Source organism: Chroicocephalus ridibundus, unplaced genomic scaffold (assembly GCF_963924245.1).
Source record: "Chroicocephalus ridibundus unplaced genomic scaffold, bChrRid1.1 SCAFFOLD_40, whole genome shotgun sequence".
NCBI lineage: Eukaryota > Metazoa > Chordata > Aves > Charadriiformes > Laridae > Chroicocephalus > Chroicocephalus ridibundus.
In genome coordinates this window covers 453,414-597,592 of record NW_026961238.1, presented here as the reverse complement: position 1 = coordinate 597,592, position 144,179 = coordinate 453,414, and positions in this window count along the sequence as shown.

The window sequence follows — 144,179 nt, the reverse complement described above, 5'->3', positions numbered from 1 at the left end:
TCCCACATCCAAAGTGCCAAGAGAGAGCTTGCTCTCCCTGTCTTTGAGTACTGTTTGCACTGTCCCGATTACCTCTTTGCTAACATTCTCTTCAGAGCTGCAGTGAAACCAGGAACCACGTGGAGAAGGCACCCACACTGAAAGTGCCTGGAGGGAACATTGGGGCTTCTTCTCAGTGTCTCTGACATAGGGTTTCACTGTCCCGGGAAACTCTCTGCTAACACCCTGCAGAGCGCTGTGCCCAATATACAGAAACGTCTTGCGGTATCTCCTACAGGGAAAGTGCCAGGAGGGAAAAGTGAGGATTATGCTTAGACTTTCCCGGAACTGCTTCAAATCAACTAGATATCTTTGTGCTGTAAATCTCCCAACAGCCAAATGTAAAAGCAGCAAACATCTCGCTGTATGTCCCACATCCAAAGTGCCAAGAGAGAGCTTGCTCTCCCTGTCTTTGAGTACTGTTTACACTGTCCCGATTACCTCTTTGCTAACATTCTCTTCAGAGCTGCAGTGAAACCAGGAACCACGTGGAGAAGGCACCCACACTGAAAGTGCCTGGAGGGAACATTGGGGCTTCTTCTCAGTGTCTCTGACATAGGGTTTCACTGTCCCGGGAAACTCTCTGCTAACACCCTGCAGAGCGCTGTGCCCAATATACAGAAACGTCTTGCGGTATCCCCTACAGTGAAAGTGCCAGGAGGGAAAAGTGAGGATTATGCTTAGACTTTCTCGGAACTGCTTCAAATCAACTAGATATCTTTGTGCTGTAAATCTCCCAACAGCCAAATGTAAAAGCAGCAAACATCTCGCTGTATGTCCCACATCCAAAGTGCCAAGAGAGAGCTTGCTCTCCCTGTCTTTGAGTACTGTTTGCACTGTCCCGATTACCTCTTTGCTAACATTCTCTTCAGAGCTGCAGTGAAACCAGGAACCACGTGGAGAAGGCACCCACACTGAAAGTGCCTGGAAGGAACGTTGGGGCTTCTTCTCAGTGTCTCTGATATAGGGTTTCACTGTCCCGGGAAACTCTCTGCTAACACCCTGCAGAGCGCTGTGCCCAATATACAGAAACGTCTTGCGGTATCCCCTACAGTGAAAGTGCCAGGAGGGAAAAGTGAGGATTATGCTTAGACTTTCTCGGAACTGCTTCAAATCAACTAGATATCTTTGTGCTGTAAATCTCCCAACAGCCAAATGTAAAAGCAGCAAACATCTCGCTGTATGTCCCACATCCAAAGTGCCGAGAGAGTAATGTAGAGCTTGCTCTCCCTGTCTTTGAGTACTGTTTGCACTGTCCCGATTACCTCTTTGCTAACATTCTCTTCAGAGCTGCAGTGAAACCAGGAACCACGTGGAGAAGGCACCCACACTGAAAGTGCCTGGAGGGAACATTGGGGCTTCTTCCCAGTGTCTCTGACATAGGGTTTCACTGTCCCGGGAAACTCTCTGCTAACACCCTGCAGAGCGCTGTGCCCAATATACAGAAACGTCTTGCGGTATCTCCTACAGGGAAAGTGCCAGGAGGGAAAAGTGAGGATTATGTTTAGACTTTCTCGGAACTGCTTCAAATCAACTAGATATCTTTGTGCTGTAAATCTCCCAACAGCCAAATGTAAAAGCAGCAAACATCTCGCTGTATGTCCCACATCCAAAGTGCCAAGAGAGAGCTTGCTCTCCCTGTCTTTGAGTACTGTTTGCACTGTCCCGATTACCTCTTTGCTAACATTCTCTTCAGAGCTGCAGTGAAACCAGGAACCACGTGGAGAAGGCACCCACACTGAAAGTGCCTGGAGGGAACATTGGGGCTTCTTCTCAGTGTCTCTGACATAGGGTTTCACTGTCCCGGGAAACTCTCTGCTAACACCCTGCAGAGCGCTGTGCCCAATATACAGAAACGTCTTGCGGTATCCCCTACAGTGAAAGTGCCAGGAGGGAAAAGTGAGGATTATGCTTAGACTTTCTCGGAACTGCTTCAAATCAACTAGATATCTTTGTGCTGTAAATCTCCCAACAGCCAAATGTGAAAGCAGCAAACATCTCGCTGTATGTCCCACATCCAAAGTGCCAAGAGAGTAATGTAGAGCTTGCTCTCCCTGTCTTTGAGTACTGTTTGCACTGTCCCGATTACCTCTTTGCTAACATTCTCTTCAGAGCTGCAGTGAAACCAGGAACCACGTGGAGAAGGCACCCACACTGAAAGTGCCTGGAGGGAACATTGGGGCTTCTTCTCAGTGTCTCTGACATAGGGTTTCACTGTCCCGGGAAACTCTCTGCTAACACCCTGCAGAGCGCTGTGCCCAATATACAGAAACGTCTTGCGGTATCTCCTACAGGGAAAGTGCCAGGAGGGAAAAGTGAGGATTATGCTTAGACTTTCCCGGAACTGCTTCAAATCAACTAGATATCTTTGTGCTGTAAATCTCCCAACAGCCAAATGTAAAAGCAGCAAACATCTCGCTGTATGTCCCACATCCAAAGTGCCAAGAGAGAGCTTGCTCTCCCTGTCTTTGAGTACTGTTTACACTGTCCCGATTACCTCTTTGCTAACATTCTCTTCAGAGCTGCAGTGAAACCAGGAACCACGTGGAGAAGGCACCCACACTGAAAGTGCCTGGAGGGAACATTGGGGCTTCTTCCCAGTGTCTCTGACATAGGGTTTCACTGTCCCGGGAAACTCTCTGCTAACACCCTGCAGAGCGCTGTGCCCAATATACAGAAACGTCTTGCGGTATCTCCTACAGGGAAAGTGCCAGGAGGGAAAAGTGAGGATTATGTTTAGACTTTCTCGGAACTGCTTCAAATCAACTAGATATCTTTGTGCTGTAAATCTCCCAACAGCCAAATGTAAAAGCAGCAAACATCTCGCTGTATGTCCCACATCCAAAGTGCCAAGAGAGAGCTTGCTCTCCCTGTCTTTGAGTACTGTTTGCACTGTCCCGATTACCTCTTTGCTAACATTCTCTTCAGAGCTGCAGTGAAACCAGGAACCACGTGGAGAAGGCACCCACACTGAAAGTGCCTGGAGGGAACATTGGGGCTTCTTCTCAGTGTCTCTGACATAGGGTTTCACTGTCCCGGGAAACTCTCTGCTAACACCCTGCAGAGCGCTGTGCCCAATATACAGAAACGTCTTGCGGTATCCCCTACAGTGAAAGTGCCAGGAGGGAAAAGTGAGGATTATGCTTAGACTTTCTCGGAACTGCTTCAAATCAACTAGATATCTTTGTGCTGTAAATCTCCCAACAGCCAAATGTAAAAGCAGCAAACATCTCGCTGTATGTCCCACATCCAAAGTGCCAAGAGAGAGCTTGCTCTCCCTGTCTTTGAGTACTGTTTGCACTGTCCCGATTACCTCTTTGCTAACATTCTCTTCAGAGCTGCAGTGAAACCAGGAACCACGTGGAGAAGGCACCCACACTGAAAGTGCCTGGAGGGAACATTGGGGCTTCTTCTCAGTGTCTCCGATATAGGGTTTCACTGTCCCGGGAAACTCTCTGCTAACACCCTGCAGAGCGCTGTGCCCAATGTACAGAAACGTCTTGCGGTATCCCCTACAGGGAAAGTGCCAGGAGGGAAAAGTGAGGATTATGCTTAGACTTTCTCGGAACTGCTTCAAATCAACTAGATATCTTTGTGCTGTAAATCTCCCAACAGCCAAATGTAAAAGCAGCAAACATCTCGCTGTATGTCCCACATCCAAAGTGCCAAGAGAGTAATGTAGAGCTTGCTCTCCCTGTCTTTGAGTACTGTTTGCACTGTCCCGATTACCTCTTTGCTAACATTCTCTTCAGAGCTGCAGTGAAACCAGGAACCACGTGGAGAAGGCACCCACACTGAAAGTGCCTGGAGGGAACATTGGGGCTTCTTCTCAGTGTCTCTGACATAGGGTTTCACTGTCCCGGGAAACTCTCTGCTAACACCCTGCAGAGCGCTGTGCCCAATATACAGAAACGTCTTGCGGTATCTCCTACAGGGAAAGTGCCAGGAGGGAAAAGTGAGGATTATGCTTAGACTTTCTCGGAACTGCTTCAAATCAACTAGATATCTTTGTGCTGTAAATCTCCCAACAGCCAAATGTAAAAGCAGCAAACATCTCGCTGTATGTCCCACATCCAAAGTGCCAAGAGAGAGCTTGCTCTCCCTGTCTTTGAGTACTGTTTACACTGTCCCGATTACCTCTTTGCTAACATTCTCTTCAGAGCTGCAGTGAAACCAGGAACCACGTGGAGAAGGCACCCACACTGAAAGTGCCTGGAGGGAACATTGGGGCTTCTTCTCAGTGTCTCTGACATAGGGTTTCACTGTCCCGGGAAACTCTCTGCTAACACCCTGCAGAGCGCTGTGCCCAATATACAGAAACGTCTTGCGGTATCCCCTACAGTGAAAGTGCCAGGAGGGAAAAGTGAGGATTATGCTTAGACTTTCTCGGAACTGCTTCAAATCAACTAGATATCTTTGTGCTGTAAATCTCCCAACAGCCAAATGTAAAAGCAGCAAACATCTCGCTGTATGTCCCACATCCAAAGTGCCAAGAGAGAGCTTGCTCTCCCTGTCTTTGAGTACTGTTTGCACTGTCCCGATTACCTCTTTGCTAACATTCTCTTCAGAGCTGCAGTGAAACCAGGAACCACGTGGAGAAGGCACCCACACTGAAAGTGCCTGGAAGGAACGTTGGGGCTTCTTCTCAGTGTCTCTGATATAGGGTTTCACTGTCCCGGGAAACTCTCTGCTAACACCCTGCAGAGCGCTGTGCCCAATATACAGAAACGTCTTGCGGTATCCCCTACAGTGAAAGTGCCAGGAGGGAAAAGTGAGGATTATGCTTAGACTTTCTCGGAACTGCTTCAAATCAACTAGATATCTTTGTGCTGTAAATCTCCCAACAGCCAAATGTAAAAGCAGCAAACATCTCGCTGTATGTCCCACATCCAAAGTGCCGAGAGAGTAATGTAGAGCTTGCTCTCCCTGTCTTTGAGTACTGTTTGCACTGTCCCGATTACCTCTTTGCTAACATTCTCTTCAGAGCTGCAGTGAAACCAGGAACCACGTGGAGAAGGCACCCACACTGAAAGTGCCTGGAGGGAACATTGGGGCTTCTTCTCAGTGTCTCTGACATAGGGTTTCACTGTCCCGGGAAACTCTCTGCTAACACCCTGCAGAGCGCTGTGCCCAATATACAGAAACGTCTTGCGGTATCTCCTACAGGGAAAGTGCCAGGAGGGAAAAGTGAGGATTATGCTTAGACTTTCTCGGAACTGCTTCAAATCAACTAGATATCTTTGTGCTGTAAATCTCCCAACAGCCAAATGTAAAAGCAGCAAACATCTCGCTGTATGTCCCACATCCAAAGTGCCAAGAGAGAGCTTGCTCTCCCTGTCTTTGAGTACTGTTTGCACTGTCCCGATTACCTCTTTGCTAACATTCTCTTCAGAGCTGCAGTGAAACCAGGAACCACGTGGAGAAGGCACCCACACTGAAAGTGCCTGGAGGGAACATTGGGGCTTCTTCTCAGTGTCTCTGACATAGGGTTTCACTGTCCCGGGAAACTCTCTGCTAACACCCTGCAGAGCGCTGTGCCCAATATACAGAAACGTCTTGCGGTATCCCCTACAGTGAAAGTGCCAGGAGGGAAAAGTGAGGATTATGCTTAGACTTTCTCGGAACTGCTTCAAATCAACTAGATATCTTTGTGCTGTAAATCTCCCAACAGCCAAATGTAAAAGCAGCAAACATCTCGCTGTATGTCCCACATCCAAAGTGCCGAGAGAGTAATGTAGAGCTTGCTCTCCCTGTCTTTGAGTACTGTTTGCACTGTCCCGATTACCTCTTTGCTAACATTCTCTTCAGAGCTGCAGTGAAACCAGGAACCACGTGGAGAAGGCACCCACACTGAAAGTGCCTGGAGGGAACATTGGGGCTTCTTCTCAGTGTCTCTGATATAGGGTTTCACTGTCCCGGGAAACTCTCTGCTAACACCCTGCAGAGCGCTGTGCCCAATATACAGAAACGTCTTGCGATATCTCCTACAGGGAAAGTGCCAGGAGGGAAAAGTGAGGATTATGCTTAGACTTTCTCGGAACTGCTTCAAATCAACTAGATATCTTTGTGCTGTAAATCTCCCAACAGCCAAATGTAAAAGCAGCAAACATCTCGCTGTATGTCCCACATCCAAAGTGCCAAGAGAGAGCTTGCTCTCCCTGTCTTTGAGTACTGTTTGCACTGTCCCGATTACCTCTTTGCTAACATTCTCTTCAGAGCTGCAGTGAAACCAGGAACCACGTGGAGAAGGCACCCACACTGAAAGTGCCTGGAGGGAACATTGGGGCTTCTTCTCAGTGTCTCTGACATAGGGTTTCACTGTCCCGGGAAACTCTCTGCTAACACCCTGCAGAGCGCTGTGCCCAATATACAGAAACGTCTTGCGGTATCTCCTACAGGGAAAGTGCCAGGAGGGAAAAGTGAGGATTATGTTTAGACTTTCTCGGAACTGCTTCAAATCAACTAGATATCTTTGTGCTGTAAATCTCCCAACAGCCAAATGTAAAAGCAGCAAACATCTCGCTGTATGTCCCACATCCAAAGTGCCAAGAGAGAGCTTGCTCTCCCTGTCTTTGAGTACTGTTTGCACTGTCCCGATTACCTCTTTGCTAACATTCTCTTCAGAGCTGCAGTGAAACCAGGAACCACGTGGAGAAGGCACCCACACTGAAAGTGCCTGGAGGGAACATTGGGGCTTCTTCTCAGTGTCTCTGACATAGGGTTTCACTGTCCCGGGAAACTCTCTGCTAACACCCTGCAGAGCGCTGTGCCCAATATACAGAAACGTCTTGCGGTATCCCCTACAGTGAAAGTGCCAGGAGGGAAAAGTGAGGATTATGCTTAGACTTTCTCGGAACTGCTTCAAATCAACTAGATATCTTTGTGCTGTAAATCTCCCAACAGCCAAATGTAAAAGCAGCAAACATCTCGCTGTATGTCCCACATCCAAAGTGCCGAGAGAGTAATGTAGAGCTTGCTCTCCCTGTCTTTGAGTACTGTTTGCACTGTCCCGATTACCTCTTTGCTAACATTCTCTTCAGAGCTGCAGTGAAACCAGGAACCACGTGGAGAAGGCACCCACACTGAAAGTGCCTGGAGGGAACATTGGGGCTTCTTCTCAGTGTCTCTGACATAGGGTTTCACTGTCCCGGGAAACTCTCTGCTAACACCCTGCAGAGCGCTGTGCCCAATATACAGAAACGTCTTGCGGTATCTCCTACAGGGAAAGTGCCAGGAGGGAAAAGTGAGGATTATGCTTAGACTTTCTCGGAACTGCTTCAAATCAACTAGATATCTTTGTGCTGTAAATCTCCCAACAGCCAAATGTAAAAGCAGCAAACATCTCGCTGTATGTCCCACATCCAAAGTGCCAAGAGAGAGCTTGCTCTCCCTGTCTTTGAGTACTGTTTGCACTGTCCCGATTACCTCTTTGCTAACATTCTCTTCAGAGCTGCAGTGAAACCAGGAACCACGTGGAGAAGGCACCCACACTGAAAGTGCCTGGATGGAACATTGGGGCTTCTTCTCAGTGTCTCTGACATAGGGTTTCACTGTCCCGGGAAACTCTCTGCTAACACCCTGCAGAGCGCTGTGCCCAATATACAGAAACGTCTTGCGGTATCTCCTACAGGGAAAGTGCCAGGAGGGAAAAGTGAGGATTATGCTTAGACTTTCTCGGAACTGCTTCAAATCAACTAGATATCTTTGTGCTGTAAATCTCCCAACAGCCAAATGTAAAAGCAGCAAACATCTCGCTGTATGTCCCACATCCAAAGTGCCAAGAGAGAGCTTGCTCTCCCTGTCTTTGAGTACTGTTTGCACTGTCCCGATTACCTCTTTGCTAACATTCTCTTCAGAGCTGCAGTGAAACCAGGAACCACGTGGAGAAGGCACCCACACTGAAAGTGCCTGGAGGGAACATTGGGGCTTCTTCTCAGTGTCTCTGACATAGGGTTTCACTGTCCCGGGAAACTCTCTGCTAACACCCTGCAGAGCGCTGTGCCCAATATACAGAAACGTCTTGCGGTATCCCCTACAGGGAAAGTGCCAGGAGGGAAAAGTGAGGATTATGCTTAGACTTTCTCGGAACTGCTTCAAATCAACTAGATATCTTTGTGCTGTAAATCTCCCAACAGCCAAATGTAAAAGCAGCAAACATCTCGCTGTATGTCCCACATCCAAAGTGCCAAGAGAGAGCTTGCTCTCCCTGTCTTTGAGTACTGTTTGCACTGTCCCGATTACCTCTTTGCTAACATTCTCTTCAGAGCTGCAGTGAAACCAGGAACCACGTGGAGAAGGCACCCACACTGAAAGTGCCTGGAAGGAACGTTGGGGCTTCTTCTCAGTGTCTCTGATATAGGGTTTCACTGTCCCGGGAAACTCTCTGCTAACACCCTGCAGAGCGCTGTGCCCAATATACAGAAACGTCTTGCGGTATCCCCTACAGTGAAAGTGCCAGGAGGGAAAAGTGAGGATTATGCTTAGACTTTCTCGGAACTGCTTCAAATCAACTAGATATCTTTGTGCTGTAAATCTCCCAACAGCCAAATGTAAAAGCAGCAAACATCTCGCTGTATGTCCCACATCCAAAGTGCCGAGAGAGTAATGTAGAGCTTGCTCTCCCTGTCTTTGAGTACTGTTTGCACTGTCCCGATTACCTCTTTGCTAACATTCTCTTCAGAGCTGCAGTGAAACCAGGAACCACGTGGAGAAGGCACCCACACTGAAAGTGCCTGGAGGGAACATTGGGGCTTCTTCTCAGTGTCTCTGATATAGGGTTTCACTGTCCCGGGAAACTCTCTGCTAACACCCTGCAGAGCGCTGTGCCCAATATACAGAAACGTCTTGCGATATCTCCTACAGGGAAAGTGCCAGGAGGGAAAAGTGAGGATTATGCTTAGACTTTCTCGGAACTGCTTCAAATCAACTAGATATCTTTGTGCTGTAAATCTCCCAACAGCCAAATGTAAAAGCAGCAAACATCTCGCTGTATGTCCCACATCCAAAGTGCCAAGAGAGAGCTTGCTCTCCCTGTCTTTGAGTACTGTTTGCACTGTCCCGATTACCTCTTTGCTAACATTCTCTTCAGAGCTGCAGTGAAACCAGGAACCACGTGGAGAAGGCACCCACACTGAAAGTGCCTGGAGGGAACATTGGGGCTTCTTCTCAGTGTCTCTGACATAGGGTTTCACTGTCCCGGGAAACTCTCTGCTAACACCCTGCAGAGCGCTGTGCCCAATATACAGAAACGTCTTGCGGTATCTCCTACAGGGAAAGTGCCAGGAGGGAAAAGTGAGGATTATGTTTAGACTTTCTCGGAACTGCTTCAAATCAACTAGATATCTTTGTGCTGTAAATCTCCCAACAGCCAAATGTAAAAGCAGCAAACATCTCGCTGTATGTCCCACATCCAAAGTGCCAAGAGAGTAATGTAGAGCTTGCTCTCCCTGTCTTTGAGTACTGTTTGCACTGTCCCGATTACCTCTTTGCTAACATTCTCTTCAGAGCTGCAGTGAAACCAGGAACCACGTGGAGAAGGCACCCACACTGAAAGTGCCTGGAGGGAACATTGGGGCTTCTTCTCAGTGTCTCTGACATAGGGTTTCACTGTCCCGGGAAACTCTCTGCTAACACCCTGCAGAGCGCTGTGCCCAATGTACAGAAACGTCTTGCGGTATCCCCTACAGTGAAAGTGCCAGGAGGGAAAAGTGAGGATTATGCTTAGACTTTCTCGGAACTGCTTCAAATCAACTAGATATCTTTGTGCTGTAAATCTCCCAACAGCCAAATGTAAAAGCAGCAAACATCTCGCTGTATGTCCCACATCCAAAGTGCCAAGAGAGAGCTTGCTCTCCCTGTCTTTGAGTACTGTTTGCACTGTCCCGATTACCTCTTTGCTAACATTCTCTTCAGAGCTGCAGTGAAACCAGGAACCACGTGGAGAAGGCACCCACACTGAAAGTGCCTGGAGGGAACATTGGGGCTTCTTCCCAGTGTCTCTGACATAGGGTTTCACTGTCCCGGGAAACTCTCTGCTAACACCCTGCAGAGCGCTGTGCCCAATATACAGAAACGTCTTGCGGTATCTCCTACAGGGAAAGTGCCAGGAGGGAAAAGTGAGGATTATGTTTAGACTTTCTCGGAACTGCTTCAAATCAACTAGATATCTTTGTGCTGTAAATCTCCCAACAGCCAAATGTAAAAGCAGCAAACATCTCGCTGTATGTCCCACATCCAAAGTGCCAAGAGAGAGCTTGCTCTCCCTGTCTTTGAGTACTGTTTGCACTGTCCCGATTACCTCTTTGCTAACATTCTCTTCAGAGCTGCAGTGAAACCAGGAACCACGTGGAGAAGGCACCCACACTGAAAGTGCCTGGAGGGAACATTGGGGCTTCTTCTCAGTGTCTTTGACATAGGGTTTCACTGTCCCGGGAAACTCTCTGCTAACACCCTGCAGAGCGCTGTGCCCAATATACAGAAACGTCTTGCGGTATCCCCTACAGTGAAAGTGCCAGGAGGGAAAAGTGAGGATTATGTTTAGACTTTCTCGGAACTGCTTCAAATCAACTAGATATCTTTGTGCTGTAAATCTCCCAACAGCCAAATGTAAAAGCAGCAAACATCTCGCTGTATGTCCCACATCCAAAGTGCCAAGAGAGAGCTTGCTCTCCCTGTCTTTGAGTACTGTTTGCACTGTCCCGATTACCTCTTTGCTAACATTCTCTTCAGAGCTGCAGTGAAACCAGGAACCACGTGGAGAAGGCACCCACACTGAAAGTGCCTGGAGGGAACATTGGGGCTTCTTCTCAGTGTCTCCGATATAGGGTTTCACTGTCCCGGGAAACTCTCTGCTAACACCCTGCAGAGCGCTGTGCCCAATGTACAGAAACGTCTTGCGGTATCCCCTACAGGGAAAGTGCCAGGAGGGAAAAGTGAGGATTATGCTTAGACTTTCTCGGAACTGCTTCAAATCAACTAGATATCTTTGTGCTGTAAATCTCCCAACAGCCAAATGTAAAAGCAGCAAACATCTCGCTGTATTTCCCACATCCAAAGTGCCAAGAGAGTAATGTAGAGCTTGCTCTCCCTGTCTTTGAGTACTGTTTGCACTGTCCCGATTACCTCTTTGCTAACATTCTCTTCAGAGCTGCAGTGAAACCAGGAACCACGTGGAGAAGGCACCCACACTGAAAGTGCCTGGAGGGAACATTGGGGCTTCTTCTCAGTGTCTCTGACATAGGGTTTCACTGTCCCGGGAAACTCTCTGCTAACACCCTGCAGAGCGCTGTGCCCAATATACAGAAACGTCTTGCGGTATCTCCTACAGGGAAAGTGCCAGGAGGGAAAAGTGAGGATTATGCTTAGACTTTCTCGGAACTGCTTCAAATCAACTAGATATCTTTGTGCTGTAAATCTCCCAACAGCCAAATGTAAAAGCAGCAAACATCTCGCTGTATGTCCCACATCCAAAGTGCCAAGAGAGAGCTTGCTCTCCCTGTCTTTGAGTACTGTTTGCACTGTCCCGATTACCTCTTTGCTAACATTCTCTTCAGAGCTGCAGTGAAACCAGGAACCACGTGGAGAAGGCACCCACACTGAAAGTGCCTGGAGGGAACATTGGGGCTTCTTCTCAGTGTCTCTGACATAGGGTTTCACTGTCCCGGGAAACTCTCTGCTAACACCCTGCAGAGCGCTGTGCCCAATATACAGAAACGTCTTGCGGTATCCCCTACAGTGAAAGTGCCAGGAGGGAAAAGTGAGGATTATGCTTAGACTTTCTCGGAACTGCTTCAAATCAACTAGATATCTTTGTGCTGTAAATCTCCCAACAGCCAAATGTAAAAGCAGCAAACATCTCGCTGTATGTCCCACATCCAAAGTGCCAAGAGAGAGCTTGCTCTCCCTGTCTTTGAGTACTGTTTGCACTGTCCCGATTACCTCTTTGCTAACATTCTCTTCAGAGCTGCAGTGAAACCAGGAACCACGTGGAGAAGGCACCCACACTGAAAGTGCCTGGAAGGAACGTTGGGGCTTCTTCTCAGTGTCTCTGATATAGGGTTTCACTGTCCTGGGAAACTCTCTGCTAACACCCTGCAGAGCGCTGTGCCCAATATACAGAAACGTCTTGCGGTATCCCCTACAGTGAAAGTGCCAGGAGGGAAAAGTGAGGATTATGCTTAGACTTTCTCGGAACTGCTTCAAATCAACTAGATATCTTTGTGCTGTAAATCTCCCAACAGCCAAATGTAAAAGCAGCAAACATCTCGCTGTATGTCCCACATCCAAAGTGCCAAGAGAGAGCTTGCTCTCCCTGTCTTTGAGTACTGTTTGCACTGTCCCGATTACCTCTTTGCTAACATTCTCTTCAGAGCTGCAGTGAAACCAGGAACCACGTGGAGAAGGCACCCACACTGAAAGTGCCTGGAGTGAACATTGGGGCTTCTTCTCAGTGTCTCCGATATAGGGTTTCACTGTCCCGGGAAACTCTCTGCTAACACCCTGCAGAGCGCTGTGCCCAATGTACAGAAACGTCTTGCGGTATCCCCTACAGGGAAAGTGCCAGGAGGGAAAAGTGAGGATTATGCTTAGACTTTCTCGGAACTGCTTCAAATCAACTAGATATCTTTGTGCTGTAAATCTCCCAACAGCCAAATGTAAGAGCAGCAAACATCTCGCTGTATGTCCCACATCCAAAGTGCCAAGAGAGTAATGTAGAGCTTGCTCTCCCTGTCTTTGAGTACTGTTTGCACTGTCCCGATTACCTCTTTGCTAACATTCTCTTCAGAGCTGCAGTGAAACCAGGAACCACGTGGAGAAGGCACCCACACTGAAAGTGCCTGGAGGGAACATTGGGGCTTCTTCTCAGTGTCTCTGACATAGGGTTTCACTGTCCCGGGAAACTCTCTGCTAACACCCTGCAGAGCGCTGTGCCCAATATACAGAAACGTCTTGCGGTATCTCCTACAGGGAAAGTGCCAGGAGGGAAAAGTGAGGATTATGCTTAGACTTTCTCGGAACTGCTTCAAATCAACTAGATATCTTTGTGCTGTAAATCTCCCAACAGCCAAATGTAAAAGCAGCAAACATCTCGCTGTATGTCCCACATCCAAAGTGCCAAGAGAGAGCTTGCTCTCCCTGTCTTTGAGTACTGTTTGCACTGTCCCGATTACCTCTTTGCTAACATTCTCTTCAGAGCTGCAGTGAAACCAGGAACCACGTGGAGAAGGCACCCACACTGAAAGTGCCTGGAGGGAACATTGGGGCTTCTTCTCAGTGTCTCTGACATAGGGTTTCACTGTCCCGGGAAACTCTCTGCTAACACCCTGCAGAGCGCTGTGCCCAATATACAGAAACGTCTTGCGGTATCCCCTACAGTGAAAGTGCCAGGAGGGAAAAGTGAGGATTATGCTTAGACTTTCTCGGAACTGCTACAAATCAACTACATATCTTTGTGCTGTAAATCTCCCAACAGCCAAATGTAAAAGCAGCAAACATCTCGCTGTATGTCCCACATCCAAAGTGCCAAGAGAGAGCTTGCTCTCCCTGTCTTTGAGTACTGTTTGCACTGTCCCGATTACCTCTTTGCTAACATTCTCTTCAGAGCTGCAGTGAAACCAGGAACCACGTGGAGAAGGCACCCACACTGAAAGTGCCTGGAGGGAACATTGGGGCTTCTTCTCAGTGTCTCTGATATAGGGTTTACTGTCCCGGGAAACTCTCTGCTAACACCCTGCAGAGCGCTGTGCCCAATATACAGAAACGTCTTGCGATATCTCCTACAGGGAAAGTGCCAGGAGGGAAAAGTGAGGATTATGCTTAGACTTTCTCGGAACTGCTTCAAATCAACTAGATATCTTTGTGCTGTAAATCTCCCAACAGCCAAATGTAAAAGCAGCAAACATCTCGCTGTATGTCCCACATCCAAAGTGCCAAGAGAGAGCTTGCTCTCCCTGTCTTTGAGTACTGTTTGCACTGTCCCGATTACCTCTTTGCTAACATTCTCTTCAGAGCTGCAGTGAAACCAGGAACCACGTGGAGAAGGCACCCACACTGAAAGTGCCTGGAGGGAACATTGGGGCTTCTTCTCAGTGTCTCCGATATAGGGTTTCACTGTCCCGGGAAACTCTCTGCTAACACCCTGCAGAGCGCTGTGCCCAATGTACAGAAACGTCTTGCGGTATCCCCTACAGGGAAAGTGCCAGGAGGGAAAAGTGAGGATTATGCTTAGACTTTCTCGGAACTGCTTCAAATCAACTAGATATCTTTGTGCTGTAAATCTCCCAACAGCCAAATGTAAGAGCAGCAAACATCTCGCTGTATGTCCCACATCCAAAGTGCCAAGAGAGTAATGTAGAGCTTGCTCTCCCTGTCTTTGAGTACTGTTTGCACTGTCCCGATTACCTCTTTGCTAACATTCTCTTCAGAGCTGCAGTGAAACCAGGAACCACGTGGAGAAGGCACCCACACTGAAAGTGCCTGGAGGGAACATTGGGGCTTCTTCTCAGTGTCTCTGACATAGGGTTTCACTGTCCCGGGAAACTCTCTGCTAACACCCTGCAGAGCGCTGTGCCCAATATACAGAAACGTCTTGCGGTATCTCCTACAGGGAAAGTGCCAGGAGGGAAAAGTGAGGATTATGTTTAGACTTTCTCGGAACTGCTTCAAATCAACTAGATATCTTTGTGCTGTAAATCTCCCAACAGCCAAATGTAAAAGCAGCAAACATCTCGCTGTATGTCCCACATCCAAAGTGCCAAGAGAGTAATGTAGAGCTTGCTCTCCCTGTCTTTGAGTACTGTTTGCACTGTCCCGATTACCTCTTTGCTAACATTCTCTTCAGAGCTGCAGTGAAACCAGGAACCACGTGGAGAAGGCACCCACACTGAAAGTGCCTGGAGGGAACATTGGGGCTTCTTCTCAGTGTCTCTGACATAGGGTTTCACTGTCCCGGGAAACTCTCTGCTAACACCCTGCAGAGCGCTGTGCCCAATGTACAGAAACGTCTTGCGGTATCCCCTACAGTGAAAGTGCCAGGAGGGAAAAGTGAGGATTATGCTTAGACTTTCTCGGAACTGCTTCAAATCAACTAGATATCTTTGTGCTGTAAATCTCCCAACAGCCAAATGTAAAAGCAGCAAACATCTCGCTGTATGTCCCACATCCAAAGTGCCAAGAGAGAGCTTGCTCTCCCTGTCTTTGAGTACTGTTTGCACTGTCCCGATTACCTCTTTGCTAACATTCTCTTCAGAGCTGCAGTGAAACCAGGAACCACGTGGAGAAGGCACCCACACTGAAAGTGCCTGGAGGGAACATTGGGGCTTCTTCTCAGTGTCTCTGACATAGGGTTTCACTGTCCCGGGAAACTCTCTGCTAACACCCTGCAGAGCGCTGTGCCCAATATACAGAAACGTCTTGCGGTATCCCCTACAGGGAAAGTGCCAGGAGGGAAAAGTGAGGATTATGTTTAGACTTTCTCGGAACTGCTTCAAATCAACTAGATATCTTTGTGCTGTAAATCTCCCAACAGCCAAATGTAAAAGCAGCAAACATCTCGCTGTATGTCCCACATCCAAAGTGCCAAGAGAGAGCTTGCTCTCCCTGTCTTTGTGTACTGTTTGCACTGTCCCGATTACCTCTTTGCTAACATTCTCTTCAGAGCTGCAGTGAAACCAGGAACCACGTGGAGAAGGCACCCACACTGAAAGTGCCTGGAGGGAACATTGGGGCTTCTTCTCAGTGTCTCTGACATAGGGTTTCACTGTCCCGGGAAACTCTCTGCTAACACCCTGCAGAGCGCTGTGCCCAATATACAGAAACGTCTTGCGGTATCTCCTACAGGGAAAGTGCCAGGAGGGAAAAGTGAGGATTATGTTTAGACTTTCTCGGAACTGCTTCAAATCAACTAGATATCTTTGTGCTGTAAATCTCCCAACAGCCAAATGTAAAAGCAGCAAACATCTCGCTGTATGTCCCACATCCAAAGTGCCAAGAGAGAGCTTGCTCTCCCTGTCTTTGAGTACTGTTTGCACTGTCCCGATTACCTCTTTGCTAACATTCTCTTCAGAGCTGCAGTGAAACCAGGAACCACGTGGAGAAGGCACCCACACTGAAAGTGCCTGGAGGAAACATTGGGGCTTCTTCTCAGTGTCTCTGACATAGGGTTTCACTGTCCCGGGAAACTCTCTGCTAACACCCTGCAGAGCGCTGTGCCCAATGTACAGAAACGTCTTGCGGTATCCCCTACAGGGAAAGTGCCAGGAGGGAAAAGTGAGGATTATGTTTAGACTTTCTCGGAACTGCTTCAAATCAACTAGATATCTTTGTGCTGTAAATCTCCCAACAGCCAAATGTAAAAGCAGCAAACATCTCGCTGTATGTCCCACATCCAAAGTGCCAAGAGAGTAATGTAGAGCTTGCTCTCCCTGTCTTTGAGTACTGTTTGCACTGTCCCGATTACCTCTTTGCTAACATTCTCTTCAGAGCTGCAGTGAAACCAGGAACCACGTGGAGAAGGCACCCACACTGAAAGTGCCTGGAGGGAACATTGGGGCTTCTTCCCAGTGTCTCTGACATAGGGTTTCACTGTCCCGGGAAACTCTCTGCTAACACCCTGCAGAGCGCTGTGCCCAATATACAGAAACTTCTTGCGGTATCTCCTACAGGGAAAGTGCCAGGAGGGAATAGTGAGGATTATGTTTAGACTTTCTCGGAACTGCTTCAAATCAACTAGATATCTTTGTGCTGTAAATCTCCCAACAGCCAAATGTAAAAGCAGCAAACATCTCGCTGTATGTCCCACATCCAAAGTGCCAAGAGAGTAATGTAGAGCTTGCTCTCCCTGTCTTTGAGTACTGTTTGCACTGTCCCGATTACCTCTTTGCTAACATTCTCTTCAGAGCTGCAGTGAAACCAGGAACCACGTGGAGAAGGCACCCACACTGAAAGTGCCTGGAGGGAACATTGGGGCTTCTTCTCAGTGTCTCTGACATAGGGTTTCACTGTCCCGGGAAACTCTCTGCTAACACCCTGCAGAGCGCTGTGCCCAATATACAGAAACGTCTTGCGGTATCCCCTACAGTGAAAGTGCCAGGAGGGAAAAGTGAGGATTATGCTTAGACTTTCTCGGAACTGCTTCAAATCAACTAGATATCTTTGTGCTGTAAATCTCCCAACAGCCAAATGTAAAAGCAGCAAACATCTCGCTGTATGTCCCACATCCAAAGTGCCAAGAGAGAGCTTGCTCTCCCTGTCTTTGAGTACTGTTTGCACTGTCCCGATTACCTCTTTGCTAACATTCTCTTCAGAGCTGCAGTGAAACCAGGAACCACGTGGAGAAGGCACCCACACTGAAAGTGCCTGGAGGGAACATTGGGGCTTCTTCTCAGTGTCTCTGACATAGGGTTTCACTGTCCCGGGAAACTCTCTGCTAACACCCTGCAGAGCGCTGTGCCCAATATACAGAAACGTCTTGCGGTATCCCCTACAGTGAAAGTGCCAGGAGGGAAAAGTGAGGATTATGCTTAGACTTTCTCGGAACTGCTTCAAATCAACTAGATATCTTTGTGCTGTAAATCTCCCAACAGCCAAATGTAAAAGCAGCAAACATCTCGCTGTATGTCCCACATCCAAAGTGCCAAGAGAGAGCTTGCTCTCCCTGTCTTTGAGTACTGTTTGCACTGTCCCGATTACCTCTTTGCTAACATTCTCTTCAGAGCTGCAGTGAAACCAGGAACCACGTGGAGAAGGCACCCACACTGAAAGTGCCTGGAGGGAACATTGGGGCTTCTTCTCAGTGTCTCTGACATAGGGTTTCACTGTCCCGGGAAACTCTCTGCTAACACCCTGCAGAGCGCTGTGCCCAATATACAGAAACGTCTTGCGGTATCCCCTACAGGGAAAGTGCCAGGAGGGAAAAGTGAGGATTATGTTTAGACTTTCTCGGAACTGCTTCAAATCAACTAGATATCTTTGTGCTGTAAATCTCCCAACAGCCAAATGTAAAAGCAGCAAACATCTCGCTGTATGTCCCACATCCAAAGTGCCAAGAGAGAGCTTGCTCTCCCTGTCTTTGAGTACTGTTTGCACTGTCCCGATTACCTCTTTGCTAACATTCTCTTCAGAGCTGCAGTGAAACCAGGAACCACGTGGAGAAGGCACCCACACTGAAAGTGCCTGGAGGGAACATTGGGGCTTCTTCTCAGTGTCTCTGACATAGGGTTTCACTGTCCCGGGAAACTCTCTGCTAACACCCTGCAGAGCGCTGTGCCCAATATACAGAAACGTCTTGCGGTATCCCCTACAGGGAAAGTGCCAGGAGGGAAAAGTGAGGATTATGTTTAGACTTTCTCGGAACTGCTTCAAATCAACTAGATATCTTTGTGCTGTAAATCTCCCAACAGCCAAATGTAAAAGCAGCAAACATCTCGCTGTATGTCCCACATCCAAAGTGCCAAGAGAGTAATGTAGAGCTTGCTCTCCCTGTCTTTGAGTACTGTTTGCACTGTCCCGATTACCTCTTTGCTAACATTCTCTTCAGAGCTGCAGTGAAACCAGGAACCACGTGGAGAAGGCACCCACACTGAAAGTGCCTGGAGGGAACATTGGGGCTTCTTCCCAGTGTCTCTGACATAGGGTTTCACTGTCCCAGGAAACTCTCTGCTAACACCCTGCAGAGCGCTGTGCCCAATATACAGAAACTTCTTGCGGTATCTCCTACAGGGAAAGTGCCAGGAGGGAATAGTGAGGATTATGTTTAGACTTTCTCGGAACTGCTTCAAATCAACTAGATATCTTTGTGCTGTAAATCTCCCAACAGCCAAATGTAAAAGCAGCAAACATCTCGCTGTATGTCCCACATCCAAAGTGCCAAGAGAGTAATGTAGAGCTTGCTCTCCCTGTCTTTGAGTACTGTTTGCACTGTCCCGATTACCTCTTTGCTAACATTCTCTTCAGAGCTGCAGTGAAACCAGGAACCACGTGGAGAAGGCACCCACACTGAAAGTGCCTGGAGGGAACATTGGGGCTTCTTCTCAGTGTCTCTGACATAGGGTTTCACTGTCCCGGGAAACTCTCTGCTAACACCCTGCAGAGCGCTGTGCCCAATATACAGAAACGTCTTGCGGTGTCCCCTACAGTGAAAGTGCCAGGAGGGAAAAGTGAGGATTATGCTTAGACTTTCTCGGAACTGCTTCAAATCAACTAGATATCTTTGTGCTGTAAATCTCCCAACAGCCAAATGTAAAAGCAGCAAACATCTCGCTGTATGTCCCACATCCAAAGTGCCAAGAGAGAGCTTGCTCTCCCTGTCTTTGAGTACTGTTTGCACTGTCCCGATTACCTCTTTGCTAACATTCTCTTCAGAGCTGCAGTGAAACCAGGAACCACGTGGAGAAGGCACCCACACTGAAAGTGCCTGGAAGGAACATTGGGGCTTCTTCTCAGTGTCTCCGATATAGGGTTTCCTGTCCCGGGAAACTCTCTGCTAACACCCTGCAGAGCGCTGTGCCCAATATACAGAAACGTCTTGCGGTATCCCCTACAGGGAAAGTGCCAGGAGGGAAAAGTGAGGATTATGCTTAGACTTTCTCGGAACTGCTTCAAATCAACTAGATATCTTTGTGCTGTAAATCTCCCAACAGCCAAATGTAAAAGCAGCAAACATCTCGCTGTATGTCCCACATCCAAAGTGCCAAGAGAGAGCTTGCTCTCCCTGTCTTTGAGTACTGTTTGCACTGTCCCGATTACCTCTTTGCTAACATTCTCTTCAGAGCTGCAGTGAAACCAGGAACCACGTGGAGAAGGCACCCACACTGAAAGTGCCTGGAGGGAACATTGGGGCTTCTTCTCAGTGTCTCTGACATAGGGTTTCACTGTCCCGGGAAACTCTCTGCTAACACCCTGCAGAGCGCTGTGCCCAATATACAGAAACGTCTTGCGGTATCTCCTACAGGGAAAGTGCCAGGAGGGAAAAGTGAGGATTATGTTTAGACTTTCTCGGAACTGCTTCAAATCAACTAGATATCTTTGTGCTGTAAATCTCCCAACAGCCAAATGTAAAAGCAGCAAACATCTCGCTGTATGTCCCACATCCAAAGTGCCAAGAGAGAGCTTGCTCTCCCTGTCTTTGAGTACTGTTTGCACTGTCCCGATTACCTCTTTGCTAACATTCTCTTCAGAGCTGCAGTGAAACCAGGAACCACGTGGAGAAGGCACCCACACTGAAAGTGCCTGGAGGGAACATTGGGGCTTCTTCTCAGTGTCTCTGACATAGGGTTTCACTGTCCCGGGAAACTCTCTGCTAACACCCTGCAGAGCGCTGTGCCCAATATACAGAAACGTCTTGCGGTATCTCCTACAGGGAAAGTGCCAGGAGGGAATAGTGAGGATTATGTTTAGACTTTCTCGGAACTGCTTCAAATCAACTAGATATCTTTGTGCTGTAAATCTCCCAACAGCCAAATGTAAAAGCAGCAAACATCTCGCTGTATGTCCCACATCCAAAGTGCCAAGAGAGTAATGTAGAGCTTGCTCTCCCTGTCTTTGAGTACTGTTTGCACTGTCCCGATTACCTCTTTGCTAACATTCTCTTCAGAGCTGCAGTGAAACCAGGAACCACGTGGAGAAGGCACCCACACTGAAAGTGCCTGGAGGGAACATTGGGGCTTCTTCCCAGTGTCTCTGACATAGGGTTTCACTGTCCCAGGAAACTCTCTGCTAACACCCTGCAGAGCGCTGTGCCCAATATACAGAAACGTCTTGCGGTATCTCCTACAGGGAAAGTGCCAGGAGGGAAAAGTGAGGATTATGCTTAGACTTTCTCGGAACTGCTTCAAATCAACTAGATATCTTTGTGCTGTAAATCTCCCAACAGCCAAATGTAAAAGCAGCAAACATCTCGCTGTATGTCCCACATCCAAAGTGCCGAGAGAGTAATGTAGAGCTTGCTCTCCCTGTCTTTGAGTACTGTTTGCACTGTCCCGATTACCTCTTTGCTAACATTCTCTTCAGAGCTGCAGTGAAACCAGGAACCACGTGGAGAAGGCACCCACACTGAAAGTGCCTGGAGGGAACATTGGGGCTTCTTCTCAGTGTCTCTGATATAGGGTTTCACTGTCCCGGGAAACTCTCTGCTAACACCCTGCAGAGCGCTGTGCCCAATATACAGAAACGTCTTGCGGTATCTCCTACAGGGAAAGTGCCAGGAGGGAAAAGTGAGGATTATGTTTAGACTTTCTCGGAACTGCTTCAAATCAACTAGATATCTTTGTGCTGTAAATCTCCCAACAGCCAAATGTAAAAGCAGCAAACATCTCGCTTTATGTCCCACATCCAAAGTGCCAAGAGAGAGCTTGCTCTCCCTGTCTTTGAGTACTGTTTGCACTGTCCCGATTACCTCTTTGCTAACATTCTCTTCAGAGCTGCAGTGAAACCAGGAACCACGTGGAGAAGGCACCCACACTGAAAGTGCCTGGAAGGAACATTGGGGCTTCTTCTCAGTGTCTCCGATATAGGGTTTCACTGTCCCGGGAAACTCTCTGCTAACACCCTGCAGAGCGCTGTGCCCAATATACAGAAACGTCTTGCGGTATCCCCTACAGGGAAAGTGCCAGGAGGGAAAAGTGAGGATTATGCTTAGACTTTCTCGGAACTGCTTCAAATCAACTAGATATCTTTGTGCTGTAAATCTCCCAACAGCCAAATGTAAAAGCAGCAAACATCTCGCTGTATGTCCCACATCCAAAGTGCCAAGAGAGAGCTTGCTCTCCCTGTCTTTGAGTACTGTTTGCACTGTCCCGATTACCTCTTTGCTAACATTCTCTTCAGAGCTGCAGTGAAACCAGGAACCACGTGGAGAAGGCACCCACACTGAAAGTGCCTGGAAGGAACATTGGGGCTTCTTCTCAGTGTCTCCGATATAGGGTTTCACTGTCCCGGGAAACTCTCTGCTAACACCCTGCAGAGCGCTGTGCCCAATGTACAGAAACGTCTTGCGGTATCCCCTACAGGGAAAGTGCCAGGAGGGAAAAGTGAGGATTATGTTTAGACTTTCTCGGAACTGCTTCAAATCAACTAGATATCTTTGTGCTGTAAATCTCCCAACAGCCAAATGTAAAAGCAGCAAACATCTCGCTGTATGTCCCACATCCAAAGTGCCAAGAGAGTAATGTAGAGCTTGCTCTCCCTGTCTTTGAGTACTGTTTGCACTGTCCCGATTACCTCTTTGCTAACATTCTCTTCAGAGCTGCAGTGAAACCAGGAACCACGTGGAGAAGGCACCCACACTGAAAGTGCCTGGAGGGAACATTGGGGCTTCTTCCCAGTGTCTCTGACATAGGGTTTCACTGTCCCAGGAAACTCTCTGCTAACACCCTGCAGAGCGCTGTGCCCAATATACAGAAACGTCTTGCGGTATCTCCTACAGGGAAAGTGCCAGGAGGGAATAGTGAGGATTATGTTTAGACTTTCTCGGAACTGCTTCAAATCAACTAGATATCTTTGTGCTGTAAATCTCCCAACAGCCAAATGTAAAAGCAGCAAACATCTCGCTGTATGTCCCACATCCAAAGTGCCAAGAGAGTAATGTAGAGCTTGCTCTCCCTGTCTTTGAGTACTGTTTGCACTGTCCCGATTACCTCTTTGCTAACATTCTCTTCAGAGCTGCAGTGAAACCAGGAACCACGTGGAGAAGGCACCCACACTGAAAGTGCCTGGAGGGAACATTGGGGCTTCTTCTCAGTGTCTCTGACATAGGGTTTCACTGTCCTGGGAAACTCTCTGCTAACACCCTGCAGAGCGCTGTGCCCAATATACAGAAACGTCTTGCGGTATCCCCTACAGGGAAAGTGCCAGGAGGGAAAAGTGAGGATTATGCTTAGACTTTCTCGGAACTGCTTCAAATCAACTAGATATCTTTGTGCTGTAAATCTCCCAACAGCCAAATGTAAAAGCAGCAAACATCTCGCTGTATGTCCCACATCCAAAGTGCCAAGAGAGAGCTTGCTCTCCCTGTCTTTGAGTACTGTTTGCACTGTCCCGATTACCTCTTTGCTAACATTCTCTTCAGAGCTGCAGTGAAACCAGGAACCACGTGGAGAAGGCACCCACACTGAAAGTGCCTGGAAGGAACATTGGGGCTTCTTCTCAGTGTCTCTGATATAGGGTTTCAGTGTCCCGGGAAACTCTCTGCTAACACCCTGCAGAGCGCTGTGCCCAATATACAGAAACGTCTTGCGGTATCCCCTACAGTGAAAGTGCCAGGAGGGAAAAGTGAGGATTATGCTTAGACTTTCTCGGAACTGCTTCAAATCAACTAGATATCTTTGTGCTGTAAATCTCCCAACAGCCAAATGTAAAAGCAGCAAACATCTCGCTGTATGTCCCACATCCAAAGTGCCGAGAGAGTAATGTAGAGCTTGCTCTCCCTGTCTTTGAGTACTGTTTGCACTGTCCCGATTACCTCTTTGCTAACATTCTCTTCAGAGCTGCAGTGAAACCAGGAACCACGTGGAGAAGGCACCCACACTGAAAGTGCCTGGAAGGAACGTTGGGGCTTCTTCTCAGTGTCTCCGATATAGGGTTTCACTGTCCCGGGAAACTCTCTGCTAACACCCTGCAGAGCGCTGTGCCCAATGTACAGAAACGTCTTGCGGTATCCCCTACAGGGAAAGTGCCAGGAGGGAAAAGTGAGGATTATGTTTAGACTTTCTCGGAACTGCTTCAAATCAACTAGATATCTTTGTGCTGTAAATCTCCCAACAGCCAAATGTAAAAGCAGCAAACATCTCGCTGTATGTCCCACATCCAAAGTGCCAAGAGAGAGCTTGCTCTCCCTGTCTTTGAGTACTGTTTGCACTGTCCCGATTACCTCTTTGCTAACATTCTCTTCAGAGCTGCAGTGAAACCAGGAACCACGTGGAGAAGGCACCCACACTGAAAGTGCCTGGAGGAAACATTGGGGCTTCTTCTCAGTGTCTCTGACATAGGGTTTCACTGTCCCGGGAAACTCTCTGCTAACACCCTGCAGAGCGCTGTGCCCAATGTACAGAAACGTCTTGCGGTATCCCCTACAGGGAAAGTGCCAGGAGGGAAAAGTGAGGATTATGTTTAGACTTTCTCGGAACTGCTTCAAATCAACTAGATATCTTTGTGCTGTAAATCTCCCAACAGCCAAATGTAAAAGCAGCAAACATCTCGCTGTATGTCCCACATCCAAAGTGCCAAGAGAGTAATGTAGAGCTTGCTCTCCCTGTCTTTGAGTACTGTTTGCACTGTCCCGATTACCTCTTTGCTAACATTCTCTTCAGAGCTGCAGTGAAACCAGGAACCACGTGGAGAAGGCACCCACACTGAAAGTGCCTGGAGGGAACATTGGGGCTTCTTCTCAGTGTCTCTGACATAGGGTTTCACTGTCCCGGGAAACTCTCTGCTAACACCCTGCAGAGCGCTGTGCCCAATATACAGAAACGTCTTGCGGTATCTCCTACAGGGAAAGTGCCAGGAGGGAATAGTGAGGATTATGTTTAGACTTTCTCGGAACTGCTTCAAATCAACTAGATATCTTTGTGCTGTAAATCTCCCAACAGCCAAATGTAAAAGCAGCAAACATCTCGCTGTATGTCCCACATCCAAAGTGCCAAGAGAGTAATGTAGAGCTTGCTCTCCCTGTCTTTGAGTACTGTTTGCACTGTCCCGATTACCTCTTTGCTAACATTCTCTTCAGAGCTGCAGTGAAACCAGGAACCACGTGGAGAAGGCACCCACACTGAAAGTGCCTGGAGGGAACATTGGGGCTTCTTCCCAGTGTCTCTGACATAGGGTTTCACTGTCCCAGGAAACTCTCTGCTAACACCCTGCAGAGCGCTGTGCCCAATATACAGAAACGTCTTGCGGTATCTCCTACAGGGAAAGTGCCAGGAGGGAATAGTGAGGATTATGTTTAGACTTTCTCGGAACTGCTTCAAATCAACTAGATATCTTTGTGCTGTAAATCTCCCAACAGCCAAATGTAAAAGCAGCAAACATCTCGCTGTATGTCCCACATCCAAAGTGCCGAGAGAGTAATGTAGAGCTTGCTCTCCCTGTCTTTGAGTACTGTTTGCACTGTCCCGATTACCTCTTTGCTAACATTCTCTTCAGAGCTGCAGTGAAACCAGGAACCACGTGGAGAAGGCACCCACACTGAAAGTGCCTGGAGGGAACATTGGGGCTTCTTCTCAGTGTCTCTGATATAGGGTTTCACTGTCCCGGGAAACTCTCTGCTAACACCCTGCAGAGCGCTGTGCCCAATATACAGAAACGTCTTGCGGTATCTCCTACAGGGAAAGTGCCAGGAGGGAAAAGTGAGGATTATGTTTAGACTTTCTCGGAACTGCTTCAAATCAACTAGATATCTTTGTGCTGTAAATCTCCCAACAGCCAAATGTAAAAGCAGCAAACATCTCGCTGTATGTCCCACATCCAAAGTGCCAAGAGAGAGCTTGCTCTCCCTGTCTTTGAGTACTGTTTGCACTGTCCCGATTACCTCTTTGCTAACATTCTCTTCAGAGCTGCAGTGAAACCAGGAACCACGTGGAGAAGGCACCCACACTGAAAGTGCCTGGAAGGAACATTGGGGCTTCTTCTCAGTGTCTCCGATATAGGGTTTCACTGTCCCGGGAAACTCTCTGCTAACACCCTGCAGAGCGCTGTGCCCAATATACAGAAACGTCTTGCGGTATCCCCTACAGGGAAAGTGCCAGGAGGGAAAAGTGAGGATTATGCTTAGACTTTCTCGGAACTGCTTCAAATCAACTAGATATCTTTGTGCTGTAAATCTCCCAACAGCCAAATGTAAAAGCAGCAAACATCTCGCTGTATGTCCCACATCCAAAGTGCCAAGAGAGAGCTTGCTCTCCCTGTCTTTGAGTACTGTTTGCACTGTCCCGATTACCTCTTTGCTAACATTCTCTTCAGAGCTGCAGTGAAACCAGGAACCACGTGGAGAAGGCACCCACACTGAAAGTGCCTGGAAGGAACATTGGGGCTTCTTCTCAGTGTCTCCGATATAGGGTTTCACTGTCCCGGGAAACTCTCTGCTAACACCCTGCAGAGCGCTGTGCCCAATGTACAGAAACGTCTTGCGGTATCCCCTACAGGGAAAGTGCCAGGAGGGAAAAGTGAGGATTATGCTTAGACTTTCTCGGAACTGCTTCAAATCAACTAGATATCTTTGTGCTGTAAATCTCCCAACAGCCAAATGTAAAAGCAGCAAACATCTCGCTGTATGTCCCACATCCAAAGTGCCAAGAGAGTAATGTAGAGCTTGCTCTCCCTGTCTTTGAGTACTGTTTGCACTGTCCCGATTACCTCTTTGCTAACATTCTCTTCAGAGCTGCAGTGAAACCAGGAACCACGTGGAGAAGGCACCCACACTGAAAGTGCCTGGAGGGAACATTGGGGCTTCTTCCCAGTGTCTCTGACATAGGGTTTCACTGTCCCAGGAAACTCTCTGCTAACACCCTGCAGAGCGCTGTGCCCAATATACAGAAACGTCTTGCGGTATCTCCTACAGGGAAAGTGCCAGGAGGGAATAGTGAGGATTATGTTTAGACTTTCTCGGAACTGCTTCAAATCAACTAGATATCTTTGTGCTGTAAATCTCCCAACAGCCAAATGTAAAAGCAGCAAACATCTCGCTGTATGTCCCACATCCAAAGTGCCAAGAGAGTAATGTAGAGCTTGCTCTCCCTGTCTTTGAGTACTGTTTGCACTGTCCCGATTACCTCTTTGCTAACATTCTCTTCAGAGCTGCAGTGAAACCAGGAACCACGTGGAGAAGGCACCCACACTGAAAGTGCCTGGAGGGAACATTGGGGCTTCTTCTCAGTGTCTCTGACATAGGGTTTCACTGTCCTGGGAAACTCTCTGCTAACACCCTGCAGAGCGCTGTGCCCAATATACAGAAACGTCTTGCGGTATCCCCTACAGGGAAAGTGCCAGGAGGGAAAAGTGAGGATTATGCTTAGACTTTCTCGGAACTGCTTCAAATCAACTAGATATCTTTGTGCTGTAAATCTCCCAACAGCCAAATGTAAAAGCAGCAAACATCTCGCTGTATGTCCCACATCCAAAGTGCCAAGAGAGAGCTTGCTCTCCCTGTCTTTGAGTACTGTTTGCACTGTCCCGATTACCTCTTTGCTAACATTCTCTTCAGAGCTGCAGTGAAACCAGGAACCACGTGGAGAAGGCACCCACACTGAAAGTGCCTGGAAGGAACATTGGGGCTTCTTCTCAGTGTCTCTGATATAGGGTTTCAGTGTCCCGGGAAACTCTCTGCTAACACCCTGCAGAGCGCTGTGCCCAATATACAGAAACGTCTTGCGGTATCCCCTACAGTGAAAGTGCCAGGAGGGAAAAGTGAGGATTATGCTTAGACTTTCTCGGAACTGCTTCAAATCAACTAGATATCTTTGTGCTGTAAATCTCCCAACAGCCAAATGTAAAAGCAGCAAACATCTCGCTGTATGTCCCACATCCAAAGTGCCGAGAGAGTAATGTAGAGCTTGCTCTCCCTGTCTTTGAGTACTGTTTGCACTGTCCCGATTACCTCTTTGCTAACATTCTCTTCAGAGCTGCAGTGAAACCAGGAACCACGTGGAGAAGGCACCCACACTGAAAGTGCCTGGAAGGAACGTTGGGGCTTCTTCTCAGTGTCTCCGATATAGGGTTTCACTGTCCCGGGAAACTCTCTGCTAACACCCTGCAGAGCGCTGTGCCCAATGTACAGAAACGTCTTGCGGTATCCCCTACAGGGAAAGTGCCAGGAGGGAAAAGTGAGGATTATGTTTAGACTTTCTCGGAACTGCTTCAAATCAACTAGATATCTTTGTGCTGTAAATCTCCCAACAGCCAAATGTAAAAGCAGCAAACATCTCGCTGTATGTCCCACATCCAAAGTGCCAAGAGAGAGCTTGCTCTCCCTGTCTTTGAGTACTGTTTGCACTGTCCCGATTACCTCTTTGCTAACATTCTCTTCAGAGCTGCAGTGAAACCAGGAACCACGTGGAGAAGGCACCCACACTGAAAGTGCCTGGAGGAAACATTGGGGCTTCTTCTCAGTGTCTCTGACATAGGGTTTCACTGTCCCGGGAAACTCTCTGCTAACACCCTGCAGAGCGCTGTGCCCAATGTACAGAAACGTCTTGCGGTATCCCCTACAGGGAAAGTGCCAGGAGGGAAAAGTGAGGATTATGTTTAGACTTTCTCGGAACTGCTTCAAATCAACTAGATATCTTTGTGCTGTAAATCTCCCAACAGCCAAATGTAAAAGCAGCAAACATCTCGCTGTATGTCCCACATCCAAAGTGCCAAGAGAGTAATGTAGAGCTTGCTCTCCCTGTCTTTGAGTACTGTTTGCACTGTCCCGATTACCTCTTTGCTAACATTCTCTTCAGAGCTGCAGTGAAACCAGGAACCACGTGGAGAAGGCACCCACACTGAAAGTGCCTGGAGGGAACATTGGGGCTTCTTCTCAGTGTCTCTGACATAGGGTTTCACTGTCCCGGGAAACTCTCTGCTAACACCCTGCAGAGCGCTGTGCCCAATATACAGAAACGTCTTGCGGTATCCCCTACAGTGAAAGTGCCAGGAGGGAAAAGTGAGGATTATGCTTAGACTTTCTCGGAACTGCTTCAAATCAACTAGATATCTTTGTGCTGTAAATCTCCCAACAGCCAAATGTAAAAGCAGCAAACATCTCGCTGTATGTCCCACATCCAAAGTGCCAAGAGAGAGCTTGCTCTCCCTGTCTTTGAGTACTGTTTGCACTGTCCCGATTACCTCTTTGCTAACATTCTCTTCAGAGCTGCAGTGAAACCAGGAACCACGTGGAGAAGGCACCCACACTGAAAGTGCCTGGAAGGAACATTGGGGCTTCTTCTCAGTGTCTCTGATATAGGGTTTCACTGTCCCGGGAAACTCTCTGCTAACACCCTGCAGAGCGCTGTGCCCAATATACAGAAACGTCTTGCGGTATCCCCTACAGTGAAAGTGCCAGGAGGGAAAAGTGAGGATTATGCTTAGACTTTCTCGGAACTGCTTCAAATCAACTAGATATCTTTGTGCTGTAAATCTCCCAACAGCCAAATGTAAAAGCAGCAAACATCTCGCTGTATGTCCCACATCCAAAGTGCCAAGAGAGAGCTTGCTCTCCCTGTCTTTGAGTACTGTTTGCACTGTCCCGATTACCTCTTTGCTAACATTCTCTTCAGAGCTGCAGTGAAACCAGGAACCACGTGGAGAAGGCACCCACACTGAAAGTGCCTGGAAGGAACATTGGGGCTTCTTCTCAGTGTCTCTGATATAGGGTTTCACTGTCCCGGGAAACTCTCTGCTAACACCCTGCAGAGCGCTGTGCCCAATATACAGAAACGTCTTGCGGTATCCCCTACAGTGAAAGTGCCAGGAGGGAAAAGTGAGGATTATGCTTAGACTTTCTCGGAACTGCTTCAAATCAACTAGATATCTTTGTGCTGTAAATCTCCCAACAGCCAAATGTAAAAGCAGCAAACATCTCGCTGTATGTCCCACATCCAAAGTGCCGAGAGAGTAATGTAGAGCTTGCTCTCCCTGTCTTTGAGTACTGTTTGCACTGTCCCGATTACCTCTTTGCTAACATTCTCTTCAGAGCTGCAGTGAAACCAGGAACCACGTGGAGAAGGCACCCACACTGAAAGTGCCTGGAAGGAACATTGGGGCTTCTTCTCAGTGTCTCCGATATAGGGTTTCACTGTCCCGGGAAACTCTCTGCTAACACCCTGCAGAGCGCTGTGCCCAATATACAGAAACGTCTTGCGGTATCCCCTACAGGGAAAGTGCCAGGAGGGAAAAGTGAGGATTATGCTTAGACTTTCTCGGAACTGCTTCAAATCAACTAGATATCTTTGTGCTGTAAATCTCCCAACAGCCAAATGTAAAAGCAGCAAACATCTCGCTGTATGTCCCACATCCAAAGTGCCAAGAGAGAGCTTGCTCTCCCTGTCTTTGAGTACTGTTTGCACTGTCCCGATTACCTCTTTGCTAACATTCTCTTCAGAGCTGCAGTGAAACCAGGAACCACGTGGAGAAGGCACCCACACTGAAAGTGCCTGGAGGGAACATTGGGGCTTCTTCTCAGTGTCTCTGACATAGGGTTTCACTGTCCCGGGAAACTCTCTGCTAACACCCTGCAGAGCGCTGTGCCCAATATACAGAAACGTCTTGCGGTATCTCCTACAGGGAAAGTGCCAGGAGGGAATAGTGAGGATTATGTTTAGACTTTCTCGGAACTGCTTCAAATCAACTAGATATCTTTGTGCTGTAAATCTCCCAACAGCCAAATGTAAAAGCAGCAAACATCTCGCTGTATGTCCCACATCCAAAGTGCCAAGAGAGTAATGTAGAGCTTGCTCTCCCTGTCTTTGAGTACTGTTTGCACTGTCCCGATTACCTCTTTGCTAACATTCTCTTCAGAGCTGCAGTGAAACCAGGAACCACGTGGAGAAGGCACCCACACTGAAAGTGCCTGGAGGGAACATTGGGGCTTCTTCCCAGTGTCTCTGACATAGGGTTTCACTGTCCCAGGAAACTCTCTGCTAACACCCTGCAGAGCGCTGTGCCCAATATACAGAAACGTCTTGCGGTATCTCCTACAGGGAAAGTGCCAGGAGGGAATAGTGAGGATTATGTTTAGACTTTCTCGGAACTGCTTCAAATCAACTAGATATCTTTGTGCTGTAAATCTCCCAACAGCCAAATGTAAAAGCAGCAAACATCTCGCTGTATGTCCCACATCCAAAGTGCCAAGAGAGTAATGTAGAGCTTGCTCTCCCTGTCTTTGAGTACTGTTTGCACTGTCCCGATTACCTCTTTGCTAACATTCTCTTCAGAGCTGCAGTGAAACCAGGAACCACGTGGAGAAGGCACCCACACTGAAAGTGCCTGGAGGGAACATTGGGGCTTCTTCTCAGTGTCTCTGATATAGGGTTTCACTGTCCCGGGAAACTCTCTGCTAACACCCTGCAGAGCGCTGTGCCCAATATACAGAAACGTCTTGCGGTATCTCCTACAGGGAAAGTGCCAGGAGGGAAAAGTGAGGATTATGTTTAGACTTTCTCGGAACTGCTTCAAATCAACTAGATATCTTTGTGCTGTAAATCTCCCAACAGCCAAATGTAAAAGCAGCAAACATCTCGCTGTATGTCCCACATCCAAAGTGCCAAGAGAGAGCTTGCTCTCCCTGTCTTTGAGTACTGTTTGCACTGTCCCGATTACCTCTTTGCTAACATTCTCTTCAGAGCTGCAGTGAAACCAGGAACCACGTGGAGAAGGCACCCACACTGAAAGTGCCTGGAAGGAACATTGGGGCTTCTTCTCAGTGTCTCCGATATAGGGTTTCACTGTCCCGGGAAACTCTCTGCTAACACCCTGCAGAGCGCTGTGCCCAATATACAGAAACGTCTTGCGGTATCCCCTACAGTGAAAGTGCCAGGAGGGAAAAGTGAGGATTATGCTTAGACTTTCTCGGAACTGCTTCAAATCAACTAGATATCTTTGTGCTGTAAATCTCCCAACAGCCAAATGTAAAAGCAGCAAACATCTCGCTGTATGTCCCACATCCAAAGTGCCAAGAGAGTAATGTAGAGCTTGCTCTCCCTGTCTTTGAGTACTGTTTGCACTGTCCCGATTACCTCTTTGCTAACATTCTCTTCAGAGCTGCAGTGAAACCAGGAACCACGTGGAGAAGGCACCCACACTGAAAGTGCCTGGAGGGAACATTGGGGCTTCTTCTCAGTGTCTCTGACATAGGGTTTCACTGTCCCGGGAAACTCTCTGCTAACACCCTGCAGAGCGCTGTGCCCAATATACAGAAACGTCTTGCGGTATCCCCTACAGGGAAAGTGCCAGGAGGGAAAAGTGAGGATTATGCTTAGACTTTCTCGGAACTGCTTCAAATCAACTAGATATCTTTGTGCTGTAAATCTCCCAACAGCCAAATGTAAAAGCAGCAAACATCTCGCTGTATGTCCCACATCCAAAGTGCCAAGAGAGAGCTTGCTCTCCCTGTCTTTGAGTACTGTTTGCACTGTCCCGATTACCTCTTTGCTAACATTCTCTTCAGAGCTGCAGTGAAACCAGGAACCACGTGGAGAAGGCACCCACACTGAAAGTGCCTGGAAGGAACATTGGGGCTTCTTCTCAGTGTCTCTGATATAGGGTTTCACTGTCCCGGGAAACTCTCTGCTAACACCCTGCAGAGCGCTGTGCCCAATATACAGAAACGTCTTGCGGTATCCCCTACAGTGAAAGTGCCAGGAGGGAAAAGTGAGGATTATGCTTAGACTTTCTCGGAACTGCTTCAAATCAACTAGATATCTTTGTGCTGTAAATCTCCCAACAGCCAAATGTAAAAGCAGCAAACATCTCGCTGTATGTCCCACATCCAAAGTGCCGAGAGAGTAATGTAGAGCTTGCTCTCCCTGTCTTTGAGTACTGTTTGCACTGTCCCGATTACCTCTTTGCTAACATTCTCTTCAGAGCTGCAGTGAAACCAGGAACCACGTGGAGAAGGCACCCACACTGAAAGTGCCTGGAAGGAACGTTGGGGCTTCTTCTCAGTGTCTCCGATATAGGGTTTCACTGTCCCGGGAAACTCTCTGCTAACACCCTGCAGAGCGCTGTGCCCAATATACAGAAACGTCTTGCGGTATCCCCTACAGTGAAAGTGCCAGGAGGGAATAGTGAGGATTATGCTTAGACTTTCTCGGAACTGCTTCAAATCAACTAGATATCTTTGTGCTGTAAATCTCCCAACAGCCAAATGTAAAAGCAGCAAACATCTCGCTGTATGTCCCACATCCAAAGTGCCAAGAGAGAGCTTGCTCTCCCTGTCTTTGAGTACTGTTTGCACTGTCCCGATTACCTCTTTGCTAACATTCTCTTCAGAGCTGCAGTGAAACCAGGAACCACGTGGAGAAGGCACCCACACTGAAAGTGCCTGGAGGGAACATTGGGGCTTCTTCTCAGTGTCTCTGACATAGGGTTTCACTGTCCCGGGAAACTCTCTGCTAACACCCTGCAGAGCGCTGTGCCCAATGTACAGAAACGTCTTGCGGTATCCCCTACAGGGAAAGTGCCAGGAGGGAAAAGTGAGGATTATGTTTAGACTTTCTCGGAACTGCTTCAAATCAACTAGATATCTTTGTGCTGTAAATCTCCCAACAGCCAAATGTAAAAGCAGCAAACATCTCGCTGTATGTCCCACATCCAAAGTGCCAAGAGAGTAATGTAGAGCTTGCTCTCCCTGTCTTTGAGTACTGTTTGCACTGTCCCGATTACCTCTTTGCTAACATTCTCTTCAGAGCTGCAGTGAAACCAGGAACCACGTGGAGAAGGCACCCACACTGAAAGTGCCTGGAGGGAACATTGGGGCTTCTTCCCAGTGTCTCTGACATAGGGTTTCACTGTCCCAGGAAACTCTCTGCTAACACCCTGCAGAGCGCTGTGCCCAATATACAGAAACGTCTTGCGGTATCTCCTACAGGGAAAGTGCCAGGAGGGAATAGTGAGGATTATGTTTAGACTTTCTCGGAACTGCTTCAAATCAACTAGATATCTTTGTGCTGTAAATCTCCCAACAGCCAAATGTAAAAGCAGCAAACATCTCGCTGTATGTCCCACATCCAAAGTGCCAAGAGAGTAATGTAGAGCTTGCTCTCCCTGTCTTTGAGTACTGTTTGCACTGTCCCGATTACCTCTTTGCTAACATTCTCTTCAGAGCTGCAGTGAAACCAGGAACCACGTGGAGAAGGCACCCACACTGAAAGTGCCTGGAGGGAACATTGGGGCTTCTTCTCAGTGTCTCTGACATAGGGTTTCACTGTCCCGGGAAACTCTCTGCTAACACCCTGCAGAGCGCTGTGCCCAATATACAGAAACGTCTTGCGGTATCCCCTACAGTGAAAGTGCCAGGAGGGAAAAGTGAGGATTATGCTTAGACTTTCTCGGAACTGCTTCAAATCAACTAGATATCTTTGTGCTGTAAATCTCCCAACAGCCAAATGTAAAAGCAGCAAACATCTCGCTGTATGTCCCACATCCAAAGTGCCAAGAGAGAGCTTGCTCTCCCTGTCTTTGAGTACTGTTTGCACTGTCCCGATTACCTCTTTGCTAACATTCTCTTCAGAGCTGCAGTGAAACCAGGAACCACGTGGAGAAGGCACCCACACTGAAAGTGCCTGGAAGGAACATTGGGGCTTCTTCTCAGTGTCTCCGATATAGGGTTTCACTGTCCCGGGAAACTCTCTGCTAACACCCTGCAGAGCGCTGTGCCCAATATACAGAAACGTCTTGCGGTATCCCCTACAGTGAAAGTGCCAGGAGGGAAAAGTGAGGATTATGCTTAGACTTTCTCGGAACTGCTTCAAATCAACTAGATATCTTTGTGCTGTAAATCTCCCAACAGCCAAATGTAAAAGCAGCAAACATCTCGCTGTATGTCCCACATCCAAAGTGCCGAGAGAGTAATGTAGAGCTTGCTCTCCCTGTCTTTGAGTACTGTTTGCACTGTCCCGATTACCTCTTTGCTAACATTCTCTTCAGAGCTGCAGTGAAACCAGGAACCACGTGGAGAAGGCACCCACACTGAAAGTGCCTGGAGGGAACATTGGGGCTTCTTCTCAGTGTCTCTGATATAGGGTTTCACTGTCCCGGGAAACTCTCTGCTAACACCCTGCAGAGCGCTGTACCCAATATACAGAAACGTCTTGCGGTATCTCCTACAGGGAAAGTGCCAGGAGGGAAAAGTGAGGATTATGTTTAGACTTTCTCGGAACTGCTTCAAATCAACTAGATATCTTTGTGCTGTAAATCTCCCAACAGCCAAATGTAAAAGCAGCAAACATCTCGCTGTATGTCCCACATCCAAAGTGCCAAGGGAGAGCTTGCTCTCCCTGTCTTTGAGTACTGTTTGCACTGTCCCGATTACCTCTTTGCTAACATTCTCTTCAGAGCTGCAGTGAAACCAGGAACCACGTGGAGAAGGCACCCACACTGAAAGTGCCTGGAAGGAACATTGGGGCTTCTTCTCAGTGTCTCTGACATAGGGTTTCACTGTCCCGGGAAACTCTCTGCTAACACCCTGCAGAGCGCTGTGCCCAATATACAGAAACGTCTTGCGGTATCTCCTACAGGGAAAGTGCCAGGAGGGAAAAGTGAGGATTATGCTTAGACTTTCTCGGAACTGCTTCAAATCAACTAGATATCTTTGTGCTGTAAATCTCCCAACAGCCAAATGTAAAAGCAGCAAACATCTCGCTGTATGTCCCACATCCAAAGTGCCGAGAGAGTAATGTAGAGCTTGCTCTCCCTGTCTTTGAGTACTGTTTGCACTGTCCCGATTACCTCTTTGCTAACATTCTCTTCAGAGCTGCAGTGAAACCAGGAACCACGTGGAGAAGGCACCCACACTGAAAGTGCCTGGAGGGAACATTGGGGCTTCTTCTCAGTGTCTTTGACATAGGGTTTCACTGTCCCGGGAAACTCTCTGCTAACACCCTGCAGAGCGCTGTGCCCAATATACAGAAACGTCTTGCGATATCTCCTACAGGGAAAGTGCCAGGAGGGAAAAGTGAGGATTATGCTTAGACTTTCTCGGAACTGCTTCAAATCAACTAGATATCTTTGTGCTGTAAATCTCCCAACAGCCAAATGTAAAAGCAGCAAACATCTCGCTGTATGTCCCACATCCAAAGTGCCAAGAGAGAGCTTGCTCTCCCTGTCTTTGAGTACTGTTTGCACTGTCCCGATTACCTCTTTGCTAACATTCTCTTCAGAGCTGCAGTGAAACCAGGAACCACGTGGAGAAGGCACCCACACTGAAAGTGCCTGGAGGGAACATTGGGGCTTCTTCTCAGTGTCTCTGACATAGGGTTTCACTGTCCCGGGAAACTCTCTGCTAACACCCTGCAGAGCGCTGTGCCCAATATACAGAAACGTCTTGCGGTATCCCCTACAGGGAAAGTGCCAGGAGGGAAAAGTGAGGATTATGTTTAGACTTTCTCGGAACTGCTTCAAATCAACTAGATATCTTTGTGCTGTAAATCTCCCAACAGCCAAATGTAAAAGCAGCAAACATCTCGCTGTATGTCCCACATCCAAAGTGCCGAGAGAGTAATGTAGAGCTTGCTCTCCCTGTCTTTGAGTACTGTTTGCACTGTCCCGATTACCTCTTTGCTAACATTCTCTTCAGAGCTGCAGTGAAACCAGGAACCACGTGGAGAAGGCACCCACACTGAAAGTGCCTGGAGGGAACATTGGGGCTTCTTCTCAGTGTCTCTGACATAGGGTTTCACTGTCCCGGGAAACTCTCTGCTAACACCCTGCAGAGCGCTGTGCCCAATATACAGAAACGTCTTGCGGTATCTCCTACAGGGAAAGTGCCAGGAGGGAAAAGTGAGGATTATGTTTAGACTTTCTCGGAACTGCTTCAAATCAACTAGATATCTTTGTGCTGTAAATCTCCCAACAGCCAAATGTAAAAGCAGCAAACATCTCGCTGTATGTCCCACATCCAAAGTGCCAAGAGAGAGCTTGCTCTCCCTGTCTTTGAGTACTGTTTGCACTGTCCCGATTACCTCTTTGCTAACATTCTCTTCAGAGCTGCAGTGAAACCAGGAACCACGTGGAGAAGGCACCCACACTGAAAGTGCCTGGAGGGAACATTGGGGCTTCTTCTCAGTGTCTCTGACATAGGGTTTCACTGTCCCGGGAAACTCTCTGCTAACACCCTGCAGAGCGCTGTGCCCAATATACAGAAACGTCTTGCGGTATCCCCTACAGTGAAAGTGCCAGGAGGGAAAAGTGAGGATTATGCTTAGACTTTCTCGGAACTGCTTCAAATCAACTAGATATCTTTGTGCTGTAAATCTCCCAACAGCCAAATGTAAAAGCAGCAAACATCTCGCTGTATGTCCCACATCCAAAGTGCCAAGAGAGAGCTTGCTCTCCCTGTCTTTGAGTACTGTTTGCACTGTCCCGATTACCTCTTTGCTAACATTCTCTTCAGAGCTGCAGTGAAACCAGGAACCACGTGGAGAAGGCACCCACACTGAAAGTGCCTGGAGGGAACATTGGGGCTTCTTCTCAGTGTCTCTGACATAGGGTTTCACTGTCCCGGGAAACTCTCTGCTAACACCCTGCAGAGCGCTGTGCCCAATATACAGAAACGTCTTGCGGTATCTCCTACAGGGAAAGTGCCAGGAGGGAAAAGTGAGGATTATGTTTAGACTTTCTCGGAACTGCTTCAAATCAACTAGATATCTTTGTGCTGTAAATCTCCCAACAGCCAAATGTAAAAGCAGCAAACATCTCGCTGTATGTCCCACATCCAAAGTGCCAAGAGAGAGCTTGCTCTCCCTGTCTTTGAGTACTGTTTGCACTGTCCCGATTACCTCTTTGCTAACATTCTCTTCAGAGCTGCAGTGAAACCAGGAACCACGTGGAGAAGGCACCCACACTGAAAGTGCCTGGAAGGAACGTTGGGGCTTCTTCTCAGTGTCTCCGATATAGGGTTTCACTGTCCCGGGAAACTCTCTGCTAACACCCTGCAGAGCGCTGTGCCCAATATACAGAAACGTGTTGCGGTATCCCCTACAGGGAAAGTGCCAGGAGGAATTGTGGAGCTTGGTCTCAGTGTCTCTGAGAATTGCTCTGATTATCCGTGTGACCTCTTTGCTAAGACACTCCAGAAAGCTGTCCTCAAAACCAACACACATCTTGACATATCTCCCACATTGATCGCAGTGTCTCCAGAAACGGCATTCAAGGAGCCAGGAACGTTTCTCCCTACAATGTCCATTGAGTTGTCCTCAAAACCAATATACATCCTGCTATATCTCCCACATGGAAAGTGCCAGGAGGGAAAAGTGAGGATTATGCTTAGACTTTCTCGGAACTGCTTCAAATCAACTAGATATCTTTGTGCTGTAAATCTCCCAACAGCCAAACGCAAAAGCAGCAAACATCTCGCTTTATGTCCCACATCCAAAGTGCCAAGAGAGAGCTTGCTCTCCCTGTCTTTGAGTACTGTTTGCACTGTCCCGATTACCTCTTTGCTAACATTCTCTTCAGAGCTGCAGTGAAACCAGGAACCACGTGGAGAAGGCACCCACACTGAAAGTGCCTGGAGGAAACATTGGGGCTTCTTCTCAGTGTCTCTGACATAGGGTTTCACTGTCCCGGGAAACTCTCTGCTAACACCCTGCAGAGCGCTGTGCCCAATGTACAGAAACGTCTTGTGGTATCTCCTACAGGGAAAGTGCCAGGAGGGAAAAGTGAGGATTATGTTTAGACTTTCTCGGAACTGCTTCAAATCAACTAGATATCTTTGTGCTGTAAATCTCCCAACAGCCAAATGTAAAAGCAGCAAACATCTCGCTGTATGTCCCACATCCAAAGTGCCAAGAAAGTAATGTAGAGCTTGCTCTCGCTGTCTTTGAGTACTGTTTGCACTGTCCCGATTACCTCTTTGCTAACATTCTCTTCAGAGCTGCAGTGAAACCAGGAACCACGTGGAGAAGGCACCCACACTGAAAGTGCCTGGAGGGAACATTGGGGCTTCTTCTCAGTGTCTCTGACATAGGGTTTCACTGTCCCGGGAAACTCTCTGCTAACACCCTGCAGAGCGCTGTGCCCAATATACAGAAACGTCTTGCGGTATCTCCTACAGGGAAAGTGCCAGGAGGGAAAAGTGAGGATTATGTTTAGACTTTCTCGGAACTGCTTCAAATCAACTAGATATCTTTGTGCTGTAAATCTCCCAACAGCCAAATGTAAAAGCAGCAAACATCTCGCTGTATGTCCCACATCCAAAGTGCCAAGAGAGTAATGTAGAGCTTGCTCTCCCTGTCTTTGAGTACTGTTTGCACTGTCCCGATTACCTCTTTGCTAACATTCCCTTCAGAGCTGCAGTGAAACCAGGAACCACGTGGAGAAGGCACCCACACTGAAAGTGCCTGGAGGGAACATTGGGGCTTCTTCCCAGTGTCTCTGACATAGGGTTTCACTGTCCCAGGAAACTCTCTGCTAACACCCTGCAGAGCGCTGTGCCCAATATACAGAAACGTCTTGCGGTATCCCCTACAGGGAAAGTGCCAGGAGGGAAAAGTGAGGATTATGCTTAGACTTTCTCGGAACTGCTTCAAATCAACTAGATATCTTTGTGCTGTAAATCTCCCAACAGCCAAATGTAAAAGCAGCAAACATCTCGCTGTATGTCCCACATCCAAAGTGCCAAGAGAGTAATGTAGAGCTTGCTCTCCCTGTCTTTGAGTACTGTTTGCACTGTCCCGATTACCTCTTTGCTAACATTCTCTTCAGAGCTGCAGTGAAACCAGGAACCACGTGGAGAAGGCACCCACACTGAAAGTGCCTGGAGGGAACATTGGGGCTTCTTCTCAGTGTCTCTGACATAGGGTTTCACTGTCCCGGGAAACTCTCTGCTAACACCCTGCAGAGCGCTGTGCCCAATATACAGAAACGTCTTGCGGTATCTCCTACAGGGAAAGTGCCAGGAGGGAAAAGTGAGGATTATGTTTAGACTTTCTCGGAACTGCTTCAAATCAACTAGATATCTTTGTGCTGTAAATCTCCCAACAGCCAAATGTAAAAGCAGCAAACATCTCGCTGTATGTCCCACATCCAAAGTGCCAAGAGAGAGCTTGCTCTCCCTGTCTTTGAGTACTGTTTGCACTGTCCCGATTACCTCTTTGCTAACATTCTCTTCAGAGCTGCAGTGAAACCAGGAACCACGTGGAGAAGGCACCCACACTGAAAGTGCCTGGAAGGAACGTTGGGGCTTCTTCTCAGTGTCTCCGATATAGGGTTTCACTGTCCCGGGAAACTCTCTGCTAACACCCTGCAGAGCGCTGTGCCCAATATACAGAAACGTGTTGCGGTATCCCCTACAGGGAAAGTGCCAGGAGGAATTGTGGAGCTTGGTCTCAGTGTCTCTGAGAATTGCTCTGATTATCCGTGTGACCTCTTTGCTAAGACACTCCAGAAAGCTGTCCTCAAAACCAACACACATCTTGACATATCTCCCACATTGATCGCAGTGTCTCCAGAAACGGCATTCAAGGAGCCAGGAACGTTTCTCCCTACAATGTCCATTGAGTTGTCCTCAAAACCAATATACATCCTGCTATATCTCCCACATGGAAAGTGCCAGGAGGGAAAAGTGAGGATTATGCTTAGACTTTCTCGGAACTGCTTCAAATCAACTAGATATCTTTGTGCTGTAAATCTCCCAACAGCCAAACGCAAAAGCAGCAAACATCTCGCTTTATGTCCCACATCCAAAGTGCCAAGAGAGAGCTTGCTCTCCCTGTCTTTGAGTACTGTTTGCACTGTCCCGATTACCTCTTTGCTAACATTCTCTTCAGAGCTGCAGTGAAACCAGGAACCACGTGGAGAAGGCACCCACACTGAAAGTGCCTGGAGGAAACATTGGGGCTTCTTCTCAGTGTCTCTGACATAGGGTTTCACTGTCCCGGGAAACTCTCTGCTAACACCCTGCAGAGCGCTGTGCCCAATGTACAGAAACGTCTTGTGGTATCTCCTACAGGGAAAGTGCCAGGAGGGAAAAGTGAGGATTATGTTTAGACTTTCTCGGAACTGCTTCAAATCAACTAGATATCTTTGTGCTGTAAATCTCCCAACAGCCAAATGTAAAAGCAGCAAACATCTCGCTGTATGTCCCACATCCAAAGTGCCAAGAAAGTAATGTAGAGCTTGCTCTCGCTGTCTTTGAGTACTGTTTGCACTGTCCCGATTACCTCTTTGCTAACATTCTCTTCAGAGCTGCAGTGAAACCAGGAACCACGTGGAGAAGGCACCCACACTGAAAGTGCCTGGAGGGAACATTGGGGCTTCTTCTCAGTGTCTCTGACATAGGGTTTCACTGTCCCGGGAAACTCTCTGCTAACACCCTGCAGAGCGCTGTGCCCAATATACAGAAACGTCTTGCGGTATCTCCTACAGGGAAAGTGCCAGGAGGGAAAAGTGAGGATTATGTTTAGACTTTCTCGGAACTGCTTCAAATCAACTAGATATCTTTGTGCTGTAAATCTCCCAACAGCCAAATGTAAAAGCAGCAAACATCTCGCTGTATGTCCCACATCCAAAGTGCCAAGAGAGTAATGTAGAGCTTGCTCTCCCTGTCTTTGAGTACTGTTTGCACTGTCCCGATTACCTCTTTGCTAACATTCCCTTCAGAGCTGCAGTGAAACCAGGAACCACGTGGAGAAGGCACCCACACTGAAAGTGCCTGGAGGGAACATTGGGGCTTCTTCCCAGTGTCTCTGACATAGGGTTTCACTGTCCCAGGAAACTCTCTGCTAACACCCTGCAGAGCGCTGTGCCCAATATACAGAAACGTCTTGCGGTATCCCCTACAGGGAAAGTGCCAGGAGGGAAAAGTGAGGATTATGCTTAGACTTTCTCGGAACTGCTTCAAATCAACTAGATATCTTTGTGCTGTAAATCTCCCAACAGCCAAATGTAAAAGCAGCAAACATCTCGCTGTATGTCCCACATCCAAAGTGCCAAGAGAGTAATGTAGAGCTTGCTCTCCCTGTCTTTGAGTACTGTTTGCACTGTCCCGATTACCTCTTTGCTAACATTCTCTTCAGAGCTGCAGTGAAACCAGGAACCACGTGGAGAAGGCACCCACACTGAAAGTGCCTGGAGGGAACATTGGGGCTTCTTCTCAGTGTCTCTGACATAGGGTTTCACTGTCCCGGGAAACTCTCTGCTAACACCCTGCAGAGCGCTGTGCCCAATATACAGAAACGTCTTGCGGTATCTCCTACAGGGAAAGTGCCAGGAGGGAAAAGTGAGGATTATGTTTAGACTTTCTCGGAACTGCTTCAAATCAACTAGATATCTTTGTGCTGTAAATCTCCCAACAGCCAAATGTAAAAGCAGCAAACATCTCGCTGTATGTCCCACATCCAAAGTGCCAAGATAGAGCTTGCTCTCCCTGTCTTTGAGTACTGTTTGCACTGTCCCGATTACCTCTTTGCTAACATTCTCTTCAGAGCTGCAGTGAAACCAGGAACCACGTGGAGAAGGCACCCACACTGAAAGTGCCTGGAGGGAACATTGGGGCTTCTTCTCAGTGTCTCTGACATAGGGTTTCACTGTCCCGGGAAACTCTCTGCTAACACCCTGCAGAGCGCTGTGCCCAATATACAGAAACGTCTTGCGGTATCCCCTACAGGGAAAGTGCCAGGAGGGAAAAGTGAGGATTATGCTTAGACTTTCTCGGAACTGCTTCAAATCAACTAGATATCTTTGTGCTGTAAATCTCCCAACAGCCAAATGTAAAAGCAGCAAACATCTCGCTGTATGTCCCACATCCAAAGTGCCAAGAGAGAGCTTGCTCTCCCTGTCTTTGAGTACTGTTTGCACTGTCCCGATTACCTCTTTGCTAACATTCTCTTCAGAGCTGCAGTGAAACCAGGAACCACGTGGAGAAGGCACCCACACTGAAAGTGCCTGGAAGGAACATTGGGGCTTCTTCTCAGTGTCTCCGATATAGGGTTTCACTGTCCCGGGAAACTCTCTGCTAACACCCTGCAGAGCGCTGTGCCCAATATACAGAAATGTCTTGCGGTATCCCCTACAGGGAAAGTGCCAGGAGGGAAAAGTGAGGATTATGCTTAGACTTTCTCGGAACTGCTTCAAATCAACTAGATATCTTTGTGCTGTAAATCTCCCAACAGCCAAATGTAAAAGCAGCAAACATCTCGCTGTATGTCCCACATCCAAAGTGCCAAGAGAGTAATGTAGAGCTTGCTCTCCCTGTCTTTGAGTACTGTTTGCACTGTCCCGATTACCTCTTTGCTAACATTCTCTTCAGAGCTGCAGTGAAACCAGGAACCACGTGGAGAAGGCACCCACACTGAAAGTGCCTGGAAGGAACGTTGGGGCTTCTTCTCAGTGTCTCTGATATAGGGTTTCACTGTCCCGGGAAACTCTCTGCTAACACCCTGCAGAGCGCTGTGCCCAATATACAGAAACGTCTTGCGGTATCTCCTACAGGGAAAGTGCCAGGAGGAATTGTGGAGCTTGGTCTCAGTGTCTCTGAGAATTGCTCTGATTATCCGTGTGACCTCTTTGCTAAGACACTCCAGAAAGCTGTCCTCAAAACCAACACACATCTTGACATATCTCCCACATTGATCGCAGTGTCTCCAGAAACGGCATTCAAGGAGCCAGGAACTTTTCTCCCTACAATGTCCATTGAGTTGTCCTCAAAACCAATATACATCCTGCTATATCTCCCACATGGAAAGTGCCAGGAGGGAAAAGTGAGGATTATGCTTAGACTTTCTCGGAACTGCTTCAAATCAACTAGATATCTTTGTGCTGTAAATCTCCCAACAGCCAAACGCAAAAGCAGCAAACATCTCGCTTTATGTCCCACATCCAAAGTGCCAAGAGAGAGCTTGCTCTCCCTGTCTTTGAGTACTGTTTGCACTGTCCCGATTACCTCTTTGCTAACATTCTCTTCAGAGCTGCAGTGAAACCAGGAACCACGTGGAGAAGGCACCCACACTGAAAGTGCCTGGAGGAAACATTGGGGCTTCTTCTCAGTGTCTCTGACATAGGGTTTCACTGTCCCGGGAAACTCTCTGCTAACACCCTGCAGAGCGCTGTGCCCAATGTACAGAAACGTCTTGTGGTATCTCCTACAGGGAAAGTGCCAGGAGGGAAAAGTGAGGATTATGTTTAGACTTTCTCGGAACTGCTTCAAATCAACTAGATATCTTTGTGCTGTAAATCTCCCAACAGCCAAATGTAAAAGCAGCAAACATCTCGCTGTATGTCCCACATCCAAAGTGCCAAGAAAGTAATGTAGAGCTTGCTCTCCCTGTCTTTGAGTACTGTTTGCACTGTCCCGATTACCTCTTTGCTAACATTCTCTTCAGAGCTGCAGTGAAACCAGGAACCACGTGGAGAAGGCACCCACACTGAAAGTGCCTGGAGGGAACATTGGGGCTTCTTCTCAGTGTCTCTGACATAGGGTTTCACTGTCCCGGGAAACTCTCTGCTAACACCCTGCAGAGCGCTGTGCCCAATATACAGAAACGTCTTGCGGTATCTCCTACAGGGAAAGTGCCAGGAGGGAAAAGTGAGGATTATGTTTAGACTTTCTCGGAACTGCTTCAAATCAACTAGATATCTTTGTGCTGTAAATCTCCCAACAGCCAAATGTAAAAGCAGCAAACATCTCGCTGTATGTCCCACATCCAAAGTGCCAAGAGAGTAATGTAGAGCTTGCTCTCCCTGTCTTTGAGTACTGTTTGCACTGTCCCGATTACCTCTTTGCTAACATTCCCTTCAGAGCTGCAGTGAAACCAGGAACCACGTGGAGAAGGCACCCACACTGAAAGTGCCTGGAGGGAACATTGGGGCTTCTTCCCAGTGTCTCTGACATAGGGTTTCACTGTCCCAGGAAACTCTCTGCTAACACCCTGCAGAGCGCTGTGCCCAATATACAGAAACGTCTTGCGGTATCCCCTACAGGGAAAGTGCCAGGAGGGAAAAGTGAGGATTATGCTTAGACTTTCTCGGAACTGCTTCAAATCAACTAGATATCTTTGTGCTGTAAATCTCCCAACAGCCAAATGTAAAAGCAGCAAACATCTCGCTGTATGTCCCACATCCAAAGTGCCAAGAGAGTAATGTAGAGCTTGCTCTCCCTGTCTTTGAGTACTGTTTGCACTGTCCCGATTACCTCTTTGCTAACATTCTCTTCAGAGCTGCAGTGAAACCAGGAACCACGTGGAGAAGGCACCCACACTGAAAGTGCCTGGAGGGAACATTGGGGCTTCTTCTCAGTGTCTCTGACATAGGGTTTCACTGTCCCGGGAAACTCTCTGCTAACACCCTGCAGAGCGCTGTGCCCAATATACAGAAACGTCTTGCGGTATCTCCTACAGGGAAAGTGCCAGGAGGGAAAAGTGAGGATTATGTTTAGACTTTCTCGGAACTGCTTCAAATCAACTAGATATCTTTGTGCTGTAAATCTCCCAACAGCCAAATGTAAAAGCAGCAAACATCTCGCTGTATGTCCCACATCCAAAGTGCCAAGAGAGAGCTTGCTCTCCCTGTCTTTGAGTACTGTTTGCACTGTCCCGATTACCTCTTTGCTAACATTCTCTTCAGAGCTGCAGTGAAACCAGGAACCACGTGGAGAAGGCACCCACACTGAAAGTGCCTGGAGGGAACATTGGGGCTTCTTCTCAGTGTCTCTGACATAGGGTTTCACTGTCCCGGGAAACTCTCTGCTAACACCCTGCAGAGCGCTGTGCCCAATATACAGAAACGTCTTGCGGTATCCCCTACAGGGAAAGTGCCAGGAGGGAAAAGTGAGGATTATGCTTAGACTTTCTCGGAACTGCTTCAAATCAACTAGATATCTTTGTGCTGTAAATCTCCCAACAGCCAAACGCAAAAGCAGCAAACATCTCGCTTTATGTCCCACATCCAAAGTGCCAAGAGAGAGCTTGCTCTCCCTGTCTTTGAGTACTGTTTGCACTGTCCCGATTACCTCTTTGCTAACATTCTCTTCAGAGCTGCAGTGAAACCAGGAACCACGTGGAGAAGGCACCCACACTGAAAGTGCCTGGAGGAAACATTGGGGCTTCTTCTCAGTGTCTCTGACATAGGGTTTCACTGTCCCGGGAAACTCTCTGCTAACACCCTGCAGAGCGCTGTGCCCAATATACAGAAACGTCTTGCGGTATCTCCTACAGGGAAAGTGCCAGGAGGGAAAAGTGAGGATTATGTTTAGACTTTCTCGGAACTGCTTCAAATCAACTAGATATCTTTGTGCTGTAAATCTCCCAACAGCCAAATGTAAAAGCAGCAAACATCTCGCTGTATGTCCCACATCCAAAGTGCCAAGAGAGTAATGTAGAGCTTGCTCTCCCTGTCTTTGAGTACTGTTTGCACTGTCCCGATTACCTCTTTGCTAACATTCTCTTCAGAGCTGCAGTGAAACCAGGAACCACGTGGAGAAGGCACCCACACTGAAAGTGCCTGGAGGGAACATTGGGGCTTCTTCTCAGTGTCTCTGACATAGGGTTTCACTGTCCCGGGAAACTCTCTGCTAACACCCTGCAGAGCGCTGTGCCCAATATACAGAAACGTCTTGCGGTATCTCCTACAGGGAAAGTGCCAGGAGGGAAAAGTGAGGATTATGTTTAGACTTTCTCGGAACTGCTTCAAATCAACTAGATATCTTTGTGCTGTAAATCTCCCAACAGCCAAATGTAAAAGCAGCAAACATCTCGCTGTATGTCCCACATCCAAAGTGCCAAGAGAGTAATGTAGAGCTTGCTCTCCCTGTCTTTGAGTACTGTTTGCACTGTCCCGATTACCTCTTTGCTAACATTCCCTTCAGAGCTGCAGTGAAACCAGGAACCACGTGGAGAAGGCACCCACACTGAAAGTGCCTGGAGGAAACATTGGGGCTTCTTCCCAGTGTCTCTGACATAGGGTTTCACTGTCCCAGGAAACTCTCTGCTAACACCCTGCAGAGCGCTGTGCCCAATATACAGAAACGTCTTGCGGTATCTCCTACAGGGAAAGTGCCAGGAGGGAATAGTGAGGATTATGTTTAGACTTTCTCGGAACTGCTTCAAATCAACTAGATATCTTTGTGCTGTAAATCTCCCAACAGCCAAATGTAAAAGCAGCAAACATCTCGCTGTATGTCCCACATCCAAAGTGCCAAGAGAGTAATGTAGAGCTTGCTCTCCCTGTCTTTGAGTACTGTTTGCACTGTCCCGATTACCTCTTTGCTAACATTCTCTTCAGAGCTGCAGTGAAACCAGGAACCACGTGGAGAAGGCACCCACACTGAAAGTGCCTGGAGGGAACATTGGGGCTTCTTCTCAGTGTCTCTGACATAGGGTTTCACTGTCCCGGGAAACTCTCTGCTAACACCCTGCAGAGCGCTGTGCCCAATATACAGAAACGTCTTGCGGTATCTCCTACAGGGAAAGTGCCAGGAGGGAAAAGTGAGGATTATGTTTAGACTTTCTCGGAACTGCTTCAAATCAACTAGATATCTTTGTGCTGTAAATCTCCCAACAGCCAAATGTAAAAGCAGCAAACATCTCGCTGTATGTCCCACATCCAAAGTGCCAAGAGAGAGCTTGCTCTCCCTGTCTTTGAGTACTGTTTGCACTGTCCCGATTACCTCTTTGCTAACATTCTCTTCAGAGCTGCAGTGAAACCAGGAACCACGTGGAGAAGGCACCCACACTGAAAGTGCCTGGAGGGAACATTGGGGCTTCTTCTCAGTGTCTCTGACATAGGGTTTCACTGTCCCGGGAAACTCTCTGCTAACACCCTGCAGAGCGCTGTGCCCAATATACAGAAACGTCTTGCGGTATCCCCTACAGGGAAAGTGCCAGGAGGGAAAAGTGAGGATTATGCTTAGACTTTCTCGGAACTGCTTCAAATCAACTAGATATCTTTGTGCTGTAAATCTCCCAACAGCCAAATGTAAAAGCAGCAAACATCTCGCTGTATGTCCCACATCCAAAGTGCCAAGAGAGAGCTTGCTCTCCCTGTCTTTGAGTACTGTTTGCACTGTCCCGATTACCTCTTTGCTAACATTCTCTTCAGAGCTGCAGTGAAACCAGGAACCACGTGGAGAAGGCACCCACACTGAAAGTGCCTGGAAGGAACATTGGGGCTTCTTCTCAGTGTCTCCGATATAGGGTTTCACTGTCCCGGGAAACTCTCTGCTAACACCCTGCAGAGCGCTGTGCCCAATATACAGAAATGTCTTGCGGTATCCCCTACAGGGAAAGTGCCAGGAGGGAAAAGTGAGGATTATGCTTAGACTTTCTCGGAACTGCTTCAAATCAACTAGATATCTTTGTGCTGTAAATCTCCCAACAGCCAAATGTAAAAGCAGCAAACATCTCGCTGTATGTCCCACATCCAAAGTGCCAAGAGAGTAATGTAGAGCTTGCTCTCCCTGTCTTTGAGTACTGTTTGCACTGTCCCGATTACCTCTTTGCTAACATTCTCTTCAGAGCTGCAGTGAAACCAGGAACCACGTGGAGAAGGCACCCACACTGAAAGTGCCTGGAAGGAACGTTGGGGCTTCTTCTCAGTGTCTCTGATATAGGGTTTCACTGTCCCGGGAAACTCTCTGCTAACACCCTGCAGAGCGCTGTGCCCAATATACAGAAACGTCTTGCGGTATCTCCTACAGGGAAAGTGCCAGGAGGAATTGTGGAGCTTGGTCTCAGTGTCTCTGAGAATTGCTCTGATTATCCGTGTGACCTCTTTGCTAAGACACTCCAGAAAGCTGTCCTCAAAACCAACACACATCTTGACATATCTCCCACATTGATCGCAGTGTCTCCAGAAACGGCATTCAAGGAGCCAGGAACTTTTCTCCCTACAATGTCCATTGAGTTGTCCTCAAAACCAATATACATCCTGCTATATCTCCCACATGGAAAGTGCCAGGAGGGAAAAGTGAGGATTATGCTTAGACTTTCTCGGAACTGCTTCAAATCAACTAGATATCTTTGTGCTGTAAATCTCCCAACAGCCAAACGCAAAAGCAGCAAACATCTCGCTTTATGTCCCACATCCAAAGTGCCAAGAGAGAGCTTGCTCTCCCTGTCTTTGAGTACTGTTTGCACTGTCCCGATTACCTCTTTGCTAACATTCTCTTCAGAGCTGCAGTGAAACCAGGAACCACGTGGAGAAGGCACCCACACTGAAAGTGCCTGGAGGAAACATTGGGGCTTCTTCTCAGTGTCTCTGACATAGGGTTTCACTGTCCCGGGAAACTCTCTGCTAACACCCTGCAGAGCGCTGTGCCCAATGTACAGAAACGTCTTGCGGTATCTCCTACAGGGAAAGTGCCAGGAGGGAAAAGTGAGGATTATGTTTAGACTTTCTCGGAACTGCTTCAAATCAACTAGATATCTTTGTGCTGTAAATCTCCCAACAGCCAAATGTAAAAGCAGCAAACATCTCGCTGTATGTCCCACATCCAAAGTGCCAAGAGAGTAATGTAGAGCTTGCTCTCCCTGTCTTTGAGTACTGTTTGCACTGTCCCGATTACCTCTTTGCTAACATTCTCTTCAGAGCTGCAGTGAAACCAGGAACCACGTGGAGAAGGCACCCACACTGAAAGTGCCTGGAGGGAACATTGGGGCTTCTTCTCAGTGTCTCTGACATAGGGTTTCACTGTCCCGGGAAACTCTCTGCTAACACCCTGCAGAGCGCTGTGCCCAATATACAGAAACGTCTTGCGGTATCTCCTACAGGGAAAGTGCCAGGAGGGAAAAGTGAGGATTATGTTTAGACTTTCTCGGAACTGCTTCAAATCAACTAGATATCTTTGTGCTGTAAATCTCCCAACAGCCAAATGTAAAAGCAGCAAACATCTCGCTGTATGTCCCACATCCAAAGTGCCAAGAGAGTAATGTAGAGCTTGCTCTCCCTGTCTTTGAGTACTGTTTGCACTGTCCCGATTACCTCTTTGCTAACATTCCCTTCAGAGCTGCAGTGAAACCAGGAACCACGTGGAGAAGGCACCCACACTGAAAGTGCCTGGAGGAAACATTGGGGCTTCTTCCCAGTGTCTCTGACATAGGGTTTCACTGTCCCAGGAAACTCTCTGCTAACACCCTGCAGAGCGCTGTGCCCAATATACAGAAACGTCTTGCGGTATCTCCTACAGGGAAAGTGCCAGGAGGGAATAGTGAGGATTATGTTTAGACTTTCTCGGAACTGCTTCAAATCAACTAGATATCTTTGTGCTGTAAATCTCCCAACAGCCAAATGTAAAAGCAGCAAACATCTCGCTGTATGTCCCACATCCAAAGTGCCAAGAGAGTAATGTAGAGCTTGCTCTCCCTGTCTTTGAGTACTGTTTGCACTGTCCCGATTACCTCTTTGCTAACATTCTCTTCAGAGCTGCAGTGAAACCAGGAACCACGTGGAGAAGGCACCCACACTGAAAGTGCCTGGAGGGAACATTGGGGCTTCTTCTCAGTGTCTCTGACATAGGGTTTCACTGTCCCGGGAAACTCTCTGCTAACACCCTGCAGAGCGCTGTGCCCAATATACAGAAACGTCTTGCGGTATCTCCTACAGGGAAAGTGCCAGGAGGGAAAAGTGAGGATTATGTTTAGACTTTCTCGGAACTGCTTCAAATCAACTAGATATCTTTGTGCTGTAAATCTCCCAACAGCCAAATGTAAAAGCAGCAAACATCTCGCTGTATGTCCCACATCCAAAGTGCCAAGAGAGAGCTTGCTCTCCCTGTCTTTGAGTACTGTTTGCACTGTCCCGATTACCTCTTTGCTAACATTCTCTTCAGAGCTGCAGTGAAACCAGGAACCACGTGGAGAAGGCACCCACACTGAAAGTGCCTGGAGGGAACATTAGGGCTTCTTCTCAGTGTCTCTGACATAGGGTTTCACTGTCCCGGGAAACTCTCTGCTAACACCCTGCAGAGCGCTGTGCCCAATATACAGAAACGTCTTGCGGTATCCCCTACAGGGAAAGTGCCAGGAGGGAAAAGTGAGGATTATGCTTAGACTTTCTCGGAACTGCTTCAAATCAACTAGATATCTTTGTGCTGTAAATCTCCCAACAGCCAAATGTAAAAGCAGCAAACATCTCGCTGTATGTCCCACATCCAAAGTGCCAAGAGAGAGCTTGCTCTCCCTGTCTTTGAGTACTGTTTGCACTGTCCCGATTACCTCTTTGCTAACATTCTCTTCAGAGCTGCAGTGAAACCAGGAACCACGTGGAGAAGGCACCCACACTGAAAGTGCCTGGAGGGAACATTGGGGCTTCTTCTCAGTGTCTCTGACATAGGGTTTCACTGTCCCGGGAAACTCTCTGCTAACACCCTGCAGAGCGCTGTGCCCAATATACAGAAACGTCTTGCGGTATCTCCTACAGGGAAAGTGCCAGGAGGGAAAAGTGAGGATTATGCTTAGACTTTCTCGGAACTGCTTCAAATCAACTAGATATCTTTGTGCTGTAAATCTCCCAACAGCCAAATGTAAAAGCAGCAAACATCTCGCTGTATGTCCCACATCCAAAGTGCCAAGAGAGAGCTTGCTCTCCCTGTCTTTGAGTACTGTTTGCACTGTCCCGATTACCTCTTTGCTAACATTCTCTTCAGAGCTGCAGTGAAACCAGGAACCACGTGGAGAAGGCACCCACACTGAAAGTGCCTGGAGTGAACATTGGGGCTTCTTCTCAGTGTCTCCGATATAGGGTTTCACTGTCCCGGGAAACTCTCTGCTAACACCCTGCAGAGCGCTGTGCCCAATGTACAGAAACGTCTTGCGGTATCCCCTACAGGGAAAGTGCCAGGAGGGAAAAGTGAGGATTATGTTTAGACTTTCTCGGAACTGCTTCAAATCAACTAGATATCTTTGTGCTGTAAATCTCCCAACAGCCAAATGTAAAAGCAGCAAACATCTCGCTGTATGTCCCACATCCAAAGTGCCAAGAGAGAGCTTGCTCTCCCTGTCTTTGAGTACTGTTTGCACTGTCCCGATTACCTCTTTGCTAACATTCTCTTCAGAGCTGCAGTGAAACCAGGAACCACGTGGAGAAGGCACCCACACTGAAAGTGCCTGGAGGGAACATTGGGGCTTCTTCTCAGTGTCTCTGACATAGGGTTTCACTGTCCCGGGAAACTCTCTGCTAACACCCTGCAGAGCGCTGTGCCCAATATACAGAAACGTCTTGCGGTATCTCCTACAGGGAAAGTGCCAGGAGGGAAAAGTGAGGATTATGTTTAGACTTTCTCGGAACTGCTTCAAATCAACTAGATATCTTTGTGCTGTAAATCTCCCAACAGCCAAATGTAAAAGCAGCAAACATCTCGCTGTATGTCCCACATCCAAAGTGCCAAGAGAGAGCTTGCTCTCCCTGTCTTTGAGTACTGTTTGCACTGTCCCGATTACCTCTTTGCTAACATTCTCTTCAGAGCTGCAGTGAAACCAGGAACCACGTGGAGAAGGCACCCACACTGAAAGTGCCTGGAAGGAACGTTGGGGCTTCTTCTCAGTGTCTCCGATATAGGGTTTCACTGTCCCGGGAAACTCTCTGCTAACACCCTGCAGAGCGCTGTGCCCAATATACAGAAACGTGTTGCGGTATCCCCTACAGGGAAAGTGCCAGGAGGAATTGTGGAGCTTGGTCTCAGTGTCTCTGAGAATTGCTCTGATTATCCGTGTGACCTCTTTGCTAAGACACTCCAGAAAGCTGTCCTCAAAACCAACACACATCTTGACATATCTCCCACATTGATCGCAGTGTCTCCAGAAACGGCATTCAAGGAGCCAGGAACGTTTCTCCCTACAATGTCCATTGAGTTGTCCTCAAAACCAATATACATCCTGCTATATCTCCCACATGGAAAGTGCCAGGAGGGAAAAGTGAGGATTATGCTTAGACTTTCTCGGAACTGCTTCAAATCAACTAGATATCTTTGTGCTGTAAATCTCCCAACAGCCAAACGCAAAAGCAGCAAACATCTCGCTTTATGTCCCACATCCAAAGTGCCAAGAGAGAGCTTGCTCTCCCTGTCTTTGAGTACTGTTTGCACTGTCCCGATTACCTCTTTGCTAACATTCTCTTCAGAGCTGCAGTGAAACCAGGAACCACGTGGAGAAGGCACCCACACTGAAAGTGCCTGGAGGAAACATTGGGGCTTCTTCTCAGTGTCTCTGACATAGGGTTTCACTGTCCCGGGAAACTCTCTGCTAACACCCTGCAGAGCGCTGTGCCCAATATACAGAAACGTCTTGCGGTATCTCCTACAGGGAAAGTGCCAGGAGGGAAAAGTGAGGATTATGTTTAGACTTTCTCGGAACTGCTTCAAATCAACTAGATATCTTTGTGCTGTAAATCTCCCAACAGCCAAATGTAAAAGCAGCAAACATCTCGCTTTATGTCCCACATCCAAAGTGCCAAGAAAGTAATGTAGAGCTTGCTCTCGCTGTCTTTGAGTACTGTTTGCACTGTCCCGATTACCTCTTTGCTAACATTCTCTTCAGAGCTGCAGTGAAACCAGGAACCACGTGGAGAAGGCACCCACACTGAAAGTGCCTGGAGGGAACATTGGGGCTTCTTCTCAGTGTCTCTGACATAGGGTTTCACTGTCCCGGGAAACTCTCTGCTAACACCCTGCAGAGCGCTGTGCCCAATATACAGAAACGTCTTGCGGTATCTCCTACAGGGAAAGTGCCAGGAGGGAAAAGTGAGGATTATGTTTAGACTTTCTCGGAACTGCTTCAAATCAACTAGATATCTTTGTGCTGTAAATCTCCCAACAGCCAAATGTAAAAGCAGCAAACATCTCGCTGTATGTCCCACATCCAAAGTGCCAAGAGAGTAATGTAGAGCTTGCTCTCCCTGTCTTTGAGTACTGTTTGCACTGTCCCGATTACCTCTTTGCTAACATTCCCTTCAGAGCTGCAGTGAAACCAGGAACCACGTGGAGAAGGCACCCACACTGAAAGTGCCTGGAGGAAACATTGGGGCTTCTTCCCAGTGTCTCTGACATAGGGTTTCACTGTCCCAGGAAACTCTCTGCTAACACCCTGCAGAGCGCTGTGCCCAATATACAGAAACGTCTTGCGGTATCTCCTACAGGGAAAGTGCCAGGAGGGAATAGTGAGGATTATGTTTAGACTTTCTCGGAACTGCTTCAAATCAACTAGATATCTTTGTGCTGTAAATCTCCCAACAGCCAAATGTAAAAGCAGCAAACATCTCGCTGTATGTCCCACATCCAAAGTGCCAAGAGAGTAATGTAGAGCTTGCTCTCCCTGTCTTTGAGTACTGTTTGCACTGTCCCGATTACCTCTTTGCTAACATTCTCTTCAGAGCTGCAGTGAAACCAGGAACCACGTGGAGAAGGCACCCACACTGAAAGTGCCTGGAGGGAACATTGGGGCTTCTTCTCAGTGTCTCTGACATAGGGTTTCACTGTCCCGGGAAACTCTCTGCTAACACCCTGCAGAGCGCTGTGCCCAATATACAGAAACGTCTTGCGGTATCTCCTACAGGGAAAGTGCCAGGAGGGAAAAGTGAGGATTATGTTTAGACTTTCTCGGAACTGCTTCAAATCAACTAGATATCTTTGTGCTGTAAATCTCCCAACAGCCAAATGTAAAAGCAGCAAACATCTCGCTGTATGTCCCACATCCAAAGTGCCAAGAGAGAGCTTGCTCTCCCTGTCTTTGAGTACTGTTTGCACTGTCCCGATTACCTCTTTGCTAACATTCTCTTCAGAGCTGCAGTGAAACCAGGAACCACGTGGAGAAGGCACCCACACTGAAAGTGCCTGGAGGGAACATTGGGGCTTCTTCTCAGTGTCTCTGACATAGGGTTTCACTGTCCCGGGAAACTCTCTGCTAACACCCTGCAGAGCGCTGTGCCCAATATACAGAAACGTCTTGCGGTATCCCCTACAGGGAAAGTGCCAGGAGGGAAAAGTGAGGATTATGCTTAGACTTTCTCGGAACTGCTTCAAATCAACTAGATATCTTTGTGCTGTAAATCTCCCAACAGCCAAATGTAAAAGCAGCAAACATCTCGCTGTATGTCCCACATCCAAAGTGCCAAGAGAGAGCTTGCTCTCCCTGTCTTTGAGTACTGTTTGCACTGTCCCGATTACCTCTTTGCTAACATTCTCTTCAGAGCTGCAGTGAAACCAGGAACCACGTGGAGAAGGCACCCACACTGAAAGTGCCTGGAAGGAACATTGGGGCTTCTTCTCAGTGTCTCCGATATAGGGTTTCACTGTCCCGGGAAACTCTCTGCTAACACCCTGCAGAGCGCTGTGCCCAATATACAGAAATGTCTTGCGGTATCCCCTACAGGGAAAGTGCCAGGAGGGAAAAGTGAGGATTATGCTTAGACTTTCTCGGAACTGCTTCAAATCAACTAGATATCTTTGTGCTGTAAATCTCCCAACAGCCAAATGTAAAAGCAGCAAACATCTCGCTGTATGTCCCACATCCAAAGTGCCAAGAGAGTAATGTAGAGCTTGCTCTCCCTGTCTTTGAGTACTGTTTGCACTGTCCCGATTACCTCTTTGCTAACATTCTCTTCAGAGCTGCAGTGAAACCAGGAACCACGTGGAGAAGGCACCCACACTGAAAGTGCCTGGAAGGAACGTTGGGGCTTCTTCTCAGTGTCTCTGATATAGGGTTTCACTGTCCCGGGAAACTCTCTGCTAACACCCTGCAGAGCGCTGTGCCCAATATACAGAAACGTCTTGCGGTATCTCCTACAGGGAAAGTGCCAGGAGGAATTGTGGAGCTTGGTCTCAGTGTCTCTGAGAATTGCTCTGATTATCCGTGTGACCTCTTTGCTAAGACACTCCAGAAAGCTGTCCTCAAAACCAACACACATCTTGACATATCTCCCACATTGATCGCAGTGTCTCCAGAAACGGCATTCAAGGAGCCAGGAACTTTTCTCCCTACAATGTCCATTGAGTTGTCCTCAAAACCAATATACATCCTGCTATATCTCCCACATGGAAAGTGCCAGGAGGGAAAAGTGAGGATTATGCTTAGACTTTCTCGGAACTGCTTCAAATCAACTAGATATCTTTGTGCTGTAAATCTCCCAACAGCCAAACGCAAAAGCAGCAAACATCTCGCTTTATGTCCCACATCCAAAGTGCCAAGAGAGAGCTTGCTCTCCCTGTCTTTGAGTACTGTTTGCACTGTCCCGATTACCTCTTTGCTAACATTCTCTTCAGAGCTGCAGTGAAACCAGGAACCACGTGGAGAAGGCACCCACACTGAAAGTGCCTGGAGGAAACATTGGGGCTTCTTCTCAGTGTCTCTGACATAGGGTTTCACTGTCCCGGGAAACTCTCTGCTAACACCCTGCAGAGCGCTGTGCCCAATGTACAGAAACGTCTTGCGGTATCTCCTACAGGGAAAGTGCCAGGAGGGAAAAGTGAGGATTATGTTTAGACTTTCTCGGAACTGCTTCAAATCAACTAGATATCTTTGTGCTGTAAATCTCCCAACAGCCAAATGTAAAAGCAGCAAACATCTCGCTGTATGTCCCACATCCAAAGTGCCAAGAGAGTAATGTAGAGCTTGCTCTCCCTGTCTTTGAGTACTGTTTGCACTGTCCCGATTACCTCTTTGCTAACATTCTCTTCAGAGCTGCAGTGAAACCAGGAACCACGTGGAGAAGGCACCCACACTGAAAGTGCCTGGAGGGAACATTGGGGCTTCTTCTCAGTGTCTCTGACATAGGGTTTCACTGTCCCGGGAAACTCTCTGCTAACACCCTGCAGAGCGCTGTGCCCAATATACAGAAACGTCTTGCGGTATCTCCTACAGGGAAAGTGCCAGGAGGGAAAAGTGAGGATTATGTTTAGACTTTCTCGGAACTGCTTCAAATCAACTAGATATCTTTGTGCTGTAAATCTCCCAACAGCCAAATGTAAAAGCAGCAAACATCTCGCTGTATGTCCCACATCCAAAGTGCCAAGAGAGTAATGTAGAGCTTGCTCTCCCTGTCTTTGAGTACTGTTTGCACTGTCCCGATTACCTCTTTGCTAACATTCCCTTCAGAGCTGCAGTGAAACCAGGAACCACGTGGAGAAGGCACCCACACTGAAAGTGCCTGGAGGAAACATTGGGGCTTCTTCCCAGTGTCTCTGACATAGGGTTTCACTGTCCCAGGAAACTCTCTGCTAACACCCTGCAGAGCGCTGTGCCCAATATACAGAAACGTCTTGCGGTATCTCCTACAGGGAAAGTGCCAGGAGGGAATAGTGAGGATTATGTTTAGACTTTCTCGGAACTGCTTCAAATCAACTAGATATCTTTGTGCTGTAAATCTCCCAACAGCCAAATGTAAAAGCAGCAAACATCTCGCTGTATGTCCCACATCCAAAGTGCCAAGAGAGTAATGTAGAGCTTGCTCTCCCTGTCTTTGAGTACTGTTTGCACTGTCCCGATTACCTCTTTGCTAACATTCTCTTCAGAGCTGCAGTGAAACCAGGAACCACGTGGAGAAGGCACCCACACTGAAAGTGCCTGGAGGGAACATTGGGGCTTCTTCTCAGTGTCTCTGACATAGGGTTTCACTGTCCCGGGAAACTCTCTGCTAACACCCTGCAGAGCGCTGTGCCCAATATACAGAAACGTCTTGCGGTATCTCCTACAGGGAAAGTGCCAGGAGGGAAAAGTGAGGATTATGTTTAGACTTTCTCGGAACTGCTTCAAATCAACTAGATATCTTTGTGCTGTAAATCTCCCAACAGCCAAATGTAAAAGCAGCAAACATCTCGCTGTATGTCCCACATCCAAAGTGCCAAGAGAGAGCTTGCTCTCCCTGTCTTTGAGTACTGTTTGCACTGTCCCGATTACCTCTTTGCTAACATTCTCTTCAGAGCTGCAGTGAAACCAGGAACCACGTGGAGAAGGCACCCACACTGAAAGTGCCTGGAGGGAACATTAGGGCTTCTTCTCAGTGTCTCTGACATAGGGTTTCACTGTCCCGGGAAACTCTCTGCTAACACCCTGCAGAGCGCTGTGCCCAATATACAGAAACGTCTTGCGGTATCCCCTACAGGGAAAGTGCCAGGAGGGAAAAGTGAGGATTATGCTTAGACTTTCTCGGAACTGCTTCAAATCAACTAGATATCTTTGTGCTGTAAATCTCCCAACAGCCAAATGTAAAAGCAGCAAACATCTCGCTGTATGTCCCACATCCAAAGTGCCAAGAGAGAGCTTGCTCTCCCTGTCTTTGAGTACTGTTTGCACTGTCCCGATTACCTCTTTGCTAACATTCTCTTCAGAGCTGCAGTGAAACCAGGAACCACGTGGAGAAGGCACCCACACTGAAAGTGCCTGGAGGGAACATTGGGGCTTCTTCTCAGTGTCTCTGACATAGGGTTTCACTGTCCCGGGAAACTCTCTGCTAACACCCTGCAGAGCGCTGTGCCCAATATACAGAAACGTCTTGCGGTATCTCCTACAGGGAAAGTGCCAGGAGGGAAAAGTGAGGATTATGCTTAGACTTTCTCGGAACTGCTTCAAATCAACTAGATATCTTTGTGCTGTAAATCTCCCAACAGCCAAATGTAAAAGCAGCAAACATCTCGCTGTATGTCCCACATCCAAAGTGCCAAGAGAGAGCTTGCTCTCCCTGTCTTTGAGTACTGTTTGCACTGTCCCGATTACCTCTTTGCTAACATTCTCTTCAGAGCTGCAGTGAAACCAGGAACCACGTGGAGAAGGCACCCACACTGAAAGTGCCTGGAGTGAACATTGGGGCTTCTTCTCAGTGTCTCCGATATAGGGTTTCACTGTCCCGGGAAACTCTCTGCTAACACCCTGCAGAGCGCTGTGCCCAATGTACAGAAACGTCTTGCGGTATCCCCTACAGGGAAAGTGCCAGGAGGGAAAAGTGAGGATTATGTTTAGACTTTCTCGGAACTGCTTCAAATCAACTAGATATCTTTGTGCTGTAAATCTCCCAACAGCCAAATGTAAAAGCAGCAAACATCTCGCTGTATGTCCCACATCCAAAGTGCCAAGAGAGAGCTTGCTCTCCCTGTCTTTGAGTACTGTTTGCACTGTCCCGATTACCTCTTTGCTAACATTCTCTTCAGAGCTGCAGTGAAACCAGGAACCACGTGGAGAAGGCACCCACACTGAAAGTGCCTGGAGGGAACATTGGGGCTTCTTCTCAGTGTCTCTGACATAGGGTTTCACTGTCCCGGGAAACTCTCTGCTAACACCCTGCAGAGCGCTGTGCCCAATATACAGAAACGTCTTGCGGTATCTCCTACAGGGAAAGTGCCAGGAGGGAAAAGTGAGGATTATGTTTAGACTTTCTCGGAACTGCTTCAAATCAACTAGATATCTTTGTGCTGTAAATCTCCCAACAGCCAAATGTAAAAGCAGCAAACATCTCGCTGTATGTCCCACATCCAAAGTGCCAAGAGAGAGCTTGCTCTCCCTGTCTTTGAGTACTGTTTGCACTGTCCCGATTACCTCTTTGCTAACATTCTCTTCAGAGCTGCAGTGAAACCAGGAACCACGTGGAGAAGGCACCCACACTGAAAGTGCCTGGAAGGAACGTTGGGGCTTCTTCTCAGTGTCTCCGATATAGGGTTTCACTGTCCCGGGAAACTCTCTGCTAACACCCTGCAGAGCGCTGTGCCCAATATACAGAAACGTGTTGCGGTATCCCCTACAGGGAAAGTGCCAGGAGGAATTGTGGAGCTTGGTCTCAGTGTCTCTGAGAATTGCTCTGATTATCCGTGTGACCTCTTTGCTAAGACACTCCAGAAAGCTGTCCTCAAAACCAACACACATCTTGACATATCTCCCACATTGATCGCAGTGTCTCCAGAAACGGCATTCAAGGAGCCAGGAACGTTTCTCCCTACAATGTCCATTGAGTTGTCCTCAAAACCAATATACATCCTGCTATATCTCCCACATGGAAAGTGCCAGGAGGGAAAAGTGAGGATTATGCTTAGACTTTCTCGGAACTGCTTCAAATCAACTAGATATCTTTGTGCTGTAAATCTCCCAACAGCCAAACGCAAAAGCAGCAAACATCTCGCTTTATGTCCCACATCCAAAGTGCCAAGAGAGAGCTTGCTCTCCCTGTCTTTGAGTACTGTTTGCACTGTCCCGATTACCTCTTTGCTAACATTCTCTTCAGAGCTGCAGTGAAACCAGGAACCACGTGGAGAAGGCACCCACACTGAAAGTGCCTGGAGGAAACATTGGGGCTTCTTCTCAGTGTCTCTGACATAGGGTTTCACTGTCCCGGGAAACTCTCTGCTAACACCCTGCAGAGCGCTGTGCCCAATATACAGAAACGTCTTGCGGTATCTCCTACAGGGAAAGTGCCAGGAGGGAAAAGTGAGGATTATGTTTAGACTTTCTCGGAACTGCTTCAAATCAACTAGATATCTTTGTGCTGTAAATCTCCCAACAGCCAAATGTAAAAGCAGCAAACATCTCGCTGTATGTCCCACATCCAAAGTGCCAAGAAAGTAATGTAGAGCTTGCTCTCGCTGTCTTTGAGTACTGTTTGCACTGTCCCGATTACCTCTTTGCTAACATTCTCTTCAGAGCTGCAGTGAAACCAGGAACCACGTGGAGAAGGCACCCACACTGAAAGTGCCTGGAGGGAACATTGGGGCTTCTTCTCAGTGTCTCTGACATAGGGTTTCACTGTCCCGGGAAACTCTCTGCTAACACCCTGCAGAGCGCTGTGCCCAATATACAGAAACGTCTTGCGGTATCTCCTACAGGGAAAGTGCCAGGAGGGAAAAGTGAGGATTATGTTTAGACTTTCTCGGAACTGCTTCAAATCAACTAGATATCTTTGTGCTGTAAATCTCCCAACAGCCAAATGTAAAAGCAGCAAACATCTCGCTGTATGTCCCACATCCAAAGTGCCAAGAGAGTAATGTAGAGCTTGCTCTCCCTGTCTTTGAGTACTGTTTGCACTGTCCCGATTACCTCTTTGCTAACATTCCCTTCAGAGCTGCAGTGAAACCAGGAACCACGTGGAGAAGGCACCCACACTGAAAGTGCCTGGAGGGAACATTGGGGCTTCTTCCCAGTGTCTCTGACATAGGGTTTCACTGTCCCAGGAAACTCTCTGCTAACACCCTGCAGAGCGCTGTGCCCAATATACAGAAACGTCTTGCGGTATCCCCTACAGGGAAAGTGCCAGGAGGGAAAAGTGAGGATTATGCTTAGACTTTCTCGGAACTGCTTCAAATCAACTAGATATCTTTGTGCTGTAAATCTCCCAACAGCCAAATGTAAAAGCAGCAAACATCTCGCTGTATGTCCCACATCCAAAGTGCCAAGAGAGTAATGTAGAGCTTGCTCTCCCTGTCTTTGAGTACTGTTTGCACTGTCCCGATTACCTCTTTGCTAACATTCTCTTCAGAGCTGCAGTGAAACCAGGAACCACGTGGAGAAGGCACCCACACTGAAAGTGCCTGGAGGGAACATTGGGGCTTCTTCTCAGTGTCTCTGACATAGGGTTTCACTGTCCCGGGAAACTCTCTGCTAACACCCTGCAGAGCGCTGTGCCCAATATACAGAAACGTCTTGCGGTATCTCCTACAGGGAAAGTGCCAGGAGGGAAAAGTGAGGATTATGTTTAGACTTTCTCGGAACTGCTTCAAATCAACTAGATATCTTTGTGCTGTAAATCTCCCAACAGCCAAATGTAAAAGCAGCAAACATCTCGCTGTATGTCCCACATCCAAAGTGCCAAGAGAGAGCTTGCTCTCCCTGTCTTTGAGTACTGTTTGCACTGTCCCGATTACCTCTTTGCTAACATTCTCTTCAGAGCTGCAGTGAAACCAGGAACCACGTGGAGAAGGCACCCACACTGAAAGTGCCTGGAAGGAACGTTGGGGCTTCTTCTCAGTGTCTCCGATATAGGGTTTCACTGTCCCGGGAAACTCTCTGCTAACACCCTGCAGAGCGCTGTGCCCAATATACAGAAACGTCTTGCGGTATCTCCTACAGGGAAAGTGCCAGGAGGGAAAAGTGAGGATTATGTTTAGACTTTCTCGGAACTGCTTCAAATCAACTAGATATCTTTGTGCTGTAAATCTCCCAACAGCCAAATGTAAAAGCAGCAAACATCTCGCTGTATGTCCCACATCCAAAGTGCCAAGAGAGAGCTTGCTCTCCCTGTCTTTGAGTACTGTTTGCACTGTCCCGATTACCTCTTTGCTAACATTCTCTTCAGAGCTGCAGTGAAACCAGGAACCACGTGGAGAAGGCACCCACACTGAAAGTGCCTGGAAGGAACGTTGGGGCTTCTTCTCAGTGTCTCCGATATAGGGTTTCACTGTCCCGGGAAACTCTCTGCTAACACCCTGCAGAGCGCTGTGCCCAATATACAGAAACGTGTTGCGGTATCCCCTACAGGGAAAGTGCCAGGAGGAATTGTGGAGCTTGGTCTCAGTGTCTCTGAGAATTGCTCTGATTATCCGTGTGACCTCTTTGCTAAGACACTCCAGAAAGCTGTCCTCAAAACCAACACACATCTTGACATATCTCCCACATTGATCGCAGTGTCTCCAGAAACGGCATTCAAGGAGCCAGGAACGTTTCTCCCTACAATGTCCATTGAGTTGTCCTCAAAACCAATATACATCCTGCTATATCTCCCACATGGAAAGTGCCAGGAGGGAAAAGTGAGGATTATGCTTAGACTTTCTCGGAACTGCTTCAAATCAACTAGATATCTTTGTGCTGTAAATCTCCCAACAGCCAAACGCAAAAGCAGCAAACATCTCGCTTTATGTCCCACATCCAAAGTGCCAAGAGAGAGCTTGCTCTCCCTGTCTTTGAGTACTGTTTGCACTGTCCCGATTACCTCTTTGCTAACATTCTCTTCAGAGCTGCAGTGAAACCAGGAACCACGTGGAGAAGGCACCCACACTGAAAGTGCCTGGAGGAAACATTGGGGCTTCTTCTCAGTGTCTCTGACATAGGGTTTCACTGTCCCGGGAAACTCTCTGCTAACACCCTGCAGAGCGCTGTGCCCAATGTACAGAAACGTCTTGTGGTATCTCCTACAGGGAAAGTGCCAGGAGGGAAAAGTGAGGATTATGTTTAGACTTTCTCGGAACTGCTTCAAATCAACTAGATATCTTTGTGCTGTAAATCTCCCAACAGCCAAATGTAAAAGCAGCAAACATCTCGCTGTATGTCCCACATCCAAAGTGCCAAGAAAGTAATGTAGAGCTTGCTCTCGCTGTCTTTGAGTACTGTTTGCACTGTCCCGATTACCTCTTTGCTAACATTCTCTTCAGAGCTGCAGTGAAACCAGGAACCACGTGGAGAAGGCACCCACACTGAAAGTGCCTGGAGGGAACATTGGGGCTTCTTCTCAGTGTCTCTGACATAGGGTTTCACTGTCCCGGGAAACTCTCTGCTAACACCCTGCAGAGCGCTGTGCCCAATATACAGAAACGTCTTGCGGTATCTCCTACAGGGAAAGTGCCAGGAGGGAAAAGTGAGGATTATGTTTAGACTTTCTCGGAACTGCTTCAAATCAACTAGATATCTTTGTGCTGTAAATCTCCCAACAGCCAAATGTAAAAGCAGCAAACATCTCGCTGTATGTCCCACATCCAAAGTGCCAAGAGAGTAATGTAGAGCTTGCTCTCCCTGTCTTTGAGTACTGTTTGCACTGTCCCGATTACCTCTTTGCTAACATTCTCTTCAGAGCTGCAGTGAAACCAGGAACCACGTGGAGAAGGCACCCACACTGAAAGTGCCTGGAGGGAACATTGGGGCTTCTTCTCAGTGTCTCTGACATAGGGTTTCACTGTCCCGGGAAACTCTCTGCTAACACCCTGCAGAGCGCTGTGCCCAATATACAGAAACGTCTTGCGGTATCTCCTACAGGGAAAGTGCCAGGAGGGAAAAGTGAGGATTATGTTTAGACTTTCTCGGAACTGCTTCAAATCAACTAGATATCTTTGTGCTGTAAATCTCCCAACAGCCAAATGTAAAAGCAGCAAACATCTCGCTGTATGTCCCACATCCAAAGTGCCAAGAGAGAGCTTGCTCTCCCTGTCTTTGAGTACTGTTTGCACTGTCCCGATTACCTCTTTGCTAACATTCTCTTCAGAGCTGCAGTGAAACCAGGAACCACGTGGAGAAGGCACCCACACTGAAAGTGCCTGGAAGGAACGTTGGGGCTTCTTCTCAGTGTCTCCGATATAGGGTTTCACTGTCCCGGGAAACTCTCTGCTAACACCCTGCAGAGCGCTGTGCCCAATATACAGAAACGTGTTGCGGTATCCCCTACAGGGAAAGTGCCAGGAGGAATTGTGGAGCTTGGTCTCAGTGTCTCTGAGAATTGCTCTGATTATCCGTGTGACCTCTTTGCTAAGACACTCCAGAAAGCTGTCCTCAAAACCAACACACATCTTGACATATCTCCCACATTGATCGCAGTGTCTCCAGAAACGGCATTCAAGGAGCCAGGAACGTTTCTCCCTACAATGTCCATTGAGTTGTCCTCAAAACCAATATACATCCTGCTATATCTCCCACATGGAAAGTGCCAGGAGGGAAAAGTGAGGATTATGCTTAGACTTTCTCGGAACTGCTTCAAATCAACTAGATATCTTTGTGCTGTAAATCTCCCAACAGCCAAACGCAAAAGCAGCAAACATCTCGCTTTATGTCCCACATCCAAAGTGCCAAGAGAGAGCTTGCTCTCCCTGTCTTTGAGTACTGTTTGCACTGTCCCGATTACCTCTTTGCTAACATTCTCTTCAGAGCTGCAGTGAAACCAGGAACCACGTGGAGAAGGCACCCACACTGAAAGTGCCTGGAGGAAACATTGGGGCTTCTTCTCAGTGTCTCTGACATAGGGTTTCACTGTCCCGGGAAACTCTCTGCTAACACCCTGCAGAGCGCTGTGCCCAATGTACAGAAACGTCTTGTGGTATCTCCTACAGGGAAAGTGCCAGGAGGGAAAAGTGAGGATTATGTTTAGACTTTCTCGGAACTGCTTCAAATCAACTAGATATCTTTGTGCTGTAAATCTCCCAACAGCCAAATGTAAAAGCAGCAAACATCTCGCTGTATGTCCCACATCCAAAGTGCCAAGAAAGTAATGTAGAGCTTGCTCTCGCTGTCTTTGAGTACTGTTTGCACTGTCCCGATTACCTCTTTGCTAACATTCTCTTCAGAGCTGCAGTGAAACCAGGAACCACGTGGAGAAGGCACCCACACTGAAAGTGCCTGGAGGGAACATTGGGGCTTCTTCTCAGTGTCTCTGACATAGGGTTTCACTGTCCCGGGAAACTCTCTGCTAACACCCTGCAGAGCGCTGTGCCCAATATACAGAAACGTCTTGCGGTATCTCCTACAGGGAAAGTGCCAGGAGGGAAAAGTGAGGATTATGTTTAGACTTTCTCGGAACTGCTTCAAATCAACTAGATATCTTTGTGCTGTAAATCTCCCAACAGCCAAATGTAAAAGCAGCAAACATCTCGCTGTATGTCCCACATCCAAAGTGCCAAGAGAGTAATGTAGAGCTTGCTCTCCCTGTCTTTGAGTACTGTTTGCACTGTCCCGATTACCTCTTTGCTAACATTCCCTTCAGAGCTGCAGTGAAACCAGGAACCACGTGGAGAAGGCACCCACACTGAAAGTGCCTGGAGGGAACATTGGGGCTTCTTCCCAGTGTCTCTGACATAGGGTTTCACTGTCCCAGGAAACTCTCTGCTAACACCCTGCAGAGCGCTGTGCCCAATATACAGAAACGTCTTGCGGTATCCCCTACAGGGAAAGTGCCAGGAGGGAAAAGTGAGGATTATGCTTAGACTTTCTCGGAACTGCTTCAAATCAACTAGATATCTTTGTGCTGTAAATCTCCCAACAGCCAAATGTAAAAGCAGCAAACATCTCGCTGTATGTCCCACATCCAAAGTGCCAAGAGAGTAATGTAGAGCTTGCTCTCCCTGTCTTTGAGTACTGTTTGCACTGTCCCGATTACCTCTTTGCTAACATTCTCTTCAGAGCTGCAGTGAAACCAGGAACCACGTGGAGAAGGCACCCACACTGAAAGTGCCTGGAGGGAACATTGGGGCTTCTTCTCAGTGTCTCTGACATAGGGTTTCACTGTCCCGGGAAACTCTCTGCTAACACCCTGCAGAGCGCTGTGCCCAATATACAGAAACGTCTTGCGGTATCTCCTACAGGGAAAGTGCCAGGAGGGAAAAGTGAGGATTATGTTTAGACTTTCTCGGAACTGCTTCAAATCAACTAGATATCTTTGTGCTGTAAATCTCCCAACAGCCAAATGTAAAAGCAGCAAACATCTCGCTGTATGTCCCACATCCAAAGTGCCAAGAGAGAGCTTGCTCTCCCTGTCTTTGAGTACTGTTTGCACTGTCCCGATTACCTCTTTGCTAACATTCTCTTCAGAGCTGCAGTGAAACCAGGAACCACGTGGAGAAGGCACCCACACTGAAAGTGCCTGGAGGGAACATTGGGGCTTCTTCTCAGTGTCTCTGACATAGGGTTTCACTGTCCCGGGAAACTCTCTGCTAACACCCTGCAGAGCGCTGTGCCCAATATACAGAAACGTCTTGCGGTATCCCCTACAGGGAAAGTGCCAGGAGGGAAAAGTGAGGATTATGCTTAGACTTTCTCGGAACTGCTTCAAATCAACTAGATATCTTTGTGCTGTAAATCTCCCAACAGCCAAATGTAAAAGCAGCAAACATCTCGCTGTATGTCCCACATCCAAAGTGCCAAGAGAGAGCTTGCTCTCCCTGTCTTTGAGTACTGTTTGCACTGTCCCGATTACCTCTTTGCTAACATTCTCTTCAGAGCTGCAGTGAAACCAGGAACCACGTGGAGAAGGCACCCACACTGAAAGTGCCTGGAAGGAACATTGGGGCTTCTTCTCAGTGTCTCCGATATAGGGTTTCACTGTCCCGGGAAACTCTCTGCTAACACCCTGCAGAGCGCTGTGCCCAATATACAGAAATGTCTTGCGGTATCCCCTACAGGGAAAGTGCCAGGAGGGAAAAGTGAGGATTATGCTTAGACTTTCTCGGAACTGCTTCAAATCAACTAGATATCTTTGTGCTGTAAATCTCCCAACAGCCAAATGTAAAAGCAGCAAACATCTCGCTGTATGTCCCACATCCAAAGTGCCAAGAGAGTAATGTAGAGCTTGCTCTCCCTGTCTTTGAGTACTGTTTGCACTGTCCCGATTACCTCTTTGCTAACATTCTCTTCAGAGCTGCAGTGAAACCAGGAACCACGTGGAGAAGGCACCCACACTGAAAGTGCCTGGAAGGAACGTTGGGGCTTCTTCTCAGTGTCTCTGATATAGGGTTTCACTGTCCCGGGAAACTCTCTGCTAACACCCTGCAGAGCGCTGTGCCCAATATACAGAAACGTCTTGCGGTATCTCCTACAGGGAAAGTGCCAGGAGGAATTGTGGAGCTTGGTCTCAGTGTCTCTGAGAATTGCTCTGATTATCCGTGTGACCTCTTTGCTAAGACACTCCAGAAAGCTGTCCTCAAAACCAACACACATCTTGACATATCTCCCACATTGATCGCAGTGTCTCCAGAAACGGCATTCAAGGAGCCAGGAACTTTTCTCCCTACAATGTCCATTGAGTTGTCCTCAAAACCAATATACATCCTGCTATATCTCCCACATGGAAAGTGCCAGGAGGGAAAAGTGAGGATTATGCTTAGACTTTCTCGGAACTGCTTCAAATCAACTAGATATCTTTGTGCTGTAAATCTCCCAACAGCCAAACGCAAAAGCAGCAAACATCTCGCTTTATGTCCCACATCCAAAGTGCCAAGAGAGAGCTTGCTCTCCCTGTCTTTGAGTACTGTTTGCACTGTCCCGATTACCTCTTTGCTAACATTCTCTTCAGAGCTGCAGTGAAACCAGGAACCACGTGGAGAAGGCACCCACACTGAAAGTGCCTGGAGGAAACATTGGGGCTTCTTCTCAGTGTCTCTGACATAGGGTTTCACTGTCCCGGGAAACTCTCTGCTAACACCCTGCAGAGCGCTGTGCCCAATGTACAGAAACGTCTTGCGGTATCTCCTACAGGGAAAGTGCCAGGAGGGAAAAGTGAGGATTATGTTTAGACTTTCTCGGAACTGCTTCAAATCAACTAGATATCTTTGTGCTGTAAATCTCCCAACAGCCAAATGTAAAAGCAGCAAACATCTCGCTGTATGTCCCACATCCAAAGTGCCAAGAGAGTAATGTAGAGCTTGCTCTCCCTGTCTTTGAGTACTGTTTGCACTGTCCCGATTACCTCTTTGCTAACATTCTCTTCAGAGCTGCAGTGAAACCAGGAACCACGTGGAGAAGGCACCCACACTGAAAGTGCCTGGAGGGAACATTGGGGCTTCTTCTCAGTGTCTCTGACATAGGGTTTCACTGTCCCGGGAAACTCTCTGCTAACACCCTGCAGAGCGCTGTGCCCAATATACAGAAACGTCTTGCGGTATCTCCTACAGGGAAAGTGCCAGGAGGGAAAAGTGAGGATTATGTTTAGACTTTCTCGGAACTGCTTCAAATCAACTAGATATCTTTGTGCTGTAAATCTCCCAACAGCCAAATGTAAAAGCAGCAAACATCTCGCTGTATGTCCCACATCCAAAGTGCCAAGAGAGTAATGTAGAGCTTGCTCTCCCTGTCTTTGAGTACTGTTTGCACTGTCCCGATTACCTCTTTGCTAACATTCCCTTCAGAGCTGCAGTGAAACCAGGAACCACGTGGAGAAGGCACCCACACTGAAAGTGCCTGGAGGAAACATTGGGGCTTCTTCCCAGTGTCTCTGACATAGGGTTTCACTGTCCCAGGAAACTCTCTGCTAACACCCTGCAGAGCGCTGTGCCCAATATACAGAAACGTCTTGCGGTATCTCCTACAGGGAAAGTGCCAGGAGGGAATAGTGAGGATTATGTTTAGACTTTCTCGGAACTGCTTCAAATCAACTAGATATCTTTGTGCTGTAAATCTCCCAACAGCCAAATGTAAAAGCAGCAAACATCTCGCTGTATGTCCCACATCCAAAGTGCCAAGAGAGTAATGTAGAGCTTGCTCTCCCTGTCTTTGAGTACTGTTTGCACTGTCCCGATTACCTCTTTGCTAACATTCTCTTCAGAGCTGCAGTGAAACCAGGAACCACGTGGAGAAGGCACCCACACTGAAAGTGCCTGGAGGGAACATTGGGGCTTCTTCTCAGTGTCTCTGACATAGGGTTTCACTGTCCCGGGAAACTCTCTGCTAACACCCTGCAGAGCGCTGTGCCCAATATACAGAAACGTCTTGCGGTATCTCCTACAGGGAAAGTGCCAGGAGGGAAAAGTGAGGATTATGTTTAGACTTTCTCGGAACTGCTTCAAATCAACTAGATATCTTTGTGCTGTAAATCTCCCAACAGCCAAATGTAAAAGCAGCAAACATCTCGCTGTATGTCCCACATCCAAAGTGCCAAGAGAGAGCTTGCTCTCCCTGTCTTTGAGTACTGTTTGCACTGTCCCGATTACCTCTTTGCTAACATTCTCTTCAGAGCTGCAGTGAAACCAGGAACCACGTGGAGAAGGCACCCACACTGAAAGTGCCTGGAGGGAACATTAGGGCTTCTTCTCAGTGTCTCTGACATAGGGTTTCACTGTCCCGGGAAACTCTCTGCTAACACCCTGCAGAGCGCTGTGCCCAATATACAGAAACGTCTTGCGGTATCCCCTACAGGGAAAGTGCCAGGAGGGAAAAGTGAGGATTATGCTTAGACTTTCTCGGAACTGCTTCAAATCAACTAGATATCTTTGTGCTGTAAATCTCCCAACAGCCAAATGTAAAAGCAGCAAACATCTCGCTGTATGTCCCACATCCAAAGTGCCAAGAGAGAGCTTGCTCTCCCTGTCTTTGAGTACTGTTTGCACTGTCCCGATTACCTCTTTGCTAACATTCTCTTCAGAGCTGCAGTGAAACCAGGAACCACGTGGAGAAGGCACCCACACTGAAAGTGCCTGGAGGGAACATTGGGGCTTCTTCTCAGTGTCTCTGACATAGGGTTTCACTGTCCCGGGAAACTCTCTGCTAACACCCTGCAGAGCGCTGTGCCCAATATACAGAAACGTCTTGCGGTATCTCCTACAGGGAAAGTGCCAGGAGGGAAAAGTGAGGATTATGCTTAGACTTTCTCGGAACTGCTTCAAATCAACTAGATATCTTTGTGCTGTAAATCTCCCAACAGCCAAATGTAAAAGCAGCAAACATCTCGCTGTATGTCCCACATCCAAAGTGCCAAGAGAGAGCTTGCTCTCCCTGTCTTTGAGTACTGTTTGCACTGTCCCGATTACCTCTTTGCTAACATTCTCTTCAGAGCTGCAGTGAAACCAGGAACCACGTGGAGAAGGCACCCACACTGAAAGTGCCTGGAGTGAACATTGGGGCTTCTTCTCAGTGTCTCCGATATAGGGTTTCACTGTCCCGGGAAACTCTCTGCTAACACCCTGCAGAGCGCTGTGCCCAATGTACAGAAACGTCTTGCGGTATCCCCTACAGGGAAAGTGCCAGGAGGGAAAAGTGAGGATTATGTTTAGACTTTCTCGGAACTGCTTCAAATCAACTAGATATCTTTGTGCTGTAAATCTCCCAACAGCCAAATGTAAAAGCAGCAAACATCTCGCTGTATGTCCCACATCCAAAGTGCCAAGAGAGAGCTTGCTCTCCCTGTCTTTGAGTACTGTTTGCACTGTCCCGATTACCTCTTTGCTAACATTCTCTTCAGAGCTGCAGTGAAACCAGGAACCACGTGGAGAAGGCACCCACACTGAAAGTGCCTGGAGGGATCATTGGGGCTTCTTCTCAGTGTCTCTGACATAACGTTTCACTGTCCCGGGAAACTCTCTGCTAACACCCTGCAGAGCGCTGTGCCCAATATACAGAAACGTCTTGCGGTAACCCCTACAGGGAAAGTGCCAGGAGGGAAAAGTGAGGATTATGCTTAGACTTTCTCGGAACTGCTTCAAATCAACTAGATATCTTTGTGCTGTAAATCTCCCAACAGCCAAATGTAAAAGCAGCAAACATCTCGCTGTATGTCCCACATCCAAAGTGCCAAGAGAGAGCTTGCTCTCCCTGTCTTTGAGTACTGTTTGCACTGTCCCGATTACCTCTTTGCTAACATTCTCTTCAGAGCTGCAGTGAAACCAGGAACCACGTGGAGAAGGCACCCACACTGAAAGTGCCTGGAAGGAACGTTGGGGCTTCTTCTCAGTGTCTCTGACATAGGGTTTCACTGTCCCGGGAAACTCTCTGCTAACACCCTGCAGAGCGCTGTGCCCAATATACAGAAACGTCTTGCGGTATCCCCTACAGTGAAAGTGCCAGGAGGGAAAAGTGAGGATTATGCTTAGACTTTCTCGGAACTGCTTCAAATCAACTAGATATCTTTGTGCTGTAAATCTCCCAACAGCCAAATGTAAAAGCAGCAAACATCTCGCTGTATGTCCCACATCCAAAGTGCCAAGAGAGTAATGTAGAGCTTGCTCTCCCTGTCTTTGAGTACTGTTTGCACTGTCCCGATTACCTCTTTGCTAACATTCTCTTCAGAGCTGCAGTGAAACCAGGAACCACGTGGAGAAGGCACCCACACTGAAAGTGCCTGGAGGGAACATTGGGGCTTCTTCTCAGTGTCTCTGACATAGGGTTTCACTGTCCCGGGAAACTCTCTGCTAACACCCTGCAGAGCGCTGTGCCCAATATACAGAAACGTCTTGCGGTATCTCCTACAGGGAAAGTGCCAGGAGGGAAAAGTGAGGATTATGTTTAGACTTTCTCGGAACTGCTTCAAATCAACTAGATATCTTTGTGCTGTAAATCTCCCAACAGCCAAATGTAAAAGCAGCAAACATCTCGCTGTATGTCCCACATCCAAAGTGCCAAGAGAGAGCTTGCTCTCCCTGTCTTTGAGTACTGTTTGCACTGTCCCGATTACCTCTTTGCTAACATTCTCTTCAGAGCTGCAGTGAAACCAGGAACCACGTGGAGAAGGCACCCACACTGAAAGTGCCTGGAGGGAACATTGGGGCTTCTTCTCAGTGTCTCTGACATAGGGTTTCACTGTCCCGGGAAACTCTCTGCTAACACCCTGCAGAGCGCTGTGCCCAATATACAGAAACGTCTTGCGGTATCCCCTACAGGGAAAGTGCCAGGAGGGAAAAGTGAGGATTATGCTTAGACTTTCTCGGAACTGCTTCAAATCAACTAGATATCTTTGTGCTGTAAATCTCCCAACAGCCAAATGTAAAAGCAGCAAACATCTCGCTGTATGTCCGACATCCAAAGTGCCAAGAGAGTAATGTAGAGCTTGCTCTCCCTGTCTTTGAGTACTGTTTGCACTGTCCCGATTACCTCTTTGCTAACATTCTCTTCAGAGCTGCAGTGAAACCAGGAACCACGTGGAGAAGGCACCCACACTGAAAGTGCCTGGAGGGAACATTGGGGCTTCTTCCCAGTGTCTCTGACATAGGGTTTCACTGTCCCAGGAAACTCTCTGCTAACACCCTGCAGAGCGCTGTGCCAATATACAGAAACGTCTTGCGGTATCTCCTACAGGGAAAGTGCCAGGAGGGAATAGTGAGGATTATGTTTAGACTTTCTCGGAACTGCTTCAAATCAACTAGATATCTTTGTGCTGTAAATCTCCCAACAGCCAAATGTAAAAGCAGCAAACATCTCGCTGTATGTCCCACATCCAAAGTGCCAAGAGAGAGCTTGCTCTCCCTGTCTTTGAGTACTGTTTGCACTGTCCCGATTACCTCTTTGCTAACATTCTCTTCAGAGCTGCAGTGAAACCAGGAACCACGTGGAGAAGGCACCCACACTGAAAGTGCCTGGAGGGAACATTGGGGCTTCTTCTCAGTGTCTCTGACATAGGGTTTCACTGTCCCGGGAAACTCTCTGCTAACACCCTGCAGAGCGCTGTGCCCAATATACAGAAACGTCTTGCGGTATCCCCTACAGGGAAAGTGCCAGGAGGGAAAAGTGAGGATTATGCTTAGACTTTCTCGGAACTGCTTCAAATCAACTAGATATCTTTGTGCTGTAAATCTCCCAACAGCCAAATGTAAAAGCAGCAAACATCTCGCTGTATGTCCCACATCCAAAGTGCCAAGAGAGAGCTTGCTCTCCCTGTCTTTGAGTACTGTTTGCACTGTCCCGATTACCTCTTTGCTAACATTCTCTTCAGAGCTGCAGTGAAACCAGGAACCACGTGGAGAAGGCACCCACACTGAAAGTGCCTGGAGGGAACATTGGGGCTTCTTCTCAGTGTCTCTGACATAGCGTTTCACTGTCCCGGGAAACTCTCTGCTAACACCCTGCAGAGCGCTGTGCCCAATATACAGAAACGTCTTGCGGTATCCCCTACAGGGAAAGTGCCAGGAGGGAAAAGTGAGGATTATGCTTAGACTTTCTCGGAACTGCTTCAAATCAACTAGATATCTTTGTGCTGTAAATCTCCCAACAGCCAAATGTAAAAGCAGCAAACATCTCGCTGTATGTCCCACATCCAAAGTGCCAAGAGAGAGCTTGCTCTCCCTGTCTTTGAGTACTCTTTGCACTGTCCCGATTACCTCTTTGCTAACATTCTCTTCAGAGCTGCAGTGAAACCAGGAACCACGTGGAGAAGGCACCCACACTGAAAGTGCCTGGAAGGAACGTTGGGGCTTCTTCTCAGTGTCTCTGATATAGGGTTTCACTGTCCCGGGAAACTCTCTGCTAACACCCTGCAGAGCGCTGTGCCCAATATACAGAAACGTCTTGCGGTATCCCCTACAGTGAAAGTGCCAGGAGGGAAAAGTGAGGATTATGCTTAGACTTTCTCGGAACTGCTTCAAATCAACTAGATATCTTTGTGCTGTAAATCTCCCAACAGCCAAATGTAAAAGCAGCAAACATCTCGCTGTATGTCCCACATCCAAAGTGCCAAGAGAGTAATGTAGAGCTTGCTCTCCCTGTCTTTGAGTACTGTTTGCACTGTCCCGATTACCTCTTTGCTAACATTCTCTTCAGAGCTGCAGTGAAACCAGGAACCACGTGGAGAAGGCACCCACACTGAAAGTGCCTGGAGGGAACATTGGGGCTTCTTCTCAGTGTCTCTGACATAGGGTTTCACTGTCCCGGGAAACTCTCTGCTAACACCCTGCAGAGCGCTGTGCCCAATATACAGAAACGTCTTGCGGTATCTCCTACAGGGAAAGTGCCAGGAGGGAAAAGTGAGGATTATGTTTAGACTTTCTCGGAACTGCTTCAAATCAACTAGATATCTTTGTGCTGTAAATCTCCCAACAGCCAAATGTAAAAGCAGCAAACATCTCGCTGTATGTCCCACATCCAAAGTGCCAAGAGAGAGCTTGCTCTCCCTGTCTTTGAGTACTGTTTGCACTGTCCCGATTACCTCTTTGCTAACATTCTCTTCAGAGCTGCAGTGAAACCAGGAACCACGTGGAGAAGGCACCCACACTGAAAGTGCCTGGAGGGAACATTGGGGCTTCTTCTCAGTGTCTCTGACATAGGGTTTCACTGTCCCGGGAAACTCTCTGCTAACACCCTGCAGAGCGCTGTGCCCAATATACAGAAACGTCTTGCGGTATCTCCTACAGGGAAAGTGCCAGGAGGGAAAAGTGAGGATTATGCTTAGACTTTCTCGGAACTGCTTCAAATCAACTAGATATCTTTGTGCTGTAAATCTCCCAACAGCCAAATGTAAAAGCAGCAAACATCTCGCTGTATGTCCCACATCCAAAGTGCCAAGAGAGAGCTTGCTCTCCCTGTCTTTGAGTACTGTTTGCACTGTCCCGATTACCTCTTTGCTAACATTCTCTTCAGAGCTGCAGTGAAACCAGGAACCACGTGGAGAAGGCACCCACACTGAAAGTGCCTGGAGGGAACATTGGGGCTTCTTCTCAGTGTCTCTGACATAGGGTTTCACTGTCCCGGGAAACTCTCTGCTAACACCCTGCAGAGCGCTGTGCCCAATATACAGAAACGTCTTGCGGTATCTCCTACAGGGAAAGTGCCAGGAGGGAAAAGTGAGGATTATGCTTAGACTTTCTCGGAACTGCTTCAAATCAACTAGATATCTTTGTGCTGTAAATCTCCCAACAGCCAAATGTAAAAGCAGCAAACATCTCGCTGTATGTCCCACATCCAAAGTGCCAAGAGAGAGCTTGCTCTCCCTGTCTTTGAGTACTGTTTGCACTGTCCCGATTACCTCTTTGCTAACATTCTCTTCAGAGCTGCAGTGAAACCAGGAACCACGTGGAGAAGGCACCCACACTGAAAGTGCCTGGAGGGAACATTGGGGCTTCTTCTCAGTGTCTCTGACATAGGGTTTCACTGTCCCGGGAAACTCTCTGCTAACACCCTGCAGAGCGCTGTGCCCAATATACAGAAACGTCTTGCGGTATCCCCTACAGGGAAAGTGCCAGGAGGGAAAAGTGAGGATTATGCTTAGACTTTCTCGGAACTGCTTCAAATCAACTAGATATCTTTGTGCTGTAAATCTCCCAACAGCCAAATGTAAAAGCAGCAAACATCTCGCTGTATGTCCCACATCCAAAGTGCCAAGAGAGAGCTTGCTCTCCCTGTCTTTGAGTACTGTTTGCACTGTCCCGATTACCTCTTTGCTAACATTCTCTTCAGAGCTGCAGTGAAACCAGGAACCACGTGGAGAAGGCACCCACACTGAAAGTGCCTGGAGGGAACATTGGGGCTTCTTCTCAGTGTCTCTGACATAGCGTTTCACTGTCCCGGGAAACTCTCTGCTAACACCCTGCAGAGCGCTGTGCCCAATATACAGAAACGTCTTGCGGTATCCCCTACAGGGAAAGTGCCAGGAGGGAAAAGTGAGGATTATGCTTAGACTTTCTCGGAACTGCTTCAAATCAACTAGATATCTTTGTGCTGTAAATCTCCCAACAGCCAAATGTAAAAGCAGCAAACATCTCGCTGTATGTCCCACATCCAAAGTGCCAAGAGAGAGCTTGCTCTCCCTGTCTTTGAGTACTGTTTGCACTGTCCCGATTACCTCTTTGCTAACATTCTCTTCAGAGCTGCAGTGAAACCAGGAACCACGTGGAGAAGGCACCCACACTGAAAGTGCCTGGAAGGAACGTTGGGGCTTCTTCTCAGTGTCTCTGATATAGGGTTTCACTGTCCCGGGAAACTCTCTGCTAACACCCTGCAGAGCGCTGTGCCCAATATACAGAAACGTCTTGCGGTATCCCCTACAGTGAAAGTGCCAGGAGGGAAAAGTGAGGATTATGCTTAGACTTTCTCGGAACTGCTTCAAATCAACTAGATATCTTTGTGCTGTAAATCTCCCAACAGCCAAATGTAAAAGCAGCAAACATCTCGCTGTATGTCCCACATCCAAAGTGCCAAGAGAGAGCTTGCTCTCCCTGTCTTTGAGTACTGTTTGCACTGTCCCGATTACCTCTTTGCTAACATTCTCTTCAGAGCTGCAGTGAAACCAGGAACCACGTGGAGAAGGCACCCACACTGAAAGTGCCTGGAGGGAACATTGGGGCTTCTTCTCAGTGTCTCTGACATAGGGTTTCACTGTCCCGGGAAACTCTCTGCTAACACCCTGCAGAGCGCTGTGCCCAATATACAGAAACGTCTTGCGGTATCCCCTACAGGGAAAGTGCCAGGAGGGAAAAGTGAGGATTATGCTTAGACTTTCTCGGAACTGCTTCAAATCAACTAGATATCTTTGTGCTGTAAATCTCCCAACAGCCAAATGTAAAAGCAGCAAACATCTCGCTGTATGTCCCACATCCAAAGTGCCAAGAGAGAGCTTGCTCTCCCTGTCTTTGAGTACTGTTTGCACTGTCCCGATTACCTCTTTGCTAACATTCTCTTCAGAGCTGCAGTGAAACCAGGAACCACGTGGAGAAGGCACCCACACTGAAAGTGCCTGGAGGGAACATTGGGGCTTCTTCTCAGTGTCTCTGACATAGGGTTTCACTGTCCCGGGAAACTCTCTGCTAACACCCTGCAGAGCGCTGTGCCCAATATACAGAAACGTCTTGCGGTATCCCCTACAGGGAAAGTGCCAGGAGGGAAAAGTGAGGATTATGCTTAGACTTTCTCGGAACTGCTTCAAATCAACTAGATATCTTTGTGCTGTAAATCTCCCAACAGCCAAATGTAAAAGCAGCAAACATCTCGCTGTATGTCCCACATCCAAAGTGCCAAGAGAGAGCTTGCTCTCCCTGTCTTTGAGTACTGTTTGCACTGTCCCGATTACCTCTTTGCTAACATTCTCTTCAGAGCTGCAGTGAAACCAGGAACCACGTGGAGAAGGCACCCACACTGAAAGTGCCTGGAAGGAACGTTGGGGCTTCTTCTCAGTGTCTCTGATATAGGGTTTCACTGTCCCGGGAAACTCTCTGCTAACACCCTGCAGAGCGCTGTGCCCAATATACAGAAACGTCTTGCGGTATCCCCTACAGTGAAAGTGCCAGGAGGGAAAAGTGAGGATTATGCTTAGACTTTCTCGGAACTGCTTCAAATCAACTAGATATCTTTGTGCTGTAAATCTCCCAACAGCCAAATGTAAAAGCAGCAAACATCTCGCTGTATGTCCCACATCCAAAGTGCCAAGAGAGTAATGTAGAGCTTGCTCTCCCTGTCTTTGAGTACTGTTTGCACTGTCCCGATTACCTCTTTGCTAACATTCTCTTCAGAGCTGCAGTGAAACCAGGAACCACGTGGAGAAGGCACCCACACTGAAAGTGCCTGGAGGGAACATTGGGGCTTCTTCTCAGTGTCTCTGACATAGGGTTTCACTGTCCCGGGAAACTCTCTGCTAACACCCTGCAGAGCGCTGTGCCCAATATACAGAAACGTCTTGCGGTATCTCCTACAGGGAAAGTGCCAGGAGGGAAAAGTGAGGATTATGTTTAGACTTTCTCGGAACTGCTTCAAATCAACTAGATATCTTTGTGCTGTAAATCTCCCAACAGCCAAATGTAAAAGCAGCAAACATCTCGCTGTATGTCCCACATCCAAAGTGCCAAGAGAGAGCTTGCTCTCCCTGTCTTTGAGTACTGTTTGCACTGTCCCGATTACCTCTTTGCTAACATTCTCTTCAGAGCTGCAGTGAAACCAGGAACCACGTGGAGAAGGCACCCACACTGAAAGTGCCTGGAGGGAACATTGGGGCTTCTTCTCAGTGTCTCTGACATAGGGTTTCACTGTCCCGGGAAACTCTCTGCTAACACCCTGCAGAGCGCTGTGCCCAATATACAGAAACGTCTTGCGGTATCTCCTACAGGGAAAGTGCCAGGAGGGAAAAGTGAGGATTATGCTTAGACTTTCTCGGAACTGCTTCAAATCAACTAGATATCTTTGTGCTGTAAATCTCCCAACAGCCAAATGTAAAAGCAGCAAACATCTCGCTGTATGTCCGACATCCAAAGTGCCAAGAGAGTAATGTAGAGCTTGCTCTCCCTGTCTTTGAGTACTGTTTGCACTGTCCCGATTACCTCTTTGCTAACATTCTCTTCAGAGCTGCAGTGAAACCAGGAACCACGTGGAGAAGGCACCCACACTGAAAGTGCCTGGAGGGAACATTGGGGCTTCTTCCCAGTGTCTCTGACATAGGGTTTCACTGTCCCAGGAAACTCTCTGCTAACACCCTGCAGAGCGCTGTGCCCAATATACAGAAACGTCTTGCGGTATCTCCTACAGGGAAAGTGCCAGGAGGGAATAGTGAGGATTATGTTTAGACTTTCTCGGAACTGCTTCAAATCAACTAGATATCTTTGTGCTGTAAATCTCCCAACAGCCAAATGTAAAAGCAGCAAACATCTCGCTGTATGTCCCACATCCAAAGTGCCAAGAGAGAGCTTGCTCTCCCTGTCTTTGAGTACTGTTTGCACTGTCCCGATTACCTCCTTGCTAACATTCTCTTCAGAGCTGCAGTGAAACCAGGAACCACGTGGAGAAGGCACCCACACTGAAAGTGCCTGGAGGGAACATTGGGGCTTCTTCTCAGTGTCTCTGACATAGGGTTTCACTGTCCCGGGAAACTCTCTGCTAACACCCTGCAGAGCGCTGTGCCCAATATACAGAAACGTCTTGCGGTATCCCCTACAGTGAAAGTGCCAGGAGGGAAAAGTGAGGATTATGCTTAGACTTTCTCGGAACTGCTTCAAATCAACTAGATATCTTTGTGCTGTAAATCTCCCAACAGCCAAATGTAAAAGCAGCAAACATCTCGCTGTATGTCCCACATCCAAAGTGCCAAGAGAGAGCTTGCTCTCCCTGTCTTTGAGTACTGTTTGCACTGTCCCGATTACCTCTTTGCTAACATTCTCTTCAGAGCTGCAGTGAAACCAGGAACCACGTGGAGAAGGCACCCACACTGAAAGTGCCTGGAAGGAACGTTGGGGCTTCTTCTCAGTGTCTCTGATATAGGGTTTCACTGTCCCGGGAAACTCTCTGCTAACACCCTGCAGAGCGCTGTGCCCAATATACAGAAACGTCTTGTGGTATCCCCTACAGTGAAAGTGCCAGGAGGGAAAAGTGAGGATTATGCTTAGACTTTCTCGGAACTGCTTCAAATCAACTAGATATCTTTGTGCTGTAAATCTCCCAACAGCCAAATGTAAAAGCAGCAAACATCTCGCTGTATGTCCCACATCCAAAGTGCCAAGAGAGTAATGTAGAGCTTGCTCTCCCTGTCTTTGAGTACTGTTTGCACTGTCCCGATTACCTCTTTGCTAACATTCTCTTCAGAGCTGCAGTGAAACCAGGAACCACGTGGAGAAGGCACCCACACTGAAAGTGCCTGGAGGGAACATTGGGGCTTCTTCTCAGTGTCTCTGACATAGGGTTTCACTGTCCCGGGAAACTCTCTGCTAACACCCTGCAGAGCGCTGTGCCCAATATACAGAAACGTCTTGCGGTATCCCCTACAGTGAAAGTGGCAGGAGGGAATAGTGAGGATTATGTTTAGACTTTCTCGGAACTGCTTCAAATCAACTAGATATCTTTGTGCTGTAAATCTCCCAACAGCCAAATGTAAAAGCAGCAAACATCTCGCTGTATGTCCCACATCCAAAGTGCCAAGAGAGTAATGTAGAGCTTGCTCTCCCTGTCTTTGAGTACTGTTTGCACTGTCCCGATTACCTCTTTGCTAACATTCTCTTCAGAGCTGCAGTGAAACCAGGAACCACGTGGAGAAGGCACCCACACTGAAAGTGCCTGGAGGGAACATTGGGGCTTCTTCCCAGTGTCTCTGACATAGGGTTTCACTGTCCCGGGAAACTCTCTGCTAACACCCTGCAGAGCGCTGTGCCCAATATACAGAAACGTCTTGCGGTATCTCCTACAGGGAAAGTGCCAGGAGGGAAAAGTGAGGATTATGTTTAGACTTTCTCGGAACTGCTTCAAATCAACTAGATATCTTTGTGCTGTAAATCTCCCAACAGCCAAATGTAAAAGCAGCAAACATCTCGCTGTATGTCCCACATCTAAAGTGCCAAGAGAGAGCTTGCTCTCCCTGTCTTTGAGTACTGTTTGCACTGTCCCGATTACCTCTTTGCTAACATTCTCTTCAGAGCTGCAGTGAAACCAGGAACCACGTGGAGAAGGCACCCACACTGAAAGTGCCTGGAGGGAACATTGGGGCTTCTTCTCAGTGTCTCTGACATAGGGTTTCACTGTCCCGGGAAACTCTCTGCTAACACCCTGCAGAGCGCTGTGCCCAATATACAGAAACGTCTTGCGGTATCCCCTACAGGGAAAGTGCCAGGAGGGAAAAGTGAGGATTATGCTTAGACTTTCTCGGAACTGCTTCAAATCAACTAGATATCTTTGTGCTGTAAATCTCCCAACAGCCAAATGTAAAAGCAGCAAACATCTCGCTGTATGTCCGACATCCAAAGTGCCAAGAGAGTAATGTAGAGCTTGCTCTCCCTGTCTTTGAGTACTGTTTGCACTGTCCCGATTACCTCTTTGCTAACATTCTCTTCAGAGCTGCAGTGAAACCAGGAACCACGTGGAGAAGGCACCCACACTGAAAGTGCCTGGAGGGAACATTGGGGCTTCTTCCCAGTGTCTCTGACATAGGGTTTCACTGTCCCAGGAAACTCTCTGCTAACACCCTGCAGAGCGCTGTGCCCAATATACAGAAACGTCTTGCGGTATCTCCTACAGGGAAAGTGCCAGGAGGGAATAGTGAGGATTATGTTTAGACTTTCTCGGAACTGCTTCAAATCAACTAGATATCTTTGTGCTGTAAATCTCCCAACAGCCAAATGTAAAAGCAGCAAACATCTCGCTGTATGTCCCACATCCAAAGTGCCAAGAGAGAGCTTGCTCTCCCTGTCTTTGAGTACTGTTTGCACTGTCCCGATTACCTCTTTGCTAACATTCTCTTCAGAGCTGCAGTGAAACCAGGAACCACGTGGAGAAGGCACCCACACTGAAAGTGCCTGGAGGGAACATTGGGGCGTCTTCCCAGTGTCTCTGACATAGGGTTTCACTGTCCCGGGAAACTCTCTGCTAACACCCTGCAGAGCGCTGTGCCCAATATACAGAAACGTCTTGCGGTATCTCCTACAGGGAAAGTGCCAGGAGGGAAAAGTGAGGATTATGTTTAGACTTTCTCGGAACTGCTTCAAATCAACTAGATATCTTTGTGCTGTAAATCTCCCAACAGCCAAATGTAAAAGCAGCAAACATCTCGCTGTATGTCCCACATCCAAAGTGCCAAGAGAGAGCTTGCTCTCCCTGTCTTTGAGTACTGTTTGCACTGTCCCGATTACCTCTTTGCTAACATTCTCTTCAGAGCTGCAGTGAAACCAGGAACCACGTGGAGAAGGCACCCACACTGAAAGTGCCTGGAGGGAACATTGGGGCTTCTTCTCAGTGTCTCTGATATAGGGTTTCACTGTCCCGGGAAACTCTCTGCTAACACCCTGCAGAGCGCTGTGCCCAATATACAGAAACGTCTTGCGGTATCTCCTACAGGGAAAGTGCCAGGAGGGAAAAGTGAGGATTATGTTTAGACTTTCTCGGAACTGCTTCAAATCAACTAGATATCTTTGTGCTGTAAATCTCCCAACAGCCAAATGTAAAAGCAGCAAACATCTCGCTGTATGTCCCACATCCAAAGTGCCAAGAGAGAGCTTGCTCTCCCTGTCTTTGAGTACTGTTTGCACTGTCCCGATTACCTCTTTGCTAACATTCTCTTCAGAGCTGCAGTGAAACCAGGAACCACGTGGAGAAGGCACCCACACTGAAAGTGCCTGGAAGGAACGTTGGGGCTTCTTCTCAGTGTCTCTGATATAGGGTTTCACTGTCCCGGGAAACTCTCTGCTAACACCCTGCAGAGCGCTGTGCCCAATATACAGAAACGTCTTGCGGTATCCCCTACAGTGAAAGTGCCAGGAGGGAAAAGTGAGGATTATGCTTAGAGTTTCTCGGAACTGCTTCAAATCAACTAGATATCTTTGTGCTGTAAATCTCCCAACAGCCAAATGTAAAAGCAGCAAACATCTCGCTGTATGTCCCACATCCAAAGTGCCAAGAGAGTAATGTAGAGCTTGCTCTCCCTGTCTTTGAGTACTGTTTGCACTGTCCCGATTACCTCTTTGCTAACATTCTCTTCAGAGCTGCAGTGAAACCAGGAACCACGTGGAGAAGGCACCCACACTGAAAGTGCCTGGAGGGAACATTGGGGCTTCTTCTCAGTGTCTCTGACATAGGGTTTCACTGTCCCGGGAAACTCTCTGCTAACACCCTGCAGAGCGCTGTGCCCAATATACAGAAACGTCTTGCGGTATCCCCTACAGGGAAAGTGCCAGGAGGGAAAAGTGAGGATTATGCTTAGACTTTCTCGGAACTGCTTCAAATCAACTAGATATCTTTGTGCTGTAAATCTCCCAACAGCCAAATGTAAAAGCAGCAAACATCTCGCTGTATGTCCGACATCCAAAGTGCCAAGAGAGTAATGTAGAGCTTGCTCTCCCTGTCTTTGAGTACTGTTTGCACTGTCCCGATTACCTCTTTGCTAACATTCTCTTCAGAGCTGCAGTGAAACCAGGAACCACGTGGAGAAGGCACCCACACTGAAAGTGCCTGGAGGGAACATTGGGGCTTCTTCCCAGTGTCTCTGACATAGGGTTTCACTGTCCCAGGAAACTCTCTGCTAACACCCTGCAGAGCGCTGTGCCCAATATACAGAAACGTCTTGCGGTATCCCCTACAGGGAAAGTGCCAGGAGGGAATAGTGAGGATTATGTTTAGACTTTCTCGGAACTGCTTCAAATCAACTAGATATCTTTGTGCTGTAAATCTCCCAACAGCCAAATGTAAAAGCAGCAAACATCTCGCTGTATGTCCCACATCCAAAGTGCCAAGAGAGTAATGTAGAGCTTGCTCTCCCTGTCTTTGAGTACTGTTTGCACTGTCCCGATTACCTCTTTGCTAACATTCTCTTCAGAGCTGCAGTGAAACCAGGAACCACGTGGAGAAGGCACCCACACTGAAAGTGCCTGGAGGGAACATTGGGGCGTCTTCCCAGTGTCTCTGACATAGGGTTTCACTGTCCCGGGAAACTCTCTGCTAACACCCTGCAGAGCGCTGTGCCCAATATACAGAAATGTCTTGCGGTATCTCCTACAGGGAAAGTGCCAGGAGGGAATAGTGAGGATTATGTTTAGACTTTCTCGGAACTGCTTCAAATCAACGAGATATCTTTGTGCTGTAAATCTCCCAACAGCCAAATGTAAAAGCAGCAAACATCTCGCTGTATGTCCCACATCCAAAGTGCCAAGAGAGAGCTTGCTCTCCCTGTCTTTGAGTACTGTTTGCACTGTCCCGATTACCTCTTTGCTAACATTCTCTTCAGAGCTGCAGTGAAACCAGGAACCACGTGGAGAAGGCACCCACACTGAAAGTGCCTGGAGGGAACATTGGGGCTTCTTCTCAGTGTCTCTGACATAGGGTTTCACTGTCCCGGGAAACTCTCTGCTAACACCCTGCAGAGCGCTGTGCCCAATATACAGAAACGTCTTGCGGTATCCCCTACAGGGAAAGTGCCAGGAGGGAAAAGTGAGGATTATGCTTAGACTTTCTCGGAACTGCTTCAAATCAACTAGATATCTTTGTGCTGTAAATCTCCCAACAGCCAAATGTAAAAGCAGCAAACATCTCGCTGTATGTCCCACATCCAAAGTGCCAAGAGAGAGCTTGCTCTCCCTGTCTTTGAGTACTGTTTGCACTGTCCCGATTACCTCTTTGCTAACATTCTCTTCAGAGCTGCAGTGAAACCAGGAACCACGTGGAGAAGGCACCCACACTGAAAGTGCCTGGAGGGAACATTGGGGCTTCTTCCCAGTGTCTCTGACATAGGGTTTCACTGTCCCGGGAAACTCTCTGCTAACACCCTGCAGAGCGCTGTGCCCAATATACAGAAACGTCTTGCGGTATCTCCTACAGGGAAAGTGCCAGGAGGGAATAGTGAGGATTATGTTTAGACTTTCTCGGAACTGCTTCAAATCAACTAGATATCTTTGTGCTGTAAATCTCCCAACAGCCAAATGTAAAAGCAGCAAACATCTCGCTGTATGTCCGACATCCAAAGTGCCAAGAGAGTAATGTAGAGCTTGCTCTCCCTGTCTTTGAGTACTGTTTGCACTGTCCCGATTACCTCTTTGCTAACATTCTCTTCAGAGCTGCAGTGAAACCAGGAACCACGTGGAGAAGGCACCCACACTGAAAGTGCCTGGAGGGAACATTGGGGCTTCTTCCCAGTGTCTCTGACATAGGGTTTCACTGTCCCAGGAAACTCTCTGCTAACACCCTGCAGAGCGCTGTGCCCAATATACAGAAACGTCTTGCGGTATCTCCTACAGGGAAAGTGCCAGGAGGGAATAGTGAGGATTATGTTTAGACTTTCTCGGAACTGCTTCAAATCAACTAGATATCTTTGTGCTGTAAATCTCCCAACAGCCAAATGTAAAAGCAGCAAACATCTCGCTGTATGTCCCACATCCAAAGTGCCAAGAGAGTAATGTAGAGCTTGCTCTCCCTGTCTTTGAGTACTGTTTGCACTGTCCCGATTACCTCTTTGCTAACATTCTCTTCAGAGCTGCAGTGAAACCAGGAACCACGTGGAGAAGGCACCCACACTGAAAGTGCCTGGAGGGAACATTGGGGCGTCTTCCCAGTGTCTCTGACATAGGGTTTCACTGTCCCGGGAAACTCTCTGCTAACACCCTGCAGAGCGCTGTGCCCAATATACAGAAACGTCTTGCGGTATCTCCTACAGGGAAAGTGCCAGGAGGGAAAAGTGAGGATTATGTTTAGACTTTCTCGGAACTGCTTCAAATCAACTAGATATCTTTGTGCTGTAAATCTCCCAACAGCCAAATGTAAAAGCAGCAAACATCTCGCTGTATGTCCCACATCCAAAGTGCCAAGAGAGAGCTTGCTCTCCCTGTCTTTGAGTACTGTTTGCACTGTCCCGATTACCTCTTTGCTAACATTCTCTTCAGAGCTGCAGTGAAACCAGGAACCACGTGGAGAAGGCACCCACACTGAAAGTGCCTGGAGGGAACATTGGGGCTTCTTCTCAGTGTCTCTGACATAGGGTTTCACTGTCCCGGGAAACTCTCTGCTAACACCCTGCAGAGCGCTGTGCCCAATATACAGAAACGTCTTGCGGTATCCCCTACAGGGAAAGTGCCAGGAGGGAAAAGTGAGGATTATGCTTAGACTTTCTCGGAACTGCTTCAAATCAACTAGATATCTTTGTGCTGTAAATCTCCCAACAGCCAAATGTAAAAGCAGCAAACATCTCGCTGTATGTCCCACATCCAAAGTGCCAAGAGAGAGCTTGCTCTCCCTGTCTTTGAGTACTGTTTGCACTGTCCCGATTACCTCTTTGCTAACATTCTCTTCAGAGCTGCAGTGAAACCAGGAACCACGTGGAGAAGGCACCCACACTGAAAGTGCCTGGAGTGAACATTGGGGCTTCTTCTCAGTGTCTCCGATATAGGGTTTCACTGTCCCGGGAAACTCTCTGCTAACACCCTGCAGAGCGCTGTGCCCAATGTACAGAAACGTCTTGCGGTATCCCCTACAGTGAAAGTGCCAGGAGGGAAAAGTGAGGATTATGCTTAGACTTTCTCGGAACTGCTTCAAATCAACTAGATATCTTTGTGCTGTAAATCTCCCAACAGCCAAATGTAAAAGCAGCAAACATCTCGCTGTATGTCCCACATCCAAAGTGCCAAGAGAGAGCTTGCTCTCCCTGTCTTTGAGTACTGTTTGCACTGTCCCGATTACCTCTTTGCTAACATTCTCTTCAGAGCTGCAGTGAAACCAGGAACCACGTGGAGAAGGCACCCACACTGAAAGTGCCTGGATGGAACGTTGGGGCTTCTTCTCAGTGTCTCTGACATAGGGTTTCACTGTCCCGGGAAACTCTCTGCTAACACCCTGCAGAGCGCTGTGCCCAATATACAGAAACGTCTTGCGGTATCCCCTACAGGGAAAGTGCCAGGAGGGAAAAGTGAGGATTATGCTTAGACTTTCTCGGAACTGCTTCAAATCAACTAGATATCTTTGTGCTGTAAATCTCCCAACAGCCAAATGTAAAAGCAGCAAACATCTCGCTGTATGTCCCACATCCAAAGTGCCAAGAGAGAGCTTGCTCTCCCTGTCTTTGAGTACTGTTTGCACTGTCCCGATTACCTCTTTGCTAACATTCTCTTCAGAGCTGCAGTGAAACCAGGAACCACGTGGAGAAGGCACCCACACTGAAAGTGCCTGGAAGGAACGTTGGGGCTTCTTCTCAGTGTCTCTGATATAGGGTTTCACTGTCCCGGGAAACTCTCTGCTAACACCCTGCAGAGCGCTGTGCCCAATATACAGAAACGTCTTGCGGTATCCCCTACAGTGAAAGTGCCAGGAGGGAAAAGTGAGGATTATGCTTAGACTTTCTCGGAACTGCTTCAAATCAACTAGATATCTTTGTGCTGTAAATCTCCCAACAGCCAAATGTAAAAGCAGCAAACATCTCGCTGTATGTCCCACATCCAAAGTGCCAAGAGAGTAATGTAGAGCTTGCTCTCCCTGTCTTTGAGTACTGTTTGCACTGTCCCGATTACCTCTTTGCTAACATTCTCTTCAGAGCTGCAGTGAAACCAGGAACCACGTGGAGAAGGCACCCACACTGAAAGTGCCTGGAGGGAACATTGGGGCTTCTTCCCAGTGTCTCTGACATAGGGTTTCACTGTCCCGGGAAACTCTCTGCTAACACCCTGCAGAGCGCTGTGCCCAATATACAGAAACGTCTTGCGGTATCTCCTACAGGGAAAGTGCCAGGAGGGAAAAGTGAGGATTATGTTTAGACTTTCTCGGAACTGCTTCAAATCAACTAGATATCTTTGTGCTGTAAATCTCCCAACAGCCAAATGTAAAAGCAGCAAACATCTCGCTGTATGTCCCACATCTAAAGTGCCAAGAGAGAGCTTGCTCTCCCTGTCTTTGAGTACTGTTTGCACTGTCCCGATTACCTCTTTGCTAACATTCTCTTCAGAGCTGCAGTGAAACCAGGAACCACGTGGAGAAGGCACCCACACTGAAAGTGCCTGGAGGGAACATTGGGGCTTCTTCTCAGTGTCTCTGACATAGGGTTTCACTGTCCCGGGAAACTCTCTGCTAACACCCTGCAGAGCGCTGTGCCCAATATACAGAAACGTCTTGCGGTATCCCCTACAGGGAAAGTGCCAGGAGGGAAAAGTGAGGATTATGCTTAGACTTTCTCGGAACTGCTTCAAATCAACTAGATATCTTTGTGCTGTAAATCTCCCAACAGCCAAATGTAAAAGCAGCAAACATCTCGCTGTATGTCCGACATCCAAAGTGCCAAGAGAGTAATGTAGAGCTTGCTCTCCCTGTCTTTGAGTACTGTTTGCACTGTCCCGATTACCTCTTTGCTAACATTCTCTTCAGAGCTGCAGTGAAACCAGGAACCACGTGGAGAAGGCACCCACACTGAAAGTGCCTGGAGGGAACATTGGGGCTTCTTCCCAGTGTCTCTGACATAGGGTTTCACTGTCCCAGGAAACTCTCTGCTAACACCCTGCAGAGCGCTGTGCCCAATATACAGAAACGTCTTGCGGTATCTCCTACAGGGAAAGTGCCAGGAGGGAATAGTGAGGATTATGTTTAGACTTTCTCGGAACTGCTTCAAATCAACTAGATATCTTTGTGCTGTAAATCTCCCAACAGCCAAATGTAAAAGCAGCAAACATCTCGCTGTATGTCCCACATCCAAAGTGCCAAGAGAGAGCTTGCTCTCCCTGTCTTTGAGTACTGTTTGCACTGTCCCGATTACCTCTTTGCTAACATTCTCTTCAGAGCTGCAGTGAAACCAGGAACCACGTGGAGAAGGCACCCACACTGAAAGTGCCTGGAGGGAACATTGGGGCGTCTTCCCAGTGTCTCTGACATAGGGTTTCACTGTCCCGGGAAACTCTCTGCTAACACCCTGCAGAGCGCTGTGCCCAATATACAGAAACGTCTTGCGGTATCTCCTACAGGGAAAGTGCCAGGAGGGAAAAGTGAGGATTATGTTTAGACTTTCTCGGAACTGCTTCAAATCAACTAGATATCTTTGTGCTGTAAATCTCCCAACAGCCAAATGTAAAAGCAGCAAACATCTCGCTGTATGTCCCACATCCAAAGTGCCAAGAGAGAGCTTGCTCTCCCTGTCTTTGAGTACTGTTTGCACTGTCCCGATTACCTCTTTGCTAACATTCTCTTCAGAGCTGCAGTGAAACCAGGAACCACGTGGAGAAGGCACCCACACTGAAAGTGCCTGGAGGGAACATTGGGGCTTCTTCTCAGTGTCTCTGATATAGGGTTTCACTGTCCCGGGAAACTCTCTGCTAACACCCTGCAGAGCGCTGTGCCCAATATACAGAAACGTCTTGCGGTATCTCCTACAGGGAAAGTGCCAGGAGGGAAAAGTGAGGATTATGTTTAGACTTTCTCGGAACTGCTTCAAATCAACTAGATATCTTTGTGCTGTAAATCTCCCAACAGCCAAATGTAAAAGCAGCAAACATCTCGCTGTATGTCCCACATCCAAAGTGCCAAGAGAGAGCTTGCTCTCCCTGTCTTTGAGTACTGTTTGCACTGTCCCGATTACCTCTTTGCTAACATTCTCTTCAGAGCTGCAGTGAAACCAGGAACCACGTGGAGAAGGCACCCACACTGAAAGTGCCTGGAAGGAACGTTGGGGCTTCTTCTCAGTGTCTCTGATATAGGGTTTCACTGTCCCGGGAAACTCTCTGCTAACACCCTGCAGAGCGCTGTGCCCAATATACAGAAACGTCTTGCGGTATCCCCTACAGTGAAAGTGCCAGGAGGGAAAAGTGAGGATTATGCTTAGAGTTTCTCGGAACTGCTTCAAATCAACTAGATATCTTTGTGCTGTAAATCTCCCAACAGCCAAATGTAAAAGCAGCAAACATCTCGCTGTATGTCCCACATCCAAAGTGCCAAGAGAGTAATGTAGAGCTTGCTCTCCCTGTCTTTGAGTACTGTTTGCACTGTCCCGATTACCTCTTTGCTAACATTCTCTTCAGAGCTGCAGTGAAACCAGGAACCACGTGGAGAAGGCACCCACACTGAAAGTGCCTGGAGGGAACATTGGGGCTTCTTCTCAGTGTCTCTGACATAGGGTTTCACTGTCCCGGGAAACTCTCTGCTAACACCCTGCAGAGCGCTGTGCCCAATATACAGAAACGTCTTGCGGTATCTCCTACAGGGAAAGTGCCAGGAGGGAAAAGTGAGGATTATGTTTAGACTTTCTCGGAACTGCTTCAAATCAACTAGATATCTTTGTGCTGTAAATCTCCCAACAGCCAAATGTAAAAGCAGCAAACATCTCGCTGTATGTCCCACATCCAAAGTGCCAAGAGAGAGCTTGCTCTCCCTGTCTTTGAGTACTGTTTGCACTGTCCCGATTACCTCTTTGCTAACATTCTCTTCAGAGCTGCAGTGAAACCAGGAACCACGTGGAGAAGGCACCCACACTGAAAGTGCCTGGAGGGAACATTGGGGCTTCTTCTCAGTGTCTCTGACATAGGGTTTCACTGTCCCGGGAAACTCTCTGCTAACACCCTGCAGAGCGCTGTGCCCAATATACAGAAACGTCTTGCGGTATCCCCTACAGGGAAAGTGCCAGGAGGGAAAAGTGAGGATTATGCTTAGACTTTCTCGGAACTGCTTCAAATCAACTAGATATCTTTGTGCTGTAAATCTCCCAACAGCCAAATGTAAAAGCAGCAAACATCTCGCTGTATGTCCGACATCCAAAGTGCCAAGAGAGTAATGTAGAGCTTGCTCTCCCTGTCTTTGAGTACTGTTTGCACTGTCCCGATTACCTCTTTGCTAACATTCTCTTCAGAGCTGCAGTGAAACCAGGAACCACGTGGAGAAGGCACCCACACTGAAAGTGCCTGGAGGGAACATTGGGGCTTCTTCCCAGTGTCTCTGACATAGGGTTTCACTGTCCCAGGAAACTCTCTGCTAACACCCTGCAGAGCGCTGTGCCCAATATACAGAAACGTCTTGCGGTATCCCCTACAGGGAAAGTGCCAGGAGGGAATAGTGAGGATTATGTTTAGACTTTCTCGGAACTGCTTCAAATCAACTAGATATCTTTGTGCTGTAAATCTCCCAACAGCCAAATGTAAAAGCAGCAAACATCTCGCTGTATGTCCCACATCCAAAGTGCCAAGAGAGTAATGTAGAGCTTGCTCTCCCTGTCTTTGAGTACTGTTTGCACTGTCCCGATTACCTCTTTGCTAACATTCTCTTCAGAGCTGCAGTGAAACCAGGAACCACGTGGAGAAGGCACCCACACTGAAAGTGCCTGGAGGGAACATTGGGGCGTCTTCCCAGTGTCTCTGACATAGGGTTTCACTGTCCCGGGAAACTCTCTGCTAACACCCTGCAGAGCGCTGTGCCCAATATACAGAAATGTCTTGCGGTATCTCCTACAGGGAAAGTGCCAGGAGGGAATAGTGAGGATTATGTTTAGACTTTCTCGGAACTGCTTCAAATCAACGAGATATCTTTGTGCTGTAAATCTCCCAACAGCCAAATGTAAAAGCAGCAAACATCTCGCTGTATGTCCCACATCCAAAGTGCCAAGAGAGAGCTTGCTCTCCCTGTCTTTGAGTACTGTTTGCACTGTCCCGATTACCTCTTTGCTAACATTCTCTTCAGAGCTGCAGTGAAACCAGGAACCACGTGGAGAAGGCACCCACACTGAAAGTGCCTGGAGGGAACATTGGGGCTTCTTCTCAGTGTCTCTGACATAGGGTTTCACTGTCCCGGGAAACTCTCTGCTAACACCCTGCAGAGCGCTGTGCCCAATATACAGAAACGTCTTGCGGTATCCCCTACAGGGAAAGTGCCAGGAGGGAAAAGTGAGGATTATGCTTAGACTTTCTCGGAACTGCTTCAAATCAACTAGATATCTTTGTGCTGTAAATCTCCCAACAGCCAAATGTAAAAGCAGCAAACATCTCGCTGTATGTCCCACATCCAAAGTGCCAAGAGAGAGCTTGCTCTCCCTGTCTTTGAGTACTGTTTGCACTGTCCCGATTACCTCTTTGCTAACATTCTCTTCAGAGCTGCAGTGAAACCAGGAACCACGTGGAGAAGGCACCCACACTGAAAGTGCCTGGAGGGAACATTGGGGCTTCTTCCCAGTGTCTCTGACATAGGGTTTCACTGTCCCGGGAAACTCTCTGCTAACACCCTGCAGAGCGCTGTGCCCAATATACAGAAACGTCTTGCGGTATCTCCTACAGGGAAAGTGCCAGGAGGGAATAGTGAGGATTATGTTTAGACTTTCTCGGAACTGCTTCAAATCAACTAGATATCTTTGTGCTGTAAATCTCCCAACAGCCAAATGTAAAAGCAGCAAACATCTCGCTGTATGTCCCACATCCAAAGTGCCAAGAGAGTAATGTAGAGCTTGCTCTCCCTGTCTTTGAGTACTGTTTGCACTGTCCCGATTACCTCTTTGCTAACATTCTCTTCAGAGCTGCAGTGAAACCAGGAACCACGTGGAGAAGGCACCCACACTGAAAGTGCCTGGAGGGAACATTGGGGCTTCTTCCCAGTGTCTCTGACATAGGGTTTCACTGTCCCAGGAAACTCTCTGCTAACACCCTGCAGAGCGCTGTGCCCAATATACAGAAACGTCTTGCGGTATCTCCTACAGGGAAAGTGCCAGGAGGGAATAGTGAGGATTATGTTTAGACTTTCTCGGAACTGCTTCAAATCAACTAGATATCTTTGTGCTGTAAATCTCCCAACAGCCAAATGTAAAAGCAGCAAACATCTCGCTGTATGTCCCACATCCAAAGTGCCAAGAGAGTAATGTAGAGCTTGCTCTCCCTGTCTTTGAGTACTGTTTGCACTGTCCCGATTACCTCTTTGCTAACATTCTCTTCAGAGCTGCAGTGAAACCAGGAACCACGTGGAGAAGGCACCCACACTGAAAGTGCCTGGAGGGAACATTGGGGCGTCTTCCCAGTGTCTCTGACATAGGGTTTCACTGTCCCGGGAAACTCTCTGCTAACACCCTGCAGAGCGCTGTGCCCAATATACAGAAACGTCTTGCGGTATCTCCTACAGGGAAAGTGCCAGGAGGGAAAAGTGAGGATTATGTTTAGACTTTCTCGGAACTGCTTCAAATCAACTAGATATCTTTGTGCTGTAAATCTCCCAACAGCCAAATGTAAAAGCAGCAAACATCTCGCTGTATGTCCCACATCCAAAGTGCCAAGAGAGAGCTTGCTCTCCCTGTCTTTGAGTACTGTTTGCACTGTCCCGATTACCTCTTTGCTAACATTCTCTTCAGAGCTGCAGTGAAACCAGGAACCACGTGGAGAAGGCACCCACACTGAAAGTGCCTGGAGGGAACATTGGGGCTTCTTCTCAGTGTCTCTGACATAGGGTTTCACTGTCCCGGGAAACTCTCTGCTAACACCCTGCAGAGCGCTGTGCCCAATATACAGAAACGTCTTGCGGTATCCCCTACAGGGAAAGTGCCAGGAGGGAAAAGTGAGGATTATGCTTAGACTTTCTCGGAACTGCTTCAAATCAACTAGATATCTTTGTGCTGTAAATCTCCCAACAGCCAAATGTAAAAGCAGCAAACATCTCGCTGTATGTCCCACATCCAAAGTGCCAAGAGAGAGCTTGCTCTCCCTGTCTTTGAGTACTGTTTGCACTGTCCCGATTACCTCTTTGCTAACATTCTCTTCAGAGCTGCAGTGAAACCAGGAACCACGTGGAGAAGGCACCCACACTGAAAGTGCCTGGAGTGAACATTGGGGCTTCTTCTCAGTGTCTCCGATATAGGGTTTCACTGTCCCGGGAAACTCTCTGCTAACACCCTGCAGAGCGCTGTGCCCAATGTACAGAAACGTCTTGCGGTATCCCCTACAGTGAAAGTGCCAGGAGGGAAAAGTGAGGATTATGCTTAGACTTTCTCGGAACTGCTTCAAATCAACTAGATATCTTTGTGCTGTAAATCTCCCAACAGCCAAATGTAAAAGCAGCAAACATCTCGCTGTATGTCCCACATCCAAAGTGCCAAGAGAGAGCTTGCTCTCCCTGTCTTTGAGTACTGTTTGCACTGTCCCGATTACCTCTTTGCTAACATTCTCTTCAGAGCTGCAGTGAAACCAGGAACCACGTGGAGAAGGCACCCACACTGAAAGTGCCTGGAAGGAACGTTGGGGCTTCTTCTCAGTGTCTCTGATATAGGGTTTCACTGTCCCGGGAAACTCTCTGCTAACACCCTGCAGAGCGCTGTGCCCAATATACAGAAACGTCTTGCGGTATCTCCTACAGTGAAAGTGCCAGGAGGGAAAAGTGAGGATTATGCTTAGACTTTCTCGGAACTGCTTCAAATCAACTAGATATCTTTGTGCTGTAAATCTCCCAACAGCCAAATGTAAAAGCAGCAAACATCTCGCTGTATGTCCCACATCCAAAGTGCCGAGAGAGTAATGTAGAGCTTGCTCTCCCTGTCTCTGAGTACTGTTTGCACTGTCCCGATTACCTCTTTGCTAACATTCTCTTCAGAGCTGCAGTGAAACCAGGAACCACGTGGAGAAGGCACCCACACTGAAAGTGCCTGGAGGGAACATTGGGGCTTCTTCTCAGTGTCTCTGACATAGGGTTTCACTGTCCCGGGAAACTCTCTGCTAACACCCTGCAGAGCGCTGTGCCCAATATACAGAAACGTCTTGCGGTATCCCCTACAGGGAAAGTGCCAGGAGGGAAAAGTGAGGATTATGCTTAGACTTTCTCGGAACTGCTTCAAATCAACTAGATATCTTTGTGCTGTAAATCTCCCAACAGCCAAATGTAAGAGCAGCAAACATCTCGCTGTATGTCCCACATCCAAAGTGCCAAGAGAGAGCTTGCTCTCCCTGTCTTTGAGTACTGTTTGCACTGTCCCGATTACCTCTTTGCTAACATTCTCTTCAGAGCTGCAGTGAAACCAGGAACCACGTGGAGAAGGCACCCACACTGAAAGTGCCTGGAGTGAACATTGGGGCTTCTTCTCAGTGTCTCCGATATAGGGTTTCACTGTCCCGGGAAACTCTCTGCTAACACCCTGCAGAGCGCTGTGCCCAATGTACAGAAACGTCTTGCGGTATCCCCTACAGGGAAAGTGCCAGGAGGGAAAAGTGAGGATTATGTTTAGACTTTCTCGGAACTGCTTCAAATCAACTAGATATCTTTGTGCTGTAAATCTCCCAACAGCCAAATGTAAAAGCAGCAAACATCTCGCTGTATGTCCCACATCCAAAGTGCCGAGAGAGTAATGTAGAGCTTGCTCTCCCTGTCTTTGAGTACTGTTTGCACTGTCCCGATTACCTCTTTGCTAACATTCTCTTCAGAGCTGCAGTGAAACCAGGAACCACGTGGAGAAGGCACCCACACTGAAAGTGCCTGGAGGGAACATTGGGGCTTCTTCTCAGTGTCTCTGACATAGGGTTTCACTGTCCCGGGAAACTCTCTGCTAACACCCTGCAGAGCGCTGTGCCCAATATACAGAAACGTCTTGCGGTATCTCCTACAGTGAAAGTGCCAGGAGGGAAAAGTGAGGATTATGCTTAGACTTTCTCGGAACTGCTTCAAATCAACTAGATATCTTTGTGCTGTAAATCTCCCAACAGCCAAATGTAAAAGCAGCAAACATCTCGCTGTATGTCCCACATCCAAAGTGCCGAGAGAGTAATGTAGAGCTTGCTCTCCCTGTCTCTGAGTACTGTTTGCACTGTCCCGATTACCTCTTTGCTAACATTCTCTTCAGAGCTGCAGTGAAACCAGGAACCACGTGGAGAAGGCACCCACACTGAAAGTGCCTGGAGGGAACATTGGGGCTTCTTCTCAGTGTCTCTGACATAGGGTTTCACTGTCCCGGGAAACTCTCTGCTAACACCCTGCAGAGCGCTGTGCCCAATATACAGAAACGTCTTGCGGTATCCCCTACAGGGAAAGTGCCAGGAGGGAATAGTGAGGATTATGTTTAGACTTTCTCGGAACTGCTTCAAATCAACTAGATATCTTTGTGCTGTAAATCTCCCAACAGCCAAATGTAAGAGCAGCAAACATCTCGCTGTATGTCCCACATCCAAAGTGCCAAGAGAGAGCTTGCTCTCCCTGTCTTTGAGTACTGTTTGCACTGTCCCGATTACCTCTTTGCTAACATTCTCTTCAGAGCTGCAGTGAAACCAGGAACCACGTGGAGAAGGCACCCACACTGAAAGTGCCTGGAGTGAACATTGGGGCTTCTTCTCAGTGTCTCCGATATAGGGTTTCACTGTCCCGGGAAACTCTCTGCTAACACCCTGCAGAGCGCTGTGCCCAATGTACAGAAACGTCTTGCGGTATCCCCTACAGGGAAAGTGCCAGGAGGGAAAAGTGAGGATTATGTTTAGACTTTCTCGGAACTGCTTCAAATCAACTAGATATCTTTGTGCTGTAAATCTCCCAACAGCCAAATGTAAAAGCAGCAAACATCTCGCTGTATGTCCCACATCCAAAGTGCCGAGAGAGTAATGTAGAGCTTGCTCTCCCTGTCTTTGAGTACTGTTTGCACTGTCCCGATTACCTCTTTGCTAACATTCTCTTCAGAGCTGCAGTGAAACCAGGAACCACGTGGAGAAGGCACCCACACTGAAAGTGCCTGGAGGGAACATTGGGGCTTCTTCTCAGTGTCTCTGACATAGGGTTTCACTGTCCCAGGAAACTCTCTGCTAACACCCTGCAGAGCGCTGTGCCCAATATACAGAAACGTCTTGCGGTATCTCCTACAGGGAAAGTGCCAGGAGGGAATAGTGAGGATTATGTTTAGACTTTCTCGGAACTGCTTCAAATCAACTAGATATCTTTGTGCTGTAAATCTCCCAACAGCCAAATGTAAAAGCAGCAAACATCTCGCTGTATGTCCCACATCCAAAGTGCCAAGAGAGTAATGTAGAGCTTGCTCTCCCTGTCTTTGAGTACTGTTTGCACTGTCCCGATTACCTCTTTGCTAACATTCTCTTCAGAGCTGCAGTGAAACCAGGAACCACGTGGAGAAGGCACCCACACTGAAAGTGCCTGGAGGGAACATTGGGGCTTCTTCCCAGTGTCTCTGACATAGGGTTTCACTGTCCCGGGAAACTCTCTGCTAACACCCTGCAGAGCGCTGTGCCCAATATACAGAAACGTCTTGCGGTATCCCCTACAGTGAAAGTGCCAGGAGGGAAAAGTGAGGATTATGCTTAGACTTTCTCGGAACTGCTTCAAATCAACTAGATATCTTTGTGCTGTAAATCTCCCAACAGCCAAATGTAAAAGCAGCAAACATCTCGCTGTATGTCCCACATCCAAAGTGCCAAGAGAGAGCTTGCTCTCCCTGTCTTTGAGTACTGTTTGCACTGTCCCGATTACCTCTTTGCTAACATTCTCTTCAGAGCTGCAGTGAAACCAGGAACCACGTGGAGAAGGCACCCACACTGAAAGTGCCTGGAGGGAACATTGGGGCTTCTTCTCAGTGTCTCCGATATAGGGTTTCACTGTCCCGGGAAACTCTCTGCTAACACCCTGCAGAGCGCTGTGCCCCATATACAGAAACGTCTTGCGGTATCTCCTACAGGGAAAGTGCCAGGAGGGAAAAGTGAGGATTATGCTTAGACTTTCTCGGAACTGCTTCAAATCAACTAGATATCTTTGTGCTGTAAATCTCCCAACAGCCAAATGTAAAAGCAGCAAACATCTCGCTGTATGTCCCACATCCAAAGTGCCAAGAGAGAGCTTGCTCTCCCTGTCTTTGAGTACTGTTTGCACTGTCCCGATTACCTCTTTGCTAACATTCTCTTCAGAGCTGCAGTGAAACCAGGAACCACGTGGAGAAGGCACCCACACTGAAAGTGCCTGGAAGGAACATTGGGGCTTCTTCTCAGTGTCTCTGACATAGGGTTTCACTGTCCCGGGAAACTCTCTGCTAACACCCTGCAGAGCGCTGTGCCCAATATACAGAAACGTCTTGCGGTATCTCCTACAGGGAAAGTGCCAGGAGGGAAAAGTGAGGATTATGCTTAGACTTTCTCGGAACTGCTTCAAATCAACTAGATATCTTTGTGCTGTAAATCTCCCAACAGCCAAATGTAAAAGCAGCAAACATCTCGCTGTATGTCCCACATCCAAAGTGCCAAGAGAGTAATGTAGAGCTTGCTCTCCCTGTCTTTGAGTACTGTTTGCACTGTCCCGATTACCTCTTTGCTAACATTCTCTTCAGAGCTGCAGTGAAACCAGGAACCACGTGGAGAAGGCACCCACACTGAAAGTGCCTGGAAGGAACATTGGGGCTTCTTCTCAGTGTCTCTGACATAGGGTTTCACTGTCCCGGGAAACTCTCTGCTAACACCCTGCAGAGCGCTGTGCCCAATATACAGAAACGTCTTGCGGTATCCCCTACAGGGAAAGTGCCAGGAGGGAAAAGTGAGGATTATGCTTAGACTTTCTCGGAACTGCTTCAAATCAACTAGATATCTTTGTACTGTAAATCTCCCAACAGCCAAATGTAAAAGCAGCAAACATCTCGCTGTATGTCCCACATCCAAAGTGCCGAGAGAGTAATGTAGAGCTTGCTCTCCCTGTCTTTGAGTACTGTTTGCTCTGTCCCGATTACCTCTTTGCTAACATTCTCTTCAGAGCTGCAGTGAAACCAGGAACCACGTGGAGAAGGCACCCACACTGAAAGTGCCTGGAGGGAACATTGGGGCTTCTTCTCAGTGTCTTTGACATAGGGTTTCACTGTCCCGGGAAACTCTCTGCTAACACCCTGCAGAGCGCTGTGCCCAATATACAGAAACTTCTTGCGATATCTCCTACAGGGAAAGTGCCAGGAGGGAAAAGTGAGGATTATGTTTAGACTTTCTCGGAACTGCTTAAAATCAACTAGATATCTTTGTGCTGTAAATCTCCCAACAGCCAAATGTAAAAGCAGCAAACATCTCGCTGTATGTCCCACATCCAAAGTGCCAAGAGAGTAATGTAGAGCTTGCTCTCCCTGTCTTTGAGTACTGTTTGCACTGTCCCGATTACCTCTTTGCTAACATTCTCTTCAGAGCTGCAGTGAAACCAGGAACCACGTGGAGAAGGCACCCACACTGAAAGTGCCTGGAGTGAACATTGGGGCTTCTTCTCAGTGTCTCCGATATAGGGTTTCACTGTCCCGGGAAACTCTCTGCTAACACCCTGCAGAGCGCTGTGCCCAATATACAGAAACGTCTTGCGGTATCCCCTACAGGGAAAGTGCCAGGAGGGAAAAGTGAGGATTATGTTTAGACTTTCTCAGAACTGCTTCAAATCAACTAGATATCTTTGTGCTGTAAATCTCCCAACAGCCAAATGTAAAAGCAGCAAACATCTCGCTGTATGTCCCACATCCAAAGTGCCAAGAGAGAGCTTGCTCTCCCTGTCTTTGAGTACTGTTTGCACTGTCCCGATTACCTCTTTGCTAACATTCTCTTCAGAGCTGCAGTGAAACCAGGAACCACGTGGAGAAGGCACCCACACTGAAAGTGCCTGGAGGGAACATTGGGGCTTCTTCCCAGTGTCTCTGACATAGGGTTTCACTGTCCCGGGAAACTCTCTGCTAACACCCTGCAGAGCGCTGTGCCCAATATACAGAAACGTCTTGCGGTATCCCCTACAGGGAAAGTGCCAGGAGGGAAAAGTGAGGATTATGTTTAGACTTTCTCGGAACTGCTTCAAATCAACTAGATATCTTTGTGCTGTAAATCTCCCAACAGCCAAATGTAAAAGCAGCAAACATCTCGCTGTATGTCCCACATCCAAAGTGCCAAGAGAGAGCTTGCTCTCCCTGTCTTTGAGTACTGTTTGCACTGTCCCGATTACCTCTTTGCTAACATTCTCTTCAGAGCTGCAGTGAAACCAGGAACCACGTGGAGAAGGCACCCACACTGAAAGTGCCTGGAGTGAACATTGGGGCTTCTTCTCAGTGTCTCCGATATAGGGTTTCACTGTCCCGGGAAACTCTCTGCTAACACCCTGCAGAGCGCTGTGCCCAATATACAGAAACGTCTTGCGGTATCCCCTACAGGGAAAGTGCCAGGAGGGAAAAGTGAGGATTATGCTTAGACTTTCTCGGAACTGCTTCAAATCAACTAGATATCTTTGTGCTGTAAATCTCCCAACAGCCAAATGTAAAAGCAGCAAACATCTCGCTGTATGTCCCACATCCAAAGTGCCAAGAGAGAGCTTGCTCTCCCTGTCTTTGAGTACTGTTTGCACTGTCCCGATTACCTCTTTGCTAACATTCTCTTCAGAGCTGCAGTGAAACCAGGAACCACGTGGAGAAGGCACCCACACTGAAAGTGCCTGGAGGGAACATTGGGGCGTCTTCCCAGTGTCTCTGACATAGGGTTTCACTGTCCCGGGAAACTCTCTGCTAACACCCTGCAGAGCGCTGTGCCCAATATACAGAAACGTCTTGCGGTATCCCCTACAGGGAAAGTGCCAGGAGGGAAAAGTGAGGATTATGTTTAGACTTTCTCGGAACTGCTTCAAATCAACTAGATATCTTTGTGCTGTAAATCTCCCAACAGCCAAATGTAAAAGCAGCAAACATCTCGCTGTATGTCCCACATCCAAAGTGCCAAGAGAGAGCTTGCTCTCCCTGTCTTTGAGTACTGTTTGCACTGTCCCGATTACCTCTTTGCTAACATTCTCTTCAGAGCTGCAGTGAAACCAGGAACCACGTGGAGAAGGCACCCACACTGAAAGTGCCTGGAGTGAACATTGGGGCTTCTTCTCAGTGTCTCCGATATAGGGTTTCACTGTCCCGGGAAACTCTCTGCTAACACCCTGCAGAGCGCTGTGCCCAATATACAGAAACGTCTTGCGGTATCCCCTACAGGGAAAGTGCCAGGAGGGAAAAGTGAGGATTATGCTTAGACTTTCTCGGAACTGCTTCAAATCAACTAGATATCTTTGTGCTGTAAATCTCCCAACAGCCAAATGTAAAAGCAGCAAACATCTCGCTGTATGTCCCACATCCAAAGTGCCGAGAGAGTAATGTAGAGCTTGCTCTCCCTGTCTTTGAGTACTGTTTGCACTGTCCCGATTACCTCTTTGCTAACATTCTCTTCAGAGCTGCAGTGAAACCAGGAACCACGTGGAGAAGGCACCCACACCGAAAGTGCCTGGAGGGAACATTGGGGCTTCTTCTCAGTGTCTCTGACATAGGGTTTCACTGTCCCGGGAAACTCTCTGCTAACACCCTGCAGAGCGCTGTGCCCAATATACAGAAACGTCTTGCGGTATCTCCTACAGGGAAAGTGCCAGGAGGGAAAAGTGAGGATTATGTTTAGACTTTCTCGGAACTGCTTCAAATCAACTAGATATCTTTGTGCTGTAAATCTCCCAACAGCCAAATGTAAAAGCAGCAAACATCTCGCTGTATGTCCCACATCCAAAGTGCCAAGAGAGAGCTTGCTCTCCCTGTCTTTGAGTACTGTTTGCACTGTCCCGATTACCTCTTTGCTAACATTCTCTTCAGAGCTGCAGTGAAACCAGGAACCACGTGGAGAAGGCACCCACACTGAAAGTGCCTGGAAGGAACATTGGGGCTTCTTCTCAGTGTCTCTGACATAGGGTTTCACTGTCCCGGGAAACTCTCTGCTAACACCCTGCAGAGCGCTGTGCCCAATATACAGAAACGTCTTGCGGTATCCCCTACAGGGAAAGTGCCAGGAGGGAAAAGTGAGGATTATGCTTAGACTTTCTCGGAACTGCTTCAAATCAACTAGATATCTTTGTACTGTAAATCTCCCAACAGCCAAATGTAAAAGCAGCAAACATCTCGCTGTATGTCCCACATCCAAAGTGCCGAGAGAGTAATGTAGAGCTTGCTCTCCCTGTCTTTGAGTACTGTTTGCACTGTCCCGATTACCTCTTTGCTAACATTCTCTTCAGAGCTGCAGTGAAACCAGGAACCACGTGGAGAAGGCACCCACACTGAAAGTGCCTGGAGGGAACATTGGGGCTTCTTCTCAGTGTCTTTGACATAGGGTTTCACTGTCCCGGGAAACTCTCTGCTAACACCCTGCAGAGCGCTGTGCCCAATATACAGAAACGTCTTGCGGTATCCCCTACAGTGAAAGTGCCAGGAGGGAAAAGTGAGGATTATGCTTAGACTTTCTCGGAACTGCTTCAAATCAACTAGATATCTTTGTGCTGTAAATCTCCCAACAGCCAAATGTAAAAGCAGCAAACATCTCGCTGTATGTCCCACATCCAAAGTGCCGAGAGAGTAATGTAGAGCTTGCTCTCCCTGTCTTTGAGTACTGTTTGCACTGTCCCGATTACCTCTTTGCTAACATTCTCTTCAGAGCTGCAGTGAAACCAGGAACCACGTGGAGAAGGCACCCACACCGAAAGTGCCTGGAGGGAACATTGGGGCTTCTTCTCAGTGTCTCTGACATAGGGTTTCACTGTCCCGGGAAACTCTCTGCTAACACCCTGCAGAGCGCTGTGCCCAATATACAGAAACGTCTTGCGGTATCTCCTACAGGGAAAGTGCCAGGAGGGAAAAGTGAGGATTATGTTTAGACTTTCTCGGAACTGCTTCAAATCAACTAGATATCTTTGTGCTGTAAATCTCCCAACAGCCAAATGTAAAAGCAGCAAACATCTCGCTGTATGTCCCACATCCAAAGTGCCAAGAGAGAGCTTGCTCTCCCTGTCTTTGAGTACTGTTTGCACTGTCCCGATTACCTCTTTGCTAACATTCTCTTCAGAGCTGCAGTGAAACCAGGAACCACGTGGAGAAGGCACCCACACTGAAAGTGCCTGGAAGGAACATTGGGGCTTCTTCTCAGTGTCTCTGACATAGGGTTTCACTGTCCCGGGAAACTCTCTGCTAACACCCTGCAGAGCGCTGTGCCCAATATACAGAAACGTCTTGCGGTATCCCCTACAGGGAAAGTGCCAGGAGGGAAAAGTGAGGATTATGCTTAGACTTTCTCGGAACTGCTTCAAATCAACTAGATATCTTTGTACTGTAAATCTCCCAACAGCCAAATGTAAAAGCAGCAAACATCTCGCTGTATGTCCCACATCCAAAGTGCCGAGAGAGTAATGTAGAGCTTGCTCTCCCTGTCTTTGAGTACTGTTTGCACTGTCCCGATTACCTCTTTGCTAACATTCTCTTCAGAGCTGCAGTGAAACCAGGAACCACGTGGAGAAGGCACCCACACTGAAAGTGCCTGGAGGGAACATTGGGGCTTCTTCTCAGTGTCTCTGACATAGGGTTTCACTGTCCCGGGAAACTCTCTGCTAACACCCTGCAGAGCGCTGTGCCCAATATACAGAAACGTCTTGCGGTATCCCCTACAGTGAAAGTGCCAGGAGGGAAAAGTGAGGATTATGCTTAGACTTTCTCGGAACTGCTTCAAATCAACTAGATATCTTTGTGCTGTAAATCTCCCAACAGCCAAATGTAAAAGCAGCAAACATCTCGCTGTATGTCCCACATCCAAAGTGCCAAGAGAGTAATGTAGAGCTTGCTCTCCCTGTCTTTGAGTACTGTTTGCACTGTCCCGATTACCTCTTTGCTAACATTCTCTTCAGAGCTGCAGTGAAACCAGGAACCACGTGGAGAAGGCACCCACACTGAAAGTGCCTGGAGTGAACATTGGGGCTTCTTCTCAGTGTCTCCGATATAGGGTTTCACTGTCCCGGGAAACTCTCTGCTAACACCCTGCAGAGCGCTGTGCCCAATGTACAGAAACGTCTTGCGGTATCCCCTACAGTGAAAGTGCCAGGAGTGAAAAGTGAGGATTATGCTTAGACTTTCTCGGAACTGCTTCAAATCAACTAGATATCTTTGTGCTGTAAATCTCCCAACAGCCAAATGTAAAAGCAGCAAACATCTCGCTGTATGTCCCACATCCAAAGTGCCAAGAGAGAGCTTGCTCTCCCTGTCTTTGAGTACTGTTTGCACTGTCCCGATTACCTCTTTGCTAACATTCTCTTCAGAGCTGCAGTGAAACCAGGAACCACGTGGAGAAGGCACCCACACTGAAAGTGCCTGGAAGGAACGTTGGGGCTTCTTCTCAGTGTCTCTGATATAGGGTTTCACTGTCCCGGGAAACTCTCTGCTAACACCCTGCAGAGCGCTGTGCCCAATATACAGAAACGTCTTGCGGTATCTCCTACAGTGAAAGTGCCAGGAGGGAAAAGTGAGGATTATGCTTAGACTTTCTCGGAACTGCTTCAAATCAACTAGATATCTTTGTGCTGTAAATCTCCCAACAGCCAAATGTAAAAGCAGCAAACATCTCGCTGTATGTCCCACATCCAAAGTGCCGAGAGAGTAATGTAGAGCTTGCTCTCCCTGTCTCTGAGTACTGTTTGCACTGTCCCGATTACCTCTTTGCTAACATTCTCTTCAGAGCTGCAGTGAAACCAGGAACCACGTGGAGAAGGCACCCACACTGAAAGTGCCTGGAGGGAACATTGGGGCTTCTTCTCAGTGTCTCTGACATAGGGTTTCACTGTCCCGGGAAACTCTCTGCTAACACCCTGCAGAGCGCTGTGCCCAATATACAGAAACGTCTTGCGGTATCCCCTACAGGGAAAGTGCCAGGAGGGAATAGTGAGGATTATGTTTAGACTTTCTCGGAACTGCTTCAAATCAACTAGATATCTTTGTGCTGTAAATCTCCCAACAGCCAAATGTAAGAGCAGCAAACATCTCGCTGTATGTCCCACATCCAAAGTGCCAAGAGAGAGCTTGCTCTCCCTGTCTTTGAGTACTGTTTGCACTGTCCCGATTACCTCTTTGCTAACATTCTCTTCAGAGCTGCAGTGAAACCAGGAACCACGTGGAGAAGGCACCCACACTGAAAGTGCCTGGAGTGAACATTGGGGCTTCTTCTCAGTGTCTCCGATATAGGGTTTCACTGTCCCGGGAAACTCTCTGCTAACACCCTGCAGAGCGCTGTGCCCAATATACAGAAACGTCTTGCGGTATCCCCTACAGGGAAAGTGCCAGGAGGGAAAAGTGAGGATTATGTTTAGACTTTCTCGGAACTGCTTCAAATCAACTAGATATCTTTGTGCTGTAAATCTCCCAACAGCCAAATGTAAAAGCAGCAAACATCTCGCTGTATGTCCCACATCCAAAGTGCCGAGAGAGTAATGTAGAGCTTGCTCTCCCTGTCTTTGAGTACTGTTTGCACTGTCCCGATTACCTCTTTGCTAACATTCTCTTCAGAGCTGCAGTGAAACCAGGAACCACGTGGAGAAGGCACCCACACTGAAAGTGCCTGGAGGGAACATTGGGGCTTCTTCTCAGTGTCTCTGACATAGGGTTTCACTGTCCCAGGAAACTCTCTGCTAACACCCTGCAGAGCGCTGTGCCCAATATACAGAAACGTCTTGCGGTATCTCCTACAGGGAAAGTGCCAGGAGGGAATAGTGAGGATTATGTTTAGACTTTCTCGGAACTGCTTCAAATCAACTAGATATCTTTGTGCTGTAAATCTCCCAACAGCCAAATGTAAAAGCAGCAAACATCTCGCTGTATGTCCCACATCCAAAGTGCCAAGAGAGTAATGTAGAGCTTGCTCTCCCTGTCTTTGAGTACTGTTTGCACTGTCCCGATTACCTCTTTGCTAACATTCTCTTCAGAGCTGCAGTGAAACCAGGAACCACGTGGAGAAGGCACCCACACTGAAAGTGCCTGGAGGGAACATTGGGGCTTCTTCCCAGTGTCTCTGACATAGGGTTTCACTGTCCCGGGAAACTCTCTGCTAACACCCTGCAGAGCGCTGTGCCCAATGTACAGAAACGTCTTGCGGTATCCCCTACAGGGAAAGTGCCAGGAGGGAAAAGTGAGGATTATGCTTAGACTTTCTCGGAACTGCTTCAAATCAACTAGATATCTTTGTGCTGTAAATCTCCCAACAGCCAAATGTAAAAGCAGCAAACATCTCGCTGTATGTCCCACATCCAAAGTGCCAAGAGAGAGCTTGCTCTCCCTGTCTTTGAGTACTGTTTGCACTGTCCCGATTACCTCTTTGCTAACATTCTCTTCAGAGCTGCAGTGAAACCAGGAACCACGTGGAGAAGGCACCCACACTGAAAGTGCCTGGAGGGAACATTGGGGCTTCTTCTCAGTGTCTCCGATATAGGGTTTCACTGTCCCGGGAAACTCTCTGCTAACACCCTGCAGAGCGCTGTGCCCCATATACAGAAACGTCTTGCGGTATCTCCTACAGGGAAAGTGCCAGGAGGGAAAAGTGAGGATTATGCTTAGACTTTCTCGGAACTGCTTCAAATCAACTAGATATCTTTGTGCTGTAAATCTCCCAACAGCCAAATGTAAAAGCAGCAAACATCTCGCTGTATGTCCCACATCCAAAGTGCCAAGAGAGAGCTTGCTCTCCCTGTCTTTGAGTACTGTTTGCACTGTCCCGATTACCTCTTTGCTAACATTCTCTTCAGAGCTGCAGTGAAACCAGGAACCACGTGGAGAAGGCACCCACACTGAAAGTGCCTGGAGGGAACATTGGGGCTTCTTCTCAGTGTCTCTGACATAGGGTTTCACTGTCCCGGGAAACTCTCTGCTAACACCCTGCAGAGCGCTGTGCCCAATATACAGAAACGTCTTGCGGTATCTCCTACAGGGAAAGTGCCAGGAGGGAAAAGTGAGGATTATGCTTAGACTTTCTCGGAACTGCTTCAAATCAACTAGATATCTTTGTGCTGTAAATCTCCCAACAGCCAAATGTAAAAGCAGCAAACATCTCGCTGTATGTCCCACATCCAAAGTGCCAAGAGAGTAATGTAGAGCTTGCTCTCCCTGTCTTTGAGTACTGTTTGCACTGTCCCGATTACCTCTTTGCTAACATTCTCTTCAGAGCTGCAGTGAAACCAGGAACCACGTGGAGAAGGCACCCACACTGAAAGTGCCTGGAAGGAACATTGGGGCTTCTTCTCAGTGTCTCTGACATAGGGTTTCACTGTCCCGGGAAACTCTCTGCTAACACCCTGCAGAGCGCTGTGCCCAATATACAGAAACGTCTTGCGGTATCCCCTACAGGGAAAGTGCCAGGAGGGAAAAGTGAGGATTATGCTTAGACTTTCTCGGAACTGCTTCAAATCAACTAGATATCTTTGTACTGTAAATCTCCCAACAGCCAAATGTAAAAGCAGCAAACATCTCGCTGTATGTCCCACATCCAAAGTGCCGAGAGAGTAATGTAGAGCTTGCTCTCCCTGTCTTTGAGTACTGTTTGCTCTGTCCCGATTACCTCTTTGCTAACATTCTCTTCAGAGCTGCAGTGAAACCAGGAACCACGTGGAGAAGGCACCCACACTGAAAGTGCCTGGAGGGAACATTGGGGCTTCTTCTCAGTGTCTTTGACATAGGGTTTCACTGTCCCGGGAAACTCTCTGCTAACACCCTGCAGAGCGCTGTGCCCAATATACAGAAACTTCTTGCGATATCACCTACAGGGAAAGTGCCAGGAGGGAATAGTGAGGATTATGTTTAGACTTTCTCGGAACTGCTTCAAATCAACTAGATATCTTTGTGCTGTAAATCTCCCAACAGCCAAATGTAAAAGCAGCAAACATCTCGCTGTATGTCCCACATCCAAAGTGCCAAGAGAGTAATGTAGAGCTTGCTCTCCCTGTCTTTGAGTACTGTTTGCACTGTCCCGATTACCTCTTTGCTAACATTCTCTTCAGAGCTGCAGTGAAACCAGGAACCACGTGGAGAAGGCACCCACACTGAAAGTGCCTGGAGTGAACATTGGGGCTTCTTCTCAGTGTCTCCGATATAGGGTTTCACTGTCCCGGGAAACTCTCTGCTAACACCCTGCAGAGCGCTGTGCCCAATATACAGAAACGTCTTGCGGTATCCCCTACAGGGAAAGTGCCAGGAGGGAAAAGTGAGGATTATGTTTAGACTTTCTCAGAACTGCTTCAAATCAACTAGATATCTTTGTGCTGTAAATCTCCCAACAGCCAAATGTAAAAGCAGCAAACATCTCGCTGTATGTCCCACATCCAAAGTGCCAAGAGAGAGCTTGCTCTCCCTGTCTTTGAGTACTGTTTGCACTGTCCCGATTACCTCTTTGCTAACATTCTCTTCAGAGCTGCAGTGAAACCAGGAACCACGTGGAGAAGGCACCCACACTGAAAGTGCCTGGAGGGAACATTGGGGCTTCTTCCCAGTGTCTCTGACATAGGGTTTCACTGTCCCGGGAAACTCTCTGCTAACACCCTGCAGAGCGCTGTGCCCAATATACAGAAACGTCTTGCGGTATCCCCTACAGGGAAAGTGCCAGGAGGGAAAAGTGAGGATTATGTTTAGACTTTCTCGGAACTGCTTCAAATCAACTAGATATCTTTGTGCTGTAAATCTCCCAACAGCCAAATGTAAAAGCAGCAAACATCTCGCTGTATGTCCCACATCCAAAGTGCCAAGAGAGAGCTTGCTCTCCCTGTCTTTGAGTACTGTTTGCACTGTCCCGATTACCTCTTTGCTAACATTCTCTTCAGAGCTGCAGTGAAACCAGGAACCACGTGGAGAAGGCACCCACACTGAAAGTGCCTGGAGTGAACATTGGGGCTTCTTCTCAGTGTCTCCGATATAGGGTTTCACTGTCCCGGGAAACTCTCTGCTAACACCCTGCAGAGCGCTGTGCCCAATATACAGAAACGTCTTGCGGTATCCCCTACAGGGAAAGTGCCAGGAGGGAAAAGTGAGGATTATGCTTAGACTTTCTCGGAACTGCTTCAAATCAACTAGATATCTTTGTGCTGTAAATCTCCCAACAGCCAAATGTAAAAGCAGCAAACATCTCGCTGTATGTCCCACATCCAAAGTGCCAAGAGAGAGCTTGCTCTCCCTGTCTTTGAGTACTGTTTGCACTGTCCCGATTACCTCTTTGCTAACATTCTCTTCAGAGCTGCAGTGAAACCAGGAACCACGTGGAGAAGGCACCCACACTGAAAGTGCCTGGAGGGAACATTGGGGCGTCTTCCCAGTGTCTCTGACATAGGGTTTCACTGTCCCGGGAAACTCTCTGCTAACACCCTGCAGAGCGCTGTGCCCAATATACAGAAACGTCTTGCGGTATCCCCTACAGGGAAAGTGCCAGGAGGGAAAAGTGAGGATTATGTTTAGACTTTCTCGGAACTGCTTCAAATCAACTAGATATCTTTGTGCTGTAAATCTCCCAACAGCCAAATGTAAAAGCAGCAAACATCTCGCTGTATGTCCCACATCCAAAGTGCCAAGAGAGAGCTTGCTCTCCCTGTCTTTGAGTACTGTTTGCACTGTCCCGATTACCTCTTTGCTAACATTCTCTTCAGAGCTGCAGTGAAACCAGGAACCACGTGGAGAAGGCACCCACACTGAAAGTGCCTGGAGTGAACATTGGGGCTTCTTCTCAGTGTCTCCGATATAGGGTTTCACTGTCCCGGGAAACTCTCTGCTAACACCCTGCAGAGCGCTGTGCCCAATATACAGAAACGTCTTGCGGTATCCCCTACAGGGAAAGTGCCAGGAGGGAAAAGTGAGGATTATGCTTAGACTTTCTCGGAACTGCTTCAAATCAACTAGATATCTTTGTGCTGTAAATCTCCCAACAGCCAAATGTAAAAGCAGCAAACATCTCGCTGTATGTCCCACATCCAAAGTGCCGAGAGAGTAATGTAGAGCTTGCTCTCCCTGTCTTTGAGTACTGTTTGCACTGTCCCGATTACCTCTTTGCTAACATTCTCTTCAGAGCTGCAGTGAAACCAGGAACCACGTGGAGAAGGCACCCACACCGAAAGTGCCTGGAGGGAACATTGGGGCTTCTTCTCAGTGTCTCTGACATAGGGTTTCACTGTCCCGGGAAACTCTCTGCTAACACCCTGCAGAGCGCTGTGCCCAATATACAGAAACGTCTTGCGGTATCCCCTACAGGGAAAGTGCCAGGAGGGAAAAGTGAGGATTATGCTTAGACTTTCTCGGAACTGCTTCAAATCAACTAGATATCTTTGTACTGTAAATCTCCCAACAGCCAAATGTAAAAGCAGCAAACATCTCGCTGTATGTCCCACATCCAAAGTGCCGAGAGAGTAATGTAGAGCTTGCTCTCCCTGTCTTTGAGTACTGTTTGCACTGTCCCGATTACCTCTTTGCTAACATTCTCTTCAGAGCTGCAGTGAAACCAGGAACCACGTGGAGAAGGCACCCACACTGAAAGTGCCTGGAGGGAACATTGGGGCTTCTTCTCAGTGTCTTTGACATAGGGTTTCACTGTCCCGGGAAACTCTCTGCTAACACCCTGCAGAGCGCTGTGCCCAATATACAGAAACGTCTTGCGGTATCCCCTACAGTGAAAGTGCCAGGAGGGAAAAGTGAGGATTATGCTTAGACTTTCTCGGAACTGCTTCAAATCAACTAGATATCTTTGTGCTGTAAATCTCCCAACAGCCAAATGTAAAAGCAGCAAACATCTCGCTGTATGTCCCACATCCAAAGTGCCGAGAGAGTAATGTAGAGCTTGCTCTCCCTGTCTTTGAGTACTGTTTGCACTGTCCCGATTACCTCTTTGCTAACATTCTCTTCAGAGCTGCAGTGAAACCAGGAACCACGTGGAGAAGGCACCCACACCGAAAGTGCCTGGAGGGAACATTGGGGCTTCTTCTCAGTGTCTCTGACATAGGGTTTCACTGTCCCGGGAAACTCTCTGCTAACACCCTGCAGAGCGCTGTGCCCAATATACAGAAACGTCTTGCGGTATCTCCTACAGGGAAAGTGCCAGGAGGGAAAAGTGAGGATTATGTTTAGACTTTCTCGGAACTGCTTCAAATCAACTAGATATCTTTGTGCTGTAAATCTCCCAACAGCCAAATGTAAAAGCAGCAAACATCTCGCTGTATGTCCCACATCCAAAGTGCCAAGAGAGAGCTTGCTCTCCCTGTCTTTGAGTACTGTTTGCACTGTCCCGATTACCTCTTTGCTAACATTCTCTTCAGAGCTGCAGTGAAACCAGGAACCACGTGGAGAAGGCACCCACACTGAAAGTGCCTGGAAGGAACATTGGGGCTTCTTCTCAGTGTCTCTGACATAGGGTTTCACTGTCCCGGGAAACTCTCTGCTAACACCCTGCAGAGCGCTGTGCCCAATATACAGAAACGTCTTGCGGTATCCCCTACAGGGAAAGTGCCAGGAGGGAAAAGTGAGGATTATGCTTAGACTTTCTCGGAACTGCTTCAAATCAACTAGATATCTTTGTACTGTAAATCTCCCAACAGCCAAATGTAAAAGCAGCAAACATCTCGCTGTATGTCCCACATCCAAAGTGCCGAGAGAGTAATGTAGAGCTTGCTCTCCCTGTCTTTGAGTACTGTTTGCACTGTCCCGATTACCTCTTTGCTAACATTCTCTTCAGAGCTGCAGTGAAACCAGGAACCACGTGGAGAAGGCACCCACACTGAAAGTGCCTGGAGGGAACATTGGGGCTTCTTCTCAGTGTCTTTGACATAGGGTTTCACTGTCCCGGGAAACTCTCTGCTAACACCCTGCAGAGCGCTGTGCCCAATATACAGAAACGTCTTGCAGTATCCCCTACAGTGAAAGTGCCAGGAGGGAAAAGTGAGGATTATGCTTAGACTTTCTCGGAACTGCTTCAAATCAACTAGATATCTTTGTGCTGTAAATCTCCCAACAGCCAAATGTAAAAGCAGCAAACATCTCGCTGTATGTCCCACATCCAAAGTGCCAAGAGAGTAATGTAGAGCTTGCTCTCCCTGTCTTTGAGTACTGTTTGCACTGTCCCGATTACCTCTTTGCTAACATTCTCTTCAGAGCTGCAGTGAAACCAGGAACCACGTGGAGAAGGCACCCACACTGAAAGTGCCTGGAAGGAACATTGGGGCTTCTTCTCAGTGTCTCTGACATAGGGTTTCACTGTCCCGGGAAACTCTCTGCTAACACCCTGCAGAGCGCTGTGCCCAATATACAGAAACGTCTTGCGGTATCCCCTACAGGGAAAGTGCCAGGAGGGAAAAGTGAGGATTATGCTTAGACTTTCTCGGAACTGCTTCAAATCAACTAGATATCTTTGTACTGTAAATCTCCCAACAGCCAAATGTAAAAGCAGCAAACATCTCGCTGTATGTCCCACATCCAAAGTGCCGAGAGAGTAATGTAGAGCTTGCTCTCCCTGTCTTTGAGTACTGTTTGCACTGTCCCGATTACCTCTTTGCTAACATTCTCTTCAGAGCTGCAGTGAAACCAGGAACCACGTGGAGAAGGCACCCACACTGAAAGTGCCTGGAGGGTACATTGGGGCTTCTTCTCAGTGTCTTTGACATAGGGTTTCACTGTCCCGGGAAACTCTCTGCTAACACCCTGCAGAGCGCTGTGCCCAATATACAGAAACGTCTTGCGGTATCCCCTACAGTGAAAGTGCCAGGAGGGAAAAGTGAGGATTATGCTTAGACTTTCTCGGAACTGCTTCAAATCAACTAGATATCTTTGTGCTGTAAATCTCCCAACAGCCAAATGTAAAAGCAGCAAACATCTCGCTGTATGTCCCACATCCAAAGTGCCAAGAGAGTAATGTAGAGCTTGCTCTCCCTGTCTTTGAGTACTGTTTGCACTGTCCCGATTACCTCTTTGCTAACATTCTCTTCAGAGCTGCAGTGAAACCAGGAACCACGTGGAGAAGGCACCCACACTGAAAGTGCCTGGAGTGAACATTGGGGCTTCTTCTCAGTGTCTCCGATATAGGGTTTCACTGTCCCGGGAAACTCTCTGCTAACACCCTGCAGAGCGCTGTGCCCAATGTACAGAAACGTCTTGCGGTATCCCCTACAGGGAAAGTGCCAGGAGGGAAAAGTGAGGATTATGTTTAGACTTTCTCGGAACTGCTTCAAATCAACTAGATATCTTTGTGCTGTAAATCTCCCAACAGCCAAATGTAAAAGCAGCAAACATCTCGCTGTATGTCCCACATCCAAAGTGCCAAGAGAGTAATGTAGAGCTTGCTCTCCCTGTCTTTGAGTACTGTTTGCACTGTCCCGATTACCTCTTTGCTAACATTCTCTTCAGAGCTGCAGTGAAACCAGGAACCACGTGGAGAAGGGACCCACACTGAAAGTGCCTGGAGGGAACATTGGGGCTTCTTCCCAGTGTCTCTGACATAGGGTTTCACTGTCCCGGGAAACTCTCTGCTAACACCCTGCAGAGCGCTGTGCCCAATATACAGAAACGTCTTGCGGTATCCCCTACAGTGAAAGTGCCAGGAGGGAAAAGTGAGGATTATGCTTAGACTTTCTCGGAACTGCTTCAAATCAACTAGATATCTTTGTGCTGTAAATCTCCCAACAGCCAAATGTAAAAGCAGCAAACATCTCGCTGTATGTCCCACATCCAAAGTGCCAAGAGAGAGTTTGCTCTCCCTGTCTTTGAGTACTGTTTGCACTGTCCCGATTACCTCTTTGCTAACATTCTCTTCAGAGCTGCAGTGAAACCAGGAACCACGTGGAGAAGGCACCCACACTGAAAGTGCCTGGAGGGAACATTGGGGCTTCTTCTCAGTGTCTCCGATATAGGGTTTCACTGTCCCGGGAAACTCTCTGCTAACACCCTGCAGAGCGCTGTGCCCAATATACAGAAACGTCTTGCGGTATCTCCTACAGGGAAAGTGCCAGGAGGGAAAAGTGAGGATTATGTTTAGACTTTCTCGGAACTGCTTCAAATCAACTAGATATCTTTGTGCTGTAAATCTCCCAACAGCCAAATGTAAAAGCAGCAAACATCTCGCTGTATGTCCCACATCCAAAGTGCCAAGAGAGAGCTTGCTCTCCCTGTCTTTGAGTACTGTTTGCACTGTCCCGATTACCTCTTTGCTAACATTCTCTTCAGAGCTGCAGTGAAACCAGGAACCACGTGGAGAAGGCACCCACACTGAAAGTGCCTGGAGGGAACATTGGGGCTTCTTCTCAGTGTCTCCGATATAGGGTTTCACTGTCCCGGGAAACTCTCTGCTAACACCCTGCAGAGCGCTGTGCCCAATATACAGAAACGTCTTGCGGTATCTCCTACAGGGAAAGTGCCAGGAGGGAAAAGTGAGGATTATGCTTAGACTTTCTCGGAACTGCTTCAAATCAACTAGATATCTTTGTGCTGTAAATCTCCCAACAGCCAAATGTAAAAGCAGCAAACATCTCGCTGTATGTCCCACATCCAAAGTGCCAAGAGAGTAATGTAGAGCTTGCTCTCCCTGTCTTTGAGTACTGTTTGCACTGTCCCGATTACCTCTTTGCTAACATTCTCTTCAGAGCTGCAGTGAAACCAGGAACCACGTGGAGAAGGCACCCACACTGAAAGTGCCTGGAAGGAACATTGGGGCTTCTTCTCAGTGTCTCTGACATAGGGTTTCACTGTCCCGGGAAACTCTCTGCTAACACCCTGCAGAGCGCTGTGCCCAATATACAGAAACGTCTTGCGGTATCCCCTACAGGGAAAGTGCCAGGAGGGAAAAGTGAGGATTATGCTTAGACTTTCTCGGAACTGCTTCAAATCAACTAGATATCTTTGTGCTGTAAATCTCCCAACAGCCAAATGTAAAAGCAGCAAACATCTCGCTGTATGTCCCACATCCAAAGTGCCGAGAGAGTAATGTAGAGCTTGCTCTCCCTGTCTTTGAGTACTGTTTGCTCTGTCCCGATTACCTCTTTGCTAACATTCTCTTCAGAGCTGCAGTGAAACCAGGAACCACGTGGAGAAGGCACCCACACTGAAAGTGCCTGGAGGGAACATTGGGGCTTCTTCTCAGTGTCTTTGACATAGGGTTTCACTGTCCCAGGAAACTCTCTGCTAACACCCTGCAGAGCGCTGTGCCCAATATACAGAAACTTCTTGCGGTATCTCCTACAGGGAAAGTGCCAGGAGGGAAAAGTGAGGATTATGTTTAGACTTTCTCGGAACTGCTTCAAATCAACTAGATATCTTTGTGCTGTAAATCTCCCAACAGCCAAATGTAAAAGCAGCAAACATCTCGCTGTATGTCCCACATCCAAAGTGCCAAGAGAGTAATGTAGAGCTTGCTCTCCCTGTCTTTGAGTACTGTTTGCACTGTCCCGATTACCTCTTTGCTAACATTCTCTTCAGAGCTGCAGTGAAACCAGGAACCACGTGGAGAAGGCACCCACACTGAAAGTGCCTGGAGTGAACATTGGGGCTTCTTCTCAGTGTCTCCGATATAGGGTTTCACTGTCCCGGGAAACTCTCTGCTAACACCCTGCAGAGCGCTGTGCCCAATGTACTGAAACGTCTTGCGGTATCCCCTACAGGGAAAGTGCCAGGAGGGAAAAGTGAGGATTATGTTTAGACTTTCTCGGAACTGCTTCAAATCAACTAGATATCTTTGTGCTGTAAATCTCCCAACAGCCAAATGTAAAAGCAGCAAACATCTCGCTGTATGTCCCACATCCAAAGTGCCAAGAGAGAGCTTGCTCTCCCTGTCTTTGAGTACTGTTTGCACTGTCCCGATTACCTCTTTGCTAACATTCTCTTCAGAGCTGCAGTGAAACCAGGAACCACGTGGAGAAGGCACCCACACTGAAAGTGCCTGGAGTGAACATTGGGGCTTCTTCTCAGTGTCTCCGATATAGGGTTTCACTGTCCCGGGAAACTCTCTGCTAACACCCTGCAGAGCGCTGTGCCCAATATACAGAAACGTCTTGCGGTATCCCCTACAGGGAAAGTGCCAGGAGGGAAAAGTGAGGATTATGTTTAGACTTTCTCAGAACTGCTTCAAATCAACTAGATATCTTTGTGCTGTAAATCTCCCAACAGCCAAATGTAAAAGCAGCAAACATCTCGCTGTATGTCCCACATCCAAAGTGCCAAGAGAGAGCTTGCTCTCCCTGTCTTTGAGTACTGTTTGCACTGTCCCGATTACCTCTTTGCTAACATTCTCTTCAGAGCTGCAGTGAAACCAGGAACCACGTGGAGAAGGCACCCACACTGAAAGTGCCTGGAGGGAACATTGGGGCTTCTTCCCAGTGTCTCTGACATAGGGTTTCACTGTCCCGGGAAACTCTCTGCTAACACCCTGCAGAGCGCTGTGCCCAATATACAGAAACGTCTTGCGGTATCCCCTACAGGGAAAGTGCCAGGAGGGAAAAGTGAGGATTATGTTTAGACTTTCTCGGAACTGCTTCAAATCAACTAGATATCTTTGTGCTGTAAATCTCCCAACAGCCAAATGTAAAAGCAGCAAACATCTCGCTGTATGTCCCACATCCAAAGTGCCAAGAGAGAGCTTGCTCTCCCTGTCTTTGAGTACTGTTTGCACTGTCCCGATTACCTCTTTGCTAACATTCTCTTCAGAGCTGCAGTGAAACCAGGAACCACGTGGAGAAGGCACCCACACTGAAAGTGCCTGGAGTGAACATTGGGGCTTCTTCTCAGTGTCTCCGATATAGGGTTTCACTGTCCCGGGAAACTCTCTGCTAACACCCTGCAGAGCGCTGTGCCCAATATACAGAAACGTCTTGCGGTATCCCCTACAGGGAAAGTGCCAGGAGGGAAAAGTGAGGATTATGCTTAGACTTTCTCGGAACTGCTTCAAATCAACTAGATATCTTTGTGCTGTAAATCTCCCAACAGCCAAATGTAAAAGCAGCAAACATCTCGCTGTATGTCCCACATCCAAAGTGCCGAGAGAGTAATGTAGAGCTTGCTCTCCCTGTCTTTGAGTACTGTTTGCACTGTCCCGATTACCTCTTTGCTAACATTCTCTTCAGAGCTGCAGTGAAACCAGGAACCACGTGGAGAAGGCACCCACACTGAAAGTGCCTGGAAGGAACATTGGGGCTTCTTCTCAGTGTCTCTGACATAGGGTTTCACTGTCCCGGGAAACTCTCTGCTAACACCCTGCAGAGCGCTGTGCCCAATATACAGAAACGTCTTGCGGTATCCCCTACAGGGAAAGTGCCAGGAGGGAAAAGTGAGGATTATGCTTAGACTTTCTCGGAACTGCTTCAAATCAACTAGATATCTTTGTACTGTAAATCTCCCAACAGCCAAATGTAAAAGCAGCAAACATCTCGCTGTATGTCCCACATCCAAAGTGCCGAGAGAGTAATGTAGAGCTTGCTCTCCCTGTCTTTGAGTACTGTTTGCACTGTCCCGATTACCTCTTTGCTAACATTCTCTTCAGAGCTGCAGTGAAACCAGGAACCACGTGGAGAAGGCACCCACACTGAAAGTGCCTGGAAGGAACATTGGGGCTTCTTCTCAGTGTCTCCGATATAGGGTTTCACTGTCCCGGGAAACTCTCTGCTAACACCCTGCAGAGCGCTGTGCCCAATGTACAGCAACGTCTTGCGGTATCCCCTACAGGGAAAGTGCCAGGAGGGAAAAGTGAGGATTATGTTTAGACTTTCTCGGAACTGCTTCAAATCAACTAGATATCTTTGTGCTGTAAATCTCCCAACAGCCAAATGTAAAAGCAGCAAACATCTCGCTGTATGTCCCACATCCAAAGTGCCGAGAGAGTAATGTAGAGCTTGCTCTCCCTGTCTTTGAGTACTGTTTGCACTGTCCCGATTACCTCTTTGCTAACATTCTCTTCAGAGCTGCAGTGAAACCAGGAACCACGTGGAGAAGGCACCCACACTGAAAGTGCCTGGAGGGAACATTGGGGCTTCTTCTCAGTGTCTCTGACATAGGGTTTCACTGTCCCGGGAAACTCTCTGCTAACACCCTGCAGAGCGCTGTGCCCAATATACAGAAACGTCTTGCGGTATCTCCTACAGGGAAAGTGCCAGGAGGGAAAAGTGAGGATTATGTTTAGACTTTCTCGGAACTGCTTCAAATCAACTAGATATCTTTGTGCTGTAAATCTCCCAACAGCCAAATGTAAAAGCAGCAAACATCTCGCTGTATGTCCCACATCCAAAGTGCCAAGAGAGAGCTTGCTCTCCCTGTCTTTGAGTACTGTTTGCACTGTCCCGATTACCTCTTTGCTAACATTCTCTTCAGAGCTGCAGTGAAACCAGGAACCACGTGGAGAAGGCACCCACACTGAAAGTGCCTGGAGGGAACATTGGGGCTTCTTCTCAGTGTCTCTGACATAGGGTTTCACTGTCCCGGGAAACTCTCTGCTAACACCCTGCAGAGCGCTGTGCCCAATATACAGAAACGTCTTGCGGTATCCCCTACAGTGAAAGTGCCAGGAGGGAAAAGTGAGGATTATGCTTAGACTTTCTCGGAACTGCTTCAAATCAACTAGATATCTTTGTGCTGTAAATCTCCCAACAGCCAAATGTAAAAGCAGCAAACATCTCGCTGTATGTCCCACATCCAAAGTGCCAAGAGAGAGCTTGCTCTCCCTGTCTTTGAGTACTGTTTGCACTGTCCCGATTACCTCTTTGCTAACATTCTCTTCAGAGCTGCAGTGAAACCAGGAACCACGTGGAGAAGGCACCCACACTGAAAGTGCCTGGAGGGAACATTGGGGCTTCTTCTCAGTGTCTCTGACATAGGGTTTCACTGTCCCGGGAAACTCTCTGCTAACACCCTGCAGAGCGCTGTGCCCAATATACAGAAACGTCTTGCGGTATCTCCTACAGGGAAAGTGCCAGGAGGGAAAAGTGAGGATTATGTTTAGACTTTCTCGGAACTGCTTCAAATCAACTAGATATCTTTGTGCTGTAAATCTCCCAACAGCCAAATGTAAAAGCAGCAAACATCTCGCTGTATGTCCCACATCCAAAGTGCCAAGAGAGAGCTTGCTCTCCCTGTCTTTGAGTACTGTTTGCACTGTCCCGATTACCTCTTTGCTAACATTCTCTTCAGAGCTGCAGTGAAACCAGGAACCACGTGGAGAAGGCACCCACACTGAAAGTGCCTGGAGGGAACATTGGGGCTTCTTCTCAGTGTCTCTGACATAGGGTTTCACTGTCCCGGGAAACTCTCTGCTAACACCCTGCAGAGCGCTGTGCCCAATATACAGAAACGTCTTGCGGTATCTCCTACAGGGAAAGTGCCAGGAGGGAAAAGTGAGGATTATGCTTAGACTTTCTCGGAACTGCTTCAAATCAACTAGATATCTTTGTGCTGTAAATCTCCCAACAGCCAAATGTAAAAGCAGCAAACATCTCGCTGTATGTCCCACATCCAAAGTGCCAAGAGAGAGCTTGCTCTCCCTGTCTTTGAGTACTGTTTGCACTGTCCCGATTACCTCTTTGCTAACATTCTCTTCAGAGCTGCAGTGAAACCAGGAACCACGTGGAGAAGGCACCCACACTGAAAGTGCCTGGAGGGAACATTGGGGCTTCTTCCCAGTGTCTCTGACATAGGGTTTCACTGTCCCGGGAAACTCTCTGCTAACACCCTGCAGAGCGCTGTGCCCAATATACAGAAACGTCTTGCGGTATCTCCTACAGGGAAAGTGCCAGGAGGGAAAAGTGAGGATTATGTTTAGACTTTCTCGGAACTGCTTCAAATCAACTAGATATCTTTGTGCTGTAAATCTCCCAACAGCCAAATGTAAAAGCAGCAAACATCTCGCTGTATGTCCCACATCCAAAGTGCCAAGAGAGTAATGTAGAGCTTGCTCTCCCTGTCTTTGAGTACTGTTTGCACTGTCCCGATTACCTCTTTGCTAACATTCTCTTCAGAGCTGCAGTGAAACCAGGAACCACGTGGAGAAGGCACCCACACTGAAAGTGCCTGGAGGGAACATTGGGGCTTCTTCTCAGTGTCTCTGACATAGGGTTTCACTGTCCCGGGAAACTCTCTGCTAACACCCTGCAGAGCGCTGTGCCCAATATACAGAAACGTCTTGCGGTATCCCCTACAGTGAAAGTGCCAGGAGGGAAAAGTGAGGATTATGCTTAGACTTTCTCGGAACTGCTTCAAATCAACTAGATATCTTTGTGCTGTAAATCTCCCAACAGCCAAATGTAAAAGCAGCAAACATCTCGCTGTATGTCCCACATCCAAAGTGCCAAGAGAGAGCTTGCTCTCCCTGTCTTTGAGTACTGTTTGCACTGTCCCGATTACCTCTTTGCTAACATTCTCTTCAGAGCTGCAGTGAAACCAGGAACCACGTGGAGAAGGCACCACCCACACTGAAAGTGCCTGGAGGGAACATTGGGGCTTCTTCTCAGTGTCTCTGACATAGGGTTTCACTGTCCCGGGAAACTCTCTGCTAACACCCTGCAGAGCGCTGTGCCCAATGTACAGAAACGTCTTGCGGTATCCCCTACAGTGAAAGTGCCAGGAGGGAAAAGTGAGGATTATGCTTAGACTTTCTCGGAACTGCTTCAAATCAACTAGATATCTTTGTGCTGTAAATCTCCCAACAGCCAAATGTAAAAGCAGCAAACATCTCGCTGTATGTCCCACATCCAAAGTGCCAAGAGAGAGCTTGCTCTCCCTGTCTTTGAGTACTGTTTGCACTGTCCCGATTACCTCTTTGCTAACATTCTCTTCAGAGCTGCAGTGAAACCAGGAACCACGTGGAGAAGGCACCCACACTGAAAGTGCCTGGAGGGAACATTGGGGCTTCTTCCAGTGTCTCTGACATAGGGTTTCACTGTCCCGGAAACTCTCTGCTAACACCCTGCAGAGCGCTGTGCCCATATACAGAAACGTCTTGCGGTATCTCCTACAGGGAAAGTGCCAGGAGGGAAAAGTGAGGATTATGCTTAGACTTTCTCGGAACTGCTTCAAATCAACTAGATATCTTTGTGCTGTAAATCTCCCAACAGCCAAATGTAAAAGCAGCAAACATCTCGCTGTATGTCCCACATCCAAAGTGCCAAGAGAGAGCTTGCTCTCCCTGTCTTTGAGTACTGTTTGCACTGTCCCGATTACCTCTTTGCTAACATTCTCTTCAGAGCTGCAGTGAAACCAGGAACCACGTGGAGAAGGCACCCACACTGAAAGTGCCTGGAGGGAACATTGGGGCTTCTTCTCAGTGTCTCTGACATAGGGTTTCACTGTCCCGGGAAACTCTCTGCTAACACCCTGCAGAGCGCTGTGCCCAATATACAGAAACGTCTTGCGGTATCTCCTACAGGGAAAGTGCCAGGAGGGAAAAGTGAGGATTATGTTTAGACTTTCTCGGAACTGCTTCAAATCAACTAGATATCTTTGTGCTGTAAATCTCCCAACAGCCAAATGTAAAAGCAGCAAACATCTCGCTGTATGTCCCACATCCAAAGTGCCAAGAGAGTAATGTAGAGCTTGCTCTCCCTGTCTTTGAGTACTGTTTGCACTGTCCCGATTACCTCTTTGCTAACATTCTCTTCAGAGCTGCAGTGAAACCAGGAACCACGTGGAGAAGGCACCCACACTGAAAGTGCCTGGAGGGAACATTGGGGCTTCTTCTCAGTGTCTCTGACATAGGGTTTCACTGTCCCGGGAAACTCTCTGCTAACACCCTGCAGAGCGCTGTGCCCAATATACAGAAACGTCTTGCGGTATCCCCTACAGGGAAAGTGCCAGGAGGGAAAAGTGAGGATTATGTTTAGACTTTCTCGGAACTGCTTCAAATCAACTAGATATCTTTGTGCTGTAAATCTCCCAACAGCCAAATGTAAAAGCAGCAAACATCTCGCTGTATGTCCCACATCCAAAGTGCCAAGAGAGAGCTTGCTCTCCCTGTCTTTGAGTACTGTTTGCACTGTCCCGATTACCTCTTTGCTAACATTCTCTTCAGAGCTGCAGTGAAACCAGGAACCACGTGGAGAAGGCACCCACACTGAAAGTGCCTGGAGGGAACATTGGGGCTTCTTCTCAGTGTCTCTGACATAGGGTTTCACTGTCCCGGGAAACTCTCTGCTAACACCCTGCAGAGCGCTGTGCCCAATATACAGAAACGTCTTGCGGTATCTCCTACAGGGAAAGTGCCAGGAGGGAAAAGTGAGGATTATGCTTAGACTTTCTCGGAACTGCTTCAAATCAACTAGATATCTTTGTGCTGTAAATCTCCCAACAGCCAAATGTAAAAGCAGCAAACATCTCGCTGTATGTCCCACATCCAAAGTGCCAAGAGAGAGCTTGCTCTCCCTGTCTTTGAGTACTGTTTGCACTGTCCCGATTACCTCTTTGCTAACATTCTCTTCAGAGCTGCAGTGAAACCAGGAACCACGTGGAGAAGGCACCCACACTGAAAGTGCCTGGAGGGAACATTGGGGCTTCTTCTCAGTGTCTCTGACATAGGGTTTCACTGTCCCGGGAAACTCTCTGCTAACACCCTGCAGAGCGCTGTGCCCAATATACAGAAACGTCTTGCGGTATCTCCTACAGGGAAAGTGCCAGGAGGGAAAAGTGAGGATTATGTTTAGACTTTCTCGGAACTGCTTCAAATCAACTAGATATCTTTGTGCTGTAAATCTCCCAACAGCCAAATGTAAAAGCAGCAAACATCTCGCTGTATGTCCCACATCCAAAGTGCCAAGAGAGAGCTTGCTCTCCCTGTCTTTGAGTACTGTTTGCACTGTCCCGATTACCTCTTTGCTAACATTCTCTTCAGAGCTGCAGTGAAACCAGGAACCACGTGGAGAAGGCACCCACACTGAAAGTGCCTGGAGGGAACATTGGGGCTTCTTCTCAGTGTCTCTGACATAGGGTTTCACTGTCCCGGGAAACTCTCTGCTAACACCCTGCAGAGCGCTGTGCCCAATATACAGAAACGTCTTGCGGTATCCCCTACAGGGAAAGTGCCAGGAGGGAAAAGTGAGGATTATGCTTAGACTTTCTCGGAACTGCTTCAAATCAACTAGATATCTTTGTGCTGTAAATCTCCCAACAGCCAAATGTAAAAGCAGCAAACATCTCGCTGTATGTCCCACATCCAAAGTGCCAAGAGAGTAATGTAGAGCTTGCTCTCCCTGTCTTTGAGTACTGTTTGCACTGTCCCGATTACCTCTTTGCTAACATTCTCTTCAGAGCTGCAGTGAAACCAGGAACCACGTGGAGAAGGCACCCACACTGAAAGTGCCTGGAGGGAACATTGGGGCTTCTTCTCAGTGTCTCTGACATAGGGTTTCACTGTCCCGGGAAACTCTCTGCTAACACCCTGCAGAGCGCTGTGCCCAATATACAGAAACGTCTTGCGGTATCTCCTACAGGGAAAGTGCCAGCAGGGAAAAGTGAGGATTATGTTTAGACTTTCTCGGAACTGCTTCAAATCAACTAGATATCTTTGTGCTGTAAATCTCCCAACAGCCAAATGTAAAAGCAGCAAACATCTCGCTGTATGTCCCACATCCAAAGTGCCAAGAGAGAGCTTGCTCTCCCTGTCTTTGAGTACTGTTTGCACTGTCCCGATTACCTCTTTGCTAACATTCTCTTCAGAGCTGCAGTGAAACCAGGAACCACGTGGAGAAGGCACCCACACTGAAAGTGCCTGGAGGGAACATTGGGGCTTCTTCTCAGTGTCTCTGACATAGGGTTTCACTGTCCCGGGAAACTCTCTGCTAACACCCTGCAGAGCGCTGTGCCCAATGTACAGAAACGTCTTGCGGTATCCCCTACAGTGAAAGTGCCAGGAGGGAAAAGTGAGGATTATGCTTAGACTTTCTCGGAACTGCTTCAAATCAACTAGATATCTTTGTGCTGTAAATCTCCCAACAGCCAAATGTAAAAGCAGCAAACATCTCGCTGTATGTCCCACATCCAAAGTGCCAAGAGAGAGCTTGCTCTCCCTGTCTTTGAGTACTGTTTGCACTGTCCCGATTACCTCTTTGCTAACATTCTCTTCAGAGCTGCAGTGAAACCAGGAACCACGTGGAGAAGGCACCCACACTGAAAGTGCCTGGAGGGAACATTGGGGCTTCTTCTCAGTGTCTCTGACATAGGGTTTCACTGTCCCGGGAAACTCTCTGCTAACACCCTGCAGAGCGCTGTGCCCAATATACAGAAACGTCTTGCGGTATCTCCTACAGGGAAAGTGCCAGCAGGGAAAAGTGAGGATTATGCTTAGACTTTCTCGGAACTGCTTCAAATCAACTAGATATCTTTGTGCTGTAAATCTCCCAACAGCCAAATGTAAAAGCAGCAAACATCTCGCTGTATGTCCCACATCCAAAGTGCCAAGAGAGAGCTTGCTCTCCCTGTCTTTGAGTACTGTTTGCACTGTCCCGATTACCTCTTTGCTAACATTCTCTTCAGAGCTGCAGTGAAACCAGGAACCACGTGGAGAAGGCACCCACACTGAAAGTGCCTGGAGGGAACATTGGGGCTTCTTCTCAGTGTCTCTGACATAGGGTTTCACTGTCCCGGGAAACTCTCTGCTAACACCCTGCAGAGCGCTGTGCCCAATATACAGAAACGTCTTGCGGTATCTCCTACAGGGAAAGTGCCAGGAGGGAAAAGTGAGGATTATGTTTAGACTTTCTCGGAACTGCTTCAAATCAACTAGATATCTTTGTGCTGTAAATCTCCCAACAGCCAAATGTAAAAGCAGCAAACATCTCGCTGTATGTCCCACATCCAAAGTGCCAAGAGAGTAATGTAGAGCTTGCTCTCCCTGTCTTTGAGTACTGTTTGCACTGTCCCGATTACCTCTTTGCTAACATTCTCTTCAGAGCTGCAGTGAAACCAGGAACCACGTGGAGAAGGCACCCACACTGAAAGTGCCTGGAGGGAACATTGGGGCTTCTTCTCAGTGTCTCTGACATAGGGTTTCACTGTCCCGGGAAACTCTCTGCTAACACCCTGCAGAGCGCTGTGCCCAATGTACAGAAACGTCTTGCGGTATCTCCTACAGGGAAAGTGCCAGGAGGGAAAAGTGAGGATTATGTTTAGACTTTCTCGGAACTGCTTCAAATCAACTAGATATCTTTGTGCTGTAAATCTCCCAACAGCCAAATGTAAAAGCAGCAAACATCTCGCTGTATGTCCCACATCCAAAGTGCCAAGAGAGAGCTTGCTCTCCCTGTCTTTGAGTACTGTTTGCACTGTCCCGATTACCTCTTTGCTAACATTCTCTTCAGAGCTGCAGTGAAACCAGGAACCACGTGGAGAAGGCACCCACACTGAAAGTGCCTGGAAGGAACGTTGGGGCTTCTTCTCAGTGTCTCTGATATAGGGTTTCACTGTCCCGGGAAACTCTCTGCTAACACCCTGCAGAGCGCTGTGCCCAATATACAGAAACGTCTTGCGGTATCTCCTACAGGGAAAGTGCCAGGAGGAATTGTGGAGCTTGGTCTCAGTGTCTCTGAGAATTGCTCTGATTATCCGTGTGACCTCTTTGCTAAGACACTCCAGAAAGCTGTCCTCAAAACCAACACACATCTTGACATATCTCCCACATTGATTGCAGTGTCTCCAGAAACGGCATTAAAGGAGCCAGGAACTTTTCTCCCTACAATGTCCATTGAGTTGTCCTCAAAACCAATATACATCCTGCTATATCTCCCACATGGAAAGTGCCAGGAGGGAAAAGTGAGGATTATGCTTAGACTTTCTCGGAACTGCTTCAAATCAACTAGATATCTTTGTGCTGTAAATCTCCCAACAGCCAAACGCAAAAGCAGCAAACATCTCGCTGTATGTCCCACATCCAAAGTGCCAAGAGAGAGCTTGCTCTCCCTGTCTTTGAGTACTGTTTGCACTGTCCCGATTACCTCTTTGCTAACATTCTCTTCAGAGCTGCAGTGAAACCAGGAACCACGTGGAGAAGGCACCCACACTGAAAGTGCCTGGAGGAAACATTGGGGCTTCTTCTCAGTGTCTCTGACATAGGGTTTCACTGTCCCGGGAAACTCTCTGCTAACACCCTGCAGAGCGCTGTGCCCAATGTACAGAAACGTCTTGCGGTATCTCCTACAGGGAAAGTGCCAGGAGGGAAAAGTGAGGATTATGTTTAGACTTTCTCGGAACTGCTTCAAATCAACTAGATATCTTTGTGCTGTAAATCTCCCAACAGCCAAATGTAAAAGCAGCAAACATCTCGCTGTATGTCCCACATCCAAAGTGCCAAGAGAGTAATGTAGAGCTTGCTCTCCCTGTCTTTGAGTACTGTTTGCACTGTCCCGATTACCTCTTTGCTAACATTCTCTTCAGAGCTGCAGTGAAACCAGGAACCACGTGGAGAAGGCACCCACACTGAAAGTGCCTGGAGGGAACATTGGGGCTTCTTCTCAGTGTCTCTGACATAGGGTTTCACTGTCCCGGGAAACTCTCTGCTAACACCCTGCAGAGCGCTGTGCCCAATATACAGAAACGTCTTGCGGTATCTCCTACAGGGAAAGTGCCAGGAGGGAAAAGTGAGGATTATGTTTAGACTTTCTCGGAACTGCTTCAAATCAACTAGATATCTTTGTGCTGTAAATCTCCCAACAGCCAAATGTAAAAGCAGCAAACATCTCGCTGTATGTCCCACATCCAAAGTGCCAAGAGAGTAATGTAGAGCTTGCTCTCCCTGTCTTTGAGTACTGTTTGCACTGTCCCGATTACCTCTTTGCTAACATTCCCTTCAGAGCTGCAGTGAAACCAGGAACCACGTGGAGAAGGCACCCACACTGAAAGTGCCTGGAGGAAACATTGGGGCTTCTTCCCAGTGTCTCTGACATAGGGTTTCACTGTCCCAGGAAACTCTCTGCTAACACCCTGCAGAGCGCTGTGCCCAATATACAGAAACGTCTTGCGGTATCTCCTACAGGGAAAGTGCCAGGAGGGAATAGTGAGGATTATGTTTAGACTTTCTCGGAACTGCTTCAAATCAACTAGATATCTTTGTGCTGTAAATCTCCCAACAGCCAAATGTAAAAGCAGCAAACATCTCGCTGTATGTCCCACATCCAAAGTGCCAAGAGAGTAATGTAGAGCTTGCTCTCCCTGTCTTTGAGTACTGTTTGCACTGTCCCGATTACCTCTTTGCTAACATTCTCTTCAGAGCTGCAGTGAAACCAGGAACCACGTGGAGAAGGCACCCACACTGAAAGTGCCTGGAGGGAACATTGGGGCTTCTTCCCAGTGTCTCTGACATAGGGTTTCACTGTCCCGGGAAACTCTCTGCTAACACCCTGCAGAGCGCTGTGCCCAATATACAGAAACGTCTTGCGGTATCCCCTACAGGGAAAGTGCCAGGAGGGAAAAGTGAGGATTATGCTTAGACTTTCTCGGAACTGCTTCAAATCAACTAGATATCTTTGTGCTGTAAATCTCCCAACAGCCAAATGTAAAAGCAGCAAACATCTCGCTGTATGTCCCACATCCAAAGTGCCAAGAGAGAGCTTGCTCTCGCTGTCTTTGAGTACTGTTTGCACTGTCCCGATTACCTCTTTGCTAACATTCTCTTCAGAGCTGCAGTGAAACCAGGAACCACGTGGAGAAGGCACCCACACTGAAAGTGCCTGGAGGGAACATTGGGGCTTCTTCTCAGTGTCTCTGACATAGGGTTTCACTGTCCCGGGAAACTCTCTGCTAACACCCTGCAGAGCGCTGTGCCCAATATACAGAAACGTCTTGCGGTATCCCCTACAGGGAAAGTGCCAGGAGGGAAAAGTGAGGATTATGCTTAGACTTTCTCGGAACTGCTTCAAATCAACTAGATATCTTTGTGCTGTAAATCTCCCAACAGCCAAATGTAAAAGCAGCAAACATCTCGCTGTATGTCCCACATCCAAAGTGCCAAGAGAGAGCTTGCTCTCGCTGTCTTTGAGTACTGTTTGCACTGTCCCGATTACCTCTTTGCTAACATTCTCTTCAGAGCTGCAGTGAAACCAGGAACCACGTGGAGAAGGCACCCACACTGAAAGTGCCTGGAGGGAACATTGGGGCTTCTTCTCAGTGTCTCTGACATAGGGTTTCACTGTCCCGGGAAACTCTCTGCTAACACCCTGCAGAGCGCTGTGCCCAATATACAGAAACGTCTTGCGGTATCTCCTACAGGGAAAGTGCCAGGAGGGAAAAGTGAGGATTATGTTTAGACTTTCTCGGAACTGCTTCAAATCAACTAGATATCTTTGTGCTGTAAATCTCCCAACAGCCAAATGTAAAAGCAGCAAACATCTCGCTGTATGTCCCACATCCAAAGTGCCAAGAGAGAGCTTGCTCTCCCTGTCTTTGAGTACTGTTTGCACTGTCCCGATTACCTCTTTGCTAACATTCTCTTCAGAGCTGCAGTGAAACCAGGAACCACGTGGAGAAGGCACCCACACTGAAAGTGCCTGGAGGGAACATTGGGGCTTCTTCTCAGTGTCTCCGATATAGGGTTTCACTGTCCCGGGAAACTCTCTGCTAACACCCTGCAGAGCGCTGTGCCCAATGTACAGAAACGTCTTGCGGTATCTCCTACAGGGAAAGTGCCAGGAGGGAAAAGTGAGGATTATGTTTAGACTTTCTCGGAACTGCTTCAAATCAACTAGATATCTTTGTGCTGTAAATCTCCCAACAGCCAAATGTAAAAGCAGCAAACATCTCGCTGTATGTCCCACATCCAAAGTGCCAAGAGAGTAATGTAGAGCTTGCTCTCCCTGTCTTTGAGTACTGTTTGCACTGTCCCGATTACCTCTTTGCTAACATTCTCTTCAGAGCTGCAGTGAAACCAGGAACCACGTGGAGAAGGCACCCACACTGAAAGTGCCTGGAGGGAACATTGGGGCTTCTTCTCAGTGTCTCTGACATAGGGTTTCACTGTCCCGGGAAACTCTCTGCTAACACCCTGCAGAGCGCTGTGCCCAATATACAGAAACGTCTTGCGGTATCTCCTACAGGGAAAGTGCCAGGAGGTAAAAGTGAGGATTATGTTTAGACTTTCTCGGAACTGCTTCAAATCAACTAGATATCTTTGTGCTGTAAATCTCCCAACAGCCAAATGTAAAAGCAGCAAACATCTCGCTGTATGTCCCACATCCAAAGTGCCAAGAGAGTAATGTAGAGCTTGCTCTCCCTGTCTTTGAGTACTGTTTGCACTGTCCCGATTACCTCTTTGCTAACATTCCCTTCAGAGCTGCAGTGAAACCAGGAACCACGTGGAGAAGGCACCCACACTGAAAGTGCCTGGAGGAAACATTGGGGCTTCTTCCCAGTGTCTCTGACATAGGGTTTCACTGTCCCGGGAAACTCTCTGCTAACACCCTGCAGAGCGCTGTGCCCAATATACAGAAACGTCTTGCGGTATCTCCTACAGGGAAAGTGCCAGGAGGGAATAGTGAGGATTATGTTTAGACTTTCTCGGAACTGCTTCAAATCAACTAGATATCTTTGTGCTGTAAATCTCCCAACAGCCAAATGTAAAAGCAGCAAACATCTCGCTGTATGTCCCACATCCAAAGTGCCAAGAGAGTAATGTAGAGCTTGCTCTCCCTGTCTTTGAGTACTGTTTGCACTGTCCCGATTACCTCTTTGCTAACATTCTCTTCAGAGCTGCAGTGAAACCAGGAACCACGTGGAGAAGGCACCCACACTGAAAGTGCCTGGAGGGAACATTGGGGCTTCTTCCCAGTGTCTCTGACATAGGGTTTCACTGTCCCGGGAAACTCTCTGCTAACACCCTGCAGAGCGCTGTGCCCAATATACAGAAACATCTTGCGGTATCTCCTACAGTGAAAGTGCCAGGAGGGAAAAGTGAGGATTATGTTTAGACTTTCTCGGAACTGCTTCAAATCAACTAGATATCTTTGTGCTGTAAATCTCCCAACAGCCAAATGTAAAAGCAGCAAACATCTCGCTGTATGTCCCACATCCAAAGTGCCAAGAGAGAGCTTGCTCTCCCTGTCTTTGAGTACTGTTTGCACTGTCCCGATTACCTCTTTGCTAACATTCTCTTCAGAGCTGCAGTGAAACCAGGAACCACGTGGAGAAGGCACCCACACTGAAAGTGCCTGGAGGGAACATTGGGGCTTCTTCTCAGTGTCTCTGACATAGGGTTTCACTGTCCCGGGAAACTCTCTGCTAACACCCTGCAGAGCGCTGTGCCCAATATACAGAAACGTCTTGCGGTATCCCCTACAGGGAAAGTGCCAGGAGGGAAAAGTGAGGATTATGCTTAGACTTTCTCGGAACTGCTTCAAATCAACTAGATATCTTTGTGCTGTAAATCTCCCAACAGCCAAATGTAAAAGCAGCAAACATCTCGCTGTATGTCCCACATCCAAAGTGCCAAGAGAGAGCTTGCTCTCCCTGTCTTTGAGTACTGTTTGCACTGTCCCGATTACCTCTTTGCTAACATTCTCTTCAGAGCTGCAGTGAAACCAGGAACCACGTGGAGAAGGCACCCACACTGAAAGTGCCTGGAGGGAACATTGGGGCTTCTTCTCAGTGTCTCTGACATAGGGTTTCACTGTCCCGGGAAACTCTCTGCTAACACCCTGCAGAGCGCTGTGCCCAATATACAGAAACGTCTTGCGGTATCTCCTACAGGGAAAGTGCCAGGAGGGAAAAGTGAGGATTATGTTTAGACTTTCTCGGAACTGCTTCAAATCAACTAGATATCTTTGTGCTGTAAATCTCCCAACAGCCAAATGTAAAAGCAGCAAACATCTCGCTGTATGTCCCACATCCAAAGTGCCAAGAGAGAGCTTGCTCTCCCTGTCTTTGAGTACTGTTTGCACTGTCCCGATTACCTCTTTGCTAACATTCTCTTCAGAGCTGCAGTGAAACCAGGAACCACGTGGAGAAGGCACCCACACTGAAAGTGCCTGGAGGGAACATTGGGGCTTCTTCTCAGTGTCTCCGATATAGGGTTTCACTGTCCCGGGAAACTCTCTGCTAACACCCTGCAGAGCGCTGTGCCCAATATACAGAAACGTCTTGCGGTATCCCCTACAGGGAAAGTGCCAGGAGGGAAAAGTGAGGATTATGTTTAGACTTTCTCGGAACTGCTTCAAATCAACTAGATATCTTTGTGCTGTAAATCTCCCAACAGCCAAATGTAAAAGCAGCAAACATCTCGCTGTATGTCCCACATCCAAAGTGCCAAGAGAGTAATGTAGAGCTTGCTCTCCCTGTCTTTGAGTACTGTTTGCACTGTCCCGATTACCTCTTTGCTAACATTCTCTTCAGAGCTGCAGTGAAACCAGGAACCACGTGGAGAAGGCACCCACACTGAAAGTGCCTGGAGGGAACATTGGGGCTTCTTCTCAGTGTCTCTGACATAGGGTTTCACTGTCCCGGGAAACTCTCTGCTAACACCCTGCAGAGCGCTGTGCCCAATATACAGAAACGTCTTGCGGTATCCCCTACAGGGAAAGTGCCAGGAGGGAAAAGTGAGGATTATGTTTAGACTTTCTCGGAACTGCTTCAAATCAACTAGATATCTTTGTGCTGTAAATCTCCCAACAGCCAAATGTAAAAGCAGCAAACATCTCGCTGTATGTCCCACATCCAAAGTGCCAAGAGAGAGCTTGCTCTCCCTGTCTTTGAGTACTGTTTGCACTGTCCCGATTACCTCTTTGCTAACATTCTCTTCAGAGCTGCAGTGAAACCAGGAACCACGTGGAGAAGGCACCCACACTGAAAGTGCCTGGAGGGATCATTGGGGCTTCTTCTCAGTGTCTCTGACATAGGGTTTCACTGTCCCGGGAAACTCTCTGCTAACACCCTGCAGAGCGCTGTGCCCAATATACAGAAACGTCTTGCGGTATCCCCTACAGGGAAAGTGCCAGGAGGGAAAAGTGAGGATTATGCTTAGACTTTCTCGGAACTGCTTCAAATCAACTAGATATCTTTGTGCTGTAAATCTCCCAACAGCCAAATGTAAAAGCAGCAAACATCTCGCTGTATGTCCCACATCCAAAGTGCCAAGAGAGTAATGTAGAGCTTGCTCTCCCTGTCTTTGAGTACTGTTTGCACTGTCCCGATTACCTCTTTGCTAACATTCTCTTCAGAGCTGCAGTGAAACCAGGAACCACGTGGAGAAGGCACCCACACTGAAAGTGCCTGGAGGGAACATTGGGGCTTCTTCTCAGTGTCTCTGACATAGGGTTTCACTGTCCCGGGAAACTCTCTGCTAACACCCTGCAGAGCGCTGTGCCCAATATACAGAAACGTCTTGCGGTATCTCCTACAGGGAAAGTGCCAGGAGGGAAAAGTGAGGATTATGTTTAGACTTTCTCGGAACTGCTTCAAATCAACTAGATATCTTTGTGCTGTAAATCTCCCAACAGCCAAATGTAAAAGCAGCAAACATCTCGCTGTATGTCCCACATCCAAAGTGCCAAGAGAGAGCTTGCTCTCCCTGTCTTTGAGTACTGTTTGCACTGTCCCGATTACCTCTTTGCTAACATTCTCTTCAGAGCTGCAGTGAAACCAGGAACCACGTGGAGAAGGCACCCACACTGAAAGTGCCTGGAGGGAACATTGGGGCTTCTTCTCAGTGTCTCTGACATAGGGTTTCACTGTCCCGGGAAACTCTCTGCTAACACCCTGCAGAGCGCTGTGCCCAATGTACAGAAACGTCTTGCGGTATCCCCTACAGGGAAAGTGCCAGGAGGGAAAAGTGAGGATTATGTTTAGACTTTCTCGGAACTGCTTCAAATCAACTAGATATCTTTGTGCTGTAAATCTCCCAACAGCCAAATGTAAAAGCAGCAAACATCTCGCTGTATGTCCCACATCCAAAGTGCCAAGAGAGTAATGTAGAGCTTGCTCTCCCTGTCTTTGAGTACTGTTTGCACTGTTCCGATTACCTCTTTGCTAACATTCTCTTCAGAGCTGCAGTGAAACCAGGAACCACGTGGAGAAGGCACCCACACTGAAAGTGCCTGGAGGGAACATTGGGGCGTCTTCCCAGTGTCTCTGACATAGGGTTTCACTGTCCCGGGAAACTCTCTGCTAACACCCTGCAGAGCGCTGTGCCCAATATACAGAAACGTCTTGCGGTATCTCCTACAGGGAAAGTGCCAGGAGGGAAAAGTGAGGATTATGTTTAGACTTTCTCGGAACTGCTTCAAATCAACTAGATATCTTTGTGCTGTAAATCTCCCAACAGCCAAATGTAAAAGCAGCAAACATCTCGCTGTATGTCCCACATCCAAAGTGCCAAGAGAGTAATGTAGAGCTTGCTCTCCCTGTCTTTGAGTACTGTTTGCACTGTCCTGATTACCTCTTTGCTAACATTCTCTTCAGAGCTGCAGTGAAACCAGGAACCACGTGGAGAAGGCACCCACACTGAAAGTGCCTGGAGGGAACATTGGGGCGTCTTCCCAGTGTCTCTGACATAGGGTTTCACTGTCCCGGGAAACTCTCTGCTAACACCCTGCAGAGCGCTGTGCCCAATATACAGAAACGTCTTGCGGTATCTCCTACAGGGAAAGTGCCAGGAGGGAAAAGTGAGGATTATGTTTAGACTTTCTCGGAACTGCTTCAAATCAACTAGATATCTTTGTGCTGTAAATCTCCCAACAGCCAAATGTAAAAGCAGCAAACATCTCGCTGTATGTCCCACATCCAAAGTGCCAAGAGAGAGCTTGCTCTCCCTGTCTTTGAGTACTGTTTGCACTGTCCCGATTACCTCTTTGCTAACATTCTCTTCAGAGCTGCAGTGAAACCAGGAACCACGTGGAGAAGGCACCCACACTGAAAGTGCCTGGAGGGAACATTGGGGCTTCTTCTCAGTGTCTCTGACATAGGGTTTCACTGTCCCGGGAAACTCTCTGCTAACACCCTGCCGAGCGCTGTGCCCAATATACAGAAACGTCTTGCGGTATCCCCTACAGGGAAAGTGCCAGGAGGGAAAAGTGAGGATTATGTTTAGACTTTCTCGGAACTGCTTCAAATCAACTAGATATCTTTGTGCTGTAAATCTCCCAACAGCCAAATGTAAAAGCAGCAAACATCTCGCTGTATGTCCCACATCCAAAGTGCCAAGAGAGTAATGTAGAGCTTGCTCTCCCTGTCTTTGAGTACTGTTTGCACTGTCCCGATTACCTCTTTGCTAACATTCTCTTCAGAGCTGCAGTGAAACCAGGAACCACGTGGAGAAGGCACCCACACTGAAAGTGCCTGGAGGGAACATTGGGGCGTCTTCCCAGTGTCTCTGACATAGGGTTTCACTGTCCCGGGAAACTCTCTGCTAACACCCTGCAGAGCGCTGTGCCCAATATACAGAAACGTCTTGCGGTATCTCCTACAGGGAAAGTGCCAGGAGGGAAAAGTGAGGATTATGTTTAGACTTTCTCGGAACTGCTTCAAATCAACTAGATATCTTTGTGCTGTAAATCTCCCAACAGCCAAATGTAAAAGCAGCAAACATCTCGCTGTATGTCCCACATCCAAAGTGCCAAGAGAGTAATGTAGAGCTTGCTCTCCCTGTCTTTGAGTACTGTTTGCACTGTCCTGATTACCTCTTTGCTAACATTCTCTTCAGAGCTGCAGTGAAACCAGGAACCACGTGGAGAAGGCACCCACACTGAAAGTGCCTGGAGGGAACATTGGGGCGTCTTCCCAGTGTCTCTGACATAGGGTTTCACTGTCCCGGGAAACTCTCTGCTAACACCCTGCAGAGCGCTGTGCCCAATATACAGAAACGTCTTGCGGTATCTCCTACAGGGAAAGTGCCAGGAGGGAAAAGTGAGGATTATGTTTAGACTTTCTCGGAACTGCTTCAAATCAACTAGATATCTTTGTGCTGTAAATCTCCCAACAGCCAAATGTAAAAGCAGCAAACATCTCGCTGTATGTCCCACATCCAAAGTGCCAAGAGAGAGCTTGCTCTCCCTGTCTTTGAGTACTGTTTGCACTGTCCCGATTACCTCTTTGCTAACATTCTCTTCAGAGCTGCAGTGAAACCAGGAACCACGTGGAGAAGGCACCCACACTGAAAGTGCCTGGAGGGAACATTGGGGCTTCTTCCCAGTGTCTCTGACATAGGGTTTCACTGTCCCGGGAAACTCTCTGCTAACACCCTGCAGAGCGCTGTGCCCAATATACAGAAACGTCTTGCGGTATCCCCTACAGTGAAAGTGCCAGGAGGGAAAAGTGAGGATTATGCTTAGACTTTCTCGGAACTGCTTCAAATCAACTAGATATCTTTGTGCTGTAAATCTCCCAACAGCCAAATGTAAAAGCAGCAAACATCTCGCTGTATGTCCCACATCCAAAGTGCCAAGAGAGAGCTTGCTCTCCCTGTCTTTGAGTACTGTTTGCACTGTCCCGATTACCTCTTTGCTAACATTCTCTTCAGAGCTGCAGTGAAACCAGGAACCACGTGGAGAAGGCACCCACACTGAAAGTGCCTGGAGGGAACATTGGGGCTTCTTCTCAGTGTCTCCGACATAGGGTTTCACTGTCCCGGGAAACTCTCTGCTAACACCCTGCAGAGCGCTGTGCCCAATATACAGAAACGTCTTGCGGTATCTCCTACAGGGAAAGTGCCAGGAGGGAAAAGTGAGGATTATGTTTAGACTTTCTCGGAACTGCTTCAAATCAACTAGATATCTTTGTGCTGTAAATCTCCCAACAGCCAAATGTAAAAGCAGCAAACATCTCGCTGTATGTCCCACATCCAAAGTGCCAAGAGAGAGCTTGCTCTCCCTGTCTTTGAGTACTGTTTGCACTGTCCCGATTACCTCTTTGCTAACATTCTCTTCAGAGCTGCAGTGAAACCAGGAACCACGTGGAGAAGGCACCCACACTGAAAGTGCCTGGAGGGAACATTGGGGCTTCTTCTCAGTGTCTCTGACATAGGGTTTCACTGTCCCGGGAAACTCTCTGCTAACACCCTGCAGAGCGCTGTGCCCAATATACAGAAACGTCTTGCGGTATCCCCTACAGGGAAAGTGCCAGGAGGGAAAAGTGAGGATTATGTTTAGACTTTCTCGGAACTGCTTCAAATCAACTAGATATCTTTGTGCTGTAAATCTCCCAACAGCCAAATGTAAAAGCAGCAAACATCTCGCTGTATGTCCCACATCCAAAGTGCCAAGAGAGTAATGTAGAGCTTGCTCTCCCTGTCTTTGAGTACTGTTTGCACTGTCCCGATTACCTCTTTGCTAACATTCTCTTCAGAGCTGCAGTGAAACCAGGAACCACGTGGAGAAGGCACCCACACTGAAAGTGCCTGGAGGGAACATTGGGGCTTCTTCTCAGTGTCTCTGACATAGGGTTTCACTGTCCCGGGAAACTCTCTGCTAACACCCTGCAGAGCGCTGTGCCCAATATACAGAAACGTCTTGCGGTATCCCCTACAGGGAAAGTGCCAGGAGGGAAAAGTGAGGATTATGTTTAGACTTTCTCGGAACTGCTTCAAATCAACTAGATATCTTTGTGCTGTAAATCTCCCAACAGCCAAATGTAAAAGCAGCAAACATCTCGCTGTATGTCCCACATCCAAAGTGCCAAGAGAGAGCTTGCTCTCCCTGTCTTTGAGTACTGTTTGCACTGTCCCGATTACCTCTTTGCTAACATTCTCTTCAGAGCTGCAGTGAAACCAGGAACCACGTGGAGAAGGCACCCACACTGAAAGTGCCTGGAGGGATCATTGGGGCTTCTTCTCAGTGTCTCTGACATAGGGTTTCACTGTCCCGGGAAACTCTCTGCTAACACCCTGCAGAGCGCTGTGCCCAATATACAGAAACGTCTTGCGGTATCCCCTACAGGGAAAGTGCCAGGAGGGAAAAGTGAGGATTATGCTTAGACTTTCTCGGAACTGCTTCAAATCAACTAGATATCTTTGTGCTGTAAATCTCCCAACAGCCAAATGTAAAAGCAGCAAACATCTCGCTGTATGTCCCACATCCAAAGTGCCAAGAGAGAGCTTGCTCTCCCTGTCTTTGAGTACTGTTTGCACTGTCCCGATTACCTCTTTGCTAACATTCTCTTCAGAGCTGCAGTGAAACCAGGAACCACGTGGAGAAGGCACCCACACTGAAAGTGCCTGGAGGGAACATTGGGGCTTCTTCTCAGTGTCTCTGACATAGGGTTTCACTGTCCCGGGAAACTCTCTGCTAACACCCTGCAGAGCGCTGTGCCCAATATACAGAAACGTCTTGCGGTATCCCCTACAGGGAAAGTGCCAGGAGGGAAAAGTGAGGATTATGCTTAGACTTTCTCGGAACTGCTTCAAATCAACTAGATATCTTTGTGCTGTAAATCTCCCAACAGCCAAATGTAAAAGCAGCAAACATCTCGCTGTATGTCCCACATCCAAAGTGCCAAGAGAGAGCTTGCTCTCCCTGTCTTTGAGTACTGTTTGCACTGTCCCGATTACCTCTTTGCTAACATTCTCTTCAGAGCTGCAGTGAAACCAGGAACCACGTGGAGAAGGCACCCACACTGAAAGTGCCTGGAGGGATCATTGGGGCTTCTTCTCAGTGTCTCTGACATAGGGTTTCACTGTCCCGGGAAACTCTCTGCTAACACCCTGCAGAGCGCTGTGCCCAATATACAGAAACGTCTTGCGGTATCCCCTACAGGGAAAGTGCCAGGAGGGAAAAGTGAGGATTATGCTTAGACTTTCTCGGAACTGCTTCAAATCAACTAGATATCTTTGTGCTGTAAATCTCCCAACAGCCAAATGTAAAAGCAGCAAACATCTCGCTGTATGTCCCACATCCAAAGTGCCAAGAGAGTAATGTAGAGCTTGCTCTCCCTGTCTTTGAGTACTGTTTGCACTGTCCCGATTACCTCTTTGCTAACATTCTCTTCAGAGCTGCAGTGAAACCAGGAACCACGTGGAGAAGGCACCCACACTGAAAGTGCCTGGAGGGAACATTGGGGCTTCTTCTCAGTGTCTCTGACATAGGGTTTCACTGTCCCGGGAAACTCTCTGCTAACACCCTGCAGAGCGCTGTGCCCAATATACAGAAACGTCTTGCGGTATCTCCTACAGGGAAAGTGCCAGGAGGGAAAAGTGAGGATTATGTTTAGACTTTCTCGGAACTGCTTCAAATCAACTAGATATCTTTGTGCTGTAAATCTCCCAACAGCCAAATGTAAAAGCAGCAAACATCTCGCTGTATGTCCCACATCCAAAGTGCCAAGAGAGAGCTTGCTCTCCCTGTCTTTGAGTACTGTTTGCACTGTCCCGATTACCTCTTTGCTAACATTCTCTTCAGAGCTGCAGTGAAACCAGGAACCACGTGGAGAAGGCACCCACACTGAAAGTGCCTGGAGGGAACATTGGGGCTTCTTCTCAGTGTCTCTGACATAGGGTTTCACTGTCCCGGGAAACTCTCTGCTAACACCCTGCAGAGCGCTGTGCCCAATGTACAGAAACGTCTTGCGGTATCCCCTACAGGGAAAGTGCCAGGAGGGAAAAGTGAGGATTATGTTTAGACTTTCTCGGAACTGCTTCAAATCAACTAGATATCTTTGTGCTGTAAATCTCCCAACAGCCAAATGTAAAAGCAGCAAACATCTCGCTGTATGTCCCACATCCAAAGTGCCAAGAGAGTAATGTAGAGCTTGCTCTCCCTGTCTTTGAGTACTGTTTGCACTGTTCCGATTACCTCTTTGCTAACATTCTCTTCAGAGCTGCAGTGAAACCAGGAACCACGTGGAGAAGGCACCCACACTGAAAGTGCCTGGAGGGAACATTGGGGCGTCTTCCCAGTGTCTCTGACATAGGGTTTCACTGTCCCGGGAAACTCTCTGCTAACACCCTGCAGAGCGCTGTGCCCAATATACAGAAACGTCTTGCGGTATCTCCTACAGGGAAAGTGCCAGGAGGGAAAAGTGAGGATTATGTTTAGACTTTCTCGGAACTGCTTCAAATCAACTAGATATCTTTGTGCTGTAAATCTCCCAACAGCCAAATGTAAAAGCAGCAAACATCTCGCTGTATGTCCCACATCCAAAGTGCCAAGAGAGTAATGTAGAGCTTGCTCTCCCTGTCTTTGAGTACTGTTTGCACTGTCCTGATTACCTCTTTGCTAACATTCTCTTCAGAGCTGCAGTGAAACCAGGAACCACGTGGAGAAGGCACCCACACTGAAAGTGCCTGGAGGGAACATTGGGGCGTCTTCCCAGTGTCTCTGACATAGGGTTTCACTGTCCCGGGAAACTCTCTGCTAACACCCTGCAGAGCGCTGTGCCCAATATACAGAAACGTCTTGCGGTATCTCCTACAGGGAAAGTGCCAGGAGGGAAAAGTGAGGATTATGTTTAGACTTTCTCGGAACTGCTTCAAATCAACTAGATATCTTTGTGCTGTAAATCTCCCAACAGCCAAATGTAAAAGCAGCAAACATCTCGCTGTATGTCCCACATCCAAAGTGCCAAGAGAGAGCTTGCTCTCCCTGTCTTTGAGTACTGTTTGCACTGTCCCGATTACCTCTTTGCTAACATTCTCTTCAGAGCTGCAGTGAAACCAGGAACCACGTGGAGAAGGCACCCACACTGAAAGTGCCTGGAGGGAACATTGGGGCTTCTTCTCAGTGTCTCTGACATAGGGTTTCACTGTCCCGGGAAACTCTCTGCTAACACCCTGCAGAGCGCTGTGCCCAATATACAGAAACGTCTTGCGGTATCCCCTACAGGGAAAGTGCCAGGAGGGAAAAGTGAGGATTATGTTTAGACTTTCTCGGAACTGCTTCAAATCAACTAGATATCTTTGTGCTGTAAATCTCCCAACAGCCAAATGTAAAAGCAGCAAACATCTCGCTGTATGTCCCACATCCAAAGTGCCAAGAGAGTAATGTAGAGCTTGCTCTCCCTGTCTTTGAGTACTGTTTGCACTGTCCCGATTACCTCTTTGCTAACATTCTCTTCAGAGCTGCAGTGAAACCAGGAACCACGTGGAGAAGGCACCCACACTGAAAGTGCCTGGAGGGAACATTGGGGCGTCTTCCCAGTGTCTCTGACATAGGGTTTCACTGTCCCGGGAAACTCTCTGCTAACACCCTGCAGAGCGCTGTGCCCAATATACAGAAACGTCTTGCGGTATCTCCTACAGGGAAAGTGCCAGGAGGGAAAAGTGAGGATTATGTTTAGACTTTCTCGGAACTGCTTCAAATCAACTAGATATCTTTGTGCTGTAAATCTCCCAACAGCCAAATGTAAAAGCAGCAAACATCTCGCTGTATGTCCCACATCCAAAGTGCCAAGAGAGTAATGTAGAGCTTGCTCTCCCTGTCTTTGAGTACTGTTTGCACTGTCCTGATTACCTCTTTGCTAACATTCTCTTCAGAGCTGCAGTGAAACCAGGAACCACGTGGAGAAGGCACCCACACTGAAAGTGCCTGGAGGGAACATTGGGGCGTCTTCCCAGTGTCTCTGACATAGGGTTTCACTGTCCCGGGAAACTCTCTGCTAACACCCTGCAGAGCGCTGTGCCCAATATACAGAAACGTCTTGCGGTATCTCCTACAGGGAAAGTGCCAGGAGGGAAAAGTGAGGATTATGTTTAGACTTTCTCGGAACTGCTTCAAATCAACTAGATATCTTTGTGCTGTAAATCTCCCAACAGCCAAATGTAAAAGCAGCAAACATCTCGCTGTATGTCCCACATCCAAAGTGCCAAGAGAGAGCTTGCTCTCCCTGTCTTTGAGTACTGTTTGCACTGTCCCGATTACCTCTTTGCTAACATTCTCTTCAGAGCTGCAGTGAAACCAGGAACCACGTGGAGAAGGCACCCACACTGAAAGTGCCTGGAGGGAACATTGGGGCTTCTTCCCAGTGTCTCTGACATAGGGTTTCACTGTCCCGGGAAACTCTCTGCTAACACCCTGCAGAGCGCTGTGCCCAATATACAGAAACGTCTTGCGGTATCCCCTACAGTGAAAGTGCCAGGAGGGAAAAGTGAGGATTATGCTTAGACTTTCTCGGAACTGCTTCAAATCAACTAGATATCTTTGTGCTGTAAATCTCCCAACAGCCAAATGTAAAAGCAGCAAACATCTCGCTGTATGTCCCACATCCAAAGTGCCAAGAGAGAGCTTGCTCTCCCTGTCTTTGAGTACTGTTTGCACTGTCCCGATTACCTCTTTGCTAACATTCTCTTCAGAGCTGCAGTGAAACCAGGAACCACGTGGAGAAGGCACCCACACTGAAAGTGCCTGGAGGGAACATTGGGGCTTCTTCTCAGTGTCTCCGACATAGGGTTTCACTGTCCCGGGAAACTCTCTGCTAACACCCTGCAGAGCGCTGTGCCCAATATACAGAAACGTCTTGCGGTATCTCCTACAGGGAAAGTGCCAGGAGGGAAAAGTGAGGATTATGTTTAGACTTTCTCGGAACTGCTTCAAATCAACTAGATATCTTTGTGCTGTAAATCTCCCAACAGCCAAATGTAAAAGCAGCAAACATCTCGCTGTATGTCCCACATCCAAAGTGCCAAGAGAGAGCTTGCTCTCCCTGTCTTTGAGTACTGTTTGCACTGTCCCGATTACCTCTTTGCTAACATTCTCTTCAGAGCTGCAGTGAAACCAGGAACCACGTGGAGAAGGCACCCACACTGAAAGTGCCTGGAGGGAACATTGGGGCTTCTTCTCAGTGTCTCTGACATAGGGTTTCACTGTCCCGGGAAACTCTCTGCTAACACCCTGCAGAGCGCTGTGCCCAATATACAGAAACGTCTTGCGGTATCCCCTACAGGGAAAGTGCCAGGAGGGAAAAGTGAGGATTATGTTTAGACTTTCTCGGAACTGCTTCAAATCAACTAGATATCTTTGTGCTGTAAATCTCCCAACAGCCAAATGTAAAAGCAGCAAACATCTCGCTGTATGTCCCACATCCAAAGTGCCAAGAGAGTAATGTAGAGCTTGCTCTCCCTGTCTTTGAGTACTGTTTGCACTGTCCCGATTACCTCTTTGCTAACATTCTCTTCAGAGCTGCAGTGAAACCAGGAACCACGTGGAGAAGGCACCCACACTGAAAGTGCCTGGAGGGAACATTGGGGCTTCTTCTCAGTGTCTCTGACATAGGGTTTCACTGTCCCGGGAAACTCTCTGCTAACACCCTGCAGAGCGCTGTGCCCAATATACAGAAACGTCTTGCGGTATCCCCTACAGGGAAAGTGCCAGGAGGGAAAAGTGAGGATTATGTTTAGACTTTCTCGGAACTGCTTCAAATCAACTAGATATCTTTGTGCTGTAAATCTCCCAACAGCCAAATGTAAAAGCAGCAAACATCTCGCTGTATGTCCCACATCCAAAGTGCCAAGAGAGAGCTTGCTCTCCCTGTCTTTGAGTACTGTTTGCACTGTCCCGATTACCTCTTTGCTAACATTCTCTTCAGAGCTGCAGTGAAACCAGGAACCACGTGGAGAAGGCACCCACACTGAAAGTGCCTGGAGGGATCATTGGGGCTTCTTCTCAGTGTCTCTGACATAGGGTTTCACTGTCCCGGGAAACTCTCTGCTAACACCCTGCAGAGCGCTGTGCCCAATATACAGAAACGTCTTGCGGTATCCCCTACAGGGAAAGTGCCAGGAGGGAAAAGTGAGGATTATGCTTAGACTTTCTCGGAACTGCTTCAAATCAACTAGATATCTTTGTGCTGTAAATCTCCCAACAGCCAAATGTAAAAGCAGCAAACATCTCGCTGTATGTCCCACATCCAAAGTGCCAAGAGAGAGCTTGCTCTCCCTGTCTTTGAGTACTGTTTGCACTGTCCCGATTACCTCTTTGCTAACATTCTCTTCAGAGCTGCAGTGAAACCAGGAACCACGTGGAGAAGGCACCCACACTGAAAGTGCCTGGAGGGAACATTGGGGCTTCTTCTCAGTGTCTCTGACATAGGGTTTCACTGTCCCGGGAAACTCTCTGCTAACACCCTGCAGAGCGCTGTGCCCAATATACAGAAACGTCTTGCGGTATCCCCTACAGGGAAAGTGCCAGGAGGGAAAAGTGAGGATTATGCTTAGACTTTCTCGGAACTGCTTCAAATCAACTAGATATCTTTGTGCTGTAAATCTCCCAACAGCCAAATGTAAAAGCAGCAAACATCTCGCTGTATGTCCCACATCCAAAGTGCCAAGAGAGAGCTTGCTCTCCCTGTCTTTGAGTACTGTTTGCACTGTCCCGATTACCTCTTTGCTAACATTCTCTTCAGAGCTGCAGTGAAACCAGGAACCACGTGGAGAAGGCACCCACACTGAAAGTGCCTGGAGGGAACATTGGGGCTTCTTCTCAGTGTCTCTGACATAGGGTTTCACTGTCCCGGGAAACTCTCTGCTAACACCCTGCAGAGCGCTGTGCCCAATATACAGAAACGTCTTGCGGTATCCCCTACAGGGAAAGTGCCAGGAGGGAAAAGTGAGGATTATGTTTAGACTTTCTCGGAACTGCTTCAAATCAACTAGATATCTTTGTGCTGTAAATCTCCCAACAGCCAAATGTAAAAGCAGCAAACATCTCGCTGTATGTCCCACATCCAAAGTGCCAAGAGAGTAATGTAGAGCTTGCTCTCCCTGTCTTTGAGTACTGTTTGCACTGTTCCGATTACCTCTTTGCTAACATTCTCTTCAGAGCTGCAGTGAAACCAGGAACCACGTGGAGAAGGCACCCACACTGAAAGTGCCTGGAGGGAACATTGGGGCGTCTTCCCAGTGTCTCTGACATAGGGTTTCACTGTCCCGGGAAACTCTCTGCTAACACCCTGCAGAGCGCTGTGCCCAATATACAGAAACGTCTTGCGGTATCTCCTACAGGGAAAGTGCCAGGAGGGAAAAGTGAGGATTATGTTTAGACTTTCTCGGAACTGCTTCAAATCAACTAGATATCTTTGTGCTGTAAATCTCCCAACAGCCAAATGTAAAAGCAGCAAACATCTCGCTGTATGTCCCACATCCAAAGTGCCAAGAGAGTAATGTAGAGCTTGCTCTCCCTGTCTTTGAGTACTGTTTGCACTGTCCTGATTACCTCTTTGCTAACATTCTCTTCAGAGCTGCAGTGAAACCAGGAACCACGTGGAGAAGGCACCCACACTGAAAGTGCCTGGAGGGAACATTGGGGCGTCTTCCCAGTGTCTCTGACATAGGGTTTCACTGTCCCGGGAAACTCTCTGCTAACACCCTGCAGAGCGCTGTGCCCAATATACAGAAACGTCTTGCGGTATCTCCTACAGGGAAAGTGCCAGGAGGGAAAAGTGAGGATTATGTTTAGACTTTCTCGGAACTGCTTCAAATCAACTAGATATCTTTGTGCTGTAAATCTCCCAACAGCCAAATGTAAAAGCAGCAAACATCTCGCTGTATGTCCCACATCCAAAGTGCCAAGAGAGAGCTTGCTCTCCCTGTCTTTGAGTACTGTTTGCACTGTCCCGATTACCTCTTTGCTAACATTCTCTTCAGAGCTGCAGTGAAACCAGGAACCACGTGGAGAAGGCACCCACACTGAAAGTGCCTGGAGGGAACATTGGGGCTTCTTCTCAGTGTCTCTGACATAGGGTTTCACTGTCCCGGGAAACTCTCTGCTAACACCCTGCAGAGCGCTGTGCCCAATATACAGAAACGTCTTGCGGTATCCCCTACAGGGAAAGTGCCAGGAGGGAAAAGTGAGGATTATGTTTAGACTTTCTCGGAACTGCTTCAAATCAACTAGATATCTTTGTGCTGTAAATCTCCCAACAGCCAAATGTAAAAGCAGCAAACATCTCGCTGTATGTCCCACATCCAAAGTGCCAAGAGAGTAATGTAGAGCTTGCTCTCCCTGTCTTTGAGTACTGTTTGCACTGTTCCGATTACCTCTTTGCTAACATTCTCTTCAGAGCTGCAGTGAAACCAGGAACCACGTGGAGAAGGCACCCACACTGAAAGTGCCTGGAGGGAACATTGGGGCGTCTTCCCAGTGTCTCTGACATAGGGTTTCACTGTCCCGGGAAACTCTCTGCTAACACCCTGCAGAGCGCTGTGCCCAATATACAGAAACGTCTTGCGGTATCTCCTACAGGGAAAGTGC